The sequence below is a fragment of the Castanea sativa genome, chromosome 5 (genome assembly GCF_040712315.1).
Source record: "Castanea sativa cultivar Marrone di Chiusa Pesio chromosome 5, ASM4071231v1".
Classification (NCBI taxonomy): Eukaryota; Viridiplantae; Streptophyta; class Magnoliopsida; order Fagales; family Fagaceae; genus Castanea; species Castanea sativa.
In genome coordinates, this window is record NC_134017.1 from 19,435,268 (window position 1) to 19,553,989 (window position 118,722).

General features: G+C 36.0%; 10 protein-coding genes, 1 long non-coding RNA gene and 2 pseudogenes across 12 annotated transcripts; 6 read left to right on the forward strand and 7 right to left on the reverse strand.

Annotated features, from left to right (window-relative positions):
• Positions 1-1,937: 1,937 nt before the first annotated feature.
• On the reverse strand, positions 1,938-3,425 carry LOC142634866 (uncharacterized). The gene has a single exon (XM_075809116.1). It carries the CDS (start codon positions 3,423-3,425, stop codon positions 1,938-1,940), a length of 1,488 nt encoding a protein of 495 aa, XP_075665231.1.
• A 3,094-nt stretch (positions 3,426-6,519) lies between these two features.
• On the reverse strand, positions 6,520-6,852 carry LOC142634867 (uncharacterized). Its single transcript, XM_075809117.1, has one exon. It carries the CDS (start codon positions 6,850-6,852, stop codon positions 6,520-6,522), a length of 333 nt encoding a protein of 110 aa, XP_075665232.1.
• Positions 6,853-23,828: 16,976 nt separating this feature from the next.
• On the forward strand, positions 23,829-34,678 carry LOC142636329 (uncharacterized). Its single transcript, XM_075810517.1, has 16 exons — positions 23,829-24,080; positions 27,325-27,715; positions 27,818-27,995; positions 28,135-28,274; positions 28,365-29,592; positions 29,699-29,799; positions 29,944-30,088; positions 30,440-30,508; positions 30,707-30,752; positions 30,840-31,010; positions 31,086-31,219; positions 31,356-31,435; positions 31,574-31,709; positions 33,159-33,342; positions 33,504-33,586; positions 34,331-34,678. The coding sequence occupies exons 1-16, from the start codon at positions 23,969-23,971 to the stop codon at positions 34,463-34,465; spliced, it is 3,333 nt and encodes a 1,110-aa protein (XP_075666632.1). The 5' UTR covers positions 23,829-23,968; the 3' UTR covers positions 34,466-34,678.
• Positions 34,679-35,999: 1,321 nt separating this feature from the next.
• Positions 36,000-37,524, reverse strand: LOC142636330 (large ribosomal subunit protein eL37x). Its single transcript, XM_075810518.1, has 4 exons — positions 37,347-37,524; positions 37,101-37,236; positions 36,398-36,499; positions 36,000-36,290 (listed from the first exon to the last, which is right to left on the reverse strand). The coding sequence occupies exons 1-4, from the start codon at positions 37,347-37,349 to the stop codon at positions 36,244-36,246; spliced, it is 288 nt and encodes a 95-aa protein (XP_075666633.1). The 5' UTR covers positions 37,350-37,524; the 3' UTR covers positions 36,000-36,243.
• An 8,889-nt stretch (positions 37,525-46,413) lies between these two features.
• Positions 46,414-52,755, forward strand: LOC142634039 (uncharacterized). Its single transcript, XM_075808308.1, has 9 exons — positions 46,414-46,660; positions 47,114-47,740; positions 47,821-47,909; positions 48,858-49,211; positions 49,938-50,219; positions 50,318-50,563; positions 50,658-50,879; positions 51,164-51,737; positions 52,133-52,755. The coding sequence occupies exons 1-9, from the start codon at positions 46,516-46,518 to the stop codon at positions 52,345-52,347; spliced, it is 2,754 nt and encodes a 917-aa protein (XP_075664423.1). The 5' UTR covers positions 46,414-46,515; the 3' UTR covers positions 52,348-52,755.
• Positions 52,756-54,547: 1,792 nt separating this feature from the next.
• Positions 54,548-55,639, forward strand: LOC142634040 (uncharacterized). Its single transcript, XM_075808309.1, has one exon. It carries the CDS (start codon positions 54,706-54,708, stop codon positions 55,342-55,344), a length of 639 nt encoding a protein of 212 aa, XP_075664424.1. The 5' UTR covers positions 54,548-54,705; the 3' UTR covers positions 55,345-55,639.
• Positions 55,640-56,131: 492 nt separating this feature from the next.
• LOC142636333 (putative Peroxidase 48) lies at positions 56,132-58,437 on the reverse strand (annotated as a pseudogene).
• A 1,428-nt stretch (positions 58,438-59,865) lies between these two features.
• Positions 59,866-66,198, reverse strand: LOC142636331 (kinesin-like protein KIN-13B). Of its 2 annotated transcripts, none has more exons than XM_075810519.1 (12): positions 65,677-66,198; positions 65,312-65,569; positions 64,634-64,825; positions 64,270-64,371; positions 63,452-63,529; positions 63,230-63,311; positions 62,528-62,687; positions 62,147-62,449; positions 61,323-61,541; positions 60,853-61,204; positions 60,702-60,767; positions 59,866-60,416 (listed from the first exon to the last, which is right to left on the reverse strand). In XM_075810519.1, the coding sequence occupies exons 1-12, from the start codon at positions 65,854-65,856 to the stop codon at positions 60,237-60,239; spliced, it is 2,172 nt and encodes a 723-aa protein (XP_075666634.1). In that variant the 5' UTR covers positions 65,857-66,198; the 3' UTR covers positions 59,866-60,236. The 2 variants fall into 2 exon arrangements, with proteins under 2 accessions (XP_075666634.1, XP_075666635.1); XM_075810520.1 differs by having other exon boundaries at positions 65,312-65,566; positions 65,677-66,146.
• Positions 66,199-73,851: 7,653 nt separating this feature from the next.
• Positions 73,852-76,679, reverse strand: LOC142636593 (serine/threonine-protein kinase Aurora-3-like). The gene is made up of 6 exons (XM_075810857.1): positions 76,475-76,679; positions 76,126-76,368; positions 75,560-75,655; positions 74,464-74,678; positions 74,283-74,355; positions 73,852-74,174 (listed from the first exon to the last, which is right to left on the reverse strand). The coding sequence occupies exons 1-6, from the start codon at positions 76,595-76,597 to the stop codon at positions 74,073-74,075; spliced, it is 852 nt and encodes a 283-aa protein (XP_075666972.1). The 5' UTR covers positions 76,598-76,679; the 3' UTR covers positions 73,852-74,072.
• A 13,200-nt stretch (positions 76,680-89,879) lies between these two features.
• On the forward strand, positions 89,880-91,394 carry LOC142636637 (pyridoxal 5'-phosphate synthase-like subunit PDX1.2). The gene is made up of 2 exons (XM_075810910.1): positions 89,880-89,997; positions 90,189-91,394. Exon 2 carries the CDS (start codon positions 90,219-90,221, stop codon positions 91,131-91,133), a length of 915 nt encoding a protein of 304 aa, XP_075667025.1. The 5' UTR covers positions 89,880-89,997; positions 90,189-90,218; the 3' UTR covers positions 91,134-91,394.
• A 154-nt stretch (positions 91,395-91,548) lies between these two features.
• Positions 91,549-94,221, forward strand: LOC142634868 (uncharacterized; annotated as a pseudogene).
• Positions 94,222-95,650: 1,429 nt separating this feature from the next.
• Positions 95,651-99,485, forward strand: LOC142636638 (uncharacterized). The gene is made up of 3 exons (XR_012844366.1): positions 95,651-96,155; positions 97,924-98,048; positions 98,776-99,485. It is a non-coding gene; the product is annotated as an uncharacterized LOC142636638 (long non-coding RNA).
• A 1,421-nt stretch (positions 99,486-100,906) lies between these two features.
• On the reverse strand, positions 100,907-105,003 carry LOC142637409 (G-type lectin S-receptor-like serine/threonine-protein kinase CES101). The gene is made up of 8 exons (XM_075811685.1): positions 104,095-105,003; positions 103,225-103,243; positions 102,758-102,862; positions 102,451-102,662; positions 101,859-102,069; positions 101,522-101,759; positions 101,287-101,437; positions 100,907-101,197 (listed from the first exon to the last, which is right to left on the reverse strand). Exons 1-8 carry the CDS (start codon positions 105,001-105,003, stop codon positions 100,907-100,909), a joined length of 2,136 nt encoding a protein of 711 aa, XP_075667800.1.
• Positions 105,004-118,722: the final 13,719 nt, after the last annotated feature.

Sequence of the window (118,722 nt, forward strand, 5' to 3'; positions counted from 1 at the left end):
AGAGATTGGATCTCCTTGCCGGAGGCCCCTTGAAGGAACTATCTTCCCTTTGGGCACCCCATTAATTAGAACCGAGTAGGAAACCGTACTTACACACATCAACATAAGGGCTATCCATTTTTCATGAAACCCCATCTTTCTCATAATAGCTTCCAGGTAGGACCATTCAACGCGGTCGTAAGCCTTGCTCATATCAAGCTTTACTGCCATGAGAGCCTCCTTCCCCCTCCTCTTCTAATCAATACAGTGCATCGTCTCAAAAGCGACAAGCACATTGTCTATTATGGATCTACCCGGCACAAACGCACTTTGAGATTCATCAATAACCTCCTTCAAATTTTTTTTCAGCCTATTCGCAAGCACCTTAGAGATAATTTTATACACTACATTGCATAGGCTTATGGGTCTGAATTCTGTGATTTTCTGGGGAGAAGAAACCTTAGGAATTAGACAAATAAAGGTCTCATTAATTATGTTAGGCATCCTACCAGAATTTAGAATTTCCAAAACACAATTTACTACATCAGATCCTACTATATCCCAATATTGTTGATAAAATATGGGAGACATACCATCAGGCCCCGGGGCTTTCGTGGGATGCATTTGCTGAATAGCTTGCCGAATCTCCTCTGCCTTAAACTCTGCTACCAACTCCTCGTTCATTTCCTGAGAGACTCTCTTAGCTATTGCACTCAGACTAGCATCAAAATTTGAGGGGTTATCCGATCTAAATATCTTCGTGAAATAATCTAAGATTATATTTTCAATGCCCTCCTGGTCATCGGTCCAAATCCCCTGATGATTCTGCAGCCCATCAATTCTATTTTTCCTTCTTCGTTGACTAGCTGTAGCATGAAAGAACCTCGTGTTTTGGTCACCCCACTTTAGCCATAGCTCCCTAGACCTCTGTTTCCACATAATCTCTTCCCGAATATGAATCTCATTGATCTCCTTTTTCACCTCCTTAATTTCCTTTGCTCTATCCATTAATCCATCTGTGACTTCCAGCTGTTGGAGGTAACTTTTTTTCTGCCTCAGGGTATTATTAACATTTCCAAACTCCTTCCAATTCCACTCCCGCAGCTGTTCTTGGCACTGCTTTATGCGATCCATCATTGTGAACCCCGTGCTACACCTCAATGGATCCCAAGCCTCCTTTATAACCTCTCTGCATCCAGACTCCCGTATCCACATGGCCTCAAAGAAGAACCTTTTCCTAGTTGGCTTGAAAGGCTTTTTACGGCGAAGAAAGAGCGAGAGCAGACAATGGTCAGAGACCGACATAGCCACATGATGCACACTCGCATTTGGAAACATGTTAATCCAGCTCTCACTTGCCACCATCCGATCCAATCTAAGCTTTGTCCGCTGCTCCCCTTCCCTACCATTACTCCAAGTGAACCTTTGCCCGACGAAACCCAAATCAACAAGCCCACACCGACTTAAACACTCCCTAAACTCCCTCATCTGTCCTGCCTCCCTCTCCTGACCCCCTAATTTTTCATCTGAGTGGGAGATTTCGTTAAAATCACCGAACACAACCCAAGGTAAAGAACTTTGTACCTTTAACACATTCATAAGTTCCCACGAAATGTACCTTTTAGCTGTGTCGGGTTGCCCATAAAAACCCGTTGCTCGCCACGGGGTTGAAGCAGAGCCATCGTAAATCTCGACATCAATATGAGAATTAGAGCAGCTCTTGAAACGGACATCGGTGCCTTCTCTCCACAGCAGCGCTAGCCCCCCACTTCGGCCATCACTAGGAACCGTAATCCCCTGCGAATACCCCAACTTATTTTGAATTCCCTTCATTCGGTTTTTTCCGGCTTTCGTCTCCGACAGAAAAACCAGAATGGGATCTTTTGCTCTCACCTCGTCGGCGAGTGTTCGAACTGCCAAGGACGATCCCATTCCTCGACAGTTCCAGGCTAACAGACTCATTTGGCTCGGCGGTGCTGCACAGCAGCCACCGCCACACCGCCAACCTTTTTTTCTTCTCCATTTTTTTCGTGACCTCCTTTACTTCCTTTTCTACGCTTTAAGTCTCCAGAGTTTGGGTCAAGCTCCTGAAGTGGAGTTGGGCCAACCCTCTTACCTTTATTTGGGCTTCCAGTACCTTGAGCCTGCTTGTTATTTTCTCTAGCCAACCTCTTCCAATGCCTGCTAGTTGGGCTTAGGACTTCAGATGTCCAACCCATATTGTCGTCAAAACTAAAAGCTAATGGACCACCCTCTGGGGTTTTTACCTCGGGCCCATCTTCCTTCACCACTACTTCTTGACTTGGCCCCAAATTTCTTCCAGACAAAACTTCAGACCCCTGACACCCATCTTTTCCCCACTGCATTTCTTCCCCCATGCCTGGTTTGACCCCTGACTTTTCTCCACCGAATCTTCCAAAATCAGTTACCTTCTCCTCTATCTTTCCTTCCGTCCTTTTGACCTTACCTTCCTCACGTAAAGTTGCTGACACAAGCTCAGGAGTAGTTGCTGCACCCACGTCTCGTATAGGACAGCAGGCCACCTGGATTGATGTGTCAGGCACGTGACTTTTTCCTCCCTCCGTTCTTTCCCTCGTCGAGTATCTCTGCTCCGTCGTGGAAGGCGGGATTCCCACCTCTAGTTTCGAGCTCTCCCCCATATCTCTTCTTGTCCCCTGAGCTGACCCTTCCTGTCGACCTCTTCGCATTGGCTCCCCCCTTAGCCAAGCGCCGTACTGAAGCTGGCCTTCCCCTTCCTTGTTGCTGTCCGGTTGTCCATCCCGGCACTCTTTTAAGGAGTGATCCAGGAATCCACATCGGTAGCAAAAATTGGGTAATCTCTCATACATGAAATTAACCCATTTAGACTCACCCCCTTCAGTAGATATTTTTTTCCCTCGCGCCAGTCTCTTAGTTACATCCAGACGCACTCTGACTCGAAGACACTTGCTCCATTGCACTCCAGCCTCGTTCACATCCACATCTAGCACCGATCCAAGGCACGACCCAATCGCCCATCCTGTCTCTTTTGTCCTACTATTCAATGGGAGATTGTAGATCTGGACCCAGAACGGGGCCCATTTCATTTCGATTTCCTTCGGTGTCAACTCTCCTTCGTATTCTTGGATGAGGATTAGTTGTTTCTCGTAACTCCAGGGGCACATATCCAACACTTTCTTTTTATCCTTCTCATCTCCAAACTCCACCAGAAACAGCTCCTCCTCTATCTCCGAAATCTGAACCCCTTTATTAGGCTTCCACAACATTCTTAGGTTCTTCCTCAATGCATCCACATTAATGCTCCTCTGGGATAGAATCTTCATCATAGCGCAGTACTTTCCTACTTTTCTTGCAGCTCTTGTGCTTCCGCTATCCAGTTCAATTCCGGTGTCTTCTTCCTCCGTAAAAGTTAATTTCTTCCACAACTCCTCTAACTCCTCCGCCATAGAGATGAGTCCACCAATAGACTACCTATGTAATGCTTTTAAACTACCCACACACGACTCCACCAAAGGAACCACAGATCTATCACTACCTCACCCAGGGGAGGTCACTCCACCTCTTGCAAGAAACTACAAGACTCCTACTTGCTACCACGCGCCTAAGCACGAGAGCACTTTCTGTAGCCCAAGCCTACTTGAAGGGATATCTTTAGAGAAATTTTTGGAGGTGTGATTTAGAAGGCCCAATAGAGGTTTATTGGAAAAAAATAAAATAAAACTTAAATAAATGATATTTGTACGAGAAATTTCAATTGGGGTTTTTTTTAAACATAAATAAATAAAAAAGATATGTTGCAGTAAGTTGCGAGGACATGGCATTGTTTGCCACCTAACTAATGAAACGTGTAACGCCTACTATATCTTTAGAGGTGTAGAGAACCTATGTTACAGAGTCAATATTGGTTGGAAGAATGCATTTTTTTGATAAACATATCTTTCAGATATCAATGTTGGTTGGAAGAATGCATTAACTTGTCTTTCACATATCATTCACATGTTACAGGACACGGCATTTTCATTTTTCTTGTTCATAGGAAAGATAATAACAACGGGCTAATCGTAGAAATTCACTCCATATTTTAAAGATACTTGCACTTTGTATTTTAAACTATAAAAACTTGCAATTATTAACCCAATTGTGAGTTGTGACAATCCTTTAGAATATAACCCAATCTTTATTTCGGAGTTAACTTTAATAGTATTTATGATCATAGACCCTTAAATGAGAAAAATACTTTTTTGCAATTAAATTTACTTAAACGACCCCATTCTTGCCTCCCCTCTCCCCAATATGAAAATATGGTCCCATCAAATTTTTTTCTCCAATAAACACCATACTAATAACCGATCCACACACCAAATGAGATGTCACACCAGTTAGGGATGGATCTTGATGAGGCGATAAGATTTTACCACCCCCTGCATCATCAAGCCACCTGTGCTCCCAAATATTAATTGACGAACCATCTCCTATTCTCCACCTAGCACCCATACGTATCACATTCCGAGCCTGCAAAATACTCTTCCAAGCGAAAGAACTACGAGGGGTGATCTCAACATCAAGAATACTACCACTCGGAAAGAATTTTGGTTTAAAGACTTTGTAGAGTAGGGTGTTTTTCTCATGGTACAATCTCCATACCTGTTTCCCTAGAAGCGCATCATTAAATTGTCGGAGATCACGAAAACCCATACCCCCAAGAGATTTGGGTGAGCATAAGGTGGACCATTTAACCTAATGCATCTTCCTTGTATTATCCTGGTTTCCCCACCAAAATTTACGTATCATTACCTCGATATCTTTGATTAACCCGATTGGTAGACGGAACACACTCATCGAATAGGTAGGAATTGATTGTATCACGGCCTTAATCATAATTTCCTTTCCCGCTTGAAAGAGTAATCTTTCCTTCCACCCTTGCATTTTAGACCAAATTCTCTCCTTGATCTGATTGAAACATGCTTTTTTCCGTCTCCCGACAAAGGATGGCAAACCCAAGTACTTTTCATAGTGTTTGATAGCCGGAACACCCAACAGATCCTTAATCTCCTCTTGGATGACCTCAGGTGTATTTTTACTAAAAAAGAGGGTGGTTTTATTTTTGTTTACTTGCTGACCTGAAGCCACCTCGTATAAAGCGAGGATTTGTTGGATTTTGGTACACTCCGCTACCCTTGACCTGCAAAAAAGGAGGCAATCATCTGCAAAAAATAGGTGAGTAATCTTCGGGCGTCCACGACACAGAGCTAGCCCCCTAATCTCCCCCTCCTCTGCCGCCGCCTTGTTTAGAAGTGCATTTAGCCCTTCTGCACAGAAAAGGAAAAGAAAAGGAGATAGGGAGTCACCTTGCCTTAAACCTCTTGTTGGTCTAATGAAGCCTTGCGGTTCACCATTGATCAAGATCGAGTAGGTCACTGTGGTCACACATTGCATGATCATTTCCACCCAAGATTCCTGAAAGCCCATGCGTAAAAGAATTTTTTCCAAGAAAAGCCACTCCACCCTATCATAGGCTTTGCTCATATCCAATTTCAAGGCCATAAAACCTTCCTTTCCTGAGCATTGGGTTTTCATATAATGCAAGGACTCATAGGCAATCAATATGTTATCTGTTATAAGTCTGTTTGAAGTAAAGGCACTCTGAGCTTCTGATACTATAGAATTTAGAATGGGCTTCAGTCTATTAGCAATAACCTTACTAAGAATTTTATAAAGTACGTTACATAAACTTATTGGCCTAAACTCAGAGACATTCTCAGGATTGCATACTTTAGGGATCAAGGTAATGAAAGTATGGTTTATAGATTTGAGGAGTGTACCAGAGTTTAAACAAGAGAGAACAGCTTCCGAAACTTCTGTCCCAATGTCCTGCCAAAAGGTTTGGTAAAAGAGCGGGGGCATCCCATCCGGACCCGGAGCCTTAGATGGTGCCATTTGTCTAATAGCAGCTTCAACCTCGTCCCTACTGTAAGGTTTTTGTAATTCAGCATTCATATTGTTTGTCACCACCCTTTTAACTCCAGCCAAGACTTGGTCCAGGTCCATAACATCTGATTGAGTGAATAGTTTGGTATAAAAGTCCACAAAGATGTCCGATATCATCCCCTCAGCTGTCTGCCATCTGCCTTCCGAATCACGGACCCCCTTAATGAAGTTCTTTCTCTTTCTTTGTGTAGCCACCCCATGAAAATATTTTGTGTTCTTGTCTCCCTTTGCCACCCATTGAATTCTGGATCGTTGCCTCCACATTTGACTTTCCTTTTCCAGCAAAAGATTTAACTCACGACGACGCTGAACTACCACATCATAGCTTCCCCCCTTAGCAGCTGATTCCTCCGCCTTCCACAGAGATTCTTTCTTCTTTGCAATTTGTTTTTTAACGTTTCCAAAGTGATCTTTACTCCAAGCCTTCAACATCTTCTTACATTTCTTCAGTTTTTTTGCTACTCTGAACATTGGTGTGCCTTCTTGTTGAATCTGCCATGCTCTCAAAACTGTGTCGCTACACCCCCTATCGGACAACCACATTTCTTCGAATCAGAATGGCCTTCTAAACCACCTTTGGGACTCATTATTCGGGTTAAAAACCAAACTTATAGGTCTGTGATCCGATGAATGACAATGAAGGTGACGGATGATGGCTGCAGGAAATTTCGCTACCCAATCGTAATTAGCCACTCCTCTGTCTAGACGTTCCCAGATAACATACCCATGCCTCCGCCCTTGCCAAGTGAACTCTGGACCCGTATAACCAAGGTCCATGAAACCACAGAAATCCAATACGTCCCTAAAAGCTTGCACTTGGCCATTCGGTCTAATCCGACCTCCACTCTTTTCTTCGATTTTGAGGATTTCGTTGAAATCACCCATGCAACACCATGGCAAATGAGGTTTGGCACATAACATACGAAGCATCCCCCAAGCTTCATCCCTGAAGTTTGTGTCCGGCTCTCCGTAAAAACCGGTGAAACGCCATGCGTCAGGAGAACCACCATTAACTACTGAATCAATATGGTTCTTGGAGAAGCTGTCTACCCAGACAGTATTGTCTTGTTTCCACAAAAGCGCTAACCCACCGCTCCTACCCTGACTAGGGACGATAAAAAGGCCAGCATATCTGATCTTACACCGTAACCTTTCTAATATGTCCTTCTTTTCAGTCCAGGTCTCTGATAGAAAGACAATTAGGGGATCTTGTGCTCGAACTGTTGTGAAGGATCTTTTCTTGCCGGAGACAAAGTGTTGGAATGAAGAGCTCATAGACAGGAACTTCTTTCGATCAGAGGCGGAGTGTATAAAGAGTATACCTGTCAGCGTTCACACCTCAGAGGATCTGCTTGTGTGGCCTCTAACCCCAGATGGTAATTACACTGTTCGAAGTGCATACAGGTTACTAGCTTCGAAGTCCCATAATTCACAGCCTGGTACCTCAAACTCTGATGGTTCAAAGCAGCTTTGGAATGGTATTTGGAAACTGCAGGTTCCAAATATAGTCAAACACTTCATCTGGCGGGCCTCAATCGAGTCTCTACCAACCCGGTGCAATCTTCGACTCCGTCACGTGATCTCAGAGGATGTTTGCAGCTTATGTGAAGAGCTCCCCGAGGATGTTATTCATTGCCTGTGGATGTGCGACCATGCCAAAAGCATTTGGTTTTCAGACCCGAGCTTCCACTACCCAAGAACAAGGAATTTCACCAAGTTCAGCGATCTGGCCTCCTTTGTTCTTTTAGAATCTACTCCAAGTACCGCTGCTCTGTTTTTTATGGTCGCATGGTGTATTTGGGTTAGAAGAAATAAGTTAAGGGAGAGACAAGTAGTTTGGGACGTAGGCAAGACGGTCAAGAGGGCTCGGGACCTACTGCTGGAGTTCCGGGATGCAAATATTATACGCTCTAAGTCTGTTATCCCAAGAGCAGAGACGAAGTGGAAACCACCGCCTCCTGGCTTATTCAAAATAAACTTCGACGGCTCTGTTTTTAAGAATCTGGGATGGGCAGGTTTGGGTGTAGCTAAACGAGATTCAGAGGGGAGGATCATCGCTGCACTTAGCCAGAAAATTCCTCTTCCAAGTTCAGTTGACATGGTGGAAGCCTTGGCCGCGAGAAGAGCTATTACTTTTGCACAAGAAATAAGTATTTTCCAAGCTGAGGTGGAAGGAGACTCTCTGAAGGTTATTTCGGCTTTGAACAATCCTCACAGTAACAGGTCCCACATAGGCCATATTATTCAAGATATTAAATGTTATAGTCAAAGTATGCAATTTTGTTTATTTAATCATGTTAGGAGGGGGGGCAACTGTCTTGCTCATTCCCTGGCAAAAAGAGCAGTTCTAGCTGCTGACCTTGACGTGTGGTTAGAAGAACTACCACCTGATTTGAATTATGTATTTCAGAATGATTGTGCTTAATAATATTGACTTACCCATTTCTCAAAAAAAAAAAAATGAGATGTCACACAAAGACAAGACGAAATCCAGAGGCAAACACAAAATCTAGAGGCGAAAACAGTGTAATGTTTCACCATTGGAAACGTGAAATCCCCACTACAAACAACACAAGCATGTTTAATTAACGAACACTCTTGCATAAAAATGAATGATCTCAATATGCTAACCATGATACAGTACTTATGTAACAGGATGTAAGAAACCCACTCTTATATATTGAAAACACAATATAAAAATAAAAAACATTTCATGCCTCTATTGTTTGTTAAAGTGTAAGGATCTATTTATTTTGCTATTGCAATCTAATAATTTGTTATCATGCAAAGATGCTTGGTTGGTTATTGTAGGAAATATATAATAAATTCTCAAATTTGTGAGATGCAAAAATAGAGAAAAGATATGCATCAAAGAAAATAATCACACAAGATAGTATTTATATCATTTGGCAATTTGCTTACGTCTACGGAGTTGCAGAGATTTCACTATTCACATTGAAAAATACAAGATGCAGCCCATGCCTCTACTCCATGGACTAAGCTTAAGAAAATCTCCCATTAAAAACCATGGCAATTTTATTTCTAATCAAGTCATAATCCGGATCAAACACAACTAGCCTCCACAAAGCCCAACAGTTATTCCATGCTCCTTCGGATTTCACGTTGTCAATGTTTTGTGAGTGTGGTGTTTTTTGGAGAAAATTTTTGAAGGATTTTGGGTATAATTTCATATTGGGGAGAGGGGAGAGGGAGGATCATTTAAGTAAATTTAATTGTAAAAGAGTGTTTTTTTTTTCCATTTGCATGGTTTATGGTCACATACACGCATATACAACCAAAGTTTAAGGTGAATTTATGTAATTAACCCTACCATTGATTAAACAATCGTACTATGAACGACTAAATTTCGAGTTTGAAATAAATCGAACAAGTAAAATAGTTTCACAGATATGAATTTATATTAATGAATGTGTGGTACAATTCTCTGTGATTACAAAAGAGTGATCCTCTGATTCAATTTCCTTGAAAGACTTGTTGATTGGAATTGTGGTAATGTGATTTTAACTCGAACATCAAATATCCTTCAATTTGTTTGAGGAATGGATCAAAGATCTTTGAAAAAGAATTACAATGAATCTTTGGCTATGAGTTTGTTAGAAATCCTTTTTTTCTTCACGTTCTTTGTGTTCTTTGTGCGTTCTTCATCTTCGAAGGTTTGTGGTGGAAATTCTTCAGGGTTTGGAGACTTGAATTCGTAGAGCTTCACCAATTTGTGGTTTCTTGGAGTTTCTGTAGGTTTTTGAGCTTGATTCTAGTGAATTTTGAGATCTATGAAGATTATTTGGATGATTTCTCTTCAAATATTCTTTGTATTCAAAGGTTTGTGGCAAAAGTTCTTCAGAGCTTTTAGGGCTTGAATCTGTAGAGCTTCGCTGATATGTGGTTTCTTGAAGTTTTTGAAGGCTTTTGGGCTTAATTCCAGCAAACTTTAAGATCTAGGCAAGTAGTTTGAACGATTCTACTTTGAATGTTCTTCATATTCGAGGTTGAAGTTCTTGAAGTTCCTAGAGGCTTCAGGGCTTGATTCCAGCAGAGTTTCCGTACTTTTGAATCTTCTTTGATGCTACTTATGGCATGGATGTCTTGGTGTCTTCCAAGATCTCTCCCAAGATTTCTTGGTGTGTGTAGAAATGCCTTAAGAAAGCTTCTATTTATAGGAGTTTGAGGATGGGTGAGCGACACGTGGCGAAGTTTGATTGGTGACATGTGTTACAATCTAATTAGAGGAGCTTTAAGACTTTTTCTCCAAGACATGTTGCATTGTTTGATTGGCCGAAATGTCTTGATTTTCAAGGTGACACATATTAGTAATTGATTGGATTGCATATGTCATCGCTTATACACCCGATGTCATTGCTTACATGTTTTGATGTGTGGCATGCGTTATTGCTTACACGCGTCGATGTGTGATTGGCATTTTGCATGTTTTTTTATGTTTTTTTTTTCATGACACTCGGCAAATTTTTGTTGGTTCCTGAATAGTGATGGTAGAAACTAGTTATAGTACGTGACACTTTGTAATTGGTCCTACTTTGCAGACTTGGTAGTATGATGTGTCAGCTTGTGATAGGTCGGAAATTTTCCCTCTCTACGCGTACAAAATAGTATGAGGGTGAGTTACATCAATGCATTTATGGTTTTAAAAACCAAAATGGTCAAAAAAACTAGAAAAAATTATTAAGTTCCTGGTTTATTTCTAGTTGAACCGGAGGTTTTTACGATTGAACCATCAATTTTTATGGTTTTATCAAACCAGTTGAAGGTACCGGTTGGTTTGATCAGGTTTTTAAAAACTATGCATGCAATAGCCTCAAATTGGCTTAAAACAAAACTATGATGAAAAAAAAAAACAAACAAACAAATGAACCAACTACATGATAACCTTCTTTTGCAAGGAGATCCACGCAGCAGTTTTCCTCCCTATATGAGCGACGCAAATGATAAGAGTCTGATTGACTAATCAAATGTCTGTATCGGACAAAAATGTGATTCTCTAATTTTTCACTATGACATTGCAAAATTTTTCAGGCACTGCATGGGTTAGTGACTACTTAAATTAGGTATGTCTTTTTCTACAACTTCTTTAATTTAACTTCTAATTTATCACTACATATTAACTAGGTATCGTATATAAATATATTTTTGGAACTTTCCCATGCATTTCATGGTCTAGTGACTAATCTATATATCTGTATATATAATAATAGGTAAAGCTGAGAGAAACTCAAATTAGAATTCTAAATTAGAGTTCCAATTTTGCGTCATGTGTCCTAAATTATTTATTCTTAAAGAGTTTTATTTCTTAATTTTAGAATCAAATGTGGGACGACATCATAAATATTCATCCAAATGAGTTATTAAGTATAAAAACCAAAGAGTCTAGAATAAATGAATCGTTAAAAAAAAAGTGTTTCACAATAATTTTTTTTAAAAAAACATGGACAATTTACATTTCATATCTAATAATATCCTTACAAATATTTGTAAAAAGTTAACAAAATATGAAAATGACTATCAATAGTATTTAAATTATATATATAGGAATTATATTATGCATCTTATTGTATATCTTTAAGTGTATCCGTGCATATACATAGAATTACAAGCTAGTTAATACTAATACAAAATGAGTCTAGAGTCTTGTATCTCAATTCGTACTTTCTAATGCTTTGAATGGAGATATCTAGAGTTTGAGTCCCTCAAACCTACATTTTCTTCCTTATTTATTTTTACTTTAATTTTTAAAGTTACAAATAATGCTAAAACAAACTGATTAGAATTCATCGTCTTTGTTCATACAACAACCCAACACTAAATAAATTATGATTAAATTAGTGTTGAGCTTCTTTAACAAATCTAATTAGGTTATAAAAAAATTATAATTATAGTATATATATATATATACAAATTATCCAATCTTAATTTTAATATTAATAACTAGTGTAAGAGCACAATTTGTACCCGGACCCAAACTAGTGATGGGCTCGAGCTCAAAAAGCCTTATACAATGAAATTTATAGAGCGTGAACTTGAAACCTAGGCTTTACGGATATTGGACAACAGATAGGTGGGCTAGATCGTCACTACCTACGCAATCAATGGAAGAAAATAATGGAAACTCTCCTCAAACGTAAGCCGAGGATCACTTATATTGCATTTCCTTCTTTAAACAAAAGATTAAAACTGAAGATAATATGTACAGTGCTCTCTCTATCTCTTCCTCTCTTTTTTCCCCCGATCCCCTTTTCCTCATGCCTCCTCCCTTTCTAATCTCCCTTTTTCTCTCCCTTTCATCTTCCACGTGTAGCACAGATCACCCAATTAGATACTTGTCCCATCCACCACCTTTTTGAAATCTTCAAAAAATAGCTGGAAGGCTGCATATTACTGTTCAGAGGTCATTTTCCCATTAATGTAGCCAGAGAGGTAGGTCCAAGGTCTTTAATGCGGTGGTAGCAGCCTTTTCCCTTGATATTTCTCATACGTTCCCCCTCTCTATAACTGTGTGGAACACATTTTTACCCAACAAGCTTTCCAGAATTCTCTCCCCAAACATCATGATGTGTCACACGATCTTCACTTGACTTAGCCAAGGAGATGCCTCTCCTCGGACAACCTCATCAACCTTTCTAGCAAGAACTAGCTTGTGGGCCTCAAAGGCTCTGCTCGGACTAGCTCACACCGCCAAATCAGGCACAAGGCCCAAATGCGTGTTCTGACCATTTTTACCCACACAATAGCTCCTCAAAACTTCATTTTTCTCCCCATCTGGAAGGAAAGTGAAGTTTTGACACATCACCACAACCTTCACACGCTTTTCAAATCAGCACGCGTGAAAACATCATATCGCCTCTTTTAAACCGCCACTGACGCTTCGAAATCTGCTAGACGCGCATTAATTGCTGTAGGTAACGCCCTGTCCCCCACATCCAACGGTGCGATGCACATCCAACGGCTCGAGTCTTCTACTCAGATTTGGGCGGGATAACTCCCATTCAATGCCGCTTCCCATACGTCAAAACATCTAGGAAACCGAAATTCAACCTCTCACTTCAGAAATCAATCAAATCTCAAAAGTTCCTATTCTCTGTCCTCTCAAGAAGCTCGTGAAGAACCGTCTACCTCTTTCCCATAAGTTCTCAAACTTTTAAGTTCATTTCTCCTCGGCTGTTGTTCTCGGCCATTAATTATATTTTTCCCCTCTTTAAAATTTCACCCTTGCCCCAACCAAATGGGTAGATTCAAATGTCTAGTAGATACCGATGCTGGTATGGAGGGTTTTCGGGCTAAATATCGTATTCCTCAAAACGTAGGTTTAAGATATTGCCCCCTGAATCCATAGCTAACAATAGGGAAGAAAGAGAAGTTGTCATTCCCATCATCGCCTTTCTAGAGGGCGAGATGACACTTCCTATGAAAAATGTAACCAGTGAGTACCTCCGCAACTATAGGATGTTCCCAAACCAATGCACACCTAACGTGTTTAGAGTTTTAGGCTGTGTCGATGCTCTAAATGAGCAAATGGGTCTGAACCTCACATGGCACGACGTCGTTTATATGTACGAGTGCCACAAGCTTAAAGACGTAGGATACTATCTCAAATCTAGATCTAGTGTTGTTAGGCTCATATCCTGTCTTCCCAAATCCAACAAACGTATAAAGGACGATTACTTGATTGCTTCTGGAATGTGGCACGACGGTCCTCATTGCCCAGTCGAATGGGGAACCCCAGGTGTGACTCCATAGGAATTAAATTCCCTAACCTGTGACTTACTTGTTTTAACTTTACCGTTTCTGATTACATTGTATGTTATTACTTCTATATTTGGTATTCATTGCTGATCTAACCATGCTTGTATTCTCGGATGTTTTTGCAGACAAACAACACGTACGGCTCCATCTGAGCCTTTGTAGGGTCACAGACCTTAATCGAGTTCTACATTTCGAGGTGTTCGTGAGCAAAGACCTACAAGCGAGAGTAGCCCATCTCATATTGGGATACAACCCACTGTCAAAGGACTTCCAAGACATCGGCAACATGATCATTGCGGGTGACAAGAGACGCAGAAGGATAGACATTTCGAGACCTGGCTTTCTTTCTGCCCACAAACTACCGGACGATCCCTCAGTTATCCTCTACGTACGCCCGATCATAGCAGTCCCTCTTTCGGTGCATTCTCAGGCAACAGCTATCCGAGAAGAGTCAACATCTTCGCAACAATCACTCGAAGAGGAAATAGATCAGTTCCGACTTGAGGAAACTGAGAGACCCATAGAGAGCCACATTGTCACCATCTCGAATGAAGAAAACGAACCTTCCGAGAGTTTAGGTGTAAAGGGCTTAGTGACTGCGCAAGTCGATACCAGTGCCGAGGAAGAAGAGATGTCCAGCCTAAGAGCACTGAAGACCATGAGGGGCACACAAGCTCCCAAAAAGGACGCAGTTGGATCTCAACCTCCTCCCAAGCTACCACCACCTCCTCCTCCTTCCGACCCCAAGATTCATGCCCCTGACCCCAAAAAGAAAAGGAAAAACGAGGCCGAGGAGGTAGAAATGGCGAAACAGAAGAAAATTAAGCAACAACAACAACAACAACAAAAAGTTGCCAAAGGTGGAACACGTGCACACTCTGTAAAGAGAGGGGAAAGCCATGATCTGGCCGAGGTGCACCACACGCAGGCCAATTGGTCTCCTGCACTGGAACTAGATAGGGCTCTAATTCCCAGCCACTCCAGCATAAGGGAATTCCAGCGAGGACATGCTCACCACCTCGCCAATGCTCTGGAACAGCCCCTTCTTCTACCAAAGGATATGGAGGCTTTGAAGAATATGACCCAACCCCACCTTTTCCTCTCCTTAAAAAGAGACTTGGCTTTGGTATGTATCCTCCAATTACTTCTATCTCACTGTTTCATTATCTTTCTGCATAAAGTCTTTTATACGTGTTTCCATGTTGTTTCTGTCATAATGTGCTTGTTTAATATTTCAACACAGGCCATCCAAGAAGTTTTTGTTGCTGAGAAATGGGTAGAGGACTGTCGGAAACAGGCTATGGTTGAGCTTTAGGTTAGAGTCAAGACCGAGAAGGCCTTAGGCCATGCCATGGCAGACAATGAGGATCTGGCCAAAAAATTGGCAAACGAGAAGAGAGAGAGAAACAGTGCCGACGCCGGCCTCAAAACTACTAAAGCCCAAGTGGAGGGGCAATGCAAACTTCTGCGCCAAAAAGAAGAGGATCTATCCAAAGCTCAGCAAGAAAATTCAAACTTAAAAAAGGAGCTTGCTCAAGCCAAGGAAGAAGCCCGTACCCTCAGGGAAACCATGGAGGCTGCCAAGAAGGCTTCTTACAATGAAGGGGTTGAGGCAACGGAAACCCGGCTAACCAAGGAGCTAGCAGAATTGTGTAGGGAGTACTGTCAATAAGTTTGGGCAGAAGCCCTAAACGTGGCAAGAGTCCCCACAACTTCCAAATGGAGGAAGTCCGAGAACATTTAGATTCCACAGGACATTAGAGTGATTGAAGACCTTCCTCCTATTTCAACTACCTCCGAGACAGCGCCTTTGATACAGCCATCTCTAATTGAAGAACCTATTCCACCTCCTAAAGAACTTATTGGTTTCGATAAAGTGAAGGAACAAGGTGACAAGGCTGAGGGGCGCCTGAGAGAGAATGCTGAACAAGATGCTCCTCCACGAGTCCAAGCCCCATCTGAAGTTGAGCCCAAGCATACAAGGGAGAAGGGCAAAGTGAAAGAGACTGCTAAGAAGTTCGAGCAAGACCCTCCACCTAAACTTAAGGCATAGGCCATCTAGGACTTTTTCTTTATGTAGCCTTTTTTTTTTTTCAGGACTCTTATTTTGATCCTTTTATTCTAGGATTTAATTTTCAATGTACCCACTAATAGTATTAATGACAAGTTCAAAAGATTGCTCTTTATTGCATCACCAATTTCCTTTACTGAAGTATTCATCTCTTTTACCTTAATGCAAATTATATGCATAGCACAATTGACTTAATATCCCAACGTACAGAGAAATCTTCTTAATGCCTCAACCAATACTAATAATCCGACATGAAACTACGCTCACTTTATCAACTTAAATTATCAACAGATAAACTATGTATTGAAACTGTAATATCTGAAGTGCAACAATATACAGTTAAATATGTATGAATATATCTGGACTCAAGACAAGGGAAACGCAGTTTAAGACTTGATTTGATGTTTAACCTGGACATAAAGCAAACCAGTAAACTTACTATGGTGTGTGGCCCAAGAATCAAGGCTTATTCAAACCTCTGTTAAATACTTAGAAAAACAAAACGAAATGTTAATTTTTCCAAAGTAGATGGTTTGAGGACCAGACGTAACCAAGGTTCTGTTTAACACTTAATAAAATATCAATTTTTACGAGGTATGTGGTTCGAGGAGCCAAGCATGACCAAGTTTCTGTTTGATACTTATAAAAATGAACTGCAATGTTAATTTCCCCAAAGTAGATGGCTCGAGGACTAGACGTAACTAAGGTTCTGTTTAACACTAAATAATATATCAATTTTCACGAAGTATGTGGTCCGAGGAGTCAAGCATAACCAAGTTTCTGTTTGATACTTATAAAAATGAACCGCAATGTTAATTTCCCCAAAGTAGATGGCTTGAGGACCAGACGTAACTAAAGTTCTATTTAACACTTAATAAAATATCAATTTCCACGAGATATGTGGTCCGAGGAGCCAAGCATGACCAAGTTTCTGTTTGATACTTATAAAAATGAACCACAATGTTAATTTCCCCAAAGTAGATGGCCCGAGGACCAGACGTAACTAAGGTTCTGTTTAACACTTAATAAAATATCAAATTCTACGAGGTATGTGGTCCGAGGAGCCAAGCATAACCAAGTTTCTGTTTGATACTTATAAAAATGAACCGCAATGTTAATTTCTCCAAAATAGATGGCCCGAGGACCAGACGTAACTAAGGTTCTGTATAACACTTAATAATATATCAATTTCCACGAGGTATGTGGTCTGAGGAGCTAAGCATGACCAAATTTCTGTTTGATACTTATAAAAATGAACTAAATCACAACACAATAATAATAGAACAAAGAATGGCAAAAGAGTCTTTCATTAATAATAGTACCTTCGTAGGTTATTTACATTCCATGGACGTTGTACAATTTTTTCATCTAAGTCGGCTAGACGATATGCCCCTATGCCTGCTACAAAAATGATTCGATGTGGTCCTTCCCAGGTAGGTCCTAGTTTTCCCCATGCTGGGTTCATGGCAGTACCCAAGACCTTTCTCAATACTAAGTCTCCAGGTGCAAGGGGCCTCAACATCACATGAGCATCATACCCTCGTTTGAGCTTATGCTAATAATAAGCTAGCTGAACCATAGCGGTCTCTCGCCGCTCCTCAACTAGATCCAAGCTTTTCTCTAGTAAACCCTCGTTATTATCTGGGCTGAAAAAGCTTATCCTTAACGTCGGAAACTCCGTTTCCAAAGGGATCACGGCCTCGGCCCCATAAGTCATGGAGAAAGGCGTTTCTCCTGTGGACCTTCGTGGTGTAGTCCGATATGTCCATAGAACATGTGGCAATTCTTCCACCTACTTTCCCTTTGCATCATCGAACCTCTTCTTGAGTCCACTTAATATAACTTTGTTTACTGTCTCGGCCTGCCCATTTCTTTGCGAATAAGCTAGAGTGGAGTACCTATTCGTGATACCTAAGTCACAACAGTATTTTCTGAAGGCCTTACTATCAAACTGCAGGCCATTATCTGAAATAAGAGTATGAGGTATCCCAAACCTAGTGATAATATTCTTCCAAACAAACTTCTTTGCATCCATATCTCTAATGTTTGACAAAGGCTCAGCTTTAACCCATTTGGTAAAGTAATCGGTTCCTACGAGCAACCACCTTTTATTTCCCACAACCTTTGGGAAATGCCCTACTATATCCAATCCCCATTGAGCGAACGGCCAAGGACTAGACAAAGGATTAAGTATATCACCAGGCTGATGGATGTTAGAAGCAAATCTCTGGCATTGGTCACATTTTCTCGCGTAATCTTGAGCCTCTCTCTGCATATTAGGCCACCAATATCCCTAGGTTAGAGCTCTATGAGCTAAAGACCTTCCTCCTGTATGACTTCCACAAATCCCTTCATGCAACTCCTCCAACAGTGACTCCGTTGCTTCAGGGTGTATACACAGCCAGTATGGCCCAAAAAATGAGCGTTTATACAGCTTCTAATCCTCGGACAACTAGAAGCGGGGCGCCTTTCTGCGAACTTTATCCGCCTCAGATCTCTCCTCAGGCAGGACATCGCTCTTAAAAAAGGATACTATGGGGTTCATCCAACTAGGTCCGAACCTAACTTGATGAATATGGACAGCACCAACAGTTTTCCGAGCAAGTTCCCACTCCTAGATATATGCATCAAGGTAAAAGAGTCAAGTTTGGATTATAAACACCTGACCCGAGTCAAATATTCTTGCATTCTTTGATCTCTAGCCTCTAATGTCCCCATCACTTGGCCCACGACTAACTGAGAATCCGAGAACATTTGAACTAACTTTCCCCCCATTTTCTAAACCATATCCATCCCAACCAGTACAACTTCGTACTCAGCCTCATTATTAGTGGCCAAGAACCCCAATTTCAACGATTTCTCAAAAGTAATTCCTTCAGGGGATACCAAAACTAGCCCTACACCTAATCCTCTTTGGTTCGCCGCGCCATCAACGTACACTTTCCAAATCAAAAGTTCCCTGCACAAAATCATGCCAATTGATTTTCCATCCATGTGCAACCCCTTTGCACTCGCTTCTAATGAAGGTTCAGCGAACTCTGCCACTAAATCAGCAAGGACCTGGCCCTTGACCAGAATGCGAGGCATATATTTAATATCAAAAGCCCCCAAGATAGTTCCCCACTTAGCTATCCTCCTCGAGTAATCAGCACTTCGCAATACCAACTTAAGAGGGAGCTGAGTCAAAACAACAACTGTATAAAATTGAAAATAGTGAGGAAGTTTACGCGTAGCATGCACTACAACCAGAATCGCCTTCTCCAACGGCAAATAACGCACTTCAGCTTCATGCAAAGATTTGCTCACATAGTAAACTGGTCTCTATATACCACTATCATCCCGTATTAAAACCAAGCTGACGGCATGAATAGCCACCACTATATACACAAACAGTATTTCATCCACCTCTGGCCGAGACATGATGGGCGGTCGAGAAAGATACTCTTTAAGTTGTTGAAAAGCTAAGGCACACTCCTTGGTCCATTCGAATCCCTTCCACTTATTTAGCAACTGGAAGAAAGGTCTACACCTATCAGCAGATCGAAAAATAAACTTGTTGAGAGCAACAGTCATCCCTATTAGCTTCTGAACTTCCTTTGGATTTTGAGGAGGTTGCAAGTTGTTGATTGCCTTGACTTGTGCCGGATTTACTTCTATTCCTTTATGAGTCACCATGTAGCCTAGGAATTTACTAGAGCCTGCGCCAAAAGAGCATTTAGAGGCGTTAAGGCGCAACTTGTACCTCCTTAGAGTCTGAAAAGTGTCATTCAAATCTTTCACATGCATGGATACGACCTTGCTTTTCACCAACATGTCATCCACATACACTTCAATAGTCTTTCCCAGCTGCGACTCAAACATCCTGGTCATCATCCTTTGATAGGTAACCCCTGCGTTTTTCAAACCAAATGGCATCACCTTGTAATGATAATTCCCCGTAGGAGTAATGAAGGTTGTTTTCTCCTGATCGTCTAGTGCCAAAGGTAGTTGGTGATAGCCCTGGAACGCGTCCAAAAAACTCATCCGAGGATGTCCAACTATAGCATCCACCAACTGGTCTATGTGAGGCATTGGAAACGAATCCTTAGGACAAGCCTTGCTCAGGTTTGTGAAGTCCACACACACTCTCCACTTTTCACTCTTCTTCTTCACCACTACCGTGTGCGCTAACCATTCCGAATAAAAGACTTCTTTAATTACCCCAGCCCTTTTAAACTTGAGCACCTCTTCTTTGACAGCATCGGCATGTTCTTTAGAAGAACGCAGAGGTGGTTGCCTCCTCGAGACGACGGTAGGATTGACATTCAAATGATAGCAAATGAAACTCGGATCAACTCCCGGGGCCTCATAGGGATCCCAGGCAAATACATCGAAGTTGTTTTTCAAAAACATAACCAACTCCATCTTCTCTTGATGTGGTAGCCGAACACCAACCTGAAAGAACTTTTCAGGATCATTACCTATAAGAAATCTTTCTAAATCTTCACGTGTAGCCTCCTCTGTTGTCACCGCACTGGGCGCATCCAGAGACGTTAATTGCTATAAGTCCTCCGTAGCTGAGGCCGAGGACTCTAGTTCAGCCTGATGTAGTATTGCAGCCGATATGCATTGTCTTGCTACTGATTGGCTCCCAAGAATTTCTTCAATCAGTTCTCCAGATGGGAACTTCACCTTGACCTGTAGAGTTGAGGAAACAGCACCCAGAGCATGCAGCCAAGGCCTTGCGACGATGGCCATGTATGGGGAATAAGCGTCAACCACAATGAAATCCACATCAACTGTTTCCGGACTTGACTGCACAGGCAAGCGAATCTGCCCCTTTGGTATGACAGTCTTTCCTTCAAAACTTATTAGTGGTGAATCATAAGCTGTAAGATCTTAAAGCTTTAAATTAAGCCCCTTGAACAAATCAGGGTACATAATATCCGCACCACTACCCTGATTGACCATCACTCTCTTTACATCATAACCCCCTATCCTCAGTGTAACCACCAGAGCATTGTCATGGGGTTGAATGGTCCCCACCTTATCTTCATCCGAGAAGCCCAAAATAGGTGAAATACTTTAATTCTCTTCGGCTTCGAGCTAGACTCCTCAACAAGAACATGTGACACAGACATCACCCTAGTAGGACAGGAACCAGTCCTGCCAAGAGCAGCGAAAATGACATTAATTGTTCCCAAGAGAGGCTAAGATGAGTTGTTCCTTTGATTAATTGAACCTGAATGGCTTCCTTGTCCATTGGGCTGATACAAGAATTGCTTCAACTTTCCTTCACCAACCAACTGCTCCAAATGGTTCCATAGCGTCCAGCAATTCTTGGTAGTATGACCCATGTCCTAATGATATTGACAAATGAGATTCTGATTCTGCTTCGTAGGGTCTCCAGCCATCTTGTTAGGCCATTTGAAGTACAATTCCTTCTAAATCTTCTCCAGCAACTGGTGTACCGGTTCTTGGAATATGGTGTTGACTACTTGAGGAGTGGTTAAACCAAACTGCCCAGCGAAATCTCTCCTCGGCCCATTGTTATTGTATCTATCCGACCTGAAATCCCTTATCTCTTGTGGGATAACCTTCGCCTTCCCCCTACCTTGCTGTTGATCTTTCTCAACTCTTTTGTACTCGTCAATACGATCCATAAGCCAACGTACACTCCGTATAGGCCTTTTGGTCAGAGATTTCCTTAAGTCATGATCAGTTGGGAGGCCCACCTTGAAAGTGTTAATCGCCACCTCGTCAAAATTGCCATCAATTTCATTAAACATCTCCCAGTATCTATCAGAATACATTTTCAAGGTCTCTCATTCCCTCATGGCCATGGACAATAATGAGTCCAAAGGCCGAGAAACTCTACTGCATGTAATGAATCGAGACCCAAATGCCCTAGTGAGCTCCATGAAGGAATTGATAGAACTCGCCTTCAGGCTGTTAAACAATCTCATAGCAACGGGTCCCAAGTTAGAGGGGAAGACTTTGCACATTAAGGTTTCATTCTTTGAGTGTACCGCCATCTTCTGATTGAAATGACTCACGTGCTCCACTGGGTCTGTTCTGCCATTATAGATAGTGAACGTAGGCTAAGTGAACCGTCGTAGAAGCTTTCCCTTTTCGATCCTATGTGAGAAAGGTGACTTGGAGATCTAGTACAACACCCTACTCATAGCATCGTTTCCCAAGCCCCTGGAGGAAGACTTTTTATCCCTACGACCAAGAAGATCGTCTTTCTCGTACGAGAAAGTATCACTAGGAGGAGTTCTGCACCTTGGACTGTAACTACTACCTTAGGAGCCCTCAGAGGAAGGATCAGAAAGAGATGGTGTTCGTCTCCGTCTAGCACGACGCAACTTCTTCTTAAGGTGATCAATCTCCCTTTGCATGGCCTTTGCGTCGTCCTCACGGGGGATTCTACTTCCATCCCACGAATGACTCACACCGGTGTGCACCGTATGTACACTGACCTCTCGATCCCTTTCACGCTCCAGACGTTGGAAATGATCCTCACGCTGGGACCCTTGAGACTCTGCATGATGCGAATCTAAGCCTGCCATAGTGTTCCAATTCCTTACACACTAGATTTCCCACAAATTGCGCCAATTGTAAGAGCACAATTTGTACCCGGACCCAAACGAGTGATGGGCTCAGGCTCAAAAAGCCTTATACAATGAAATTTGTAAAGCGTGGGCTTGTAACCTAGGCTTTACGAATATTGGACAACAGATAGGTGGGCTAGATCGCCACTACCTACGCAATCAATGGATGAAAATAACGGAAACTCTCCTCGGACGTAAGCCGAGGATCACTTATATTGTCTTTCCTTCTTTAAACAAAAGATTAAGACTGAAAATAATATGTACAGTGCTCTCTCTATCTCTTCCTCTCTTTTCTCCCCCGATCCCCTTTTCCTTATGTCTCCTCCCTTTCTAATATCCCTTTTTCTCTCCCTTTCATCTTCCACGTGTAGCACAGATCACCCAATTAGATACTTGTCTCATCCACCACCTTCTTGAAATCTTCAAACAATAGCTGGAAGGCTGAACATTACTGTTCAGATGTCATTTCCTCATTAATGCAGCCAGAGAGGTAGGTGCATAGTCTTTAATGTGGTGGTAGCAGCATTTTCCGTTGATATTTCTCATATGTTCCCCCCTCTCTATAACTGTGTGGAACACATCTTTACCCAACAAGCTTTCCAAAATTCTCTCCCCAAACATCATGACGTGTCACACGATTTTCACTTGACTTAGCCGAGGAGATGCCTCTCCTCGGACAACCTCATCAACCTTTCTAGCAAGAACTAGCTTGTGGGCCTTAAAGGCTCTGCTCAGACTGGCTCACACCGTCAAATCAAGCCCAAGGCCCAAATGCGTGTTCTGAACATTTTTACCCACACAACTAGCTCGATACTTTTCTATTTTTTTAGATAAATATTAATAATTTGCATCTATTATAATTTTAAAAAAAATTTTAACAAATAAAAATGATAAACTTTAGAAATAATTTGTAACTATCATTTCTGATTTGAAAGTGGTGTAATGAAATATAATTTGTTAAATATATGTATTAATTGCATTTCCAAAACAAAAAGTAAAATAAGTTATAAAACAATAAAATAAAATAAAAATAGAAACAAAATTTTCTGCAACATATTACAACCTGCAATGACTTGGCAGCTGAAATCCCACAATCCCCAAATAATCCAACACACCCAGAAAGAAAAAAGAAAGAAAGAAAAGTGTTTTAAGTGAAAGTGACAGAAAGTGTGGGTATGTGCGCGCATGAGAGAGAGAGAGAGACAGAGCTAAGCAAAGCACTCACACGCAAAGCGCAACGCAAGCGCACACACCCAATACCAAAACCTAACGGTCCTTGCGTTGAATCTCTATTGGATTTGTAATTCCCCTTCTTTTTTTCTTTCCATTTCTACCCCTTTCTCTGATCGTGTTCGTTGAACTATCCATTTTCCCACAATTCTCGGGAAATTGTTTTCCCTAGCATTACATGATTCATCTTTGGATTTGATTTCCCAAAATTTTTTTATTTTGGGTCAATTAAAAACAAAATACATTTGTTTTTTGTTGTTGGGTATATGAGTCTTTTGAGGGTTTGTGCGATTGTGAATGAGTGAGATTGGAATTGGAAAAAGCTGCGAAGAAAATGAGCACGCAGCAGAGGCAACACGTGAATGTTCGTGACCTCGCCGAGGAAGCCAAGAAGCGAGTTGTGGTTCTTATCATATGCGTTGTCGGATTGTCCTACCTCATGTCGTGTATGTTTTTCTTTTTCTTTTTTAAATTTCGATTTTACTTGTGATTTACGTTTTTGTTTTTTATTTATTTATTGATTGATTCTGTATGTTTGAGTCCAATCATAGTTACTTGTTTATGCTTATTTAGTGAGAATTTAGATTGCTTTGTTGTTTTGATTGTAATTGGTTACTTGGGTAGTCGTTGTTTTTCGCTCTAGACTATTGTTTTGAACAGTCTTTGATCAGTGTGATAATGGGTTTTTTGGGTATTGCTTTTTTGGTTTGCTTAATGTGTGGAAACATCACATTATTGGGTTTGTTCTAGATGAATTACTTTTCTTCGTTAGAACCCATCAATGCCGGCTTTGAATCGTGTTTTAAGACTCGTTGTTTCCTTCATTTCCTGTTGGAGGAGGTGATCAGCTTGTTTGCACATGAAGGAATGTATAGAAAAAGCCACAGAATTCAATACTACTCTAGACTCTTGAGTTATATTTGTGCGAAGGTTTGCTTTCTACCATTTCTATTGTGTTTATTTACAATGCTGTGTTGAGGTGCCGAAGCATGGCCGCTAATCTATGTTATTTCTGATGCGTCTTTGGATTTATAGAGAACCTATGATAAGGAGTCAATGTCGGTTTGAAGATTTTATTGATGTACCTTTTGAGTTGATTTAGTCAGAAATGGTATTGAAGTTTTAAAGGGCAATGTAATGTGTGGAGTTATGGATGCATTCTATCAAATAAGGAATAGGCGATGTAAGGTGCGGGGTTATGGATGCACCTTGGTTAGGAGTTCATTTAATCTGTCTTGCCTTTGAATTCATCAGCATCATGTGTACTTCACATGCCTAAACACCCAAAAAATATCTTCAAGATGCAAGGAACTCATTGTTAGTGTTATTGTGTGACCTTTTGAGTTGATTTAGTCGGAAATGGTATTGAAGTTTTAAAGGGAAATGTAATGTGTGGAGTTATGGACGCATTCTATCATTTAAGAAATAGGCAATGTAAGGTGTGGGGTTATGGATGCACCTTGGTTAGGAGTTCATTTAATCTGTCTTGCCTTTGAAATCATCAGCATCATGTTTACTTCACATGCCTAAATACCCAAAAAATATCTTCAAGCTGCAAGGAACTCATTGTTAGTGTTATTGTGTGCTTGATGTGTTGTTGGCATGCTGACATTTATACTCATTTCGACAATGTTTATCAAGTTGAGGTCCAAGTGACGAAGCAGTTAGTGGACTTTAGTCTGCTCTAACTAATGATTTACAGGTTTTTGAGTTGTGACTATTGTTAATTGCAATCAGGGATGGATTTGCTTGTGATAGGATTTTGGGCTAGGGGTTATGGTCTTTAGGTTTATCTTATTGCCTCTCCAAAAGTTCACGATGGATTTGCTTGTGATAGGCTTTTGGGTGAGGGGTTATGGTCTTTAGGGATAGCTTATTGCCTCTCCAAAAGTTCACTATCTTTCAATCCTTGCTATTCAATCATCTTCAAAAAGGCCTTCTCTGTGGGACACCCAAATTTTGCTTTGTTTATTTTTTTATTATAAGAATTTCAGTAAAAAAAAAAAACATTTTTATGTTGTAAGGGTCCAAGTGACAAAGCAGTTAGTGGACTTTAGTCTGCTCTAACTAATGATTTACTGGGTCATGAGTTGTGAATATCATTAATTGCAATTAGAGATGGATTTGCTTGTGATAGGGTTTTGAGTGAGGGGTTACAGTCTTTATTAGGGACAGCCTATTGCCCCTCCAAAAGTTCACTGATCTTTCAATCCTTGCTATGCAATCATCTTCAAAAAGGCTTTTCTATGGGACTCCCAAATTTTTATTTGTTTATTTATTCTGAGAATTTCAGTAAGAAATAATTTTATGTTGTGAGGTTCAGCCCTGTTGGTAACCACACGATTTATCTTTGAATAGAAATGTGGATCTGTGATGACAATGGATATCTTAAGATCGACTAGTTTACTTTCTTATTCCCTCATCTAATTGGGACCAACACCTTCTTCTTCTTTTTATGCCAAAAAGTACAACTTAGCCTTTAGAATCCCAACTGGCCTTCTTAGAAGCTCTTTGTCTTCCTTGTATAGCAGGATAGCTTTACTACATTGAAGAACAAAGGAATCTTGCTATTGTTCTGCAAGTATTAACTTCACTGTTGGTGATATAGGTGGTCACGTTAGGGAAATCTTAATGGATATTTCCAATTTTGGTGTTTAATTCAATCGATCTATGTGTAGTGAACTTTTTAAGTGTTTAAATTGGGTAATTGGTTGTTTTTATATGATGTCTTTCCATAGATGTGTATTATATTAGGCTTTTAGCTAATAATTGTGTAAAATCCCAGTTTGTTTCTTTGATTGAACCCATTTCATTTTCCATTTGAAGAAAACATATACTCAATGCTTCGTTCCACATACTAATATAAACTTATCAGATTTTATATGATTTTTGTTGTCTTGTCTGTTTTTACTTTTCTTTCCTTGTTTTTATTTTATGTTTTAAGTTTATTTCAATATTCTCTCATTGCCATAAGGGTTCTGATTATTTTAATGACAACTGTTGAAATTGATTTAGTATTCTCATTATGGTTCCATCACTCTTAATGGTTGTTTCACCATGAAGGTTGGGTAGATTTATCATGTTTCATTCATATATATTTGCAAAAGTTTGTACTTTATGTTTATAACAACTGGACAGAAATGCATTACATTTGTGAATGTGTTTGAAGGTTTCTTGGGGATAATAATTTGATGGTTATGTAAATATTTTGTTCATTTTTCATTATGAGTAAAATAATATGTCGTATATACTTAATAGAAATGAGGGGCATAGCCCAAGTAAACAGTAAGTATTTTTCAGTTTTTATGTTATCATTTTGTTTGTTTTTTAAACTTTTCTCACACTTCTCTGCTATTACTTATTGGTTTAAATGACACTTTCTTTTTAAAAAATGGGCTTTGAGTCCTTTTGGATTTGAGATTTTTTTTTCCTTCTCTATTTATCGAACTTACATTAGTAAAAGAGTTTGTTTGGTGTCAAGCTTGTTGAAAAAATTTCTGCAACATCATGCTGGGAAGTTTATTTCTTGATTTGCAGCCTCGAGGAATTAGAACAGTACTGGGGATTTATATGCTTAAAATACTCCCCAAGTGTCTCAGTCATTTGGGAGATAAAGCTTTCATGCGTGCATACTTGTTCTTGTTTTCTTTTGTCTCAATATGCTACTTATTGTTGTTGTTCTATTGTCAGTGACAAGCTCCTCAGTATGGGTCAACTTGCCTGCTGCTGCCTCCTTAATCATCGGCCTTCGTTATTTATCTTTAGATTTTGACATGCGGAGAAAAGCTGCAGCATACAACAGCAAACCATCCTCTAATACTGCTTCTCATAAGAAACCTCTTGAACATCCTAAAATTGTTGAAAAGTCTGAGTGGAGAAGGAAAGTGAATTCTCCTGTTGTTGAGGATGCAATAGATCACTTTACAAGACATCTAGTTTCTGAGTGGATTTCAGATCTCTGGTACTCTCGCTTGACACCTGATAAAGAAGGTCCAGAGGAACTGGTGAATATCATGAATGGTGCTCTTGGGGAAATTTCAGGGCGCATGAGAAATATAAATTTAATTGATCTTCTGACAAGGTTTTAGTTCCCAAGATGCCCCTCGCCATTTCTTTTTAATTTTCGACTGCTTTAATTTAGAAGCTGATTAACTAAGGAACTAATTTTCTCTGTGTGATACAGGGATCTTGTTAATCTAATTTGCACCCACTTGGAGCTTTTTCGAGCCAATCAAGCAAAGATTGAAAGACAAAATTCAGGACCACTAACAATTGAGCAACGAGATGTGCATCTAAGACGTATCCTGGCTAACGAGGACAAACTGCACCCTGCTCTATTTTCAGCTGAAGCTGAGCACAAGGTTGTTTACTTTCTTCCTTCGTCTTCAAATTATGCAAAAGTCAGTGAATTTGTAGGTCTTACCTAAAAAGGTTGTATCGTTTCTTGACTTCATCTGCCTTCAAATGTGGTTACAGTGCTTTTTGTACCTTTTGTTCCAGGTTTTGCAGCATCTAATGGATGGTCTTATTCCTTTGACATTCAAGCCTGAAGATCTGCAGTGCCTTTTCTTTCGCTATATAGGCAGGGAACTTCTTGCTTCTGCAGTAATGCGACCTGTCTTCAACCTTGCTAGTCCAAAGTATAAAATTGCTTCCCTACTTGCTTCACTTTTTTTGTTTTGTTATGTGTTCCAGCTTTCATTTTTTTTCTTCAATTTCTTTGTTTGCAGATTTATTAATGAAAGAATTGAAGTCTTAGTCCTTAAAATGACCAAAGCTAATAAAGGGTTTTCCATGACACAAGGGGCATCTCAATCCAAACCAGAAGAGTCTTCAAGGATTCCATCTGATCATTTTTCTAGGTTCTTAGATCCTACTGTTACTGGTGTTGAACTTGTGCAGTTAAAAACCAATCAGTCTAGAACTGCTGCCAATACATCTGTAACAGATCATGTGAATGGAAATCTTTCCAAAGATCCACTGCTTTCTGTTGATGCTCGATCAACTCGTTCATGGAACTCATTGCCCTTCAACTCCCAAACTAGTGAAGAAACAGGCATTCAACACCAGCGCTCAGGAGGAGAATGGGGTGACATGTTAGATCTGATTTCTCGCAGAAAGACTCAAGCCCTTGCTCCAGAACATTTTGAGAACATGTGGGCAAAAGGGAGAAACTACAGAAAGAAGGAAGGTGAAAATCGGGTAATTGAGCAAGTACCACAGAATTCTTCACCTGGAAAGTCAGTTAAAGTGGATCATTCAAAGGCAATATCCAAGCCCAAAGAAAACACTGTAACAAAGAATAATCACTTTGAGAGTAGTACTGTTCACTCTGAATGTACTGATCAACTTTCTGCTGAGAACTCATTCCGCCCTACAAATCGGAACGTATCAAATCACTCTTCATTTGTTTCATATGAAGAAGATGATGAGCACCTCACACATTTGGAGGTTGACTCAGGGAGCAGCACTTCTTATACTTCTGAAGATGAAATTAACAATGTAACTGGCCTTGGTTCTCCAGGAACTAAAGTTTGGGATGGTAGAAGTAAAAGAAATCAGGCTATTTCTCACATTCATCATCCACTTGAAAATTTTGAAGGCCGTACTGCAAAGAAGACCAGTAAAGGACATGTTAACTATCGAAGGTTAGTCAAAACCCCTTCTGGCCGTAAAAGATCTAGATCAAGCAGTCAGAAGACACCAATTTGGCAGGAGGTTGAGAGATCAAGCTTCTTGTCTGGTGACGGACAGGATATACTTAATTCTGCAAAAGAACATGCGAATGTTGAGGACTCCAGTGAGGAATCTGAGATTGAAAATTTGGGTAGAATTCACAGTGGAGCAGCTGCTTCTTCATCTGCATCCTTCTTTTCTATTCCAGAGAGTCATAATTCGGCTGTTAAATCCCTGCAAAATTCATTGGCGGTGAATTCATTTTTTAAGTTGAGATGTGAGGTACTTACCATAAAGCTCTGGAATTTGTCTTGTTTCAGTATGCTTAGTTTTTTGTTTTCTGATTTGCTGATATATCTAAAGGATGTATGCTCATTTAATGTTGCAGGTATTGGGTGCAAATATTGTGAAGAGTGGCTCAAAACAATTTGCTGTTTATTCAGTATCTGTTACAGATGTAAATAACAATAGTTGGTCAATCAAAAGAAGGTGCCAAGGATTATGCCGTAAACTTTCTTTTTAGCCTTCATTGATGTGTTCTGTGATTTCCCAACATGTCAAACCTGTTGTTTAAGATATTTTGTATAAGTTATGGCTTCTGTAAGTGAGATTTATTGCTTTTCTTTTAAATAGGTTTCGTCACTTTGAGGAGCTACATCGGCGTCTAAAAGAGTTTCCAGAGTATGATCTTCATTTGCCACCGAAGCATTTTCTATCAACAGGTTTAGATGTACCTGTCATTCACGAACGGTGTAAATTGCTTGACAAATATTTAAAGGTCAAAGATTGAATCTCACTTTTTCTCATTATTTGGAGTATGAATGTCAACCTCTTTAGAAGAACCATCTATTTTACTTGTGTTGTCATTAGCATGTAATAATTTTTTTTTTTTTTAATGCACTTTGGGATTATGCTTATTGTCAGCTCCTCTAGTTCAATGTGTTTAATTAGGTATCCCTGATTTCAATTGTGTTTAATTAAGTATCCCTGATTTCAATTGTGTTATGACTGGACTGGCAATGTAAATGGTTTATTCTTTATAAACCATTTTTTCGTACTATGCTGGCTGTTAATGTCCTTGTCTGTTGCTTCATATCACTCAATAACCTTATTTCTTGTTGTATTTCAGAACCTTATGCAGCTTCCAACAATTTCTGGCTCAATTGAAGTTTGGGATTTTCTCAGTGTTGACTCTCAGGTTCTTTATTTTATTCTCTCTTTGACTGTATTTTTTTTCTTTTCTTTTCTTTTGTTTCTGAACTGTTTAAATTTCTTAATCTTTTTTAATTTTTATTGATTTTGGTGTATCTCTTGTATAGTTCCTGTGTACATGGATTGTGCACTTTTGTGCTCTTAATTAGTTTTGCTTACTTATAAAAATATATATATCTTGCAGACTTATCTTTTTTCGAATTCCTTTTCCGTCATTGAAACTTTGTCAGGTATATTTTAAATGTTGACTTTTACATTGTACTGTTTTTCTTCCTATGACTCATCCTATCTTTCCATATCTCTCTGGAATTTTTTAGTTGACCTTGAGGATAAGCCATCTGGAAAGGCTAAAAGGCTTCCAAATTTTCTTGGGCCTGTAAACGATCACTTATCTTTGAGGAGAGAACATTTGAGCACTGAAAGCAAGGAGTCTGCATTTCAAATTAAGAATAATTTTGTGGCTGATGGGTTAAGATCAAACGAAAAAGGTATCTCTTACTCTCCTCTGGAAAAGCTTAGTTAAGAATTTAGAAATTAATTTGACAATTTTGGCTGTGATTCAGATTCTAGGACGCAAAACTGTACAGCTTCCCTTGCGAACTTGGGGAACACTGCAAGGGGAAGAGATGGTGATAGTTTGGAAGAGGCATCTGAGTCGCATCTTGATGCTGCTACTGATCCTACCCTTCCTACAGAGGTAACCCTAATCTTTGCTTTGGAACTGATGTGGAGAATAATTCAGTGATGTGATGGGTTATGCCTTCTTTAACGAAATTTATTATTATTTTTGGAATTGTTATTTTAAGTTCATAATGTGCATTTCTTCCTTGCAGTGGGTACCACCAAATTTGAGTGTCCCCATATTAGATTTGGTAGACGTCATCCTACAGGTTCACGATGGTGGATGGATCAGGTATTAAATAAATATATTTGTTATTTAATGTCCTTACAACTTGGCATAACATATTATTGATTTTCAGCTTAATAGAATCACGTCTTGATCTGATTGATTAACTACTTCTGCTGAATGCTTATCTGCTGTGCCTTACAGACGGAAGGCTTTTTGGGTGGCCAAACAGATACTACAACTAGGAATGGGTGATGCCTTCGATGATTGGTTAATAGAGAAAATCCAGCTTCTGCGTAAGGGATCAGTGATTGCTTCAGGGATCAGGCGGGTTGAGCAGGTAACCTTTGAAGCTGCTTTGCTCTCTAGAGTTTTTTCAAAAAAAATTTGTATTTATGTTTATTATTGTTTCTTGTCTTTAAATTTATACTAAAGTATAGTTTTGACCCTTAAAGTTTGAGGTTGTTTACATCTGGACCCTTTTCATTCAAAATTTTCATTTTAGCCCTTCATGTTTGATTCTGTTTTCATAATGGCCCTGCCTTCTATCTCCGTTAGTGATCTATCCGCCAAGTGCCAAATGAGTGTTTAGTTAATAACCCTTAATCTGGCACTTTACGATCAGATTACTAATGGAGAAGGACGGTATGGCCAATACAAAAACAGAATCAAACATGAAAGGTTAAAATGAAAATTTTAAAACATAAAGGATCAAATGAAAATAACCACAAATTTTAAGGTTCAAAACTGTACTTAATTCTAATTTAATTTTAGATTTAGATCTTATGCTCAAGGTCATGTGAAGTTTAGTTTTGCAATCAGTAAATTTAATCTGTTGGTGCTACTCTTGCTGATTGCATATAAGTTTGTAAATACTACTATCTGTGTTAGTGAGAGGAGTTGATATGGCATATTTTACCACCCAAGTTTTATTCAGGATCAGTCTTGATGGCATATACACACATTTCAAGTGATAGTAAAATTGTGCATCCTGCTGACTCTCTTTTTTGAGTATCTTTAGAGGGGCTTCCTTGGACATGGAATTTTATCAATGAATTGGGCTTTCTACAGAATTTGGATAGATTTGAATATACCTGATGTGTTCTCTTTGGCATTTAGATGAGCCATCTTAGAAGTTTCTTAAAGTAATTGTATTTAATGATCTGAATTTTATATTTTTTTGGCAATCCCTCCATTTTAGTTGCTTGCTACTTTAAAATGATACATAAACAATGTACTTAAATCTCATGGGATATCAAAACATCTGGCAGTACTCTTAAGTAATCGTTTATCATTTATCACTGATAAATTGCATAAATTCCAACATGAGGCATGAAAAAAGCCTGTGCTCTTGGTTAAATTCCTGTGGTCTACTATTGCATGACAAGTAGGATTCAGGTAAAAATGCTGCTATTATTGAATTGTTTCCTGATTTTACATCTAAGTATAAATTTATTTTCCTGGAAAAATCATCATTGGAAATGGGATGACAAATTTTTTTAAATAAGCAAATGGGATGGAACTTTGTAGAGGATAAAGGGAGGAGCATTGGAACCTTTCAAATGTGATTTCTCTACTTTGGGGCCTCTGAGGCTGAAACTGTGAATGAGAAAGTATATGTCATTTTCGACAGTTGCTTTGAACTAGTAGCTGCACCAAAACCTAATTGGCCTAAGAATGCTTTAATTCTAATATCATTGTGTGTTTCCAACTGTGATCCATGCTTGTTTTGTAGATTCTTAAGATAGAAGATCTATTACTGATGTTGGATCCTATTTTATTTAAATAGATACTTTGGCCTGATGGAATATTTATAAGCAAGCATCCGAAGCGACGACCACCACCATCTACGAACCCATCACAGAATTCACCCCATGGCCAATCGCCTACAGGTGTAGCTTCACCTAAAATCAGTTATGAGCAACAGCAGGAGGCAATTCGGCGTGCAAAATTTGTATATGAGCTAATGATTGGTAATATCTTCTGCTCAGTATGTTACATGTTTTAATGATCTGTTTTGAGTTTTGACACCACATACAGATGCTTGTTTCTTCTCTTGGATTTTTTTTTTTTTCCCTGATAAATAGTTTCATCTCTTGGAATCCAATGGCTCTTTTTTTTTTTTTGAATTTAGATAATGCACCAGCTACCATTGTAGGCCTCGTAGGCCGTAAAGAGTATGAACAATGTGCAAAAGATCTCTATTTCTTTATTCAGGTAATTTTTATTCCTGTGAAGGTTAATAATTCTCTCTGGAAATGTCTAATAAAAACTAATCTTTGTTTGCTGTCCTATTTCAAAGTAGTAGTTTTCTTCTGACTTCATCACTTGACTTTTGATTTTGTATGATTGTCTACATCCTTGATTTTCTTTAATATTTTATGCTAAGGATCATATATCAACTGCTCACAAGTTCTGACTTCATCACTTGACTTTTGATTTTGTATGATTGTCTACATCCTTGATTTTCTTTAATATTGTCGTTTTGTCAAAATATCCACAAGGGGTCAAACTTGTGACCAAGGATGCGTTTTAAAACACATTAATATGTATATGTATCAGTTGGGACATAAAACCAAAGTTTCTAATTTTCAAAACCGAAACTGACCAAAATTTTGAGAAAACAGCCAAAACAGCCTTTCGGTCGGTGCCAGTCAGTCAGCTCAATGTATTGGTTTTTTTTTTTTTTTTTTTTACCAACCCTACAAATTACAAACTACTTGGGGCATGTGAATAATAGGAAAATAGAATCTCTATCCTTTCACTATAAAAGGGCCACAATTGAAGTATCTTCTTCTTTCAATGAATTTTGTGTTAAACCTATTCATTATTCACAATTGGTTTTTTTTTTTTTTTTTTTTTTAAAGATAGCATTCTTGGAACTCCATATTATTTCCACTGATATTGATTTGTGATCAGGATATTTTTTAGCAGAGTAGTAATGACTTTTTTATTGCGCAGTCATCTGTATGTTTGAAGCTCCTGGCTTTTGACCTTCTTGAGCTGGTGGTTTTGTCAGCATTTCCAGAGCTAGATTATGTGTTTAAGCAGTTTGAAGAAGAAAAGCATAAATTTGGCGAATTTAAGGAAAATTAGTGGAAATTTAGTTATCGCTTGATAATGTTTGCCTATTCTCCCTCCACATTTTACCACACGTTTGCTGATGGCTTGTGATTTGCTTCATCAATTCATTCATAGATCTGAATTCTGTAATTAGCTTTTTTGACTTGGCATCTTTGAGGAAATTGTATGTAAATCATGAGAATGGTGCAAATATATACCTTTTATAAAGCTCTTCTTTTATACAAATTTGTGGAGATTTTGACATTTGATGAGATATTTTGCAATTGTGCAAGAGAAGATGTAGTTGTCGTTAGATTGCTACTATAACCAATTTTGTATAATTATTGATGCTGCAATAATCTTAATCAACAAGCAGAATAAAGCCTTCCCTGTCCTGCAAGCCCTCTCCCATTTATCTTCCGTATGAACCATCCTTGTTTTCAATGATTTTATTCCAGAGCAATGCACAGTTCATGGTGCTTATGTGAATCTGTGGCATTGTCCATAGAGGCTATCAAGGACAAACAGAGCACTATCATGAACCAAAGCCGTTAAGGATTTTCACAAGCCATTCAAATAGATGGATGGTGTCGTTGCACGCATGGGCAATACGGACTCTTCGACTACAATATCATTCCTCAGTATAAGATACCAGACTAGTTGAAGCTAAATGGAACTACATCTAGCTCGGTTTTGTAGATTTGAGGCATAAATCGTCTGATTTTTAAATGATCCTTGCATATTGGTCATAATATGAAACAAAACGTTGTAGTGTACACTCAGGTATAGGATTTTGTTACTAGAGTGCAGAGGAAGGGTATCATTCATTTTCACACTCAAATCTCGCATCCCTGGAAACAGGAAATTTATTTACAATACAAAGTAGAAACGAGCTTGATGTGAGATGCACTTAGCTCGAATTCATGTTTTATCACTTGGTTTTTTTTTTTTTTGACACAATCCCTTGGTTGTAAAATAAATGAAATTGTAATCAAAACACAGCCATTAATTCAGTGCCCGAGTCCCTTTGCAAAACAAGGTTGGAAAGCACGCCCATAAAATACCAAGTTAGCAACTAGGACACCCATCTGCTAGCAGAATTGAAACCCTCAAGTCCTTAACTCACCATCCAAACCTAACTTGTAGGTGGGGAATAGATTACATTCATTTTTCAAGCATTCACCGCAATGTATGTCATTATTTCACAATCAATAACTCCTCCAGATTGCTGGACCCGTTCACCATTAGTCTGTAAAAAAAATTGACTGAATTTCTCTCTTCCTAGTAAAAGCAATAGTCAAAACAATGCAATCAAGTGTCCTGAACACCACTTACTCAAAGCTATTATAGCATTCCTTTTCTATTAAAATGAGGGGCAGAAAATACATCCAATCCAGTTTCAGAGACAAATTCAGGCTAATTAAGCTAATATTGATTACTAATTGTGGAAACTATACTGCAGTTCAACCATTGCATGTCCAAAAAGTCTAAACAGTAACTTTAATTCCCCCCCGTTAATCTGACATTGTGGGGTTAATCTCACTATTATCTCAGTACTCAAGAAATGTTAACCAGAAACAAAATTCAGAATTCATTTTGGAATATAAAGGGGAAAACATAGTAGACGCATTCATCCTTGTCCAAAATTAAAGCAACTACATATTGAACCAAATCAAAAATAACTAAAATCATTATAAGGTTATGACACCCATCAAACATTACATTCAAAAACCAGTTCCAACATATTAAGCTCAATCTAAACTTGTAATTTGGGTACCAAATTACACCAAAAACAACTCTCCAATGATGCCTTAAGCAGTAGCAGCTGCTCCCTTCTTCCTTGGTGCAGCTTGAGTACCTAACAAAAATAGCAAACAAGAAATCAAGATAAGACTACATAACACACACCAATTTTGTTTAAAAATTACGACCAAGATAAATCAAATAAGGGTAAAAATATTATACCCTCTCTGAAGCCACTCTTGAATCTGCGAGGAACGTGGCGGAGGTACCTCATCCTTCCAGTTCCGGTGGTCTTTCTTCTAATTGCCTTCACACTCCAGTTATCTAAAAACCAAAAATAATAAAAAATAACCTCATTTGCCCCAAGCACAACCCAAAAAATATAATTCTTGCAATAAACACAATCAAATCAAATCAGAAAATATTGTTTTCGTTTGTTAAAACTAAAACCAACAACAACCCAATGCCTCAAATTCATATACAAATAAACCCATTATAAATATTCAGGCAATAACATCAATTGCCAAAATACAACAGCAATTCACAGAATAACAGAAACACAATCGAAAATCACATCCACGAAGGGCAAGGACCATTACCTTAAATTCACACACAAACAAATCCACAAAGCATTTCAGCCCAGAAACATCAGCAACACATACACATCATAACTCCCACAAAACACAAAAACAATCCACCAATATCCCCATCACAATGACATATAATAAAAAATAAATAAATAAACATTTAAAAAAATGACTTTAATTTAAGCAAATCCACAAGTTATAACAACAACCCAGTTCCTAAAAACTGAAACAGAAGCAAACCCAGAAGCACAAACGAGTAACACTACTAACACATTCACTAGACAAATATATATTTACATGAAATTTAATACAAGAGAAAGAGAAAGGAGGAGGCATACAAGTCCTCTTGCGGGCAGCAGGGTAGGCACAGGCCGAGCAGCGACTCTTCTGAAGATGGAAACTGCGGCGGCCACACCTCACACACAGTGTGTGGGTCTTGTTCCTCCTCTTACCGAAACTCCCTGTTCCCTTACCCTATTACCCCATTTTCAAAACACAAACACAGAGAGATAAAAACATCAAACACATATAGATACAGAGATGGGGAATAGATCCAAAGAGAGAGAGATGCGGTGTTTGTTTACCATTGGTGCAGATGCAGATGCAAAACCCTAGGAGGAGGAAGAGAAGAGGTGTGGTTCTTCTTAGGCTAAACAAAGAAGACTGAACGCGGCGGTGAAGTTCACGTTTTATATTACAAATAGAACGAAGAGATGGGGTTTTGCTTTTAGGGTTTGTTAGGGCAATTTCGGAATGCAAAATGAGGAGGGCCCATTTTGTTGGGCTTTTGGGTTGGGTTGTGATGATTGGGTTGAGGACGAAGATGGGCTAGGCTGTGGAAGGGCCTGATTGGGATTTTCTGAAAACCTGGAAGTTAGATGAATGAGCCCATAGTGGTTTCAATATAAACGATGTGTCGTTTGTCTAGTGGGAAATTTTTTTTTTTTTAGATCTCATAAAATTTAAAATTATGGCATCCACTCTGTGATGATTGCTCTTAGGGGTGATTGCAGTACGGTTTTAGACCATTTTTAGCACTTCACTTTGCTATGCAATTTAGCCAAAACCATCACTACACTGCACCTCAATTTGTGACCACATGTACGGTGTGGTTTAGTGTGATGTACAACGTGCGATTTGGTCGGTTTTGGGCTATTATATTTTTTAAGATGTTATGGTCAATTATTACTTTACTATTAATCATTAAAATATAACAGTAAGTTTTTTAAAAATATAACCTGTGTAACAAAAAAAGTAATACAAATATGTACAAGACAAAATAATAGTAATGTATATGACAGATAAATTAAAAGTACTAAAAATATATACAAAACTAAAAACTAAAGTAATACAAATATGTATAAGACAAAAAAATAATAATGCATATGACAGATTGACAATAAATTAAAAGTACTAAAAATATATACAAAACTAGAAACTAATCCATGTCAGCAAACCATATGCAATTATACATGTTAAACAAATATAACTTGTAACACAAAAATGCTTAACAAGCAACAACCATAAGATCTATAATAGTGAACCATATACACTGCTAGTCATGCGTACTAAGAGTGAAAGGGTATTTTAAAACTTTAAAGGTTATTGTTCAATCCTCTATCCCAGATCCTGAAACTTTAGACGTTAAACCCTTTAAAAAGAGTTCAAAATGAACTTAAAATTTTGAATATTTTTTCCTTAAAATGTGATTATAAATTTCAACAACTAATGTGAGAATATCTTGATAATCCAGAATTCTGTCTTGAAATTTTTTTCTTGTCTAATCTTATTCAGCCGCACAATGAAATTTTGCTTGCAATTAAAAGAATAAAACAACCATAAAAATTAATAAATAAATAAAAAAAAAGCCAAAGTAATCTGATTTACACAACCAACTATTTGTACTACTATCAAAAGATGAAAACAACCATAAAAATGAATCGAAACAAAAATAGCTAGGGTAATCTGATTTAGACAACCAACTAATATAGTAACATAGATTAAATAGACAATTTGAACTAGTAGAAGAACTGGTGGAAATATAGTAGAGAGCAAAATAATATATCTACATACCTCCAGGGGCGTAGCCAGGAAGTTTTACATGGAAGGGCCAATTCGAAATATTGATATAAAAAACATAAATCATAAATCTATTGAATATGAAATTTCAATTTTGATATATCTTAAACGTTAATGAACATACAAAAACTGTCTAATTCACTATAGACATATACAAAAATATCTACACAAAAAAAAAAAAAACATTTCACATCAAAATCATGTCTGACGACGATTTTTAATGGAATAGAATTCATCCATAATTATTTCCATGGAGAAATTCCCAGCAATTTCCTTTTCTATATATACTATCATATTATTAGTCAAAAGTCCATCCTTCATTCCATTGCAAAGTGTTGTTTTTAATAGTTTCATAGCTAAAAAAAGCTCATTCTGTAGCTGCTGTAAAAACTAGAAGAGTCAACACAAGACGAATTAGTCCTATTAATTAAATGATAGAATTTAGACTTCTCTGAAATTTCTAATTCCCTACATAGCTCAGATATTGTACCCATATTCTGAAAATCTGGATGCTTTGTCACATCAAGGTCATAAAGTTGCAATTGATACTTCAAAAGACAAATTTCTTGCTCAGTGAAATCTTAAGGATAATAATTTTCAATCAAATTGCAAATATCACCAATTTTGAATGATCTAAAAGCATCCTTAGGATTTAATGCTGAACTAAGAGTGAAAAAATCTGTTGTTAGCTCATAAAATCTACTATTCAATTCTTGCAATTGAAAATCTATTGCAACTGTAAATATGTCAATTCTTAAATGATGTTTTATTGTTGTCAAAGCTTCATCTTGATGACGGTATCTACCTCGAGCTTTAGTGTAACGAGCATTTAAATTAGGAATATCAATTTCATATTGTCCACAAAATGATTTAACACTAGCAAGTAAAGGCTCCCATCCATCATCTCTCAACTTTTGAATAAGTGATTTTGTAGTTGAAACTATATGCATGGCATTTAAAAGATCCTAAGAATGTTGTTGCAAAGTTTGGCAAAGAATATTAGTAATTCTCATAATCTCTTTCATCATATGCAAAATAAAACAAATTCAAATGATGTTAATACCTGATAAGCTCTCTCGACATCACCACGTTGTTTATAATTAGCCCCTTCTTCAAAAATAGTATTGATAACTTTGCAAGTTGCATCAAACATTTTTATCAAACTACAAATATATTGAAAATGAGATCCCTAACATGTATCTCCAGCCAGTTGCAAAGTACCAATTTGGTTTGCCCCTCTTCTAATCTCAAATTCATTAGAAGCAATCATATTCTCAATTTGTTTCCCTTGAGTATATTGAAATTCATCACTACGCTTACTAGAACCAACGACAATATTGATAATATTAGTCAAATGATCAAAAAATTGATGAACAACTTTTACTTCTCTAGATGTTGTAACTAAAGTCAATTGCAACCTATGAGCCATGCAATGTACATAATAAGCATATCAACATTTTTTAAGAAATAGAGCTTGCAATGCATTCCATTCACCACGCATATTACTAGCTCCATCATACCCTTGACCTCGAATATTCTCAATGTAGAGGTTGTAATGAGAAAGAACAGCACATATCTCCTTCTTTAGGGTCAACGCAGGAGTATCTCTAACATGCAAAACATGAAAGAAACGTTCTTTAATGAAACCATTTTTTTCAACAAACCTCAAAATAATAGCCATTTTCTCTCTCTTCAACTCATCCCGAGCTTCATCTACGAGAATGCAAAATTTTGCATCCCCAATTTCTTCATGAATAGCATTTCGCACATTACTAACAAGAATATGCAAAATCTTCTTTTGAATTGTGGGTGATGTATATTTGGCATTTTCCAAGACAACACTAGCTACTTTGTCATTGAAAGTTAATGTGAATTGTATCAATTCAATAAAATTACCTCTATTTTTTGAATCAAGGCTTTCATCATGACCTCTAAAAGCACAAGCTTGGAATGCTAGCCATCAAGCATACTCTATTGAGGTTTTGAGCCGCAACCGATTATTCTCTAATTCTTTTGACGTTTGTTTCTCAATTAGCTTATCAATATGTCGTGAATAATTATTTAAATCCTCGCAACATTTCTCAGCAACTTTATGTGGGGAGTTTAGATCTTTCCCTACATGATGAATTAAAGGACAATTCATTCCATCACTCATCTTTTTCTAATCATTTAAACTTGTTGAAATGAATGCATCTGATCCGAGACAACCTATTGGTTTCTTACCAAAAAGGTAGCAAGGTAGACAATATATCGCATCCATTGAAGGTGAGTATTCCAACCAACTCCTATGTGATTCAAACCATGAAACTTGAAATCGACGATGATGAGTATCATCATTGTATGGATAGTTTATATTTTTAGGTTGATATGGATCTTCTTTAAGATAAGCTCGTCGGATTTCATCTTGTTTGTTGATAGGGAATTCACATATTTGTTTACGTGATCCTGGATCACGATCTATCTCTTCAGATTGAATTCTTGAACATTTGGACGGATGTTCATTAGGCATTAAAGTATCAACATTTGTTTCTACAGCCACAAGTCTCCTAATTTCTGAATTGCTAACATATTTTTTCTTAAAGAATGCATCAATTGTTTTTCGTTTACTCATAATTCTTTTAGCTTTAAAAATATGACTCAAAAGTTAACCTGAAAAGAACTTTAAAAAATAAAATTTTAATTAGAAATTTTTACTTAGTTATATGGATGTTAGTCATACTCAAGAAAAAACAAAATTTCCACTATAATTTAAATAGTCAACCCATCATCATTCCTATTATTAAAATTTTCTTGTATTTTAATTTCTTTTAATTAAGAATAACCCCTCAAACAAAAGCAAAAATTAAACTAACAAAAGCAAAAATTAAACATACAAGTACACAACACAAACCAAACAATTTAACAACACCCACTGCTGCATGATATCTAACTAATCAAAAATAGATAATAAATCAAAAAAAAAATTATCTTAGAAACTTTATCTTCACAACGTGCAAACTTTATCTTCCCTTCAAGACTCATCAGTCATCACAAACAACCTCCTCATGCCCATGCCTTCAACCATATATTTCTCAAAAAATCTATCAAAAATTAAAGAGCTTGTGAATATTTAAGTGTAGATAGTTGAGAAAAAAAAAAACACTAAAAAGAGATGAAGCGGAAACTGAAAACTCACCCTTTAGCTACGCCCCTACTCTGAATGATTTATTTTAAGAAAGCAAGAAGAAAGAAAATAATGGTCAGTTATTTTTTTGGGATCGTGAGGACTGAGTTTAAAAGGAGGGCTGAGCTGAGCTGAGGGTTTTGTTTTGTTTGGGGGCTGCTGGAACTAGTAGAGTGAACGGTGGCGTTTGGTGTGTACACAGAACAGTAGACAAGAAGAGAGTAAAAAGAGAAACAAAAGAAAGGGTTCTGAAGCTTCTGATTTTGAGTTGGAGAATGGGTGATAAAGTGTTGTTTTGTTGGGTAGTGCTTTGGGTATTTAAATATAAGTGGGCTATGGACCATGTTTTGTTTTATTAGGGGATAAAAAGGCCTACAATTGAAACTTGGAGGGGGTGCCTGTGAGTGAATTGAAGTATTGAACAGAAATGGGAAGGAGGGCCAGATGTACATCGTTGGGGGGTCCCAATTAAAATTTGTTTATAAGCTGGTGGAATTTTTTTTTTTTTGCAAGGGCCATAGCCCCCCCCCCCCCCTAAGGGTTAACGTGGCTCCGCCCCTGCCTTCAACCATATATTTCTCTAAAAATCTATCAAAAATTAAAGAGCATGTGAATATTTAAGTGTAGATAGTTGAGAAAAAAAAACCATTAAAAAGAGATGAAGTGGAAACTGAAAACTCACCCTCTGGCTACGCCACTGCTTTGAATGATTTATTTTAAGAAAGCAAGAAGAAAGAAAGTAATGGTCAGTTATTTTTTTGGGATCGTGAGGACTGAGTTTGAGAGGAGGGCTGAGCTAAGCTGAGCTGAGGGTTTTGTTTTGTTTGGGGGTCGCTGGAACCAGTGGAGTGGGCAGTGGCGTCTGGTTTGTACACAGGACAGTAGACAAGAAGAGAGTAAAAAGAGAAACAAAAGAAAGGGTTTCGAAGCTTCTGATTTTGAGTTGGAGAATGGGTGATAAAGTGTTGTTTTGTTGGGTAGTGCTTTGGATATTTAAATATAAGTGGGTTGTGGGCTATGGTTTGTTTTAGGACAAATTACATTTTACCCACCTGTTGTTTGGTTCAAATTTAAATTGCCTACTTGTGGTTTGAAATTTGACACTTTACCCATTTGAGGTTGGCTCAGTTAGAATTCTATAACCTACCTCTATTAAAAACATAGCTAAATATGTAATTTTGCTCCACTTTTATGTCTGTCTTCTCCAAAAACACAATAAACATAAAAATACAAGATTAAATAAGATTAAAAACTATCTATCAGAACACTTTCATCATGGAATTTCAAACCACAGGTAGACAACTTAAATTTTGGTCAAACCTCAGGTGGGTAAAGTGTTAAATTTTAAACCACAAGTAGGCAACTTAAATTTCAGCTAAACCACAGGTGGGTAAGTTGTAATTTGCCCTTTATTTTATTAGAAGATAAAAAGGCCTACAATTGAAACTTGGAGGTGGTGGCTGGGAGTGAATTGTAGTATTGAACAGAAATGGGAGCGGGGGGGGGGGGGGGCCATTAAAATTTGTTTATAAGCTGGTGGACTTTTCTTTTTTCTTTTTTCTTTTTGCAAGGGCCACGGCCCCCCCAAGGGGCAACATGGCTCCACCCCTACATACCTCAACAGCCGACGATTAGTACTAGTGGAAACACCTAATCATCAAACTGTAAATCTATCACCTCTAGAGGTGGTGGAGGTGCAAATTTATGTAGTTTCCACCATAGATAGAGAGCAAAGCCCCCTAAAAATAGCAATGTAACCAGTGTCACCAAACTCGCCACCAAGACAATAATCCAAATACATGATGGTGAGTGGGATTAAGGACCACCTTTGATGACTCTTGCGTTGGAGGCCCAATGGGTCTTGGGACTAAGCTGTTAAACATGGGATTCACCATAGGGAGTGTTGGTTTGGTTTGCTATGGAAAGAATTGAGAGAAGATTTTTTGTTAACCGAGAGACTGAGTTGAGTGACTTGCCTCTATGTATCAGTGTTTTTATAGTTTCAAGTTTCAAGTTTACAATGTGTCCATGCAAAAATAAAAACCCAATGCCACTCGTTAAAAAGGGTGCCATTCTTTGGTACCTACTAAAATCTGTACTATTAATTCTAATGGTACCTACTCATTGAGCACTCATTAAAAAATAATTTTATTTGTTCATAAGTGTCTTTGTCTAATTCTTTTATTGAGGTTGCTTTATCTATCACCACAACAAAAAATGTTTATTACAATTAAAAAAAAGTATTGCAATAACGTCTACATCAATGCAATAGTTGATGCAAATTGTTGTAATTAAAATTGTGGTAATAGTTTTGTGCAACAAAATTTTTTGTTGCAATAAACTCTAAATATTTTAATACAATTTTGATATTATATATATATATATATATATATATGTTGTTGCAATAAAATATTTATTGTTTTAAATATCTTGTGAAAATAAGCTATTACTCTTTTTTGAGATAATATAGACAAAAGACTTAAGGAATGGGGAAGGAGGCAGTGGGAAGATAAGTTACAACACTAACACTTCCAAAAGGGGTCATTTTGTAAGTAACAGCGAGACTTATAAACTGAAAACTCACTCATTAACTGTTCAATGTGATACTTTATTAAGATGTCTCAGACGATGAGGAGTTGAGATAGCAATACCCTAAGTATTGCGCAATGTGCAATTACTTTTAATGATTGAGATTGAGAGTTGACATAGCAATTTTCAACCTCAACCATTAATTAAATCTATAAAAAGTTCAAAAAAAAGTGAAGAAGTAAAAAACAAATTATGAGTGGGATGGAAGTAATTGCACATAGATATTGCACTTGATTTCAATTTGACAATGAGCCAAAGTTTTGTAACTGAATTGACACCTCCCTATGTACAAAATACTTAGAGGTCTAAAGGGGAAATGGTTCGAGCTACGGGGTTAGTAGCATGTTGTAATTATTTATTAAAAAAAAAAAAAGACAATGAGACCCATTTTTGTAATATTTTTGTTCATTGTTGCCTCTAAAGCCCTTAATTTATCACACATGGATTATTATATATGCTACAAATCGTTTGACGAGCTACAAGTATGCTGACATTGGGTTTTTTCCATTGTTATTAATACCGTTTCGGACCCTGTTTCGGTTTGTCCAGTGGAATGGAAAATTTCAGTACCGGCCGATTTCGGCGTACCGTTTTAAGGTGTTTCGGGTTCCTAAAAATTAAATTATATATATTCTTGTAAAACATAAAATTGTCAATTCTAATAAATAAATAACTAAATTTCAAATAATACAAATCATTTAGTCTTAACTCTTAAGTCTTAAACATCAATATAACATCTATTTAACATCACACAATAAGAAGATTTACAAGACAATAACTAAACATCAAATAATACAAAACATTTAGTCTTAACTCTTATGTCTTAAACCTCAATACAACATCAAACAATAAGAAGATTTATAACAAGCCATTACTCATTACATAAGCCCATAATAATTAATAACTACTAAGCCAACAAAATTTATAACATAATATTAGCCATCAAAAATTTTTTTTTTTTTTTTTCCATAGGCCAAATCATGTACCGGCCGGAATTCACATCTCGGCCGGAATTGGCCGAAATTTTCCGGAATGGCCGGAATGGACCGAAACTGTCCGAAATCTGGCCCTCGGTGGAACGTTAGGTATCCTGATACCGGTTTGCATACCGAACGAAAAATTTCGGCCGTTCCGGCCGAAACGGAATGGAATTAATAACAATGGTTTTTTCTACCAACCCATCAAATTCTTATTACATTTTCACAAGTTGTGGTGTCAACCCACCATAGGGCATATATAAAAATGAAATAAAATAAAAATACTATACTTAGACCCACCACAATTCAGATCAAAGTATTAACATAAATTGAGATTTTTGTTGTGCCTTAAACTTTGTCATAATAAAATTATTAACATAAATTGATTTAACTAAAACTTTATTACTAAATCTTGAAATTTTGCTTAAACAACTCTTTTCTTGTCCTCTCTCTCCTTCCATCCAAACATAAGGTAAATAACAAAATCTTAAAAAAATTTAAATGGGTTATTATATATATTTAAAGTCAAATAAAAATTTTCTTTAAAAAAAAAGTTTAATAAAATTTTAATCTTACACCACATGCCTTTAGTCTCATAATTTGAAGTAAATTTTCCTCTTTCAGTTTTATTTTATATTTTATTAGTACCAACTATAATTTTATTTTTATAATATTTTTCTTAATTTTTAAATTATTAAAAAAAAAAATTAAGTTCATTGGTTAACTTAAAAAATAAGCTGGCATTGGCATTGTATTTTTATAAATCATCACCCGCTCCTGACCCTCGGCGGGAACTCTATTTCCCTCTCTGAAAAAACAAAGCAAAGCGCGCAATATCTTCTCTTACTAAGTACCAATACCCAAACAAAGCCTTAGGAGCCAAAAAAACCACAACCACGCCAAAAACCAAAATCCACAGTAAGAGAGAGAGAGAGAGAGTGAGAAATGGAACAAGTAGAAGAAGAAGGAAAATGGGAATCAAAATTTCCAGCATTTCCGTACAAGCCGTACTCAATCCAGATCGACTTCATGAACTCCCTCTACCATTCTCTCAACAAAGGCGGCGTCTCCATGCTCGAAAGCCCCACTGGTCTCTCTCTCTCAACCTATATATCTTAGCATAATAAAATATGTATTATCTGTTTGTTTCCTGAGAAAACTGAGTAAAACAAATGAAAATAAGATTTGGGTTTTGTTTACTTTATCTTTCTGAGGTTGTTTTTTGTTAGCATAATGTAGAGAATGTGAAATTAGCTACCCACGAAGAAATAATGTTCTCCCCGCTAATAATCACATAAAATAATGCTACCCCCATTGATAATTTTATTGAAAAATAATAAGGAAAAACTTAAAAAATAAAAGCTTTATTCTGTCAATTTTTGTTTTGGTCCATGAAGTTGAAGACTAAACTATGATGTTTTGTAGTATTTGGGTTAGTTGAGTGAAGTGTTAATTTTGTATGCTGTGCTAAATTTGAATTATAGAATTCTAAAGGAATCATTTCTTTCGTTGGCTTATGTATGAAATTTTTTTGTTGCAATAGGGACTGGTAAAACATTAAGTATCATCTGTAGTGCTTTGCAATGGGTGGTTGACCGAAGGCAACAACAGAAATCAGAAAAAGAAGGTGATTCTGGTAAGAATCGGGACGATGAGTGTGGCTCAGATGATGAGCCTGATTGGATGAAAGACTTTGTTTTAAACAAAGATGACCAAGGTCAGAAGAAGAAGAATAAGGCAAAGAAATATGGTGTTGGATTTGGAAAACCTGATAAGAGAGGGAATCAGGAAAGTTGTAGGGACTTGTTCTCGCAGAGGATGGAAGGGGAAGATTTAGTTACAAAGAAAGAGGGAGAGAATTTGCAAAAGAAAAATGATGCAGTGGGGTTGAGTGATGAGGAGTTTTTGTTGGAAGATTATGAAAGTGATGAGGAAGGGTCTGGTGGAAAGTCAAAGAGGAAGGCTGGTGGGGAGTCTCTTAGTTTATCAAGTGATGGGGAAGAGGAAGAGGATCACTCTGATGAGGAAGAGGAGAAGTTGAAGGTTTATTTTTGTAGTCGAACACATTCACAGCTTTCACAGTTCATAAAGGAGTTAAGAAAGACAGAATTCGCTAATGAGATGAAGGTTGTGTGTTTGGGTTCTAGGAAAAATTTCTGCATCAATAAAGGTTAGGTTAATTCTTATTGAGTTTCTTTTCGGGAATTGTGTTAGAGATTACAATTTTTTTTAATGTGACATGTATTTCAGAGGTATCAAAACTTGGAAACTCCAATCGAATAAATGAGCGGTGCTTGGAGCTTCAAAAGAACAACAAAAAAGAGGTTTCCAAGATCAAGGTACCAAAATTTCTTATATCATTCCCATTACTTAAATTTGATGAATATTTTTTGGTTTGGTTTCCTGGAAACTTCTCCAATTGTGAGGATTGAAATATTATATATGCATAATATGAGCCTCATTTTCTCTGTAACTATGCTTGTGCCATCTTTTTAGTTCTTGCTTCAGCGACTTATTTAGTTATTTCTGAAGAGCAACTCTTTCACAGTTTCAGCTATTTAAGTTGTTAAGGCATGTTCATAAATAGTAGACTTTTCAGATCTTACAGCAAAGGATTCCAGAGAAAATGAATACCATGGAACCCATCATTTTTCCATGTTAATCGCCCTCATAGTATAGGTTCGTGGAGTATTACTGATTCTATATCTCACACTTATTTCACTGTACTTCCACAATTAAAATTGAAGCCTCTCCTTTTTTTTTTCTTTTGTGTGTGTGTGTGTGTGTAAGGAACTACTTCCTTCCCTTAAAATAGCCAAGTTCCTCATTTGACATTTTATATGCATGCCATGCCATTTTCAGAGGAAAATTTTACCATGATTAAATCTAACTGTACCACTCTTCCTCTTTTATCTGGGATCTGGGGTATACTTTTTGTGTTGAGAATGTGAACCCAGCCTGCACAGCTGGCTAACTAAAATATGATCATGGTGAAATTATCATACATCTATAATAATTGATCTGTTTCATGGGATAGTTGACCATATAAGAGGACACAGCATTCTAATAGTTGCATATTTTGTTTCCATGTAAAATGGGAAAATGTAGTTAGACTTCATCAATTCATGTGATTATGGAGGTTATAGCTTGACCAATCCATGGGATGCCCCTGTGCTTAGTTGACCATATACAAGCATTTTTACCTCATTCTGTTTAAATGAATAGATGCTAACATGTGCTGATGAGCCAAGAGTGTTTCTCTTGACTGATGGAAGTATTGATTACAGAACTTAGGTGCAGGAGGAAGAATACGCAGGACCAAGGCCTGTTCTGGATGCCCAATGCTTAGAAAACCTAAATTACAAAGACAATTCAGAGGTGAGATATCTCAACAAGGAGCCTTGGATATTGAAGATCTTGTTAACCTTGGAAGAAATATGGGAACTTGTCCATATTATGGCTCCCGAAGCATGGTCCCTGCAGCTGATCTTGTGATTCTACCCTATCAATCTCTTCTATCAAAATCATCTCGCGAATCACTTGGCTTAAATTTGAAGAATAATATTGTTATAATAGATGAGGCTCACAATCTAGCTGATTCACTCATCAGCATGTATGACTCAAAAATTAGTTTGTTACAGGTAAACAAGTCATTTACCACATTTTTATCTAACTACTATTAGTGCTTCTTAAAAGCTATTTGGATTTGTGAATGTGGTTCAGCTGCTCTTTGAGCATTGTTCTGAACTCCCTTGGGAACAAATTCAGTTGAACCAATGATAGACAAATGATAATCTTTGGCTAATGTATTTGGACCAAGGGTCCATTTGTTGGCACTAAAGTGAAAAGTGATTTTAGGTCCCAGAAAGTTTGGAAAAAAAATGTCAAATGGTACTAATTGCAAGAGATGATATATATGTGTGCGCGCGTGTGCATGTGTGTGCGCGCGCGTGCGTGTGTATAGACACACATAATAAATGGCACCAATTGCCTTTTACAACTGTTTTCCCACACTCACTTTCAACTTAAATGGATAGGCCCCTACCTTCAAATCAAATTTTGAAGCCCAAAAAGGTGCAAACAAATGCCTACCAAATGGCATCAGCCCCACCCCCTCCCACCAGTAGATAAAGGGCAGAGGGTGGAATATCATGTGTTCAATCCTATACTGTTCTAAGTGGTTCTTACCTGCAAAAGCTATTAAAAGAACAAGAGACTGATGATAACCTTAGAGTTCCTAGTCTTCACTTAGTGTACTTTGAGGTTAGAAACTTTTATTGTGCTAACAATTTAAGCTTTTATGATGGTATTGTAGATAGTGGGTATTAAATTTTTAAGTGTATATTGAAATGTTTAATTTTCTACAGTTGGAGAATGTACATTCCCAAATAGGGAGGTACTTTGAGAGATTTCGCAATCTCTTGGGACCTGGTAATCGTAGATATATCCAAACCCTGATGGTCCTTACTCAGGCTTTCCTCCGAAGTTTACTTGAGGGTACAAGTGTAGATTTTCCTCAAACTTCTGGAGCAAATGGTGTCTTCTATGGTTCAATGGCCATTAATGATTTTCTATTTTCACTCAATATAGACAACATCAACTTGGTGAAATTGGTCCAGTATATAAAGGAAAGCAATATCATCCACAAGGTGAGTTCTTCTATTTATGTGTGTGACAATGTGCCATATAATTTTTTCTTGCTTGCTCTTTCCCTGTTTTTCAGGTAAAAATATTCTTTGTTTGCCAGGTCAGCAGTTATGGGGATAAAATGGCTAGCTTGCAAAAATGTTCAGCACACTATGACACTAGGGATTTTAGTGAGGAGGAAAGCACTCTGTCAGGTTTCCGGGCATTATCTGATATGTTGCAATCACTTACAAACAATAATGGTGATGGAAGGATTATTGTCTCTAGGTCTCAACCAACATGCTCTGGACAAAAAGGAGGATACATAAAATATGTTATGCTCACTGGTGAAAAGATCTTTTCTGAGGTTCTCCAGAAATTGCTTATTTTGACATGCATAGATTATGCTTTGCTTAGATTTATTGCCCCCATATTAATAATTTCATCTGAACTTCCTACAGATTGTGGACCAAGCACATGCTGTTCTACTGGCAGGAGGAACTCTGCAGCCTATAGAAGAAACAAGGGAGCGACTCTTCCCATGGCTACCACCAAATCAGTTGCATTTCTTTACATGTAGTCACATTGTCCCTCCTGAGAGTATTTTGCCAGTTGCAGTTTCCCGCGGCCCTTCTGGTCAGTCTTTTGATTTTAGCTACAGCTCTAGAAGCTCGTCAATCATGGTGAGTGTAAAGATTCATTCATAATTCTTTATAGAAATTTCTGTCTTCTATCACTGTTAGTGATCTAATTGATTATTTTCTTATTAACTCGAAGTATGTGCAGTCCTGTTCATGGATTGAATATTTTTGTGTTGAGATATTTAACGTTCTTTTTCAGTCTTAATTAAATGCTTGGTTCAAGTCAATTGAAAGAAACACTAATTATTTTCTTCTACATTTATTTTCCCTAGAAACTACTGTGTATGATGATTGACTATGCTTTGTTAATGGGCTTGAATTTACAGATCCAGGAGCTAGGGCTTTTGCTTTGCAATTTGGTAACAGTGGTTCCTGAAGGAATTGTTGTGTTCTTCTCTTCGTTTGATTATGAAGGACAGGTCTATGATGCATGGAAGGCTTCAGGCATCATGGAAAGGATTATGAAGAAGAAACGTTTATTTAGGGAGCCTAGAAAAAGTACGGATGTGGAATCTGTTCTTAAGGAATACAAGGAAACAATTAATACATTGTCTAATGGGGATTCAAAAGAAAATCCAGCCTCTCAGAGTGGTGCAATACTCCTTGCTGTTGTCGGTGGAAAGATATCAGAAGGTATCAACTTAAGTGATGGAATGGGTCGATGTATAGTTATGGTTGGCCTGCCCTATCCTAGCCCATCTGATATTGAGTTGATTGAGAGGGTGAAGCATATTGAAGGTCTGGGAACTTCAAATCCCATGAAACCTCCTAAATTTTCAGACACTGAAGAAGCTTACAATGGAGATGTAAAGGCTGGATTTGACATCCTAAGAAGTTGCAGGCACAGAGGAAAAGAATACTATGAAAATCTTTGCGTGAAAGCTGTAAATCAATCAATTGGTGCGTGCTAACTAACATATGCTACCTTTAAAAGACCTTAAGCAAGCCTGGTAAATCATATTATTAGCTCACTGGGACATTATGTAATGTCCAAAATCCAGTGAGATGTAACCAAGCTCCAGGTTCCATGGTTCATAATGGTAGAACTTCCAAATGCGGTTCTCCATAGTGTCTTTAGATTCTATATAGAACTAGCAATGTGTATGATCCGTGGTCCATGGAGATACTTTGATGGTCTGTCCAGATGTCAGGAATCAATTCTGAGTTTTCACTTTTTCCTGCATTGTGCATGCATATTGTGCATTGAAGGTTTTTATTTTTTGGTCACCCATGTATACATGTCTGGAGGGTTTTATGTTGAATTTTCCTTGATACCCTTACATTTTTTGTTTCAGGTAGAGCAATTCGGCACGTAAATGACTATGCAGCAATTTTGTTGGTTGACGCTCGGTATTCATCTGATCCATCAAATAGAAGCTTATCTCACCCAACTAACAAGCTCCCACAATGGATAAAAAATCGTCTAGTTTCTTCTACTGATAGCTATGGTGAAGTTCATAGACTGTTGCATCAGTTCTTCAGACTCAACAAGAAGAGAGGAAGTCAGTAGAATATTATTTAAGTTGCAAGGACTGAAGAGAGAGTGCATTGCACTTATCAAAAAAGAGAGAGAAAGAGAGAATGCGTTGCATTGTACTTTAGTTAGCAAATTTTTTTAAAGTGATCCATCAACTTTTACCTGTATGTTCTCTTAAGTTGGGTGGGTCCAGAGCAGTTCTTGGAAGAAAGTGGGGCAGAGCTGACAGACACAAAATAAAGTGGCTGAGCAGCCGTGATATGGACACTTGGCTAAACTGAATGATTGAAAATAGTATACTAGCATTGATGAATTCCAATCTTGTTTTAGAAGTTGATTTTTGGTTATTCTTCATAGTGTACTTTAGATCTGTATTTCTTGTCCCTCGTTTGTAATTATGACAATTTTATTTTAATAATTGAATTGATACAGAATAATTTTTCAATTTCAGTATTGTTTTCCAAGCAATGAGAATTATTAGTGGGTCAGATGCTCATGTTCTGTAACACTTAAATCTGGGTCTGTACATGTGTGTCTGTGTTTCTTTCTCCTTTTGGGCTTTCTTTCTCCGTTTCTCTACTCGCTAGCTAGTAGCTAACTTGGAACTGATAGGTGCTGATCACTGCTTAGTTTTCATTGTAAAGAGATTACTAAGCTGTATTGGGCTGCTTTTGGTACGGATTACTGGAGTTCCAATTTTATCCACAGATTACACCAATCACTGCTCTTGAACCACTAGAGATGTTTTTTTTTGGCCGTTACTATAATTTATTACATATACAACTTAGATTATCAAATGTGTCACCATCTTAACAGGTTTAGTGCACTAGAGTACTGGACATAAGCTCTACCATTTGAAATGGAATTGGCTTGGATCTAGTGCTTCAGTGCATCGAACCCATTGCAACGGTAACATGTGACTAAAAGTGGACATATGTCATCATTGCAACAGGTCTAGTACACTAGAGCACTAGACTCAAGCTTTACCCTTATCAAAGGACTTGGCTTAGGTCTAGTGTACTAAAACTATTGTGATCGCAATAGGTTGCCAAAAGTGCACGTCACCATCATAGTGGGTCCAATGCCCGTGGACCGAAGTTTTGCTGCCTTCCCAAGCACCATGACAGTTGATAACAGTCATGTAATGAACTCTTTTCTGGGTTTGAGTTTGCTTGCAGCTCCTAGAAGGCAGGGCTATAATTGAACTTAGCTAACTCAACAGTAACTTGCCAAATCTATGCAAGTGAAACAAAATTTGGTTTTTCCTTTGTATGAGGTTGATGGTAGGATTTTAACGTTGCAACATTGAGAAAGTGACTTAACTGCAGCACAGGAAACGAAATGCACTTTAATGACGTATCCTGAAATCAAAGAGCTCTAATACCAGCCTCATTAAAAATTGGGAGACAATAAAGCTCTTTCTGTAAACGCGATGGGGAATTTTCACCAACAACACCTATAATGGATGATCAATTAAATATCCAATGCGCCAACCTGATTGGCTCTTGAAAAGTATGATGATCTCTTTTTTTTGAGAAAAAGAGCATGATAATCTTGGATTAGTATTTGTTAATAAAAAAAAAAGTTGAACATTTGATTGAGGAGGTTTAAATATAGTTCAACTACTACTTTTAGTATGGGACCGTTTTGGTCCCTATTGTCTAAAAAATGTATAAAGATAATCACGTAGCGGTTGGACGGTTTAAGTTTAATACAAGAAATACTACAAAAGCTTTACCAACCCACTGGCCATTGCCTTTACCTTTGCATATTAATGAATGCCACAGCACAACTTTTCACAACAAGTAGTCAAACAAAGGAAAAAAAAAGAGAAAACATTCATAATCTTTGGATTCTAAAGTTCTCAGTCTCATAATCTCATTTAAAATATCTTCTGGACATATAGAATGTACCTATTTTTATTTTGAGTTTGGATCTACTATGTTCTGGCCGTCTGATTTGTAGTCATATAATCAAACGATTATCAAGATTGAGAGAGAGAGAAAGAATAAAAAGTATTTTATGTATCCGATATATGTATCCTCCCACTCACAAGATGTGAGTCTAAAACGACTAGGGGCTCACATACTGTGAGAGGAAAGATGCATAAGATAATTATTGGAGAAAAAGATAAAAAAGCATCGACAATATAGAAACGCGTGGACAAAAAGATGTATAAGAAGCCAAAATAGAAGAAAATGTTCCCTCTAGATTCCATTGCCTTTGTCTTTAGGTTACTTTAAGAAACTTGAATTGTCTATCTTCCTTATCTGTATATTGGAAGCAACATCAGGAGAAGACAAGAAGCAGCAAAACAGATTGGAGCTGTGTCTGTTCTTGTAGTTGTAGACCCTGACTGTAAAGCAGTCTACGATACAATAGAGCCACAAAATGCTGCTTAGAAAAACTATATATAATACCAGGATCCTTTTTCAGAAAACTCTTGAAAACCTCAAGTATATCTTCTTTGGAGGGTACCAGAAGCTTTCAAAACCAGTTTCCTTCAGTCCCTTCTCTCTTCGCAGTGGCAAGCGAAAAGATCATCAAAGAGATCAATTCTATACTAATTTTTGTGATGAATGGGAGGCCAATCTATGTAAGGCGAAGGAGAGCTACGATAATAGTATAATGGCCTCAATAGATCCCAAGAAGGAAGAAGATGCATGTGGTGGAAGCTTCATGAAGTTTGCAAAGCAAAGTCCTGTGGACAGCATAGAAGAAGGGGTGGTAAAAGAAAAGAACAAAGAAAGTCCCCAAATCGAGAAAGGAGAAGAGTCATGTTCTAAGAACATGAATGGAGCTTGCCAAGGTTTAGCGCAAAAGATGAAGGATTTGGAAGGGATGGGTGTAGGTGATGTGGAACAAGTGTTGGACATAGAAGAGGCTCTTCACTACTATTCTCGCCTTACAAGCCCAGTTTACCTAGACATTGTCGACAAATTTTTCACAGACATGTACACAGAATTCTCTGTTCCACAGGCCTCTGCCAGCATCAACAATTCGAAGAGACTTGGCTCGATTAGGTTGTAGATGGCCATATTAGTGAGTTTTTTCTTTGTGCATATGGATTTGCTTTTTCTTTATCTTGTTTTCCTTTTTTTCATTTCCTTTTCTTTCGTTTGGGCTTTTGTGAGTTTGATTTTCATTTCCAGCTTTATTAACCATTCTTAAGTGTCTCCCAATTGATATTTTCTTGAGTCTGTCTTGTTACCAATAGACAAAATAAATTTTTCATGAAGTTAAAGAGTTATTATTTCCACCCCCATTTCTTGGGGTCTATATATTCATTCTTTAACATGAATTTCTCTGTGGAGATGCTTGGATACAACACTTGTTTACTATACATTGAGCTAAAGTAATATCATTCTTGCTTTCAACCATCATGAGTGTATTGGGTATTCCCTTTTCACACACGGTTGGTCTCGGTCAGTGCAAAAGCATGTCCCCTAGAATAACTATACATCATTACATCTACAAACCCTGTTGTGAGAGGAATGAAACAATCTAATGCTACAAATGAATACAACAAAATTTTTCAGAAAATCCACTACCATTTTTTGGTTGAATAAAGAAAAACCAATAGCTATTATCTGTTTTCTGGGTCCTGAAACTATGGCATAAACAACAAAGATCCATTAATGTATCTAGACATTTCAAAACCACTATAGACTTTAGAGACTGCAATTGTAGCATTTGAAAATAGAATGCATATAGCACATGCAACAGTTGCCTGAACTAGTATTACAGCCCATTCCATCCCCCCCCCCCCCCCCAAAAAAAAGAATAAGAGAAAAAAAAAATGGAAAGAAAACCTTCCTCACCCCACTTTTGAACAATTGAGGCGGATATGACCTGTCGGTGCTGTCAAGACTCGGAGGTTTGAGAGCTTCATCATTGCCAGGGAAAAGTCTCGGCGGAACAAGGAGGTATGTGAAGCATATGCTCTGACCCAATTCCCAGTCTCTTCCCCTGCCATTAGCTGCTGATCAACATAAAGGATTCCTCTACCTTGCAGAAGACTATGGTAGTACAGGGTTCCAAATGGTGATCTAGGCCCCTCGTAGTCCATAGCCATTCCAGGTTCCTCAGGTGAGGAAGATGGTGAGCCGTCATGGGAAGGTGATTGTTGTGCTCCTGATGATGACAGTGAGCTGCCATAAGAATAGGCTGTTGCTGAAGAGGAAAAGGAAGATGTGTGGGTGTTATTGCATTTTGATCTCATTAGGTTCAGGAATCTTGTTTCTACAGATGGGTCAGGCTCATCAGTACCACTGAAGTTGTAGAGACGGTTTTGCAAGAATTTGCAGTGGATCACACCAATGCTGTGGGCACCTGGGAGTAAGGAAACACTCAGATTCTGATTCATTATAAATAACATATATTCTTGAAAGAACAATACCACTTCTATATCCAACCAAAAGTAAAGAAGAAGAAGAAACCAGAGATTACACACATGAAAGACATTCATATCAATCAAACACTCCGACCACGGGGTTTCATGGGCACAAACCCGCAAAGTACAAATGAGTAAGTTAAGATCGAAAGTGATTAATCAAAGGAATTTTTATATAATTTTTGATGGAGATGAATCATGTTAACTGCAGTCCATTCCAGCATAATACCAATCAACATATGTGATTAACTTAACTCACTCAAGTTTGATTACTTAGTAAACTGTCATTATCCTCAGCAGATGCTGAGAAAACTGAGGAAAAGAGAGTGCAATTCTGATGTGTATTATGTTGTATTTTCATTCAAGAAAAGTGGAAACAACTTTGCTCAACTAAGCCACACAATTTAATGCCCTCAGTTGAGTTAATGTTTCCTCAGGTCCTAATTACTGAATCATGTAATATTAACAAGTTGGTCTTAGTAAATTTAGAACATAAATTTGGTACTTAGCATCCAAAGGGATGATGATTTAAATAACAGAGGTCTATTTAATCCACAGAACTATCAATCAGAGAATTAAACTAAGAAAAGAAGACACAGGAAAAGATTGATGATAACTTATACCTAAGAGACTGACAGCTTCTCTTTCATCAAATCCCCTTGATGCAAAAGATGCAAGGGTTTGGGATAGATCATGAAAGGGTGAAGGAAGCTCATTTGTTGCAAGGTCTGAGAAAGAATTAGAGCTGTCTCTCCTACCAGTACACAGAGGATAGAATGGACCACCAGCCTGAATATCACAGTTTTAGTATACTTTTATGAGAGAGAGAGAGAGAGAGAGAGAGATAGGTGCATTTACCAAAGCAACACTATCTCTGGCCGCCAAAACAAGAATGTCGGCACAAGAAACAACTCCAGGGCATGCTTCTTCGAGCTCTGACTTGATAATGCCAATTACATCAAAAACTCTTAACGTTTCATTAGGAGGAGACTCTTTCTCAGAATCAATTCCTTCAGCAGCATCCAACAGAACAGAAGCGTCACATCCCTGCACCACTGTCAAATTCAATAGAAACAAGGAACAAGAAAACTACCTACACAATCTAGGAAAAATTATTACTACAAGGAATGGATCAATATCTGGAAGTTCTAACAATATCCACATCAAATGTGAAAAAGTAAAAACAATTAACATTCATTAACCATTTCGAAACCCGAATTCCAAATAGATCTCACAAAGCCTGAACAAACCCCACAATAACTTCTACAAGAAAGAACAAGCTTTCACATAAATACTGTTCAGCAATGTTTAAAGCAACACACATCAAATAAACAAGAAAGCACAAGAAAAACTCACCTCAATGAAGCAGTCATGGAAGACAAGCCGCAGGAGGGCAGGACCCACATCAGGCCGAGCTTCATGCAGACGCTGGACAACGGCTCGAACAATTTGCTCGGCTTGTGGACACGAATTGCGGTAGAAATTGTACTCAAGTGACCCTGAATCATTGAACTCAAGAACATCTTTCTTTGAAGACAAAACCATGGGCTGAGGCAATGGCGAAGCCGAGAAAACCAAAGATGAATCCACTGAAGAAGACCATCTAGCAGTGCTAATACCCTTCTTGGGTTCAGCATTTTGGTTCTTGAGAGAGATCCAAACGCACAATAAAAATATAAGAAGGCTCAATTTTCTCATTAGCTCTCTATGTCAAAGATTGGAATTAGCATTTGATTTTGTGTTGTGTACTTGGTTTCATGGACTCGTTTGTTTTAAAGATTATGGTGGCGGGAAAGGTTGTATGAAATGACGGAATGCCCCCTTTAGCTTAAAAGTTGTTAAGTTAGTTGGAAATGTAGTTGATTGTGTTGTCCTTGAAATTGAGATTGATCGGGGCCGTTGATGGACATGGGTCACTGTTGTTGGGTGGGCCTTGTATGAATATGGGTAATGGTCAAAATTGATCATTGCCATTTGGGGCACATATAGTACCATATGCAAATATGGACAAAAGAATACAAAGGCACTTAAGAGGGTGAGTACTCAGAAATAGGACCAAAAACAGTTTTGGATAAAGCCCATGAAGCCATGACTCCAAGTCGCAAATACAAGTCCAAGTATGTTCATCTAACCCCATTTGTACACAAAAAATAAACTCAGAAATATCATTTTGGACTTGTACCTATTTTGGTCCTTACCTTTTTATTTTAGCACTTCTACTCCCTAAAATGAAAAACAAGTTCTATTTTAGTCCTTACTATCATCTCACTAATAAAAATTATTTACGTGGCAGACGGAGTGCACTATTGGCATACTAAATGATGACGTGCCCATTTAAAAAGAAAAAATTATATGTTCAGAATATTTTCACAACAAATTTTAAGTTGCAGGTTGTTACTGGTTGTTATTATTGGGGGGAAAAAAGTAATCTCAGTGATATGTTCAAATTTAAACCAATAATAACTAACCATCTATGATTAGTTATGAAAATGTTGTGAACGTAGTACTTTCTTATTTTAATGGTTACGTTCGCATTTAGTGTGCTAATAGTGCACTTGATCTGCCACGTAAACAATTTCCGTTAGTAATATGATAGTAGGAACTAAAATAGAACCTTTTTTCATTTTAGGGATTACAAGCGGTATAATAAAAAAATAAGGGCCAAAATGGAAATAGGGACGAAAATGATATTTCTGCCAAAAATAAAATAGAGGGTAGATTCTCAAGTGTTAAATTTTGGCGTAGGTGGAAAAAACAGATCCAAGGTCCATTGCATTTAGCTGTGCCACATACTTCATAATAATGTATCACATTCGTTACAAACCGAATACAATCAATCTTGTTCACGGATTTTGGCTTTGGACAGTTTATGTTGGATAAGATTCTTTACCATTTTTTCACGGATCAGTGTCCCCTCATTATCAGGCTCATTAATTTCACATATATTTCCTCATTATGGGTGGCCATTGTTTAGCTGGCTCCTTCAATGCGATGACAAAGACGTCGTTCATGACTTTTATTTAAGAGTTAAAATTTCTGATATCACACTGCTGAAGAATGCCATATGGCTTGTGGCTTCATAAATATGAGTAACTTGCACGATGGGCACAAAGGAGTGTTTGTCTTATAGAATCGACCACTAGAAAACAAGAGGTAAATGAATCCAACAGGAATATTCAATCAATTAATCAAATTACAATGCTTTAAAGCTTTACAGTAGGCATGCCCAGTTGGCACATGAATCCAATACTTTGTCTATAAATTGCTTATGGGGAAAAAATTATAGCAATGATATACTGTGAAAGAGAAACTGGACCTTAATCAGAGGAAACCTCCAACCCCCCAAACCCAGTAAAGATTACAACCGATACTTGAATAATCCAGCACTGCCACTTGGGATGCCATATCAAATCTTGCTCCAATTGAATTTGAAAAATACATAACCCATCACCAAGCCACTAACCTTGCAATTATATTCTTAAAGCATTACCCAGTAGAATTTTACTAGCATTTGCCCTTCCAAATGAAATCAGTAACCAGAAGCAGATACTAAAACATTATGCTCCTTCAAACGCCTCTGGAAATGAGCCAAACGATTTTGTAGTTGCATGATCCCTGCAGCCTTCTGAGACAGAATGGTATTCAATCTAGAAACATAATCATCCAGTTGATTCCCAGGTTGGTCAGCCTCAACCAGCAGGTTCATCTCCTGCAAATGCAAATGAAACATGTAAAAATGGGTGCAAACTAGTCATCGATTGGAGTCCTCACATCAAGTTTACACAATAAATAGAAGCTAGATAAATTTCTGATTTGAGAGTCCCCAAGGAACTCTCTCGTGGTGTAGGGTACAGCATACTAAACATTGCCATGAATATCATTTTTTCCCCTCTGGCAGAGACTGTTCATATGATTACATTCCAAAGTTAAGCCTTAATGGTCAGTGAAGATACTAAATAACAAACTCTAAGAAAGAATTCACCAAATCACACACCTCTTTAACAATATTCATAGTATCCTCCACTTGTTTCCGATGAGCATTTACAAGATCTTCCTCCTCCTGAAAACAAGCAACAATAGCTTTACCTGTCAAATAATGTTGGTTTATACATATATTCAATGTATCATTTGTTGAGTGTTTTTACCTGTAAGAGGGCACTCAGATCATCATCTGAATGGGACTTCTTGGGTTCAACTTTTGGCAGGTCCCCCCATTTAGTCTGACCATTGGGCTTCCTAATTTTGTCTTCAGAAGTAGAGAGATTGAATGGCTCTAGCTTCCCATTCTTCTTCCATAAAGGTTTCCCTTGCTCATATGACTCCTCAGTTGCATCAAAATCATCTCTTTCAGTTTGTTCAGGCCATGAATCAATTACATCATCCTCAAAGTTGGATGCAGGAACTGAAGACAATGGTACAGATGTTGATTCCTTAAGGTTGAAGGTTGATGATAATATATCCTTTTTAGGATTGTTTCCTTTCGAAAGGCTCTTCACTCTGAAATGTAACTTTTCTTTTTATATTAGGATATTCTATCGGAAAGGGGCAGGGATTGTTTAAAAATGAGTACAATCAAGACTAGAAAATTTATTTTGATAAAAATACTTATTTTCACCTGTCAGCATATCTTAATGTGTTCAGAGTATGTTCACATGATCCCGAGCTGGGAGATATGCATGATATCATAACAGTGCGTGAGTCACCAACAAATGAATCCCTCAAAACTTCGGTTAATTTGCTGCCTCTGAAAGGAATATGACCCTGATCATTGTCAAGAGCTCTAATGCATTCCTTTAATGCAAGTAAGCTCTTATTGATCTCAGCACCTTCCATTCTGCATAACATATTTTGAAACAGCTAATTAACAAGCAAATCAAGAAAAGAAAGGGAAAAAAAAAAAACATAAATAGCATATTTTACCATTCATCACTTAAAATTACTTTATTAGTACCATCACCATCATACAAGAAATGCCAGAGAGAGAAACATGGAGAGATGTTAACTTTAGCTACTATAAACCTAAAGGTCAAATATGAGGCACTGAAACCTCCTTTGGCAAGCATATCTCCCTATGTCAATATAACCAATCAGAATGTACAATATAATGGGCCTAGAGTAGTATAGTTAGAAACATTTTTTGGATTATAAAATTTTAGTAAGTCTACTCACATTATTATTTTCCACTGAATTATTTTATTATGATGCAAATAAGTTTGTCCATTCATTTTTCAAATCCTTATGAGTGCAGCAGTGACTCAATGAGTAAGACAATGGAAAAGTACAATTAGAAAGATATCCTAGGTTTAACCTACCCAATAGTGACTCGATGAGCAAAATACACATCATATATTTTTCCTACTGGGAGAAATGTTATTAGACTACAAAGCTAATAGGTTAGCTTTCTTCATGGATTAAAAATGAAGCAAACCATTACAATACCTTGTCTGTTTATCATTATCTGTAGTGTCTGCACCACGTTCACTTCCAGCAAGATCTATAAAGGAGAGCTTTCCAACACCACGAGGTGGCTTTGATTCATTGCCTTCAACAGACCTCTTGATAGCAAGCTGAAGTATGGCATGTGAACGGGAGGATTCTTCATTTGCACCCGTTGTTCCAGTACTTCTTGTGGCACTTCCTTTCTCAATGAGTTCCTTAATGGTTTCCACATCTGAAACTCTGTACTCTTGCAAACCAACTATGCAAACTTGCTGCTTCCCATCCTCTCTCATGCAAAGTTTTCTGCAATATCATAGCTATAGTTTTGGAACAAATTTTGAGATGGCAAACTTTAACCAAATGGGGGAGGCTATAACTTACTTCCGATCATTGAGGAGATCAAAAAGTTTTCCTCCATAAATTTCAAAGAAGCTGACAAACAACTGAAACCCTTGATTCCTGTAAGTATGGTGCATCAACCTCAAGATATCACGTGATGCCTTAAGGGGCAATGGCTTCATTGTATAAGTTTTTCCACTCCCTGAAAAAGCAAAGAAACAAGAAGCATAAGCTTATTTTGATCATTTTTATTTTAAATGGGTCAAGCCAACATGAGGGCATCAGATCATCATTCTATTGGCATAAAGAAATGAGTTTCCTTTGACTTTACAGAATTTAAGACCTTTTAATTTGATGTGAAGCAAGCAGATTGTGACTCACTAGTCATCACATGACTGAAATTAAAACACATTCAGAAAGTACATCTTGCTTGACAAAGCAAACTGGTTTATGTTTTGAATGGCTTTAATCATGGAGGCTGCAATATGATCTTGCACTAACATTCAGTTAATCACGAGAAGGTGCAAAGTTGTTCAAGGTGAGGTATAAAGCATGTGTATCCTCATGAACAACTTACATGATAATGGAAATAACAATTACAAAACAACTTCAGAAAAATTGGATGATTTACTCTACTGAGCAAGTTAGCTTTTACTAATCAAATAAACATAGAATAATTCTGAGACTGAGTTGTCCAAGATTTTTGTAATAGCATCTAGTGAGATTTGGTAGACAGCTATTCACCTGTTTGCCCATATGCAAAGCAAGTTGCTTTTGTGCGTTGAAAAATGATGGGAACTATGGGCTCAACAGTCTCACGATACACCTAGAGAAATGAAATGAAAATCACAGATTGAATCATCAGAAGCCATGTTTGTATATTTTTCTTCTGCATGCTCAATTACTTGCTTTGTCTATGTTCTGCAGTTATTTTTTGTTCTATCAATTTTATTGCAATACACTCACCTCATCATTTGAGACCTCTTCATTCAGAACTGCATCAAAAAAAAATTCATGCTTCTCTACATATTCTGTGAGGTCAACCTACAGAACATTCAGAAGATTTTAAGAATATACAGCAAAAAGATAAATTATAATATCAAGTACCTTACAAGGCTTTAAGCTAGAACAACAACCTAAGCAAAAAAAAAATGATAAACATATTAAAATAATTAGAAGTTCCAAACACCAGAAAATCAGAAGAAGCAAGTAAAATAAAAGCATTTTAAAAGGAGCATAGCCTTCTAGTTGATAAAATGATTCAGATGTTATATTCCACTTAGAAACCTGATCAAATAAGATTTTATTTTTATAATATCTTTCTCATTCTTATTCTTTTAATTTTTAAATATACATCATGGAACCTTTTTAAAATAAAAAGGCCTGCATTTGTGATACCTCCTCAGATTGTGTAGATTTAATTGGATTGGATTGGATTGGATTGTATGATTGTGTATTGTGAGGGTGTGCTAAAACCCACATTGGGTGTTTACAATGTAGATCTTGACTATATAAGTGATTCAAGAGCACAATGCATAACTTGATTAGTCCTTTTCAAGTATAGTGCATATGTGGCTAGTGTTTTCCTCGGGTTTTGATGAATGGTGTTACAGCCAACTTTGTAACATCATGTGGCACTGCATCACAAGAACACATGCCCTAAAGAGGACATTTGTGATAAGTGGGGAAGATTGTGATACCACAGATTGTGTGGATTTGATTGAATGAGTGTGTTATGTGGAAGTGTGATGCATCAAGTCTTTACTAGGCAGATCTTGACTTACCTTAAGTTTGGTCTCATGAACTGTTACAGAATTAGAATGTGTATCTATAATATCTTCCTCGTTCTTTGCTAATTCCTTCTTATTAAGTGGTCTCTTGCGTACCTGCATGAAGACATTGGAAGCAAGTCTTAGAATAAAAGGGAGATATTCAAGCCATGTTAGTTAAGCATGCCAAATCTTGAAAGGAAAGGATAACTCTTTGTGCAAAGCAAGCCACTTCAATAATGTGACAGTCCACAGAGCAGTATCTCATTGTTTGGGCATTGCATTTCATTTGAGAAAACAACGGAAGTCTCAACTAGCATTATAAAAAAAAAAAAAATCCATATAAGAGATAAAGTTAAAGAGAATGAAAAGAACATACCACGACTTTTATCTTTGCTACAGAACTCGATTTCTCTTTATCTGCAGCAAAACTTTTCAAGAGGTTGTTTTCCGGCAAGCCACGAGTTCTGCCGGTTTGTTTGTTATTAATGTAGGGCTCGGAATCATCAAAGCTTCTGCCACGAACAGGACGATACAGAGAAGCACCATCATACAGACCAGAGACTGGCATCTACCAATGAGATAGACAACAGCGTCAGCCAAATTAAGCATACAAAGAAAATTTCAATTCTTGTTCAATACACAAGCTACTCTCCTTATTCTACAATGAGGTCCCAAATTCAAATGGCATATATGATCAACTTCAAATAGCACGAGTTCAGCAAAAACAAATAGTACATTAACTTTTCAATATCCACTACTATATTCTCATTATTCTATAGATCGAATCAACCCAAAAATATTTCACAGTCAATTGGAATACAAACCCAACTCAGCCAAAGATTCATACAAGATTTAAGCTCTAATTCAAGTTATCATTGAAAACCCTTTTCTTTTCTCAGATGAATAAACTAGTATATTAACATTTGGAAAGAACCCAAACAAGGAAGCACTTGCAAAGGGTCAACACCCAAGTCAAGTAAACAAATTCCATACTATTATCACAACACGAATTCATCAAAATGCAGATTGTGGAAAATGTCAAGAGACCCCACACCTCAGGCAGAAGCTCGGTATCGAAAGAATGCAGATCCAAGAGTCCAGGACTGAAGTCGCCACCGGGCGAATCTTCGCCGCCACCACCGCCGCCGCCATTGTTCTTCCTGGACCGAGAATTACCTGGCCCAGGCGGCGTAGAAGGCTCCAACAAAAACTCATTCCCACCATTGAACCCCCTCTGCGCATTCCTATACATCCTAGACCCTTGCCCACCTCCACCACCACCACCACCACCACCATAGAATCCATAGTCCTGCTTTTCATCATAAACAATCAAAGGGGGCTGAGATCTAAAGCTACAGGCATCAAATCCAAGACACAAAGTACAAAACTTTAAAGTAAAAAGCGAAAAAGTTGAAGTACCTGAAGAGGAGGGAGAGAAGGGTTGGTGGAGGAAGAAGAAGAAGAGTAGAGGTGTTGAAGACCAGTGGATTGGAGCCAGCGGCCATTGGAGGAGCTTTCTAGAAAGTTATCTGAGTACTGACGCTGATGGTGTACCCCTGCCGCACCAGATCTCTGCCCTTGTCTCCCAACTCCGTTCATCTCTCCGATCCCAACTCCGATTTGAACTTCTGGGATGACCCTTTTGACTATAGTAGACCTCCGATCGTAGTTTGAATCGGAGCTTCACTTTCTCTCTCTCTCTCTCTCTCTCTCTCTCTCTCTCTCTTTAAAAAACTGTCTCTGTCAGTGTTTGTGTTTGTGTGTGTGAAAAAATCAATGTTTTGTTACTGAGATAAATGCGAGAGAAGAAGACGAAGAAGAAGGGTTGTGTGAGGTTTGTTTGTTGTGTTTTGTAAGAAGTTAATGTGAGAACTGAAATGGAGGCTGGTGTGTGAGGAAGAGTAAAAGCCAAGAATATAGCATTAGAGAGAGAGAGAGAGAAAGAGAGAGAGAACTTTTGAATTTTTGAAGAAATGACTGAGACACAATGAGGTGGGACTACGGGGGGACAAGCGTGATACGTGTGGGAGAGGCTTTACACGTGTGCAATTTTGTAATTTTAAAATTTAAATCTTTCATTAATCATTCCCTTATTTAAGGAAAATTAAAAATAAAAATAAAAAGTTTTCAAAATATTACTCCTCGAAATGAAAAACAAAAACAAAAAAGGTCGAGTTTTGAACAGGTTTGCTTTCTAACCGTTCAAGTAATCATTCTTTTCTTTTGATTTCTACTGTAATTTGATAGTTAGGGTTGAAAATTAAAACCATTTGAATTAGGATATTTTCGTTAAAAACAAACCCAAAAAAACAAAACCAATTGAGCTAATATACTTTTTACTGTTCAAATTTTATCTTGGAAGTTGTGATTCACAACTTTCTTCGTTGTTAGGACTATGCAATTTGGGAACCTAAGCTCATCTACATTTGGACGTATTACTGATAAGTTTAACGGAAAATTGGGTATTTGTCTTTAAAATTTACAAATTATGCAATAAAATTTTTTATATTTTGAAATTATTTAGTAAAATGTCACTGTTTTTAAATTCGATTTTAATAAAATCAAATTACAACTTACAAGTAGAACTCGACATCAAGTTCTATGCATGTTTTGTCACTTAAATTTTTTAGAAAATTTAAGTGAAACTCAACATTGCTAATCGAGTTCTACTTAAAAATATATATAAAAGTCGATTTTGAAGATATCGAGATTTACATATAACTCAATTTTGTTAAAATCAAGTTTTAAAAATATGATTTTTTTGCTAAATAGTTTTAAAACATGAGTATTTTGCTAAATAGTTTATAAATTATGAGCAAATGCTTATTTTTTCCTAAGTTTAAAGAGCCATTTAAAAGGCTTGAAATTGTGTAAATGGTGAAATATGTAAGAGAAAGGGATTGTGCTATCATAAACTAGCTAGATGTGTTAAAAGTTTTGTAGCTTAATTGATATTTTTTTATTGTTTTCAACAAAAATATTTAGCTTCAAATCCAACACTACAATTATCACATTATCAAATAAAAATAAAAATAAAAAACTAGCTAGATAAAACACATCTATATAAAAGGTTATTATGTCCGATCACAAGGATTTCCAAAACTTTTTACAAAGTTAACTGAATAATTTAAAATGTGTTTCTTAATTTTTTAAATATTATAAATAAATGAAATTTGTTATTCTTATATAAAAAAATCATTGGCGTGCATAAATGAAAACATGAATATTGATTTGAGCCATTATGTAGCAGATTTGATGAGTTTTTTTTTTAATTTATCTAATTAAAAATATCGATAGTAAATTAATAAAAAAATGGAAAATAATATTTAATTTTAATGATTAAATAAATATATAATAAAAATTCGATAAAACTAAAATATAGTATATTAATAAATTAGTTTACCATTTTATAAAAAAAGACTCATAGCAGAAAGTTGGTTCTACTATTATTTGCATTGCAGTGCGGTGTTTAAAATTAAGGACTTGGATTGAGTCTTGTGTCCAATTACACTAGACTTATTAGAACGATGCTATTTGTCCAACTGTGGACGTGTGATATTATTAAAATGAATCCAGTACAACTAGACGCTAAAATTAATCTTTATTGAGCTTTCAAAAAAAAAAATAGCACAATTTTTTCTACAACTATTTTTCCTAGGTTTTAATGGCTACTTGTCACTATTTTTCCCTCCAACACTTGCAATTTACCCCCATCAAAATTGTGTCAAGTAGGGTTGTGTACTAGATATTTTTTTTTTTTGGTAACTATAAATAGTGTTGAAGGAGAAGAAAAGGACGTAGGCTTGTGGTTGGGTCCGGTAAGCATGTTTACTTTGTTCTATCTATCAGTTCATCAACTACCGTCCCACATGGTGGGGACAACCACCTCCACTACCACAACCTTCGATTTGTAATATAAAATCCTGATTTATTATTACTCTCTTTTTATTTTAATGTTTCATGGCGTTGCGCGCTTGAGCTTGACTTTCTCTTAATTCAAAAATTTTAGATTTGACGTGTGGCCACGTGGCAAGACCATGCAGCTGCGATTTATTTATGTCGAGACGGGCCCCACATTTTTCATTCATTAGTGGACCTGGCACGACGGCGTTTGAATGGTACAGTTGATTTTGAACGTAGTCCGTAGATTGGGTGAGCCCCCACCGATGTCACAGTGGGCGCTACCGCCGAAGCAAAACTCTTGGACCCAACTCAACACTCTTTTCCTTTTTTTAATTTTGGACGATTTTGTAAAAGAAACCAAAGTTTGTCTTTAAATTTTTTTTTTTTTTTGTGATTTTATTTTAAATCCTATACACTAAACTCACTAAGCTCACTAAAAAGGAAAAGAGAAAAAAAAAATGCTAATGGAAAACCATATTTTATACTCCATTATTTCAATTTCATTCTCTTAAATATCATATCATTTTCACTCTTTCTTTTTTATACTTTGGTATGAACATTTCAGAAAATGTCTCACTTTTTTTTCCACTTTGAAAAGGTGGAAAACATTGTCCCCATGCTCTGTTAGTTTAGGTAACTTGTGTTTTTGCTGTCCAAAACAATAAAAGAAAATGATGTTCTATGACGAAACAGTCAAATCGTAATTTATAGTTAGAAAATTAGATACTTGTCTAAGCATATTAATTTAATATAATTCGGTGTATATATATATTTCTATTGATTAGATACATGAAAAGTTTTTCTATACTAATAGAACCTTACTCTATTTTTTTTAGTATTTGTATTTAATAAATATTTCCATTGAATTATAAATTCATTAATCAAATGTCAAGGAGGAAAAGTGTTTTTCCCTTCAAATTTGGGGTGAAATGTCATTTTTTTCAAATCTTAAGAGAAAAGAATGTAATTACTCTTAATTTATTTAACTAGATAGAATTATTTCATTTGTGAACTTATAAAAATCTTACTCAGAATTCTATCTTAAGTAATAAAACTCGCATTATCCTATCTCAACAAAGACAATTGAAAAAGTAGTAATTAGCCCTATCAAACAAATCCTAAAGTTGACACAAAAATGGACATGCATTTTAGATTTGCATCCAGTATATAAAATCCAAGAAATAAAAATGTAATATAATGCAGAAAGCTGATAATATTTACTTAAACAAAATCACCATTTATAACAGAAATAATAACAACAAAAATACTTTGTTAGTGAAATTAGTAATGCACAAGAAGCAGTCCAACTTTTTTTTTTTGTTCCTGAATAACATGTAATCCACCTTTGTTGTCCCTTACGAGAAATTTAATATGATGTACTTGCATCATGTGTGTGTGACCAATATGATGTACGCGTCCTGAAATGACTGGTAGTTTAATGATCCAAATTAAACTATTATTGTGATACTGTACAATGTAAAATATGCATTGGACATCTATAAAACCATCTACCATTGTTTTCTACTCCTATCCGTGTACAATACCATGTGGCCACCTCTACAGGCAAATAAATGTCTCAGCCATACCTATTGGCATTTAACATAATTATGCAATATCATAAAAGAATATCTCAACTACTACCAAGCATACCAATGTAACCATCAATACAGAAATGGTAGCATGAAAATGAGAATCACTCAGATACAAATTTAAAAAATTATCTAAGTCAGAGGATGAGTGATGTTAATTATGAAATGTATAAGCACTCGGTTGTCTTTGTTGAGCACCACTATCATAATGATGGAGCTGTTTGTTGGGCAATACATAGTTTGGATGGTAAATTCTAGAGCTTGTTGGGAAATATGTGGGAAATTCTGGAGTAGGAGGCTGGGAGGATGTCGTGGTTCACATGAACTCCAACCAACTCTAAGATAAGAGCCCTACGTACGAAGTTATCTGTACCTCCCTATTAATGGGATCCGGAAACAACAACAATGCACTCATGTATTCTGTTGAACCTTTTGTTACTTCATCAAACTTGTGCTCTAGGATACAATGACAAATTTATAAGACTGAGCCATGTCCCCAACATTTTCAGCAAAGAGAGCATCACAAAGTTTACCAGTTGTTTTATCGATCTTACCTATTGTAGTCTCTTTCCCATCACGACGTCTACAACGTGGACGACCAACTGAGCTAGTACTCCTACGTCTACACCTATTGATATCATGACTGTCATCATCAAAACTCTACACCTACTTTCTCAGGTTGCGACTCTAATGGGGTGAGTGAGACGAGGTGCTTTCATCAACTAGATAATTAGTGTCAACCTCAAATAAACTCTACACCTACTTTCCCAAGTATTCACATGTCTTTGATATTACATACACAAAGTTTCACTCAATAGAAACAAGTAGCAAGGAAAACACCCCCTCATCACAAAGGTCACTAACCTAAAACCTCATTCTAAATCAACATATGACAACTGAATCAACGCTAACATACTCCCTAGCAAATTACAACAAAACATCACCATTGTACCTAGGCCCCATCTCTATCCTAATTTCCCCCTTTATATATAACCGTGTGTGTGAGAATTAGGTAATTTCAATTGATGTGCTCGTGTCGAGAGGAAGCCAAAATGTCTTCATTTATACAAAATTATAATTGGTATGCTCCTATACCACATTTGGATATGAATAAAAAGAGAAAGATATCATATATAAAAAACACTTTCATATCCATTTCATATCATAGAGACAACAAAAATTGGAAATAATGGAGAAAAGCCATGTCACTATCTCACTTATCCATTTCTGTTTTCATATGTTAGTGAAAATTTTACCTGCTAGAAACAAAAAAAATTTGGCATATCGAGCTCTCTTACTGCAGACACATTTTCTAACATGATGAAGAAACTGATACTGTCTTAATGGAAATATGTGTCTTAAATTGTTACTCCACAAGCAACAAAACCATTCATTAATCATCCTCCATCAGACATTCCATAAGCACCATTGAATATGCAATAAGAAAATATATAGAAACAAACAAACCCTCTAATTTATAAAGTGCCTGTTTGTTTCAGCTTTCCCACCCCCTAAAAACACTTTTTGAACACCATAAACATATTATGTGCATTTGGTGTGTCTAAAAAACAACTTTTAAAAAAAAGTTGCGATTCCAAATTGTAAAGAGAACACGCATGATATTTATAGGAGCTATTCAGAGCAAATTAAAAAAGCTCATGTGCGTTGATTTATGTATCCGTTAGACTAAGTGTGCAGTTACCAAATTGCCCTTCACTTTACCCTTTGATAAATCTAACTTTACCTTTCTCACGCCAGATTCCTTATTCCTCTCATCTCTCTGCTCTGCACTCTGCCCTCTCTGAAGCTCACTCACACCAAATTCCTCATTCCTTTTATCCGTTTATTTATAACACAATTTTACAAAGGAACCCAATAATATAATCAGAACCAAAAAAAAAAAAAAAAAAAACGATCTAACCCATTTCTACCGCATGTGCAATGGAGAAGAAATCAAGCAACAGTGGGGAGGAAGACAGGCGGCAGTGAAGGCAGAGCAAATCAGCAGACAATGGAGGCGAAAGGCAGAAACGACCGATTAGCAAACCTATCTCTCTATCTTCGTTTGATGAGAATCAAATGGTGTGGTTGTGTGTGTGACCTTTAAGTTTGTGTGTTTTGATGGGATAGAAGGAAAGAAACTTGCAGACGAAGTGGCAAGAGATAGCTGAGAAAGGAAGAAAGAAAATTAAAAAAGAAAGAGGAAGAAAGAGAGCTCTATGTGGAATGTTCAGGAGTGTGGAGGAAGAGCTAGGGGAAAAAAAAAAAAAAAAAATGGTACGTGTGTGGAGGAGAAAAAAAGAGGGGAAAAAAAAGAAGGAAAAAATAAAGGAAGGAAATTCGGATTAAATGAAAAAAAAAAAAGGGAAAAATAAAATAAAGAATAAGAAATTAAAATTGAAAAATGCTATTATAATATTTTCACAATAAATCTTAAGTGGTAGGTTATTATTAGCTAATATTGGTGAGAAAAAAATAAGTTTTTTAGAAAGAGAAAAAAATAATTTTAATAGTACGTTCAAATTAAAATCAATATCAATTATCATAATATTTTCACAATAACTCTTAAATGGTAGGTTATTATTAGCTAATATTGGTGAGAAAAAAATAATTTTTTTAGAAAGAGAAAAAAATAATTGTAATAGTATGTTTATATTAAAATCAACATCAATTATCACAATATTTTCATAATACTTTCACAATAAATCTTAAGTGGTAGGTTATTATTAGTTAATATTGGTGAAAAAATAATAATTTTTTTAGAAAGAGAAAATTTGATTTAAGTATTATGAAGTAGTTGATTTAAGTATGAAATAAACTCCTTTATATATACATTATCCTTTTTAGTAATTTACCACTCAAACCACCATTTTTACAAGTACTAACCAAACACTCAACTTTTTCAAAAATCACTTTTTAACTGCTTTTACCAAACACTCAACTTTTACAAAAACCCCAATCTCATACCGCACTTTTTGAAAACCCCACTTTTTCAAAAAGCCTAATTTCAAAAAGCTGAACCAAACTCACCCAAAGTAAATATCTACTAAAGCAATTTGTAATTAATTTAGGCCAAAAAAATTGTTTGTCCCTAAACTTTAAAAAGTTGAATTTTCATTTCTAAACTATTTCAAGATTTTTTTTTGAATAGTTTAGGGCTGTTTTTTTTTTTTTTTCAATGGTTTAGGAATGAAATAAGATCTTTTTTAAAGTTTAAAAGACAAAAGTGTAAACCTTTCAATAACATAGGAACAAATAAATGGACTTTTCAAGGAATGAAAACAATATTCTAGCCGGTAATTTATAAACCAATAAATCCCCCAAAGCATACAAAACCCATATAAGAATCATTCATTAATCACACACATCAATAGAGATTTCCTTAAAAACAACCCATCGTTTTTTTCAAAATGCATTTAATGCATAGAAAGCTATGAAATGAATTCTCAATAGAGATGCAAAACATAGCTTTATTATTCAGTTTAGTCCTAAGATGTGTTCCACATAAACCCTAAGAAAACTGATATCACAACAGTATAGGTCATTTTGTTCCTGTTCCAAAATTATCAAACCTATCTCTAGGATGCCTGGAGATCCTCTTCAAACATTTTTGGGAATCCTTGAAGAACTGTAGAAACATCAAGTTTGGATTTTTTTTATATGGACATATTCAGAACTAAGACTTGCCCAAAATCGTATAGTTCAAGCTTGTATATGGAAGGAAAGGCAGCATATCAACTTAAGATAGTCAATAGGCAGAGTCATATCATGCAATGATTGGCTTCTTGAATAATATGCTAAATAGGTGCTAGTAGAGTTGATAAAAAATAGTGGTTGCAATTATATTCCACCTCCCACCTGAGCAATAATCAAAAGTTTGCAGTTCATAGGACATTGCAACTGGCTGTAGACCAACAAAAACCATTGAAAAGTTGAACCATTACAAATATTAAAATAAACCGGCATGGACAATTTGTCATTACACTTGGAATAATAGATTAACTAGACCCAAAAACAATATAGATTAATTAGATGCAACAACGTATGTAGCCAATCCTGTAATCTAATCTCTAGATATATATCCATAGTTGCAAACCTACCATGAGCAAGAGAAAGAACATTGAATTATCATATATAAACAGTATAACGCACAAACCTCAATGCTTGGGTTCGCAAATCGATGCTTCTCACTTCTCAGAGCAGTGTACAATACGAAGAGATATTGGAGGATACATTGAGAGAGAGGGACACACCATTAGATGCAGAATTCAACAATGTTGATTCCTCAAAACCATGACAGAATCACCTTTGAAGTTTAAAATGCTACTTATTACAGATACCTGTAGGATCTGCATTCTTGATTATCCAGGGATGCTCTGTTATCTTCTGAAGAGAGAGCCTTTTTGAGGAGTCCTTCACCAGAAGCTGCACATATTTTCAGATTACAGTTTCAAGAATGCAATTATACCTATCAAATGATAGTACTACTTTACACCCAGATATAAATATGAAAACAGCCATGGCCAAACATACCCGAAGAATGAGATCTTTGGCTTCTGTAGAAACACAAGGGGTGGAAGGGAAGCTCAGATCAACCTTCATTATCCTGGTACATCCAAATACAATATAACAAACTAAAAATAACACAACTTATGGCATAATTTTCTTCCAAAGTAATCACACTAAAATTCTAAAACGATTATCTCTACCCTACCTCCTAAATGTTTCACTTTGACTCTCAGCCTCAAATGGAGGGACACCATAAAGGAACTCATAGCAAAGGATACCCAAAGTCCAATTATCAACTGCGTAGTCATGAGCCTTGTTCTCCACCATTTCTGGCGCTAAATAATCCAAAGTTCCACACATTGTGAGTCTCTTGCTTCTTGACTGTACAGACCATCCAAAGTCCGCAATTTTTAGTCGACCCTACATATATATTTATAACTAAGTTAAACAAAAAATCAGTAATTTCTTTTGCACTTCCTCAGTAATAATATTTAATATCAGTCCAAGTTAAGGGACAATATCATTGAATTTTATCAACTAATCATTGACAAATATCTATTAAATATATGTAACAATAGAAGAAGAAAAAGTAAAATATGACTCTGTTTGGAGATTCGTAAAAAATAAAATTTTTAGTGGATGTTAATCAATAGCAAACAGAATGCATCTTGAAGTTGAGCACTAGCACCTGAGGATTCTAAAGAAACTTTTGTTCAAATACAAAAAAGAAACCAACAAGAAAAAAGGAAAGAAAGAGGGATAGAGAGACATTGTACTGTTCATAAGCTCAAGTGTTCAACCTCAGTTGCAATTTCTGCTATGGATTGTGCCAAAAAAATAAATAAAAACATTGTAGGTGTACTCATATTGATAGAAGTATTAAGCTGAGAGGAGTCAAACACATAATTTTGTTCAACTGTGCCCAACCTCAGTTGCAATTTCTGCTTTAGCATTGTACAAAACAAAGTTACATCCAAATAGTCCCTTGATAGATCTATTTACTGTGTAAATAAGTACCATATCGTTATGTCATAGATATTCCCAAGTATAATTGAATTTCAAAAAGATATAATCATGGCCATTTTATTAAAAGAAAAGTAGCATCACAAAATTTGGGTGACTTTTTTGAACCATTAACCCAGAATATTTTGGCATGCAATAACATACAGATAGAAATCCAAAATTGACTTCTTAGAATTTGGGCTAAAGTTGTCAAGTAATAAGCCAGCAAAATGAATAACAGGTTCCTAAGTAAAATTAAAAGGACAAAAAAAAAAGTCATAAGGATTTTTTAAGCATACCTCATGATCTAGCAACAGATTTTCTGGCTTGATGTCTCTATGAATCACATGCTTCTCATGACAATACGCCAACGCTTGCGCAAGACTCATAATATACTAAAATTCACAAGAGGGAAATACCATACATAAGGATCTCTCTGAAATATGGGTACGGTGTATTAAATTTCACAAGCAATAAAGAATTAAACAAAACAAAAGAAAAACCTGTATAACTAAACACAGCAATATAAAGAAATACATAACAATCATGCCCAAAAAGTATACCATATATAATTGAACTGAAGCAAACCACAATGACCCGGAAAATTATTCATACTCCATTAACAATACTCACTACTCACGCATAAACAGTAGTTCTCACTATGAAACATGAGGAGATGCCAGTTGAGCTCCAAGGCTCTTGCCTCTTGGCACACATGGACATGGGTCCTTATGAAAAATAAGCAAATTTTGAAAGTTCCCATTATTGGGTCCTCAAAAAAAAAAAAAATTATATCCAATTTTATCAAATTTCTTCTATTCTTTCCTGAATTTTCTCAGTAACCAAATAGAGAGAGAGGGAATACCGTGGCAGCTTTGTTCTCGGAGAGAAAGCCGCGTTTTCTGAGCTCTCCATAGAGCTCGCCGCCATGAGCATATTCGAGAATCAAGAAAATGCGTTCGGAATCATGGAACCAACCATAGAGTCGAAGTATATTTGGGTGGCGAAGACTGGTTTGAATCTCCATCTCCCTCTTCAATTGGTGTTGGATTTTGTACTTCTCTATTTGCTCCTTGAATATCACCTTCAACGCCACTATGTATTTGCTCTGACCAAAAATTCAACAACAACAACAACAAAAAGTGAGTCAAATTGGGAAATGCTCCCTCTCATTGCTTTAGAAATTGAAAAGGAAGTGTGAAATGTAACAGTACTTTGGCTTCTCTGGCGAGATAGACTCGACCGAACTTTCCTTTGCCGAGTGGTTTGCCGATCTCAAAGTCTTGCAAGGACCATTGCTTCTTATTCGGCTCTTCGATTTGGGTTTGGGATTTCATTGGTTTGCGTTTGGTTTGTTGGGATTTTGGGGGAAAAAAGGGTTTGCACTTTGCAGAGTGTAAGAGAGAGCGCGAGTTTAAAAAGTTCCTCCCCCGGTTTTAAAAAACTGTAAATTTTATTTAAATTGAGAGATAGAATCGGGTGCAAACGGATACAATTGAATCCAATGGTGCCTACAAAAATGAAAAAAACTAAGGACAACGTTTAAAGTATTTGCATTAGTCTTTACAAAACTTGATTTCTATTTTAGCACAAAAATAATTACAGTAAACCCACCTGTAAAATGACCTATTTTCACTTTGCCTGCATGTGGTTTAATCATTTATACTTTACCCACCTAAACTTTAATATGTTACCCATCTGTTACTCACTTCACCATTAGACGTTAAAAAAACACATTTTTATTCAAAATTAGAACATAACACGGATCAAAACACAAACCCACTCTTCCTCACAAGCCCTAGAAATGCGAAAATCCCCGTAGAAACCCCATTCTGCATCTGATATTGAAATAGTGTTGCAAGTGTAAACCTAGACGAGCAACGAGTTGTTCGAGGGACTAAAATCTTGGTAAGAAATCAGTCACTGTTTGGGTTTTTACTTTGGGCTTGTGGTTGTTTTATTGTAGTCAATGGTCAATGTTATATGTAATGGAATGAGAATATTGGTTGTGTTTGTTGATGTTTATGAAAAATGTGACCACTTGCTGTCTGGATTTGTGTTTGTTTATGGGCATTTTGTCTATCGTGGTCATTGTGTCTCATAGTGGACCGAATGGAAAATTTTAGTATTTCTTTTAGTTTCAATTTTAGTGTTTGCGTGTGCTATTTAGTAAAACAAAAACAAAAGCAAAGCAGAAATGTGGTCCCTCTGATGTGTGTATTGCATCTCAAAAGCAAAACAGAAAAATGTTTACTCTTTTGTGTCTATTGTTTACAATTCTTTAATTGTTAATTGTGTATGTGTCAAATGGTAATTTGTTATTGTAGATGGATGATAAGGAAGTGAAATTTAAGGTACATTATGGGGGTACTTTTGTGTGGAACCCTAGTTTAGAATACTTTGGAGGGAAAGTTGAAATCGTGCATAGGGATCCTGATAGGCTTAGTTATTTTGAAATACAAGGTATATGTGAGGAATTAGGGATTGATGAACTGTGTAAGGTTCATTATTTAGGTCCTGGGGGCAATTTGGAGCAAGACTTGAGGCTTATACAAGATGATCAAGATGTGGTGCCCCTGTGCAAGCTTAATGAGGGAGGGCCAAGAGACACTATCATACTGTATGTAGAGAGTGGACATGCTCCCATTACAATTGAAGTTCCCGATGTTGTTGGCGTTGGTGTAAGAGCTGTTGCAGGGGCTGGTGTAGGAGGTGCAAGGGTTGTTGCAGGGGGTGTAGAGGCTGGTGTAAGGGGTGGTGTAGGAGCTGCTACAGGGGGTGATGGTTGTGTGGGCGTAGAGGAGGAGTTTGATTGGTTGAATGAAGGTCTGAAAGGAGAAGACTTTGTTGATGACGTTTTTGGTGAGTCTTCTCCACCTTACATAGTGCTATCTGAGCCTAACACTATTCCAACCATTGATACACCACAACCAACCACTGATACACCTCATCCAAACACTCATACACCTCAGCCTAACACAGATGCACATGGCCCAAGCAATGTTCCTCCTCCAAACATAGATTTAGATGAAGAGTGGGCTAAGCTAGCTTTAGAGGATGATATTGCAAGTTTGGATGGTTTTGATGATAAGCAGAGGCCTGGCAATTTGGAGTTCAATGAGAGGACTGATATGGCAAATGTTAGGTTGGTAAAAAGGATGAAGTTTCCAAACTCCAAAGTGTTTAGGAAGGCTTTGAGGAAGTATGTGATTCAGCATCACATTGATATCAAGTGGAAGTTGAATGAGAAGAAGAAGATTTTTGTACATTGTAAGAATAATTGTGAATGGATGTGTTATGCCTCAATGGTGACTGGAGAGTGCACATTTGATATCAAGACAGTTTATCTTGAGTGTACCTGCCCCCTTACATTTCAAAATGGGCAAGTTACATCAGCCTATGTGGCAAACAAGTATTTTGGAGGATTTTGGTAAGAATCTTAATTGGGAGGTCTCAGGTGTTAAGCACCATGTTATGCAGCAGATTTCAATTGATTTAAGTATTAGTCAGGTGTATAGATCAATGAAGGCAGCTAGGGGATTGATTACTGGGAATGAAGAGGCTTAGTATGGCCTACTTAGAGATTATGCAGAAATGATAAGAATGACAGATGTAGGAAGCAAGGTGATTCTACAAACAGAGATGAAAAATGAGAATGTAGAACCTAAGTTTAAAATGATGTACATTAGGTAAAATTCTCAGAAGGTTGGCTTTCTAGATGGTTGTAGACCCTTTGTTGGGCTAGATGGATGCCACTTGAAGGGGAGGTTTGGTGAGCAATTATTGTTTGCCACTGCCAATGATGGAAATGACAATATATTCCCAGTGGCAATGGCTGTGGTTGAGCAAGAGAACAAGGACAGCTAGATCTAGTTCTTAAAGCAGTTTGCAGATGACATTGGCAGGCTAAAGGAGCTCAATCTGGTATTCATCAGTAACAGGCAGAAGGTATTATCATTACATGCTTACCTTTTTACATGCTTACTTGCTGACATTGAATGTTTACTTGATTACAGGGCCTTCTACTTGTAATAGAGACTTTATTCCCAACTATGGAGCACAGGTATTGTGTGAAGTACATATACAACAACTTTAAGGTTAACCACAAGGGCATGGAGTTGAAGAGACCAATATGTACAAAAGATATATGAAAAAAAAATTTGTGGGACCAACCACTAGATCCAACTATTGGTGCTTCTTCCTTGGATCCCCCCTCACAAGCAGAGACCTCCTCATAGGATTTGACCAAAGTGGGTCCCACAATTTTTTTTTTTTTTTGTACCCATAAAAAATTGGTTACTGAATTCTACAATTTAGTAAAAGCTCAAAGGATAATGCTTTCAGAAAAGAAAATGGTCATAGGAGTATCCTGCAAGCATGGAGTTGTAGCCATTTTTGTGAATCGTGAGAAACCAGAAGACTACACCTATCCATGCTACTACAAGGATGCTTTTGTGGAGACATACAAGACCAACTGTGGTGGGAGAGGCAGGGGCAGTAAACGAAGATTAATTTAAGACACTTTTGTTGCTATGTATTAGGATTATGTAGTATTAGGGTTTTATGTAGTTTGTAGACAATGGCAGGGCAGACACTGTTGGGATTTGTAGACAATGGCAAGACACTTTTTTATATAGCTATTCAAACACTTTTTGTACTTTTGTAAGTTTTTTAAACAATGGGCAGGTGCAACTGTTTTGGTTGTTGTACCAAATGCCTTATATTTACTGGTGGTTGATGAAAGACTATTCAATGATACCTTAATTATGTATACAATTTCCCAACTTAATGACAGGTGTTCAGAATTATTATTCTAATTATTGCAGTTGCTCATATATGAGTTTGTTTATGTGTGCAGCTGTATGTGTTGAATAACAGGTGAATGTGTTGAATAACAGGTTTGTATGTGCATTTGTTGTCTTTTCTTGCAAGTTGACAGATAGTTGTCATACACTTTAAACTTTAAACAATTCACTTTCATCACAATTATCTTCACACAATGCACTTTATGCACAATCCTGGCACAACTCACATTATCCAACAAAACACCAACACCAACAGCTCACAAGTAGCCAAGTCACTTTAAAAAAAAATACCAACAACATCTAACATAAATAACACTTTATCTTAAAAAGGCTTATATTATTAAGTAGCTTCAACCCAACAACATCTACCATTTTACATAGTTCTCATTCTCAAAAAAATCTTACATAGTTCTATTACAATACAATTAAGGACTAGTTTATATTACAACCCACTAGGTAGACTCAATCTCATCATTCCAACACTCTCACTTGAGCCAAAACATGAAAACAACATTACCAAAAAAAAAAAAACCCATGACAAAATTAGAGCAATTTTGCACTTTCTCTCTTGCTCTAAAACTCTCACTGCTATCTCCTTGGCTTGAACATAAGAAGCTCAAAACTTTCTCTCCCTATCAGTGGCTTTGCTGCCCTGTCTTAAGCAATTTCTGTCATTTGGGTAGCTTCTGCTACTGTCTGAGTAGCTGCTCTTTCCCTTTCATGTGCAAGTTACTGCTCACTCCGATGTAAATCTAGCTTTTGTTGCACCAAATGGGCAACTTCATTTTCATGCATACAAGTGGGATTATCAATCCAATTAAAGAAAGTGCACTTGGGACCAACCAGTTCATAAATTGAATTGAACACATCACATTCCAATCTCACGTGAATCAACTAGATTAAGTAAAAAGTATACTTACCTTATATCGACTATAACCTGAAACCTTCTCCCTAAATTATCCACTGTCAGACTTGTTCTCAGCACACAAGTCTCATATGTACACATATGCCCACTTGAACCTGACTAATTTCCACTAGAAGAAGACATCGATTATCAACTTCCTGTGAATCAAAGCTACCATTAAAACTTGATGCCCCAACCCACATAAAGCAGAAACGTCGTACCTGGTGATGATCTATCTTCGAATATTCAATGCCTTAAGACAACCCACAGACAGAACCTCACCCTCACATGAAAGCACGATCAGAAAAATCAAAACCCCAGCTCAATACAAGGGTTTTTTCGCATTTCTAGGGCTTGTGAGGAAAAGAAAAGTGGGTTCGTGTTTTGATTCGTATTATGTTCTAATTTTAAATAAAAATGTGTTTTTCTAATGTTTGAGGGCGAGGTGGGTAACGGATGGGTAATGGATTGAAGTTCAGGTGGGTAAAGTGTAAATGATTAAACCATAGGTAGATAAAGTGAAAACGGGTCATACTACATGTGGGTTTACTGTAATTATCCTTTTAGCATAAGAACCCACTTTTTTTATTTTATACAATCATTTTTTCAAAACACTCACATCAGATTATCTCTTATATACTCTTCTTTATTTATACCTATACTATTTTTTAAAGGACTTCTTCTTTTTGGATTCCTCATTTATTAGTTCAAAAATGCTCTTATACCCCTATGTTTAAGTAGAGATAAAACTACAGGACAATCTGGTAAAAATGCAACTCTAACTCCCACTAAAACATTGCCTAAAAAATAAGACAACTTTCCTCTTAATTTTCAAATTACTTTATCCACTGATAAATTAGATTTTTAAAATAAAAATCATATATGTAAAATAAATAAATAAAACACAGTTTTTTCCTATAAAATAGGACCACTAAAAAAAAAGTTTCATCTCCTGTTAATTTTCAAATTACTTTATCCACTTAAAAATTAGATTTTCAAAATAAAAATTATATATATAAATTGTTTTTAAAAAAAACAAAGTTTTTTTTCTACAAAATTAAAAAAAATCTCATTGCACGCGCTTTGCTCGTGTGATGAGGCTAGTTTAAATAATCATTTGATTCATTTTATTATCTATATTATTATTGAATGGGTCTCTCTTCTTTGGATTTCTCATTTTGGATGCCCAAAGTACCCTCATCTTATTCACTTACATGTTTAAACCAATGATGATAAATGTGTAAAAAAAAACTGCCAATTATTGTCCCAAATTTTAGTTTTTCAAAAAGAAAACTACCAATTATTTAGTATGTTCAATTTAAGATAACTGTGAATTACTATCTTAACTCCCACAAACAAAAATGCCTAGAAAAAGGGAGCCCACTCTCCTAGACATAAACACAAATTTAATGAATAGTGCACTCTCCTAATTCTTCAGTTTTCTTCCGAAAAAAAGAAAAAAAAGATAGATAGATCTTCACTTTTGACAAAAATTTCCTCATTCTCTTCCATGTTGGCCGTCCTTATTTCCTCTTCATTAGATTAATGGTCACTACAATGGTGGTGGGTGTTTTGATCCAATTTTTTTCTACATATTTTTTAGAAATTGTCTATTGGCATTGCTGTTTTTGGGAATTTCAAATAACAAGAGATCAATGTGACAAAGGTATGTTATATTTTGTCAAATTTCTAAGCTGTGGTGGGTCTCTTATCCTATTAACACATATCTCCTTTGCACGTCCAGTCCATTGGTGAGGTGTTGGTTGTGTAACCATGATTCTATTGTTTGGAATTGTTTGATAGTTGTCCTAATTGTTACTGTGTTTTTTGATGCAACCACGCAGAACATGCTTGATGATACATCAAGAAGGGAATTACCAGGGCTACTAAGGTAATTTACTACTTATTGTATGAATTCGCCTTATTTACAATGTTGTTTGATGTTGAATGCTGTGACTGTTTGATAGTAAAATAATATTATTTTGTAAATTTGGAATCTATTTTTTTTTTCTGTCTTTTATTTTTGTTAAATAAAAAGTATCCAAGATCCACGTTTGTTTTTGTTTGGGTATTGTATTCGGTGTTGTTTTAATTTTAATTTTATTTTATTTAAAATCTCCTTGCTGCTATTCTGCTTCTTCTGCTCACAACCATACAAACTCTATGGCCTGTAAAGTCCATCTAGATATGGATCACTTTATCTTTTCTTTTCAGCTGTTACCCTTTTGAATAAGAGGTTAACTTATGATTATTCTTATCAGTAGGAAGTCTTTTGAGTGTGTGTAGTAAGTGACTAATTTTTAGGATTAAAACAGTACATGTAGTTATTCACAAATGTGTATTGTTTTTAAACTTTGAATTTGAAAAAAAAAAAAAAAAAAGGGTGGCATGGTAGTGTTTTTTGGATAGAACGTGGGATTTAAAAAAAAATAGTTTAATTCAAATTTTTAAACATGTACTTTTTTAACTTTTTATTATGGATGTGTACTACATTACTAGATTTTTGGATTAAAACACTACATTTTAGGATTAAATTCAACTTGATCACTGTCATAAATAAATACTAGCATGTGAGCATGCGCTTTCTTCTATTTTTTGAGTAAGGGTTAATTTAGAGCATTTATTATAATTTGGGATTATTACATTTTTCAATTACAAAAAAACCTAGGGTTGTGATGCGTATTATGTGTGATGAAATAATTTTTCATCACACTTCTAGGTTTTTTTTTTTTTTTTTTTTTTTGTGATTGAAAAACGTAGTAATCCCAAATTATAATAAATGCTCTAAACTAACCTTTACCCAAAAAATATAAGAGTCTCTGAGCTCGCGCTAGTTATTATTATTATTTCACTCTCTCTAAAGTTAACTCTCACTTCTCACTTCTCTAGACCACACTCATCCTGCCGCCTTCCTCTCTTCCTAAACCTCTTTCTCAACCGTTGTTGCTACTTTTTGTTGCTGCCGCCGCTGCTACTTCTTCTTCTCGTATCCCAAACCAAAACCACATCATCATCATCTTCTTCTTATTCTTCTTCTATAAACTGCCCCGCAAAATAACACAAATCAAAACTACAATTAAACTAAACACAAGTTTACAAGAAAGACAGTAGCATCTCAAACTTGACACAACCTCACCGCCTCCAGCATCACACCATCACCAAGCAAGCCCTAGTTGCTGCAACCCATTACTGGCACCTCCGATTCCTTCCCACTTGATGTCGCACCGCCATGGTTCTCATTTGATTTAATATGGGTTTTGGTTAATTTTGGGTTTTGATTTTATCTAGGTTTTGCTTGGTTCTATAATGGGTTATTGTTAATTTTAGTTTTGGGGTTTTTTTATTTGGGTAATACTTCCTTGACCAATGGTTGAGGCTGGGTCATGCGGTGGTTTAGTTGTTGGGTTGGCCTTAGGTTACAACCTTATTTAATAAAATAAATATTACTTCATATTTTTGAAAATCTAACCGTTGAATTGCATGTTCTTTGTACTTTTACTACACATGTCAAATTTTGTGTTAATCAGATGTTATTTACTATATGATCTAAAAACTTATATTTTATGCATGATTTTATAATACAAAAACTTGTAATTTAAATAATTTATTAATGACATAACTATTGATATTTAATTTTTTAGAAATTTTGCAACCACGGAGGATATAAGAAAAAGATGTAATCCAATGGTGGATTTGTCAAAATTTACTTTCAATTAAAAGATATTGAGTAAGGTTGTAGCCTAAGACCACAACTAATTTTATAACTAAACTTTGTCCTAATAAAAAGATACATGATAGATTTTCAAAATTCACATCTAATAAAAATATATAGAAGAAATTTGAAGGGTTTATCCCCAAATTAGTTTGGAGATAAATCTTTTCCTTCAAATAGTTTAGTTAAACTCTTGTCTTTATAACAACATTTTTTTTTTGGGGACAAATGACGATATTTAAACCTCTTTAAGTATTAGACTATTTTCTCGGGTATATGTAGTCTCTGTCCTACACAAAATAGGTTGTTACAAGGACCAATTCCTTTAGGATGAGCCCAAAATACTGGCAAGAGGTTTTGAACTTAAATCTTATAGATATCATGATCCTTTAATTCCAAACACTTGGTACTAAGTGCTAAAAAAATGTTTCAAAAATGTTAGTGATGAGAGAATAATCAAGAAGTAGTTCAAAATTACACCATTTAAGTTTGAATTAATTGTCATTTGGTCTTTAGATGTTTATTTTTGTGATTTTCATCCCTAAAGTTCACATTCACTGCCAACCTTTATCATTTCGTCCATAAATATTCATTAACCATTAAAATAAACATTTTTAACACTAAAATCTATTAAAAATTTGTTAAATTAAAAATAAAATGTAAAATTAAAAAACAATAATACAAAATCATCCATAGTCAAACCTACTCCCCATTGCACGATCTCTTCCTTCGCCCCTCCTCTTTTATTTATCAACAAATTCATTTGGGGTGAGATTTCCATTGAAATTGGGGATCTCAACTTTAATAGTGTTTTCCCACTTTGAGTCATGCCTTTCTATGGGTTGGTTGTATTGATGTAGACTATCAACTTATTGAGCTTTACGCCTATGATCATTGAAGGAAAAATTCTAGTTTTGCATCTCATGCAAAACCCACAGCGGAAGCAACGAACTAGGGTCTATTTCATTCATGATTGATAACGTGCACAATGTAAATTTCAGAATTTAAGAACAAGATGACGTACTTTGGTGTGGAGAAATTCAATGCAAAGATTAGAAGCACTTGGGAACACTTTTAATCTTCACTCCAATTCCACTTTACGCCCAAGATGTGTGGTCTCTCAATCAGTTTTCAAGGGAGAATGAAAATGTGTCTCACACTCTCTCACACACCGTTTTTTTTTTTCAAATCTTTTCTAATAAAAATTCTGTATGTTTCTCCCTTTATAACTAACTGATTATCTAATTGGGCTGACCTATTGGGCCTTTCCAATTGGGTTTTAGTGTGTGGCTTGGAGTGGGACCAAAATGGACTAATAAGACTCTAGCTCCAATGGGCCTTGGGCTTTTCCGTCAACTCTTGACAAGTCCAAAGTTACCATTAATTATATTTAATACCACTATATAAATATAATTGCACTCTAGGCCTTATTAATAAATTATATCCCAAGACTTTATTTTACACGTAACCCCTTCATAAAATATTCGTAGTAACACAAAGTCATAAATATAGATTGCCACTTTGTAAATTACATCTTATCCTTGAGTACCCGGTTTAATTCTTTAAAGTTATTTATTATATATTTATGAAATCCAATTTCATAAATATATACTTTAGTAATTTCTTACTAAAGTGGTTAGACCTAACTCTCTGAATAACTGAACCATTAAACTTATCTCAAGGGAATATTTTATATCTCCATCAAGAGACTATGAATTCCATCTTGAGAATATATGTTCCATCAACACTAAATGTGGCTGCCCAACATACTGAGGTTTTGACCGTCACTTCAGATCTCACTCCTGATATATCAAAGCAACCTACACTTCATGATCAGGTCCATTATTCTCTCAGGATTAAGAGTTCATGCAAATAGAAATCGTGAGATTTATTATTCATTTGACAGTCATTAGGAGAATAATAAATCTCATAGCGGTCCTGTTCAATATGTCTTAAATCTTAAAACATATCAACATATCAACATATCAACTAGAAGTCTCCACTTCCATGATCAAGACAAATCATCTTAGTTGACACGTTATAGTCTTCGCAGATAAAATGCCCAATTTCATCACCGACTACGAACTATAAATTTTGAGTTTACAAAGAACTTGTGATTTACATCTTCTGTGACTTTTCACATAAATCACATACAATGCATCTCATGGACTATATGATAATGTCCCATATTCATGTTACCATTATTTTAGAAAATAATAAAATAACTTTATCAATCACAATATTAAGTCATACATCATGTCATACATAATGTCATACATAATATCATACATAGCATCATATAATAGGATTTAAGGGCACAAATCCTAATAGTCACTCCTACAACTAGGAGTAGCCATTCACTAGATCATGATGATCAACAATTTAATCTATCTTTAATGGTCCATTTGGATTGAGGGGAGGAAGGGGGAGTAGAGTAGAGTTGACCGAAAAATAGGCCATTTGTTCGCCAATTCTACTCTACTCTTCTTCATTTTCCCTTCCTCCCTCTCAATCCAAATAGGCCTAAACTTATCCAATTTCATTGACTTGGTGATTTCAAGCATTGTTATGCTACATGTGATGAGGTACTTATGTTCCATCTTTTAAACAGACACATTTCGTTGTCTTTAAATTCGATTTTCTCTTTCTAGTTGTGCCATGAGAACAGGTTGTAAGTTTCTAGTTAGAGCACTTGTAGCAGTGAAGCTAAATAGTTATATAACTATTTTAGCTCCACCAAAACACAAAAATCAGCGATGCAATAAAATGTATTTTTTAGCTATAAAATGTATTTTTTTTTTATCTTCTATAGATGTGCACTATAGCTAAGAGCTAAAAAAAATAGTTTTTTATTTTCACTTCCTATTAAAATATTATTTATTTGTTTTTTTTTTCTTCTTTTTTCCTTTTCCATTCAGAATTCTCAACTCTCACCTCTCTCTCAACTTCCTCTCACTGCTGCCAGCTCACCCCCACGCTGTCGACCCACGCCACCGGCTCATGGCGCAGACCCACGCCGCCAACCCATCTCGCCCTTACTTAGTTGTTGTTGTTGATGTTGTTGTTGTTGTTGTTATTGTTTTTTTTTTTTTTTTTTTTTTTTTTTTCTTGCTGTGGTTGTGGCGTGGTGGTGGTTGTGGTTGTGTGGGTAGATCGGCGTCGGTGGATGGCTGGGTTCGTCGGCATCAGTGGGCTGTGGGTGGTTTGTGGGTAGATCGGTACGTTTGTGGCAGTGGCTCGGGTGGGTTTCGTGGTGGTGGGTGTGGGTGTTGCTTGGTGGGTCTGGTGGATGTGGGCTTGGTTGATTTTTTTTTTCTTTGTTGTGGGCTATGGTGGTGGCGGTGGTGGTGGTGGTGGTTGTGTGTGTGGCTGTGATGGTTGTGTGCAGTGGTTGTGTGTAATGGATGTATTATTTTATTCTAGAGATATATTATTTTATTATAGTAGATATATTATTTTATTGTGATGTTTATATTATTTTATTGTGATGTTTATATTATTTTATTGTGTTGAAAGCTAAAATAGATCCACTGCTGCAGCATATGTGTAAGTAAATTAGATAAAGTAACTTTTTGTGATGCCAAATAGCTAAATTTTTAGTTTCACTACCGTGGATGCTCTTAGATGTTGTTTAGGGGTTCTTGCAAGAGTTTGTATTTAGTCTTGGTGTTTTAGATTAGGATAGGTTAGTGGAAATGAAGTTCTTGGATTTTCGGATGAAGATTGCTACAAGATTTCTATTTTGATTTTTTTTGTGTGCGCATAATTTCAACTTGTAGGTTTTATTTGTGCACTCAAGTATAGTTTGTGAGATCAATTAGGTATGAGAACATGCACGAGATAGGAAAAGGTAACAAGGAAGGATAAGGACTGGTAAAAAGGATTTTTTGAAGTTGGAAAGTTGAAGTACTAGATTATGCAAATTAGAATTTCCAATCTATTGGAAAAGTAAAAGTGAGAAGAATGAGGCGCTTTGACTGGGATTTTGTGACGGAACTAAAATATTTTGATGGTGGACTTACAAGTGAAATGTTGAAATTTAGTTGTTGGGGTTGGATGCTTCAAGCTTGAAATTGTTTTTGCGTAACCTAAAATTTAATAGGAAGAAGTTTTTATAGTGGCTAAAACTTTGATGAAATGATTTCCCTTCAACTTAAGAAGAAGGATCAAATCATATGCTTTGATACTAAATGATGCATGGAAATTAATACGTGCCTTTTCTAGAGAGTTCACAACTCAATCTAAACTTAAATATGAAATTTTGAAATTTACAAACAATATCTCCTTTTGCAATACAGATAAATATATGGATATTTATACCTTAGGAGTTAATTATTGGTGATATGATTATTCATAACTAACTCACATTTATCACACTTGAATACAATTGTAACATATTAATCACTTGCTAAATTTAATAAAACACGTGGCTTTTACTTCTAATAACTTTCTAATAACTTTCTAAATGTACATGTGCCAATAATTAATTTCCCCTCAAATTTTCAAATGCTACAACAACATGATACATATAGATTTAGCCATAGAGTAATGCCACATGCACACAAAATTTGATGACTTTTTTTCTACACCCGCTGAGTTGATAAACTTTTATGGGTTCTCATCTAAAACTTACCACCATTAACATTATTTTTTAACCTACTATTAACAATTTGCCATATCAGCAAATGTCAAATTTTCCGTGTCTCTAGACTTTGTCTTTAGCTATAATAAGCTAATAACCATACAACACATGAAATTCATTCACTTTACTGCCCTTGTGCCATGTCACTGATGTTGTATTAATCTATGTTATGGCTCTTATGGGTTATACTCCTACGTTTTTTAAAATAAAATTAAAAATTTTAAGCATCAAGTATCTACATTAACATTAGTTATTCAAAATTTATTTTTATCAAATCCCATTTTTTATTGTAATTAAATTCAAAGAGTCAATGAAGAAGATAAGATCATCCAAACTACTATAGTATTAAGCCAAATAATGGTTTTTTATTTTATTTTAAATATAGTAAGATTATTAGTAAGAGGTTTATAGTAATGTTATTTAAGTTTTATCAAAAAATATATGTAAGTGAAAACGTGATATAATGATTAAACAACAGTTACCTTCCCTGCATTAACCTTTAAAAATATGAAGGGTTAAAATCTGAAATATTGGCTCACAATTCACAAGTCGCAAACGAGATTATTCTGTACACGTAATAGTTGAAATACACGTATCTGTAAATAAGAACCCTTCAACCTCGAAAGTCCGAATGTAGGAATAAGAAATAGAATCGAAGTTTCTACATTTTGGTGGCAAGTCACCGACTCAGCCTAGAAACTCCACCGAAATTTCTCGAACTCACCAGCACCAATCAACCAGACCCCTTCACTTTCTTTCCCATCTTATTATACATCCATCCTCTCACTTCCTCTCTTCTCCAACCCCAAAAGCCAACCATTTCTCATTTCCTCTTCTTTTCTAATCTTCTATATTTTTGGTTCAGGCAATTTCACAAACACACACTTGGTGCGAGATGGCTGAAGACGGTGCCGTCACGCTCTACAATAGCATCGCCATCACAGACGCCAAGACAAGCCCATTTTCCCTCAAGGCTGGGCTAACTCAAATACTACGCGGCGGAGCCATCGTCGAAGTCACAAACGCCGAACATGCCAAGATCGCCGAACAAGCTGGTGCATGTTGTCTCATTGTCTCGGACCCATCTCAACAAGGCATCTCTCGCATGCCAGACCCGTCCCTCATCAAGGAAATCAAGCGCGTCGTTTCGATCCCCATAATGGTCAGAGCCCGCGTCGGCCATTTCGTTGAGGCCCAGATTCTTGAAGCCATTGGGGTCGATTACATCGACGAGAGCGAAGCTATTGCTCTTGCAGACGAGGACAATTTCATCAACAAGCACAACTTTCGTTGCCCATTTGTTTGTGGGTGTGAGAACCTCGGAGAAGCGTTGAGCAGAGTAAGAGAAGGTGCGGCTATGATAAGGATTCAAGGGGATTTATCTGGGTCTGGAAACGTAGCCAAAACCGTCAAGAATGTGAGGGCTGTAATGGGTCAGATAAGGATCTTGAATAACATGGATGAAGACGAAGTTTTCGCCTTTTCGAAGACCATAAGGGCACCCTATGATCTCGTGGCTCAAGCCAAGCAAATGGGTAGGCTGCCAGTGGTTCAGTTTGCCGCCGGAGGGATCGTGACTCCGGCCGATGCGGCGCTGATGATGCAATTAGGCTGCGATGGCGTGTTCTTGGAGCCTGAGATTTTCAATTGTTCGGATCCGTATAAGCGTGTTCGGGGCATAATTCAAGCTGTTAGGCATTACAATGATCCACATGTGTTGGTGGAGACTAGCTCTGGTTTGGAGGATAGCAATGCTAATCTGAATCTCAGTGAGGACAGGATCGAGCAGTTTGCACATGAAAGTGCTTAGTGGGCTCAAGAATCATTGTAATGTATCACTTTTGTCTGTTTCTGAGCTCAGCATGTGGGGTTGGTGTTTTTTGTGTTGTAGGATAATATGTTGTTGAGCATATGAGTCTCTTTGGTTTTGGTACTAATATGATGTAGAGGGTACTAGCCACTAGGTCTGTCTTGTTGTTTTGCTCATCACTGTAACCATGAATCTGATGTGAATGCTATATGTTGCATCTGATTCTGTGGAAGTATAGAAATGAATTGATCTCGTTGGTTATTCAGCTTGTCAAAATCTTGAGGACTGATAATATGTCTGTGAACAAGATAAAACCAATAGCCAATCTTGCAAGAAAAGCCAAGTTACCAAAAAGAATCAATGGTTACTAAATTCAATATGAGCACAGAGTCGTTAAATTGGTGACAGATTTTTCACTTTTTCTGTAACTTTTTCCCCCCGTAGTATACTTTGTGTTTCTTTAATTTAGATGTTGATGTCTTTGAAGAGATACATGAATTGTGCAATGATTATTACATACGGTCCATAATTGATCGTTACTACAGCCTCTCCCCCACCCAAAAAAAGAAGATATTTTTGCCATTTTTTCCTTTAACTTTGAAATGCAGAAGACTATATTGAATATTTTCAAAGCAACAACAAGAACTTATTATTACAAATGTATTAAACACAAACCTTTGTTTGTTGGCTTTCACATTGGGAAAATGTGAAGGAAAAAATCCTGGGGATTGAGTTTATAATAGTTGCTGCTCTGTTTATTTTCTTTTGAATGAAAAATGAGATAATTTATTTATACAATCACAAAATTAACAGGGTGGGTTGTTATAGGATCTTTATCTTTGAAGAAAAGACAGATTTCTACTTATCAAAAAAGAAAAGAAAAGACAAATTTCTGCAATTCTTTAACTATTAGTCAGCCATTAGCTCCACCCTCAACCTCTACTGAAGTATTTGATATGCATTTCTTTCTCCAATTCTTCTATGTTATGCATAGTGTCAATCTCAATCTATACAATATATAAAATTGTTGAGCCTGAGAGGGGAGGGGGGAAATTGTATATGGGACTCTAGAGCATTTCATTGCGGGGGCCATGAGGTCCTTGCAAAGTAGCTTGTTTTGAATTACTCAAGTCCACACAGGCCACCAAATTTAGATCTTTATCTTTGAATATAAGAAAAGTTTCTGCATTTCTATAACTATTTGTCAGCCACTAACCACACCTTTAATATTCATCACACAATTCCTTCCCTCATTTCTCCAATACTATATGTTATGGATAGTGTCAATCTCAATCTTTATATAAAATCTGTTGAGCCTTCCTATGGTTGTGCCATGTTGGGTCTGACCTTTTTCTCTATTTCATAATGCAGACATAACTCTCTTTCTCTCTCTATTGGTTTCACTTTTAAGCAATGGGCGTTTCTGAATTTATGTCCTTTTAGCTGTACAAGAGCATTGCCTCCCAGTTGCTCCTAAATTTCTGTTTACATAATAAATTGCTGTGAAAGATTACGGTCATTGATGGTTATGTGCTATAACTGAGAGTTTCAGTTGACAGTTAATTTTATGAAGGATTGGATAATCAGAAGGTCGGTTACACAGTATTTTGGAGAAGTTTTTGTTGAATTTAATGGAATTAGAGAGTTGGAACTTAGAAGATGGTGTTTTTGTTTATTTTCCTCAATTCCAGCACTTTGCAATAGATGGAGCTGATTGTTCCTTGCTAGAACTTGGTTTGTGTTCTGAGTAAGTTGGAGAAGGCTTTTAACACACCTTTCAATTCATTGCCAAGAGGTCATAGCATCAATTCTTTTTTTAATAATTTTTTGCTAGGTGTATGAAAAAAGGTCTCCAAGAGGAACTATGACTTCTATTTCTCATCTAACCTGTCTTCTTTTGTTCTGTACATATAAATCTCCTCACGTTGCAGCCAAAAGGGTAGTTTTGTTCAGGCACTGTTTTTGGGCAAAAATTTTGGAAATTGTTTGCATGTGCTTTGGTTTCTTTTTGAGTTCGGCTTTTAGTGAAAGTAATTCCAATGTTAGTTATTGCGAATTTGGGATTCAACGATAATATAAGGCCGTTTTATATCTTGGTTCTTTTGAATTTGAATTGGCTAGTTGTTTATGTTCTGCATATGACAGACCAATATGCTTATTTAATGGTAGAATCCAAAGGTGTTTGGCTAGCCCTCCAATTAATTTTGAAATCCAAGGGCCTTGTGTGAGTCTATAGAGGGATTGGTGCAGGACCTGCCCATGCCATGTATTTTTTGGTTTATGAGATATATAAGAAGGTTTTCTCTAGTGGCAACCTGAATAATTTGACAATAGTCACCGTCTCGGCTGTGTCCGCAATGGTGACAAGTGATGTGGAGTTTACCCTTATAAATATGGTGAAGCGGAGAGTACAATTTAATAATATTTTTTATAAGGGGGGTGTGGGATTGTGCGCATAGAGTGTCGAGGAAGGGTTTGTAGCATATAGGAACATGGTGTTGATGAATGCACCATTTACCACAGTGCATTCTGCAACCTATGAGGCTTCCAAGAGGAGTTTGAAGGAGATTTCGCCAGAGTGTGAACGATAAGTGGTTGGTTGGGAATGCCACTGCTGGGGCAGCAATTGGGCCTTGGCTGCTGCTGTGACAACACCTCTTCATGTGGGTCAAAACCCAATTGTAGTGTCAGGTATAATAATCTTTTTATAGTATAACTCTGAAAAGTTCTTGCATGTTTGTTCCACTTAGTATATATATCTTAGAGTGTTGGTATTGGTGAAATTATTTCATCTTAATAGAGTTGGAATTGAGGTAGGAACCCAACAATGATGCAGAAGCTCACTCTGCTTTTAGCTTAGAAACGAACTGTAATGTGAAAAGATATTTGTTACAAAAAATTATGTATGCTACCCAACTCAAGCTACTCATTGTAGTTGATATCACCTTTCCAATCATGGATTCTGCATTGATCTCCATTGGGAATGGATTACAATTTCTTACTTTCATCATTTTCTGAATCCATTTTTTTGTGCATAGGTTGCTATAATCTTTTGATTGGTAAGTTGCATGAACCTGGTGGGTCTTGAACCTACAATCTTAAACTCCACCTTGCTCTTACAAGGGAAGGAGGTGTCATTTAAGCTAAAGCTCCTGGTAAGTGTCTTTCACCCAAAGCAACATGTTCCGAGTTGGAATCCTAGACCCCACAGAAGTTGGAGTTTTGTTCATTGGGTAGGACCTTTATAAGTTATCCTTTTTAGGAATTGGGCCGCACTGTTGCCCTGAAAGAGTGGTTTGTAACTTTGTATCAGAATTTTAGGTGTTGCAATAACATTAAGTTCAACTGCCAACCAAATAATTTATATTAGATTTGTATTTTTTCATTTGTGAAGATTTTTTTCAAAATGCTGGAGCAAAATTTCCATATTTAACTTTATATTCATGACTAAGCAGTAGTACTCTCCCCTCCTTTGTGAAGAAGCTTGGAACAAAAAGAATTAGAGTAGAAGATAGACACTGGATGTCCTCACAAAAGTATTGATTCCATGTCACAGAGAATTACTTAACATAAAGACGGCCAATAGATATCCATTTGTATTCAGCAAAAACTGAAAAATAGATCTCATTTGTATTATTGGAATGGGAAGTTTATATGAATAATAAAAAAAGGAAATGGAAACTTTATAGTTAAACTGCCAACTGGTCCCTTTAATTGATACACGAGTTTCTAACTCCACTTAACCCTGCTTTTGCTAGATGTTACAGTCTCCAGAACTGATTAGAATGCATCTCATGAATTTTGACTGTATTTACTGTGTTTGGTGCTTCTTATTCAACTTACTGTTCCTATCTGTTGATGCTTATCTGGTGATAGTGCTCCTGAGGGTGCCATTGTATTTGGTCATGCATTCCTGCTTAATTTTGAACAGTTCCCTTCAATCACATTATAGGGAAAAATGAATACTCGGAAAAATAGTTGTTCAAAAACAACTATGTAGATATATTCATTTTTAAATGCTTATACCTTAATCTCTAATACTTTTAAGATGATCTGAATGATGGTTAGCAACTAATCATATCGTATAAGATGCTACTTTATTAATTGATTATTTATATTATAAATTTATCATTACATAATTGGCTGTACAGGGTTTTTAGTGATGTGACAAACTTAAATGTGGTTCCATTGGGAATGTAAATCAAGCAATAGTTAAAAAGGATATATATAGAGGGCTCTGAGGGGATGAATTCTGAGGATGCTTTTCCATGCTCCTACTGCTGCTTCTTCCTTTTAACTCTATGGGAATGGTAATAGTGGCACTGTCACCTGAACAACCTTTAATATAAGGGGCACTCAATATTTTGCAGTTGCATTGCGGATACCTCCATATTTGACAACTGGAACTTTTCTTCAAAAAGGGGATGAGCAAGCAAGACAAATATGCATTTTTTTTCCAATGACCTGGTGACGTTCTATGTGGAATCAAGCACACACAGGTAGATCTCGAGTTTCAATATGAGTATTACTTGACTTTCAATTTGTAGGTCTAGTATGACATTCGGCATAGTTTTTCCTAAACGGCTCGCATAAACTATTGGTGATTTAGCTATGATTAGTTCTTTGTCTTTCTCTCTCAATTCTTTATATCTCTCTCTCTCTGTAAGTTACGACACTAAACCAATCCTACTTTTTATTTTCAGAATCAAACATAATGGTGAAATCTAGGTCCTCTTATCAAGATTGCCAATTTTGAAGTTAATCAGATTTTATCCCAGATTATTGTCCTTTGCATTTCCTCTGTCAGAGCCATTGCATCCTTTCATAGTGGACAAACAAAAACTGGTTCATCAAAATTTCCTGCAAGTTTAATGTAATTTTTAAATGATAGATAGGATTTTTCTTCATTTAATTTAGCGTTTACAAGTTATCCAAACCAACTTATCAACAACTTCAAAGAACAAAGAATCACACTACCCAATCCTAGCATTAGACTCAAAGACCACACAAGCTTATAAGAAGGTGAGGTTTGTTGATTTTATTGTCTAATATATGATTTTGTTTGTGTTTTGGCTATTGGGGTTTTATTTTAATCATGTGTCGCTTGCCATATCTCTTATCAAGCATTTTTATCTGCTTAAAAATACCTCAATTTTGATTTATATCTGACCTTTTCTTTTATTTCCATGTTTGGTTTAAGGCATTCCTTAGCTGTACACCCTAATAATCTGAAAATTGCTTCATATATAGCTTAAATTTGGATTTGCACTTAATTGTTTTAAGGAAAATTATTAGATAATTTAGGAGTACTTAATAATTACTTTTTTTTTTTTTAATTACATTTGATTTTGTTACTTTTAGTTGATTAAGGGTCCATTTGGATACTACTTATTTTGCTGAAAACTGAAAATTGAAAATACTATAAAAAAATAATTTTTAAATGTGTGAATAGTGCTATGAGACCAATTTTTAATTAAAGTTTTGGTGAAAAAAGATGTTTGTGGGTCCCGTGAACAATGCACGGGACCCACTGACAGTGTCATTCCAGGGAAATGTATGGACGTTCAAAGTGGTAGTGGGTCCCGTGCACAGTGCACGGGACCCACTGGCAGGTCTGTGTTCACGTGCTTCTGGTAAAAAAAAAAAAAAAAAAAAAAAAGAAGAAGAAGAAGAAACGCAGACACAAAACACGCTGCTTTTCATCTGAATCCAAACGCTGCTTAATTATACTAGTTGTGGATTACTGTTTTTTAAGGTCTTCGCTGCAAGTTGATTACTGTTACTCTTCTTCTTGTGCTATATTATAAATAAATTTTAGACTATACTCACTAATTAAGTGAAGAGCAATAATAACTTCTATAATTCTTTATCAAAGGGTTTGAGATTATTTTAATACCTTTTCTATTCCTTTGGTGCTAGAGTTGTTTTTGAAAGTTTCTCTTCATGCTTATGTATGGTGAATTTTTCATGTAATATTGAAAGAATTGCTGTTATTTATATATAAAAAAATGTTGATATAATTGCTGTAATTTGTTCTTATTTGATTTAGTGGTTATAGTTTTATCTCAACCACTTGGGTTTTCTATGCCATTTATTATTGACGGTTGAATCCTTATGGTAGTTATTCACTTGGTCTTCGCACTTAATTTCAATTGTTTATACCTATAGGAAATTCATAGACTATACAAAAGAAATTAATTTTCAATTTCTTTAGTTATTAATTTTATTTTGAACACCAAAATTCTTGAATGAAACTCAAATAATTATGTTGCTCACTTTAATAGTTACTTAATGATTTGGTAATTTCTTTTTGTTTGTTGCATATTGTATATGGGATTAGAAACAATTAAAAAGGGATAGATTGATTGATAGCACTTGCAGACTTGTAGTTGTTTCAATCATAATTCTAGAGGAAAAATGATCAAGAGTTGAAAGGCATAAGAGTATACTAATTAGTAATTAATGAATACTAAGAATATGCATTTGATGGATCAATAATTATGCTGACTTGGAGTTACACTAAATATTTAACATGCTGCTACTAGCTCCATGGTTGATCTTGATTAATTTCTTTGCCCCCCCTTTGTAGTAGGACTTTTAACTGTAGCTTGAAAGATAAAAATTTGCAATCAAAATCTTTTTGTCTAAAGAATTCATTTATTGATTTCATCACTATTATATATATATATACACACATCTGTAGGCATCTGTTTCCAATAAACTGAAAGAGTTTTTTATTTAAGACAACTATTAATATACTGAAGTAAATCTTGCGTATGTGGTGTTCTAGGATAAGGAGTGATCCATTGCATTGCCTATCCATACTTGCTAGATGGATCTTGATGCATACACCAGATTGATGCCGATTGATTCCATTGGTCCAGATTGTTGCTGATTTGACGCTGAACTTATGGGGTATGCTTTGATTTGAATTTAATTTTCGGTTTTTATGGGATTTGACTGCCATTTTTAGTATGAGTTGATGTTTCCATATTTGATGTAATATGGGACCTTATTTATAGCCCCAGAGGAAACATTATTGGTACAATGATTTTCATGAATGAAATTGTAGTGAATTTCCACAGCTTAGTGGTGATGCTAGTCATACTTTAGGCAGTGCTACGGTTTGTTATGTTCTTCTTAATTATTTCCTGCACGTGTTCCTGCAAATTTCTTTAAGAGTTACGTTCTGCATCAGATCAATTACTGTAATAGTGGGGAAATAGCATATTTTATAGTTCCCATCTACTGATATTGAAGTAATATTTCTGGCTGTTTGTTTTTCAATGCAATGAAGGTGAAAGTTATCTTTTCGCTATTAAGAGATATTTCAATATTGATTCTGTTTTCAAGCTGGCCAAAAGAAAATTTTGATCTTTCTTCTAGAAAGGAATTGAACAATTGAACTCAGAAATTCTTTATAAATATATGATTCTGCTTTTGCATAAATTAAAAAACTTCTGCATATTATTTAGGAAAAAAAAAAAACTCAATGCATATTGTGTGGATCAGCGACTAGTTTACATAACAAGCTGAGCAACCCTGTTATCTTATATCCCTTCTTTCATTTTCTTTTTCTCATTGGTATTTCATTAAACGAATTAACAAACAAGTTGCTTGGCCAATGACATTGTACCTGCAGATCTCCAATGGGGAATCCATTTATCTGCTTCATGAAGAACCAAATCGTCATGAAGGTGGTACTAGCCCAGGTGCTTTGAGGGGTTCATAGTTTAAATTACCAATTTAAAGCTTGCCAATTTCTGAAAAAGCCAGAGCATGCTCTATCTTGATGTCCTGGCAGTCATCTGAGTAAAAGATGTGAATGCCCCCCTCTCTCTCATTAAGGTAATCAAGCAGATAGTCTAGGCATTTTGTGAAATCGTAACCATTGGAGGCTGATTGAGTATTGCGACAGTTTCATACTTGGTGAGATGAGTTGGTATATCATAAACAGCAATACACAAAGTTTGGGATACCAATACCATTTGTTTATGTGCGCGCGTCATCTTGAAGAGGCATTCATGAGAATAATGGAAGAAACAACACTTTGGACACATGAAAATTTAGTTGGTGTGGTCATCATTTACTGATCATTGAGATGGATGGAATGTATGGGTGGTAACGGAAAGAAAACAATATCGAGTATTATACTATTATAGGGATGAAAAAGCCTGCGTGTTTGTTAAGAAGATGCTAGTGGTGCCTCGTTTGCACTATACTTCTGAAGGTTTGTCACATTTTGTGCATGCAGCATTCCTAGTTCAAAGCCTCCTGAAGGGGCTCCATCTAGGAAGCACGGAAGCGGCGAAACGGCAGCCGCACCCGCGTTCGATGCGGCCCAACGCGGTGATGCGTGAGGGACGCCGTTGCCTACACTTTGGTGCCGCGTCCTTTTTTTTTTTTTTTTTTTTTCATGAATCGTGCCGATGCGGCGCAGACTCGGGCCGTATCGATCCGTATTGGGCGATATCGCCGAAATGACGCTGTTCTCTGATTCAGGCCGGAATAAAAAAATAAAGGTGGAAAATGCATAGTTTTAACTTACCATATCAAACCCTAAGCTGAGTCCCTAACTCATTCATCTCTCTCAGTTCACTCGTCTCTGCTCTTTGTGCTCTCTGCCTCTTGCCGACTGACCCACTCGCTACTCTCTGCCTCTCGCCTCACTCAGCCACTCAAACCTCACCGACCCACTCACAACATCACAGCTCACCTCACTTCGTGCTTCCTAATCCTAGCTCAACTCAGGTATCATCAACCATTCAATCTTCACTTGATCTGATTTTTATTTTTTATTTTTTAATTGTGATGTTGTGAATCGTGTGAGGTCATGAATTGATGTTGTGAACTATGATGTTGTGATTTGATTTTTTTAACTGTGATGTTGTGATGTTAATAGTTATTATTAATTTATATAGTTATTATGAATCTGTGAAATGTGATGTTAATAGTTAGTAGTTATTATTAATTTTTTATATAAGCTGTAATATTTTTTTATGCTTAGCAATATATTAAAAATATAAATAAAAATATTTTTAATAATTTTTTAATCGCCGCACTCTGCTGCACTTGCACCTTACTTTTTCAAAAATTGCCAAATCCCGCACCCGCACCCGCACCCGAATCCTAAAACGCACTTGTGGTTCATAGGGCTCCATACAAAGTATTGCTGGATGCTGGGTATATTCAGCCTTCCAAAGCCCCTTATGGTGTTCTAGTTTTATTACAAAAGAAGCAAGATGGCTAGCTGTGTATGTCTGTGGATTACATGGCATTGAATAAAGTGATAGTGAAGAACAAGGATCCGGTTCCCTTGGTTCAATATCTGTTTAATAGGTTATGAAAAGCCCCTTACTTCGCCAAGCCACTTACAAAAAGAGAAATTATTAAACGGGGTCACTTTTATAAACCAGTTATCGACTTTACATATCTATTACGGCATTTATTGTTACAAGATATATATGGCCCGGGTTAACATTGAGGTCAGTTGAATCCTTGAATCGCCCAATAAATCCAGATGGTGAGCAAACATTAAATCATTGAACTTTTACAAACATCAATGATTCTTCTCATTGCATACAATAAGAAGATAAACCTAATCAGTTATAGGCGTAGATCCCTTATTAAAAATCTCATTAACTCATTAATTAAACACATTAATTTAGCCATAAATGCTTGATTAGTCAATCATGTATAGTCCTTATCACACAGGCGTCACACAGGTGTGTATATAATAATACATTCAAACATAGCTACTGGATTTTTTATATTTATCTCACTTCTATCTCTGAAATTGTGACATTATTTAAGGAACAATTTTCTAGCACTTCTGCAACTCTGTTGATAAAAAATGCAGGTTGTTTTGGAGGAGAAAGTTGAAGAGCTTCATTTGAGAGCATAGAAACAACATCTATCATGGTTGGTCTATCTATTGCGTGGTCTTGTACACATAAGAGACCAACATGAATGCATCTTAATATTTCAGATGGAGGGCATGATTCATCTAGTATTATAGGGTCTATTAGCTCTAGAACCTTGCCTTCATTCCATAACTGCCATGCCTGATACAAGTCAATTTGTATGCACAATGTTACCTATCAAGTCCAAAATTCCATGTACAATTTTAAGAAGAGGTAAGTGAAAAACTTACATATCCCATAAGGTTGAGAAAATCATAAGACTGATAGCGACTATTATTTTTCTTGCCACACACGATTTCTAATAGTAGGACTCCAAAACTGAATACATCAGTTTTTATCGAAACAACACCATTCATAGCGTACTCTGGGGACATATAATCACTGAAATAATAATTGATCAATGAACTTTAGTGTATGGACAAGCACATATATACACTAGCACAAACTCACAAATAGAATACTTACTATGTTCCAACTACTCTATTTGTGTTTTCTTCTAATCCTCTCAATCCAAATATTCTAGCCATGCCGAAGTCAGATATTTTTAGATTCATCTCCTCATCAAGCAAAATGTTGCTTGCTTTTAAGTCTCGGTGAATTATTGTAAGTCTTGAATATTTGTGGAGATAAACAAGTCCTTGAGCAATGCCTTCTATGATGTTGAAGCGTTTTTTCCAATTTAATAAATACTTTTTAGTAGAATCTGACTCAAAATAAAAAATGATATCAAGCAAATGTTAAGTATTGATTAACTTCATATAAAAGAAACAAAAATCATCACGTAAGCAAACATATGCCTTACCAAAGAGGAAGAAGTCTAAGCTTTTGTTGGGCATGTACTCATAGATTAGTATTTTTTCTTCTTCTTGAATACAAAATCCTACAAGCCTGACGAGATTAGTGTGTTGGAGTTTAGCAATGAGAATAGCTTCATTCTTGAACTCTACAAATCCTTGTCCAGAATTTCTCGAAAGTCTTTTTATTGCTATTTCTTGCCCATTAGGTAATTTACCCTGAAAGTATACATTGTGTTAGTAATATTTTACTCACACTATCTTAATTCAGTCTCTACTAACCTTATTTGATTTTCTATCAAGATTCTATTGAGCCCTTGAGCTCAGTTCAAGTGTTAATTTATTGATTGGACCAGTTGGATTAGCTAGGCTAGGCCATAAGTTCAAATTTCATACAAAAATAATTAAATAATTAAAGAGATAGTATTTGCTTAAATAGAAGATTAAACAATTTATTGATTGGATGAGTTGGATTATTTAGACTAGGTCTTAAGTTCAAAATTCATACAAAAATAATTAAATAATTAAAGAGATAGTATTGGGACAAATAGAAAATTTAAACTTTATCAGAAAGAGAGAGAGAGAAAATCACAAACTAACCTTATAAACTAGTCCAAAACCACCCTCTCCTAATTTATTTTTGATTGAGAAATTACTTGTAGCAATAGAAATGCTTTCAAAGTTGAAGATTTGCAGCTCATGGTTAGCTTGCCCATCTTTATTTTGCTTCTGCACTTTGTCATGTACAGGGGAAGGCATTACATTACCTCGAAGTTCTTGTATAAGCATCTTTTCTTTCCTTTTTCTCTCCCCTAATTATTAACATACATGCAAAATATATCTTGAAAATTTGTTGCTTCTTTCATCAGTAATATAGCTAAAGCATCTAGGTAGGAACATCAATTACCTTCTTCTCTGTGTTTTTTCCATTTTGTGTAGCATAAGAAGCACAAGGTGATAAAAAATCCCCCTACCACCACGATGAGCCATATCCACCACCTCTTTGCGTGGTCTACATTGTGTGGTACATGCATGGACAAACAAATTTTTAGTGTTCTACTAGCAACCATTTTTCTATTCATTTTGTTTTTCTTATCATTTACTATGATTTAAGATGAAGGAACTGCTTGGCATTAGAAATTAAACTAAGATCAATAAAATTCATTGCTTTAGTTAGAGGTGTGTATACGTTGGGTTGAAAAACCTATATATATTAGGTTGTGTTGGTTTAGATGAGTTAAAATAAACTATCAACCTGGACTCAATTCAACCTGCCACTCAAAATAAAATTCCCACCTTGCCGACTCACAAAACCAACTCAAGGTATTGGGTTGGAATGGGTCATTTTGTAGGGTTGGTGGATTGGATGCACACCCGTAGCTTCGGTTTTGACCTATAGGGGCATCAAATCTTTTGAAATTCTTCTCATTATTTTTTTCCTTTTTTATTATTTATTTTTTGAAATAAGGTTAGGGCCTTTGTTCATAATTCAAGTATAGACAACTTTAAGTCTTTAACCATTGAAGCTCTTATTCCATATTAAGAAGTTATATGGATCCTTCTATGACAATTCTTTGTCAGAAGAATTTGCGTTAGTAAGAATTCGAATAAAATTGAATAAAATAATTGTGTAATTAATACAGATACTGATTAGATTCGTTTTTGCTTTTTTTTGTTTATGTTTTTTTAGTGTTTTAGACGTAGAGCATAGCACATTCGGATGATTCACAATCCCCAAAAGATAGAGCTTATGCTAGTAAAGAAATCAACAATGCGTAATTTTTACCAAGTCATCAACAAAAATAGTCAGTTAATTAGTTTCATATATCAAGCAGCCGCATTACTTCTACATATCATCAATACATCAAAGCCATGCATATCATCCGTTCATCATCTGTTCCTACTTACTCTTAGTATGTACATGTCAATTTTATATATTGATGTGATAAATTGGGTATGGGTAGACTTACCTGGTGATTTAAGATGGTATACTGTCCGTTCGAAAAAAGAAGTCGAAGATATTTCTTTTGGCCATGTGCTCCAAATTTCACAGCCAGCATCACCATCCTCATTTGTAGGTGCATAGGCAATACAAGAACAATTGTTCAAGCACTTGGCCTGACAATCCACAATGGTCAGGTTGTCACTTTCATTAAACTTGAATCCATTACTGCTGTTGCCCAACCAGTTGAAAACTATATAAAGACTGGAATCAGGACCCTTGCACTCAGGAAGCTTTTTCACCGCACATCCACTATCAATATCTCCATAAATGGGAAAAGCAAAAGATATACCTAAATAAATGGGGGAAGTGTAAGGACTACAACGGACTAGGGTTACGCTGGAAGCGTTAAGATTTCCCAAGTAATCTATCGATAATCGCGGGGTTGTTGTGATGTCGTTTCCCACAGAGTAATTGAAGTATGTTTCATTCTCATTTGATACATAGCTAAAATCATAGCTCGAAAATGGCAATGTGGAATGACTATTGTTCCAAGGGTCACTAGTCCAATAGATGTTCCCATGCCATAAGATGACCCATCGATTTGTTTGGTTAGGGTCCAGGCCAAACGTAAAGTCCCCTACTTCAGGTACATTCAAGCCTCTCCATGATCTCAGAGACCAAGTATGTCCTGTTTTCCAATTAAAACCAAGTTTCATTCCTGGAAGAAGCGTGTGAGAAGGATAATCGAAGCTTTGCCACAATTGTTGCCCTGTACTCTGCTCTAGCAGTACAAAATTACCAGTATCGAGTAGAACAGCACTTGTATTACTAACTTCTTGTCCTGAATATAACACAACAGAAGAAAGCCCCCCATTGTATAAAATTTTCAAGTTCCCGTAACCATCAATGGTGAGAGTAAGAGTCGTAAGACTCCCAGAATTGTTAAAAATAGGAGTGTCTCGATTGGCAACCCACACTATATTCTCCTGCAAGACTGCAAGGTTATTGTACCATATTCCTAAGTAGTAATTGTTACTTTCAAGCTTGAAGAATCCTAGTCTAAAGTTTCCTTGAGCTGAAACTAATCCATCCCCCTCGTTAAATTTGATCTCCCGTCCTTGCCATAATGTGTCTAGCTGGGATGATGGCCCCAAGAAGAGTAGCAGACATAACAAAGCGAGGACAAGTTTTTGTGCTTTGTTTGCCATAGTATTTTGTTGATTTTTTTGGTGAGCTATGGCAGAGGAAGGGATCAGACAATGGTAGAACAAGCTCTCATGCAACCACCTAAATTGAACAATTAAGTCTCAGTATCAACAAAAAATCCAGTGCTAGACTATAAGAGCATTCCCATTAACACTTTAAAAAATTTAGCATTTACCATCTCAAAACTCAATTTTATAACATATAACACTCCACTTTATAACATCTCTTACATCAAAACTTCTATTTTTTTAACACTTCATTTAAATAATCTTTCTTTATCATTTTTTATTCTTTTTTATTCTTCCTCTCTCTTTATCTATCTCTCTCTCCTCTGTGTCTCTCTTTCACAGCCCAGCGCTACCGGCCACCATATCCACCCACCCATATCACAACCACCATATCCACCCACCATCGCCGCAACCACAAACAATAGCAAAAAAAAAAAAAAAAAAAACCTCCACATCCAAAGCCACAAAATCAAAGAATCATCCAAATCAAAGAATCACAAAATCAAAGAATCATCAAAATCAAAGAATCAAAAAATCACAACAAAGACCCAAAACCACCCCGATCAACCCACACCCATCTTTGAACCACCCTGATCAACCCACACCCAGCACCCAAAGCCACCCCGATCAACCCACGAACCCAGCCACCGAAATCAAGAACCCACCAAAATCAATCAAAACCACTGAAATTAAAACTCACCGATATCAAATCGCAAAACCTACTCACTGAACCACTGCAAAGACCCACTACAAACGACCGTAGAGACCCATGATCCACGAAAAACCACTGCAGCCCAACCACACCCAGCATCGCATCCCGACCACACTTAAGATCCATGAACTCGAGATGCAGAGAGAAAGGGAAATAGAGAGGCGGAGAGAAAATGAAAGAAATAGTAAGAAGGAGTGGACAGAGAGCACGAGAGAGACAGTGAAAAGGAAAGGAGTGGACGGGGAGCACGAGATCGGCGGTGGCATGTGGGTATAGAGATAGCGCTGAGATCGGAGGGTAATCAGATGGTGGAGGAACCATGTTTGGATCAGACAGTGGGGATGGAGATAACGGCGATGATGATGACGAGGAGAGAGCATGTGGGTTTGGAGAATAATGGCGGCAGCATGTTTTGGCGAGCTATGGAGGGCTTGCTTGAGAGAGAGACACCAGAAGGAGAGAGGGACGGAGAGCACGAGAGAGAGTGAAAAGGAAAGTGAAAAGGAAGAAAGAAATAATAAAAAAATTATAGTGGTGAAAGAGTTGGCTGAGATAGTGAAAGGGAGAGGAAGAAGCTTGGGTGAGATGGTGTGACAGAGGAGAAGTGAGAGAGGAGAGAGAAGAGACTTGAGAAGGAGACAAACACGGAAGAGAGAGAGAGAAAGAAATTAATCTCCTCCCTCATACGTTTGCTGTCCTTCTCCCTTTTCTTTTTTGTTTTTTCCTCTTTTCTCTTTGCACTCTTCTCTCTTCTCAGACACCTCTCATCAATCTCCTCCCTCTCTTAGACATTTCTCCATTCTTTTGTCCCTTTATCTTCGATGGTGGTGGTTGTGATTCCTGAGGATTCAGATCGTGGTGGTAGATCATGGTGGTGCTAGCTGTTGTAGCAGTGGATCGCGATGGTTGGGTCTGTAAATCTTCCATTTTTTCTATTTTGAGCTCTCCCTCTCTTCATTTTCAGCCAAACACATTAAGCAAATTTATTTTCGCATTGATTAAACCAAAATTTCTTTAATTTGGGTTGATTTTTAGTGGTGGCGGGCTGGGTCATGGGTTTGTTTGATTAATGGGTTGTGGGTGGTTGCATTTGCTTGGCTTTGCTGGGCTGATTTTCTATTGATTTGTGTTTGATATGTATAAATGGAGTTGATTTATCTCTTCATTTTTTTTGAGAGTTTTGTGTTGATTTTGGGAATTTTTTTTTTAAAGTAGTATTGGGAGTTGGTGGCGGTTGGTGGATTGTTGTTGGTGGTAGCGAGTTGTACCTGTGGGTGGTGGTGGCGGGCTGTGCTTGTGTATGGTGGTGGGTTTAATACAATTCTGTGCATGTGTTTGTGTATGGTGATGAGTTTTTATTTTGTATTTTTTCATATTGATGGTTTTTTAAATGTTTTTAAATATTTTTAAATATTTTTTTAATGTATAGAATTGAAAAATAGAAGATGTGATGAACGGTGAATTGTAAAATGGTGTGTTAAAATAATAAAGTAGGCTTTTTGATGTGTTAAAATGACATATTTATGAAATAGCTGATGAGAATGCTCTTATTGTGCCACATTATCCACCTATTTTCAGCTCTTACTCTCTCATTTTTAACTCTTCTTCTCTTTATTAATTTCCCACTTTCTCCAACATTTCTTTCTACCTTTTATCTCTTGATCTTTCCACTTCTCTCTACCTTACTGTTACTCTTTCTCTATCCATTCATCTTCCTCTTATTTCAACTCTTCTTATCCCATCTTTTTTACTATAATTAAACTATTATCTCTCATTCAATCCATATTTCCTACACCATAATATGATAACTCACTCACTCTCTCTCTCTCTCTCTCTCTCTCTCTCTCATAGTTCTTTTTTGTCTCCTATTGGTGGGTTTATAATTCTTTCTTGCGTCTCTACTGTAGGGTAATGAATTTTTGTTTTGAACTCTTCTCTCATAAAAACAAATGTGATTACTCTCTCTCTCTCTCTCTCTCTCTCTCTCTCTCTCTCTCTCTCTATATATATATATATATATATCTATATATAAAATTCTTTCTCGCAACTCTTGATATGTTTTGGTGTTGTGTTTTTTGAGTTCACATCACAAGTCTTTTCACTCCCTCTTATAGTTTTGGTTTAGTATTTATTTGAGTTAATCCTTAGTTAGTTTGGAAGTGATAATTTGAGTTTATACCAAAACACAATCTACATAACTATCATGAATTTGAATGTGTCTATCAATAATTTAAATAATATCAATTGTAATTATGTGATAATTTTTTATTATCATGCTAATCTTTTTGAGAGAATGAAAAATTTAAATAATAAATTTGAAATTTAAAATTTTTAGTTTTACTAAAAAAAATTAAGAAAAATATAATTCATAATAAAAATATTTAGAAGAATATGACCACTTCAATCAAAAGGATGATATAAAAAAAAACACCAAAAATGATAAATTTATATATTTATAAAAATAGAGAGATAAAAATTAATTTTAGAAATTGTTTAATATATTGGAAGAACAAATTATATAAAATTAAGTTAAAGAGTAAATTATATATTGTATCACATCTCAAAATAATCATATATTCCAACGTATTGCGTGGATCTGCTACTAGCGAAAATAAAAAGAAAAGAAATAATGAAGTATCAATTAAAAGACAATTTTAGAACTATATTAATGTTTCAGCAGATTTGCAATTGATCATACCGAACTTAGCAAATTACGCATTAACACTAGAATCTAGAGACACATGAACACTTGTTCTTTGAAAGTACGGAGTACATATCCTAACATAATCTAGTAACAGACGATCAGCTCACTCTAAACAATTAAAATGAACTTTACAACAATGCATATATGTAATTTGCAAAGGGGTTAAAATAACGTGCATGAATTCTTTGTAGAATTTGCAAAACAATATTGTTTTAATAATAAATATTTAAATCAACACAGTTTTGAAATTATTTGGGATTTAATTATTATTATTTTTCTTAAAGTTTTATTTTAAAAACATGATTCTAAGTGTACAATCAAGTTAGCATAAATCCTTTCTGGGAACAAAAATTTTGTAAATATAATTGTGATTTTTAAATTACGCTTAAAAAAAAAGGCTAGCTTCTCAAAAGATTCAAATTGGAACCAATTTAAATTATTATAGATCAAATATTAGCCAGATCAGCATGGAATGAGCCTAAAAGAGAAAAAAGTAGTTGGAAATCTAAAAAGAAATAAGAAAAGAGAAATTTCATTGAATATATGACAAAACAAATCTTATAAGTTTAAAAGTAACAAATTAATCCACGAGTTTTTAAAAAGTAACAAAATAAATTTTAGTCCATTTATTTATCTATTTTTTGGATGGGAAATTTTAGTCCATTTAAGTGAAACAGTAAAATTAATATTTTATATTATTTTATTGATATTATATAATTAATTTGTTATTTTTAAAACTATATTATTTAACTTGTAACTTTTCAAAACTTAAAGGTATGTTTGGTAACTGTTTTTTCTCCTATTTTTTGTTTCCAAAAATAGTTTCCTATTTTTTAGCTTAGAAAACTTGTTTGGCAACCCAAAATGAATAGAAAAAATAAAATAAAAACTATTCTCAAAACTCAGTTTGTGAAGGAAATTGAAAACAAATAAAAAACTTTTTTCTATTTCTATTTTGAAAATTCAATGAAAACATGTGCCTAATTTAATGAATTTGTCCTATTTGGTAACTGTTTTTTCTCTTATTTTATGTTTCTAAAAATAGTTTTCTATTTTTTAGCTTAGAAAACTTGTTTGGCAACCCAAAATGAATAGGAAAAATAAAATAAAAACTATTCTCAAAATTTAGTTTGTGAAGAAAATTAAAAACATGCAAAAAACTGTTTTCAATTTCTATCTTCAAAAAATCAATGAAAATATGTGCCTAATTTAATCAATTTGTCCTATTTAAGGAGTTGGCAATAGAGTTCAAATCCTACTAATAACAATTTTTAATATATTTTTTTTTCCACTCTTCTCTCGCACAAGATTTTTTCTCTTTATCTTGCACTCTATTCAACGATCCTAAAGAGAATCACCACCTTACCAGTAGGAAAGATCCATGGCTTCTTCTTCTTCACTATGTCTCGAGACCCATGACTCTCTCTCTGTCCCAAATTTTGAACAGATCTATTCGAAAACTTCATTGTTCAACTTCTTACCTCCATAAATTTACAGACCCATGCAAAGGATATCTCTAGTTTTGGTCTGGAGTTGGGACAAGTTGTGTACAAAAGGAGCTCCGCTATAACTTGTCTAGAGTTGAGACAAGTTCTGTACAAAAGGATATCTAAGTTTATTTATTTATTTATTTTATTTCAACTAGCTAAACATGTTTTTTATTTTGAAAATACAAGAAATTTTTTTTCTTTCGATTCCCAAAAATAAGTTTTTGAAAACAAAAAGTAAAAACTGTTATTAAACATAGCTTCGGTTTAATGGGTTTAATTTATTGCTTTTAAAATTATATGATTTAATTTGATACACACAATTTCTACCTTTTGTTAAAAGAAAAAAAAATTGTTACACACTAAATATAGGTTTATAATGTAATTTAAGTGGAAAAAAAGGCAAAATATGAAGCAAAGGATAACCTCAACAAGTGATAACAATATAGTGTCGTGCCGTCAGATCTTTACACACATTCGAAGTCAGACTCCTTTGTTTCCTCTGCAACTTTCAATCTAACTAAAAAGAAAGAAATACACACACAGAGTTAAAAAAAAAAAAAAAAAAAAAAAAATTGACATTGAGTGGTGGTTAGAAACTTAGAATTACATTGGATTGTAAAATTCTGGAATGTAGTACAAGTGAGACCTTGACGAAGTATGTAAGAGATGGAGAGAGAGAGCCTTGATCTGACTGGTGAATCTGATTTTGAAGAGAGACAAACTCATGGCTTCTGGGCTAACTCTCATCTTCACATTTACAGAAGGGATGCTTTGACTAGAACATGGAGAAGATCTTATTTTGCATGTGATAGCTCACCAAACGCGCCATTAAATGTGAAGTTCATTATTTTTTTTTAAAATTCTTTTGAAGTTCATTATTAGGATGTGTTATATTGCAAAATTGAACATCATTGTTATCTTGCAATTGTATCGTTTCATTATCTTCTAATTGGTTTTAGTAAATTTCTTACTTATTTGTCACATTTTCATCTAAATTTTGTGTTGTATTTTGTTTATCACTAATAACAAATTTATTTATTGATCATTTTTGAGACTCAATTAATTTTTTTTAATTGTTTATTATTTTTTTTAAAAGTTTTTCATATCTAAATACATATTTTATAGTAGACATTTCTAATTAAACAACATATTTATAAAGACTTGAATAAAAAATAACTTTTAAGTGTAGAGCAATAGAACCTAATGTATATAAAAAGTATTATTGTGGTTTCACTTGTATAGAATAAAGATTTACTCATTATATTACCTATAACTAAAATATACATATATAAAAACACAAGATTAAAAAAAAAAAAGCCCAGCCAAAATAGAATTTTAAGTGTCTAAGCCTAGCCAGACAAGAATAAACCAAGCCCAGCCAAAACAGACCCTATTACGGAAGTATCACCCATAATAATAATAATAATAATAATAAAAAAAAAAAAAAAAAACAAACACAAGCTTTAAAAAAATAAAATAAAATAAAAAGCTACTTCAAGTCTTCAAGGCCCAACGGCCAGCTAGAATAGAAGGTAGAAGTAGGCCCTGCGGCCCCCAGCCAGCAACAGATCAGAAACAGAACAAAAGGAAAGAGAACAAAAAGTCAAAAATGCATCTGCATAATCAAAAGAAAGAGAACAAAACTATACCTCAGTTGGTCAGTCCTGAGTTCATATCAGACTCTTCAGATATGACCGGATGATTATTGATTTAGATTGGAAGAAGCCCGTAGAGAGAAAGAATGAGAGAGTTGGAGAGCAAGAGTTGAGACTTGAGAGAAAGAGGTAGGGTCTAGAGAGCAAGAATGAGAAATAGAAACGGTAATAATTTTAGGGATTTGATATTTTTTTTATTTTTTATTTGTTGTAATTTGTGATTGTTTTGTGGTTAATTTCTTTGTTTGATTTTGTAGTTTGTTTGGTTGAATTTTGGTTTATCTAGAGAATAATGATATTATTTTTGGGATAATTGATTTTGTTTAGACCAAAATTTTTTTTGTGGTACCAATGTTTAACAAGATATACCAAAATTTTTGTTTTTTAGTTAGAAGGATGTGCCGAATTTTTTTTAAATTTATATTAAACTAATTGTTTTTCCTACCTAACCCTACTTGTTCGAAATTTTGGAGCCTCCCTTCCACTTGGGGGCTTTAGACAATGTCCTAATTGACCTAGTGGAAGTGCCGGCCCTAGTGGCAATATATATAAGCATATTTTAATTACATGATCAATAAAGTTATCTAAACTAGTCGTATCACTTCATTAAATGTTTAGTCTTAATTATAGAAAGCCATTTGATTACACCCACCTAAAAATCATTTCAAATAAGTGGTGGATAATATGAACAACCTACACCACTAAAAATAATATGAGGACTATTTTAGCAAAACATTTCATTTTATTTACAACTGACATTTAGTGATACCTAAAGAAATATTCCAACTTTTGACCTTGCAATTTAATAGATAATTCGTAATAAATTGGTAGAAAAACTAAACATCCTACACAACCCAAAGATAACATAAAAATTATTTTAGCATGCCAAAAGATAATATAAAAATATTTTAGCATAGCCTTTTTCATTTTATTTATAATTGAGAGTTTGGCATACTTGAAGAAACAATCCAACTTTATTTACAATGGAATTTCCTAGCAAAGCAACTCATTCAACAATGTCCTATTTCTTTAGGATAATTCTTTTGGTTACATAAATTATTCGGGCAATAATGGAATTTCTAGCAAAGCAACTCATTAAAAAAAACATTGCAAAAAAGGAGAAGTAATATGTTCTGAGTATGTGCAATTGTATCAAGCCCTGACTGCTCTTATATTTGTTTTTTACTAGAAATATTGCTACTTCTGCCTCTATAGTGGTAATAGCTCTGAATCTATCTATGACACTTGTGGATCACCAATAAATAAATAAGAAAAAAAAAATGTAATGCAAGAATGAATAAAAATGATATAAGAATTTAAATCATTTAACATATTTTTAGTGTACTTCCAAATACATGTGACCAAATCTAATAGTGAAGAAGTTCTTGAGTAAATGCAGCTTATCTTATCAGAGTTTCACATATATGCCTTTCTGATATGAATACATAAAGAGTAATTATTCAATTATCACTGGCTTGGGCATGAACATTTTTACAAATGCCTTTGATTGAATAGCATGCAATAGTACTCTAAAAACTATCAAAATCAAAATTTACATATTCCCTATTGAGATACTGCTAATAAAAAATAGTTTGCAATTTAGGTCTTCCTTCCAATTTCATTAAAAAATTTCCATTAAAAATATATCATTCTCACATGAAAAATATCTATAAAATTAATTAAAAATATTTTTTCATTAGTTAATTACATACTTTCAACCTCAGATATTAAATGGGAAAGACGTATTGCTCAAAAAAGAACTAAAGACATGATTTATAAAATGTTTGAACTAAAGAACTAATTTGCTCTGCTTTCTATTTTTTAAACTAATTTGAACTAAAGGACTAATTTTTTAACTAATTTGAACTAAAAAAACTAATTTTTTGAAGTATGTAATTAAATAATTAATTAAAGAAGAGGAAAACATTTTACAATACGTCTTTCAAGTTAATTACATATTTAATGGGAAGTTGAAAGTTGCAAGTAAGAACCACCTAGACTAATAGGATGCATAAAATGTTTACTATAATGTTTTCTCTTCTTGAAAGATGTATTTAAATAGGATGCATCAACTTCCCTGACGTATTCCAAGTTAATTACATATTTAAAAGAAAGTTGAAACTTGCAATGACATATTTTATAGACCCACCCAGATTTTTTACTATAATGACAGTTAGTAGATTGAACCCACCCAGATTTCTAGGATGCATAAAAGATGGCATGTCGTTATAATCCTAGCCTAATACATCTTAGAGAGATTTAAGCCTTATAAATCTCAATTGAAAAACACAATCTTAGCACAAAATAAAAACACTTGCACAATGACTTAAATTTGAAACCATGAATATCAAACCATGTCTAAACCAAAGACCATGATAAACACAATTATGCAAAAAAATTATTGCAGAAAATTGAAACACTAGGAAAATAATATGCTTTGATTCTAAAACCCAATCAACATGTTATACAATCATGATATTGAAGTAGGCTCTGATACCAATTGTCGGGAAACAAAGGAAGCAAACACCATAGCACTACACTAAGAAATCAGAGTCACACTAAGTCGTTGGAATCACATAGAATTAAAAAAACCAAGCAATAAAAAAACTCAAAATCAACAGACCCAAAAGAGGTAAAACTCCAATTAAAAAACCCAGCAATAAAAAATTCAACACCTTAAGAAAGAGGCTGTAAACAATCATCCACACCACAACATAAAATGGCAGTAAAAAGGGGAAAAAAAAAACATCAAGCAAAAGAATGGACCACAAAAGAAACTGGGATTTACACTCTGTTTGTTTTGCTGGAAAACTTTCTGTAAAGATAGTTTTACATATTTCTAGTGTTTGGTAGCGCAAAAAAAAAAACTGGTTAACGGAAAACTATCTTTAGTCAATGGAAAATCCTAATAAAAATAAGGCTTGTTTTTTATAGCTTGTTTTCCAAAAATTTTTTTTGGAAAACAATCTCTATCTCACAATATGCTCTCTCACTCTCACTCTTTCTCTTTTCCCTTTTCTTTTTCTTTCCTCACACCCTCACTATCACTCACTCTGGTCTCTCCTCTTCCATAGATCTCTCTCCCTCACTCTTTCTCCATATTTTTCTTCCCCTTTATAACACAGTTCTTTGAGTAGATTTTTTTTCCCTCATTGCTCAGTAATTATTTCATTCCTCTTTACCAACTTGCAAAAGAGAACATATTTGCAGCGGTAATTATTCATTCCTCTCTACCAAAATCTCAATTCTTTACTTTGAATTTCAAACTTGATTTTATTTTTATCTCTAAGAAACTTTTGGTTTGATGGATTCTATGTATAAGTTTTTTTTTTGCACATAAAAGTGCTAAAAAAAATATATAAAAAAATAAAAAAGAAGAAAGAATGAATGAATGAATGAAGTAAAAGACGAAATTTTAAACATAGTGTCTATATGACTCTAAATTACTTTTACATAGCATAATCTTTTTTGTTGATAGATACATTATGTATATATTATGTAGTGATGATATATTATGTAGATACATTATATAAATACATAATTTTAAGTAATATTAAAGACTTCTAGTTGACCATAGTAGACAATTGGTGTACAAGCAAAGAGAGTAGACAATGAAAAATTATTGTTATTTTGTACTTATTAAAGATGTATTCTCCTGTCAATTTTATGTATATAGACAAATGGTTAATATATATATATATATATATATATATATATATATATATATATATATATTAATGTGTGTGTGTGTGTGGACGTTTCTGTTCATATATATAAATAAAATTAGTAGTAGAGATCATGAAAATTTGACAATTAATTTTTATTGTATCTATTGTCAAAATTTTAGTATGAAAACCAAATTCATCCTTGGTTTTTTTTAATATTGATTACATTAGTTAGTTTACATAATACGCATGTTTTAAATTACACAAGAAATATAAAAAATAAAAATAAAAATTTGCATTCCAAACACCTGAAAACATTCTCAAGCTCATTTTCAAGGTCGTTACCAAACACTGAAAAATGATATAATTTTCTAGAAAATGCTCTTTGGAAAATGAACCATTTTCCAGAAAATGTTGATGCTGAAACAAACAAAGCGTTAGAGATACTTCAACTGAATTATCCAGCTTGCTTTCAATATTTATATAGTTCTGTGAGGAGAGGAAGACATGAAGGAAGGAAGACAGAGAGGCTGCCATTAGAAGTAGGGATGGCAATTTAAATCCGACCCGCGGATACCCGGTCTAGCCCGACCCTAATGGGCCGGGTTTTACCCGGTCCGATAAAGAATAGGGTCGGGTATGGATTTAAAAAAAAAAACCCGAAGCGGGTCCGGGTCGGGTCCGGGTTTTATCAAAAAAATCCAGACCCGACCCGGAACCCGACCCGGATAAATACCCGGTTAAATACCCGGTATATGAAATTACTAAAATACCCCTTATATATATATATTTTCTGATTTTGTAACAAACCCTAATTCTCTACTCTCTACTCTCTCACACTCACACCAGCCGCCTGTCATTCTCTTATGCTCCTCCTTCTTCCTCGCTGGCTTCTACGCTTCCACTCTCTTTTCTCTGGTCTCTGTGCTGTGCCGGACATTTCTGGTGCTAGGCCAAGGTCAAGGCTACTCGATTCGGTCAACGATGAGGAAAGCCACTACAATTTGTTGAACTCGATTCGGTCTCTGTGCTGTGACGATTCTATTACTTCAATTCCCTTTCAGGTACTCGATTTTATATATGCTTTCTATTTAGTTTATAATTAGTTCAGTTGGATTAGAATTTTAATCTGATTCTCTCTGTGATGCTTTTTTTTTTTTTTTTTTTTTATGGTTTTGAAAGTGATCATCTCTGTAACTCTGTTTCGAAAAAAAAAAAAACCAAAAATAAATTTTGTAGTTTAAATATCTAATCTGATCTAAAAGCTTGTAGCAAAAATTAATTTGTACTTATTTATTGCTCAGAAAGAGTACTTTTAGCTAATACTGTAATTTTTTTGGTTTTTTAATAATTTATTTTGAATAATCATCTAGAAATATATCTTGGTTACAAATTCTGTTTGCAGAAACTCTGGTTACACATCATTATGTTACAGTGTAGATGGGTTAAACCTGCAATGGTTGAAAAAACATCCAGTTCGTTTGGGCATCTTCATGGTCTTACATTTTTCCTTTGCCACTCAACTAGTTTTTTTCCCAGTAATTGCTCTGAGAATTGGTTATGGAGTGAAATCAACGGTTAGTAATTGTCTAATTTTTATTTATAAAATCAAAATTGTATTTTTATATTTGCTTGTTACAAATTGATGAAGTTTATTCCATTTTTTAATTCCTTGTTGTTGTAGGTTCTTCAACTATGTCTGGTGATTGTGATTTTCAAACAATTCTTGATGATAAGGAGCCTAATGAAGAGGAAGGGAGTTGTGTCACAGTTGTGGACGATTAAACATTTTGTAATAATTTAGTAGCCGTTTTAATTTCTTAGACTTGTTAGATTAATTTGTTGGTTTGTAATTATTCTAAACCATTTGCAATTTCTTAGTCTTTTTTATTTGTTGATTTGTGGAGGATAAGACATTTTGTAATTTCTTAGATTTGTGAGATTTATTTTGTAGCTTTTTAAGTAATTTATTGCCATATAAGATGATTTTGGGTGCCATATAATGATATAAATGGAGGTAAATGATTTGGCTACCATATAACAGGGCAAATTTTGGCATTTGGGCCATGTTAAATGACTTGAATGGGCTTGAATTTAGGAAAAAAAATTTAATGGGCTTCAAATTTTTTTTTTTTGGTTGGGCTAAATTTGGGCCCAATAAGTTAAACGGGGCCCGCGGGGCCCGGCGGGGCGGGTCTGGGCCCCGAGAAAAAAACCCGATTATTATTCAGGCCGGGTCCGGGTTTCGGGTCTTGGCCCGCGGGTCGGGTCCGGGTATGCAAAAACCCGGCCCGAACCCGACCCGTTGCCATTCCTAATTAGAAGGGAGAGAGGTTGGCGTGAATTAAATGTGAATTAGTAGAACAGAAAGTGGGGAAGGGGAAAGAACTAAAATTTGGTGAGAGGAAATTGAAACTGTGTAGGAAAACAAAAAGTTGAAACCATGAAAACAAAGTATTTTAAAAGGGTTTCGGTTGAAAAGGTTTTGGGTTTGGGCTTTATGGTGGAATTAAATTTATAGGAAGTGGGCTTTATGGTGGAGATTGGGCTGGAAAATATTTTATATTTATCAGTATTTTAAATTTGATAAAAACTATTTTAAAATTGTAAGAAAAATTTAGAAAAGAGGATGGAAATGACATGACTGTTAATATGGCTCAATATGAGCGTAGCAATTTTAAATGCTATTCTTTAGCTTTTAGTAGTGTATAGATAAGACAAAGCAACAAGAATATTAGATGAGTTATGTAATTGATTACATGATCAATGACGTGTACGCGCACCTACCTGTCTCTTGTTAAGGTAATCAAGTAGATGGCCACAATCTATGAAGCACGGGTGCGTTTCGGGATTCGGGTGCGGGTGCGGGAGCGGGTGCGGGACTCGGCAATTTTTGAAAAAGTAGGGTGCGGGTGCGGCGATTAAAAAATTATTAAAAATATTTTTATTTATATTTTTAATATATTGCTAAACATACTTTTTTCACATTATATAAATATATACCAAATTTAAGAACAATAGTAAATAATAATTAGAATACAGAGAATAGGAGAGAGCCTAGCTGAAGAGTGAAGGTAGAGAGTGGGAGAGAGGCTCAAGAAAAATGGAGAGGGAGAGGGTTGAGTTTTGGTTTTTTTCCAAACGGTGCGTTTGCACCTCTTTTTTTTTTTTTTTTTTTCCAGCCATAAGCACCTGTTTTTGTTGTTGTTGTTGTTTTTTTTTTTTTGAATTTCGGCCGGTATCGGCCGATTTCGGCCGATATCTGCAAATTTCGGCCGGTATCGGCATATTTCGGCCGGTATCGGCCGGTATCGGCAGATTTCGGCCGGCCGATATCAACCGATACGGACCGATTCGGGCCGAATCGGCCCGATTTCGCGCGAGTCGGCCCGAATCGGCGCCGTATCGGCGCGAATCGGCGTGAATCGCGCCGAAAAAAATAGTTTTTTATTGCCGGACGCGGCACGGACGCGCAGGCAGCGGCGTC

Bases quoted from the DNA above. Each gene is read 5' to 3' on its own strand.
- LOC142636329 (XM_075810517.1), top strand. From the start codon at position 23,969: ATGAGCACGCAGCAGAGGCAACACGTGAATGTTCGTGACCTCGCCGAG. The intron at 29,593-29,698 runs GTACTTACCATA...TTAATGTTGCAG, and splicing joins TTTTTAAGTTGAGATGTGAG to GTATTGGGTGCAAATATTGT. The intron at 31,710-33,158 runs GTAACCTTTGAA...TTATTTAAATAG, and splicing joins GGATCAGGCGGGTTGAGCAG to ATACTTTGGCCTGATGGAAT.
- LOC142634867 (XM_075809117.1), bottom strand. From the start codon at position 6,852: ATGGGTGATTTCAACGAAATCCTCAAAATCGAAGAAAAGAGTGGAGGT.
- LOC142634039 (XM_075808308.1), top strand. From the start codon at position 46,516: ATGGAACAAGTAGAAGAAGAAGGAAAATGGGAATCAAAATTTCCAGCA. The intron at 46,661-47,113 runs GTCTCTCTCTCT...TTGTTGCAATAG, and splicing joins CATGCTCGAAAGCCCCACTG to GGACTGGTAAAACATTAAGT. The intron at 51,738-52,132 runs GTGCGTGCTAAC...TTTTTGTTTCAG, and splicing joins AGCTGTAAATCAATCAATTG to GTAGAGCAATTCGGCACGTA.
- LOC142637409 (XM_075811685.1), bottom strand. From the start codon at position 105,003: ATGGCAAACAAAGCACAAAAACTTGTCCTCGCTTTGTTATGTCTGCTA. The intron at 102,663-102,757 runs GTAATTGATGTT...GTTAATAATTAG, and splicing joins GAAAAAACACAGAGAAGAAG to GGGAGAGAAAAAGGAAAGAA. The intron at 102,070-102,450 runs GTTAGTTTGTGA...GTATACTTTCAG, and splicing joins GTTTTGGACTAGTTTATAAG to GGTAAATTACCTAATGGGCA.
- LOC142634866 (XM_075809116.1), bottom strand. From the start codon at position 3,425: ATGGCGGAGGAGTTAGAGGAGTTGTGGAAGAAATTAACTTTTACGGAG.
- LOC142636331 (XM_075810519.1), bottom strand. From the start codon at position 65,856: ATGAACGGAGTTGGGAGACAAGGGCAGAGATCTGGTGCGGCAGGGGTA. The intron at 61,205-61,322 runs GTGAAAATAAGT...GTTACATTTCAG, and splicing joins ACATTAAGATATGCTGACAG to AGTGAAGAGCCTTTCGAAAG. The intron at 60,417-60,701 runs GTGTGTGATTTG...TTGCATTTGCAG, and splicing joins CTATGAATATTGTTAAAGAG to GAGATGAACCTGCTGGTTGA.
- LOC142634040 (XM_075808309.1), top strand. From the start codon at position 54,706: ATGCTGCTTAGAAAAACTATATATAATACCAGGATCCTTTTTCAGAAA.
- LOC142636330 (XM_075810518.1), bottom strand. The intron at 36,500-37,100 runs GTATGCCTCCTC...TTTGGTTTTTAG, and splicing joins TGCTGCCCGCAAGAGGACTT to ATAACTGGAGTGTGAAGGCA. The intron at 36,291-36,397 runs GTATAATATTTT...TATTTTTGTTAG, and splicing joins CAAGAGTGGCTTCAGAGAGG to GTACTCAAGCTGCACCAAGG.
- LOC142636637 (XM_075810910.1), top strand. From the start codon at position 90,219: ATGGCTGAAGACGGTGCCGTCACGCTCTACAATAGCATCGCCATCACA.
- LOC142636593 (XM_075810857.1), bottom strand. From the start codon at position 76,597: ATGAAATCCCAAACCCAAATCGAAGAGCCGAATAAGAAGCAATGGTCC. The intron at 76,369-76,474 runs GTACTGTTACAT...ATTTTTGGTCAG, and splicing joins ATCTCGCCAGAGAAGCCAAA to AGCAAATACATAGTGGCGTT. The intron at 75,656-76,125 runs GTATTCCCTCTC...TGTGAATTTTAG, and splicing joins CCGAGAACAAAGCTGCCACG to TATATTATGAGTCTTGCGCA.